The sequence below is a fragment of the Gavia stellata genome, chromosome 11 (genome assembly GCF_030936135.1).
Source record: "Gavia stellata isolate bGavSte3 chromosome 11, bGavSte3.hap2, whole genome shotgun sequence".
Lineage (NCBI taxonomy): Eukaryota > Metazoa > Chordata > Aves > Gaviiformes > Gaviidae > Gavia > Gavia stellata.
This window is the reverse complement of record NC_082604.1, coordinates 3,227,694-3,336,072: the sequence shown is the minus strand read 5'-3', so window position 1 is coordinate 3,336,072 and position 108,379 is coordinate 3,227,694. Positions and strand designations below refer to the sequence as shown.

The following is a 108,379-nucleotide window of genomic DNA, read 5'->3' as shown; positions in this document are numbered from 1 at the left end:
CTGCTCCAACTACCGTGCTGGTATCTGTAACAGGCTGCCACCTGCCTATCAAACACCGCAGGCCAAGTTGCACGTTGTACCAGGGCCAGCTTCACAGCACACTTGTGTGCCTGTCCTGTACTGCTCCCCTCTACACCCACTGGCACTGCCCCAAAGCCCCAGAGGCACGGGAGGGCCTTCCAGAGGGATGATCAGAGGTATGAGGTGTGCCCCAGCTGCAGCAGTGAGTCAGGGTGCCAGGGGATAAAGGGTGTAAACAGAACCGTTTTTAAACCCCCAGGTGCTTACACCATCAGGCATAAACCTAGGTATTAAGACTCCACACCCTCCAGCCACTGACTCTCAGGCTTCACTATCAGGTGTGCTAAATGCTCTGCTGAATCAGAGCCACAGTTAAAAAAGTACTATTGGCTCCCCAATAGTCCTTCATCTTACAGGACTTAATGGGCTTTGTTCAGACAGGAACACCCATGCTTCTACGCCTCCAAAAAGTCTAATCATCCACGGACTCCCTGAGAGTGCCTTCTGTCTAACATATCCAGAGTAAGAAGTCTGCTGCTTTTCCTTTTCTGAGCCTCCATCAACTACAAACAAGCCTTCTGGCATTTCCTGAAATAAAAGTTAGATTATATTCAGAGAAAGTAGAGGTCTTCAGGACAGCAGATTTGATGAAGAATTAACATTGCTTCTGAAAAGGCATAGGACCTTCTTTCTCAGAGCTCCTTCCTCCCTCTGTGTCATACAAGAGACTGGTCTTCTTTTCACCAAAGAATAGTCTGGGTTTATACCTACTTTGGGAAATAATTACACCTTGATTAAGTTATTCGTTACTTAGAGAAATAATGTATTAGACTCACTGTCTCCTTCTCCTATATGACCCCAAGGGTAATTTCCTCCCCATACATGTACCCCTTCCACTGGGACTAAGCCAGTTTCTCCAATCCTTTAAGCCACCTTCAAACTACAAAGCTTTTTGTGTCTGTAAGATTATTCCACAAGGAGTTCTTCAATGAAGAGTTCTCCCAGATTCCCAACCTAAACTGACTCTTTTTTAGTTCAACTTTGTATTTCCAGCTATGCCCAATAACGTTCTTCCCACCACCTCCACTTCATACATCCCCAATAATTTTAGGTGCTTATGCCCTAAACTGTGCTCAGCCGTGTTACAAACACAAATTTAGTATAAGGCAGGCCCTCCAGCCATGTTTGCTGCAGTCTCTAATCTCTTTCCACTTTGTCTCTATTTCTCTATCACACCCAGGAATCTACATAATCCAGACACAAACTTTTCAAGGCTAACACAAGATTGCTACCTCCTACCTCTGTTGTCGGCACCTTTTACTGCTGTGTCAGGGAAGGAAGAATCAGTATCAAAAGCCTGATATCCTCTCTTCAACCAGATTAACTAATGTCTTCTCAGTGATTATTTACTACTTGCCTTATTATCACTGTCTGCAAAATCATGCTAAGGTTATTCAAAGTGCTGGAGTACTTGACTCCAGTTATGAAAGACAAAAAAAAGAAAATTGTATAGGCAGCACAAATGCGTATAGATGCAGAACAGAAACTATTTTTCTCATTTCTTCACTGGCTTGACCAAGGCAGCACACGCTCAGCTTGCAGCTTTATCTTACAGTGATCCATCAAACATGATCCAGCACGTAAACCTAGTCAAGACAAAACCTAGGAGAAGAATATTCCTGTTATCAGATGTGGGAACCTGGTCTCAAGCTTAGCTTGAACAGGCTTTTGTTGCGACTTTTGGTTGGTGACTAAAACCTACTATTTACGAGTAGCAACAATGGAAGGACTGAATACGTTAAGATACATTCATACTTCATTCTTTTCAGCCTGCCATTTCATGCCAGTTGTGACTCTAGAACAGCCCCCAGTGCTGTAGAAAGATTTGTAATTAGACTACTGCCACGAAACCAACTCCAGCCTCGAAGATACAGGATTGGCTTCATAATATAAACGATGAATGAATAGGGTTTCTTGTGTGATTGCAGAATAATGCTTTATGTCTTTCCTATCTGCAAGATGACATGAATCACTTTCCAAAGGAAAAAATTATTGCAGATACTAATGATATAAAAGGTTATTCTATAAGACACACAAGAAATCCTATTCATGCAAAGATTATGCTGGAATTAAATAACTGAACAATGACAATCTGTTAGGATGGGGACTTTCAGCCAGCGCTTAACTTACTTGCAAACTGACGTCTAGAAAGCTATGGGACAGGCCTCTACTGCCTCTGAAAGTCTCAAAGTAGGCAAAAATCTTCTTGAACTCCTACCTCCAGCACTAGCAGCAACATTATTAGTGATCAGAAGTTAGAAACCACCATAACATGCAGTATGGAGTAAACTAGCCCTTTCTGCACCAGCACACAGCACGGGTGTCACGATGCAACTGTGCTCGTTTCTAGTGGAAGAGGCGGTAGAAGCAGCTCTCCAGTTTGGTATTCTTACAAAAGACAGAACTACAATTTTGCCATTTGGACCGTCACCAACATAGTTTCAGAAGTATCATCCTAGCTATGTAATCACGTCAGGTCCTACCCTCTTAGAGGAGCTTGCGGTGCCAAAAAGCAGCATAACATGCATCCTCTTATTTAGAAATGCTTGATTTTTCTTTACAGTTTACTGAGCAAAGCAGATTTGGGAGCAAACTATATTGATTATAGAAAACAAAAGCAGGCAAATAACAAAGCAATGTTTTCTTGCAAAGCACAACTTTCAGCCAATCTTTGGTAGTTTGTCAAATAAGAGGGGAAAAAAAGAGTATTAATCTTCTAGTCATAAATTATTTAATTTTAAAACCCACTACAGAATGGTACTGGACCCTGAGATGTACCATTACTTTTCTTACTACCTGGCTCAAGTCAGAACATGGTAAACTTCAAGAGTCAAAGGCACACTACAAATGCACACTCTGGGGATGGAGATCAGAACAGATGAGGGGATTCACTCAGTTAAGAGAGCGGTTTGCAGCTCATAAAGGAGCTGACACCGAGCCACACTCCACGAAATCCAAAGGGTCTCTGATCACACAGCCAAGTGGTCACTGCTCCGATGGCCCAGTCAACCATTGCCAGAATTGACAGGATTCACATGACCACTAGTAATGTTATACACCGTTCTATACAGTCTACACGGTCACTGAAAAAATCTAGTATTAAAAACATCATCAGATGCTCCATCTATGATAGAATCACATCAGCAGCAGCGCTAAGAAATTTTTGTAACAAATCCATAGCTGAATTCAGCAGAACTGTTACAAAGAGACATTTACATAAATTACTTTGAACCCCATCACAAAAGAACTGATTTACAATTGGCTATCACTTGCACAATTTACCTTCCAAAATCACTTGAACAGGACACTTTAGTGAGTGACTTTTCCTTCTATACTGAGGAAGTTCAGATGAAAAAATCTAACCATTTGAGTTGCTCCTTTGTCCTGTATTTCTTATGTATTTACAGCTTATAACATTTTGATGTCCTTAACGGTAGCGTGTATAGTTAATCCAAAAGGACTTTTTTGTACATAGGACTTAAATGGGAACTGCAGCTGTGATAACTTTTCAATCCTCATGACCAGTGGGAATTTGACACACAGGCATGCATTTCAGCTACAGTAAAAGAAACCATTTACAATTGCACCTGGGAAGTTTTAGGATTAGAGGTGCTTATACCGCTTACACTGGCAAGGCATCCTGAGTTTAGTTTTAAGAGGCTTTAGCACCAAGCTACTTCATGCTTTAGAGGCTGCAACAGACCGTGATGGCTACAAATCCTGACTTCCCTCATAACCCAGGTCAGAGGATCCGACCAAGTCAAACTGAGAACTCCTATTTAAACCAGAGTACATTTCTTCAAATGCTCAAGCACGTCAGTATTTAATTACATGCACTAGAGTAAAGGTGTCATTATTTCTAATTTGAGTATATTCAACATCAGGCTCCAGCAAACAGGTATCAGGCTTTCTTAAGCTAACTTAAAAAAAAAAAGCTGTCAGGGAGATACATTTCCTCGCCTACAAGTACTGACACACTACAATCAAACCACCTCTTAGCCTTTTCCAGGACTGCCAGAGAGAGTCTGGAAGAGAGATGTCTTCAAAGTCATTGCTATAGTCCTTTTACGAATTCTGTCTGTAATTTCTTCGTGTTCTTACAGAAACATAAAAGAAAGGTGGGATTCATCTAATTTAAGCTAGCTACCTAGAAATGAAGTGTTAGATACTCTCTGCAGGCAATGCAGAGAGGCAGGCACCTCAGAGAAAATCACCCCACTGAGCTTAAAAAACAGTCTAATTTTGAGATTACAAGTTACAATAGATGAATCCCATCCTTCAGGATTAAACAAGAACACAGGAACAACTGTATCTGTCTCCAACAGCGGCTATATGCCAATGCTCAAGGAATAGTACTAGAAAAAGATATACAGTATCTCCTAGGAGTACTCTCCTGGCCTCCAACTATTTTCAGCTCATGAGAATTGTGAAGCTGGATGTGGTTTCTGTAACCTTCAAAGGATTTCCCTCCCGGGTGCTTGGGCATCCCCCAGATTCCACATAAACTTTTTGCATCCAGAGCATCTTTTGACGAGACATTCCACCACCTACCACCCCTTTCAGTTCTTTCACTCACCAGCTTCAGTATGTCAAGATCTTGTACTGAAGCAGAGCACAAACGCTAGTCCTGTATGTACATGGTCCACAGCATTCCTGAGCTTACAGAATCATGTGTCACCCCTCTGCCTTCTCTTTTCCAGGATTATTAGTCCTCGCTTACTCAGTTGTTCTTGTTTAGAAGCCAGTTTGCACCTTTGAACATTTCCAGTGCCCCTCATAAGCTTTTCTGGTTCAACTACACACTTTAAGCTGCAGGAACCCAAACTGTGCACAATACCTAGATCAGATGAGAACCACATACAGAAATGAATTTTTGAACTGCCTTTCAAAAAACTACTATTATCCCCATATAGTACTTTCCCCTTCCAAGCCTCGCTATTTTCACATAATACATTCTCAAGTGTCTGCTCTCATAATCACCTGGGTTAATTCACACCTTCTGTCCCTCCTGCTACCTATCTTTCAAGAGGAAACAATGATACTATTGTCCTTTGCAAAACATGTGGGAACCTACTGATAGAACACTCTACACAGGATAACGGTATTCACTCTTAGAGACCAACATTTTCATACAGTCTCAGAAGAAAGGAGATGGGCAACAAGAATGATCCAAAGGTCTTGAACAGCTTGTCTGTCAGGAATGGCTGTGCAGGACCAGGCATTTCAGACTGGAAAAGACATGACTTTGGAAGAATATGATAATCTTCTACAAAATCATGAATGGCATGGAAAGGGTAGATAGGGTCTGACTGCTCACATTCTCCTTCAACACAAGAACCAGGTGCAATCAAGCAATGCTACAGGAAGCAGGTTAAAACAAGCACACATGAGCAAACCCGTGAAACTTCCCATCAAAGGATGCCGTGGACGCAGAAAGGCTCTGGGGAATCAAGGGGTCATGTTTTAATACTTCCCTGTCAACTTCTGCTTGGGCACCACTTGGTACCCTTTCATTCTTGCCATGTTCAGGTGACAAAATAAACTGGGAACAATTGCTTCATATTCCCATGGTTGCAGATTGCTATCATAACCCCTCCTCTTATCCATCCTACTTCCAATTGCGCATTTTCCAGGCTAAGGCTCAGTTTATTTGGTTACTCTTTTTACAAAAGCTGCTTCAATCATGCTCTTCTGTGTTTTTCCCTAATCTTTGGAGAGGGGAGAACATCTGCCCCTAACTTTCAGGGGGGTATGTTATTCATTACACAAACATTACAGATTTACAGTACCACTTGCCTACAACCAAGTAGTGTGAGAACCTTCTGCAACTCCAGTCACCTTTTGTTCCTGCTACCCTAGTTTTGTCATTCTCAGCCTATACTGTCACTTCATTACTCAGCCTCTCTTCCAGATCATTTATAACTATGTTGACCAACACAAGCCTGAACACAGATCCCCCTGGGATTCCACTAGTGATTACTCTTCACTAGAAAAACTGACAGCTCTTCCTACACTTTAACCAGGTATTACTTACTGAAAAAGCTACAATCCTACTCCAAGGCAGTTCATTTCCTTTAAGAAACATTAATAAAGAACTTTGTTAAACTCCCTCCGAAAATCCAGAAACAGCAGAATACTCGCTCATTTGTCCCTTGTGCCTTCTTGTCGAATAGCTTCAGACCGTCTAACTTCACCAGCTGAAGCTGGACTTCAGCATTCTTGCAGCGAACCATGAAGGTCACTGCAATAGGAGCACTTATCAAGGCAGGCTTCCAAGTAGACATGACCTTGAGAATCACCGTCCGTGACACGATGATAAATACTGCTTTGCAGTCAGTATGGATTTGGAGAAGTAAATTTTTACATTAGGAAAGCTGTTTCAGTAAACTTACCCTAAAAAAATAAAAAATCCCCCAACACTAACTTAAATACAATCTCTCCACATTTATAGCAACAACATAAAGCAAACCCAACACTCAAAGATTTAGGCTGGTATCAATAACAATAGTCTACACTGCTTTTCAAAAATAAACCTGGCACTAGACCCTAAACTATTGTTCTAAAATACTGACTTGCAGTTAGTGAATGCAGCATTATTCAGTGTAATTCTTCAGGTTAAGTCACAGTGTTATTTAATATTCTAGCGCTGCTATGCCCTTCACAAGCATCAGTATACAAGGGCTTTGAACCCAAGTATACCAGAAACTCTGTTGTGGAGAACCAATGTATGGGCCTTGCAAAGCTTGTCATTATGGGTATCAGCTGGGGAGGAGGATAGTTAAAAATATCAAGATAGATTTCACCCCTTTCAGCTCTTCTAAAATACCTTTCTTCAGCCTTCCCTTTGCACAGAGACTTGGAACTAAAACTGACCAGACAGGAATTTGTGTCCCATGAGACTGGTTTCCAGTTATACAGATGAGACAGCAAGAGAGTAAAAACTCACACAGTTTTTCCACAAAACAATCTGTTAAGTATAAATAATTTGCCAACTAATTATTGTTCCAGCCCCATGTCTGTATAGAACTATAATTTAACCTTAGCTCATGTAGCAGGCCCCCAACACATTAACATAGATCTTGAAGCTTAGCAAGACATGAGTTAAAAAAAATAATACTAAGAATAAGCCTAACTGAGCTTTGTCATGCTAACAGAAAATAAGGTCACCAACCAGAAAACACTGGAGGTGAACAAGATTCAAAAGCACATAACTAACAAGGCTCAGGGCAGAGGTTAGAAAAAGCTTGATTAAATAATGTGTCTCTTGGCCATTTATAACTTTATATGGAAAAAGATTATTTCATATTAGCCACATACATTTATTTTCCCTGGAATAGGTTAACTTAGTATTAACAGTATCCACTTGTTTTACACAAGTGATTTTATTATAGTGTTAAGATAACAAAGGAAGAGTTGTGTTCAAGATTGCATTCCCTCAGCCATTAACCTTTGTTGATACTGAGGTTACAATTTACAGGTTCCCTGAAACCATCTTGGAAACTTACTTCAAGTTAGGTTAAATTTCTCCTGTAGCAGACCAGCTAGCTGTCTGCTGCTACTGAACTGCGGGGTAAAATACATTTATAATTTAATAACAGAATGAAAAATGTTTCTTTTCATTCATTACCCATCTATTCAGAGCTCATACATTTCTCATTGCTGTCCTATCTGACTTCACGTATTATCTGTATCATCGCACTACTCTTTATTCATTTATTTCCTCATGCAGTCAAGATTCTTGGTAAAGATCTCTTGGCCTAAGGTGACAGTCCATTTTGCCAGGGTAATCTCAGTTCCCAGCCCATACCTGGCCCCAGCTGGAGTACTATAGCTCTTCCATAGGTCAGCAATGAGAACAGTGAAATGCCAGGCTGGGGAGAAATGCTCCAATTCCGTGCTACATGCCCATCCTCTCCTCTGAGGCATAATCACGGGAGTAAAAAGCAAGCAGTCATTTCCACCAGTCATACCTTCCGCAAGCCCATTCCTGCCAGCCTCCATCTCACACTCTGAAGAAGAGCAGCTGTTGAAACGTAACAGATTATGCCAAAAGGTGCAGCATGTCCTAGCATTCAAGAAGTTTGGCACCGCTACAGCCTTTACCGCTTATGACTCTGATAAGCCACACCAGAGGCACAGATCAGCGTGATCAGAGCAACGCGTACTTTAAGGGAGGATAACTTTTCTATCCCCTTTCCTCCACCAAGGAAAATTAAGGGTGTTTTAGCCTGACATGTCAGTAAGACAGAGGAAGTAATTTCCCCTGTATCTTTACTAACCCAGGGAGCTTTACAAAACAAAACTAAGTTCCATTAATTTCTTTCTTTTTCCCTGAGTATTTAAACTGAAGCAGATTAAAAAGACAAGTGATACACACAAGAAACAGAAAACCAGATAAATGTAAAGATCCCCTATTCAAATTTGGGTGAACAGCAGTGTTCACATTCATGAATCTGAATATTCATTAAAATTAACAGACATTTTTAACAAGCTTGCTTGTTACATGTGTGACTTCAGGTATTGCTTACTGCATCCTATTCATACACTATTCTGCAATCAGAATTAATTTCTCCATCAGTATAGTATTTACATGCTACTTAAACATTAACTTATTTTCCAGTATTATCCTCATCTTACCCTGCAAGAATTGTGGCAGAGAGAATACATCAGGTTTTGGTGCTCGAGGCCTGACTTTCCAAAGTATGCGACATTATAGAGTATTTCATATGGTCAAAGCACAGCACCTGCTCAGTTGCACCCACCCTTACAGTTGCACATCAGAAATTCTGCAAATCAGATCCAGAGACAAAAGCAACAGAAGAGATGCAACAGTGAGGTCTGGTGGATGAAGCTTGTCCCATAACACACATGAAACCAGTTCTTTAAGACAACACTTAACTACCTTAATTATGAATGAGAAAATTCCCTTCCTCCCACAGTTCTACTTTGCTCTCCAGTTTTTGCCAGAATTGGAGCACAAGATCCAAGCTCTAATTTAGCCTTCAGCGAAGTTCAGTTCTGTATAACAGGAGAAAACCTAGTCTTATGGGAGAAGAACAGCATACAAACATTTAAGTAAAAGCAGTATTGGAAAACATTTATACAAAGGAAGCGAAGCAAGACTGCACAGCAACCTCTGTACTGGACCAAGATATACAAAGTTCAGAGTTGAAACAGAGTTACTGTTTAAAGCCATGTTTTCTGTGTAATTCCAAGGGGGACATGTGTCCGCAGGAAGGACAGAGAAGGGTCCTTCCCCCCAAAAAAGGGAAAACACTGTGCAGCATCATATCTATACCTCTAGGGCTACCGGCAGTGAATGTTAGACCACAGGACTCCACTACAGAGATTTCCGAACTGCCTGAGCCACAATATTCATCACCTGCTCCACAGGCTGCAGCTGAAGGAGGTGAAATAGAAGCTTTACTAGTGAATCTCTGCAGTATTTGGCAGTCATACATCAGTCAACTTCAACTTGAGGCACCTTGCCCATAGCTACCTTAGGACAAGAGGAAATGGCCACAAGTTACACCAGGGGAGGTTCAGATTGGATATTAGGAAAAACCTCTTCACTGAAAGGGTTGTCAGACATTGGAACAGGCTGCCCAGGGAGGTGGTGGAGTCACCATCCCTGGAGGTATTTAAAAGACGTGTGGACGAGGGGCTTAGGGACATGGTTTAGTGGTGGACTTGGCAGTGTTAGGTTAACGGTTGGACTCAATGATCTTAAAGGTCTTTTCCAACCTAAACGATTCTATGATACCTTTAACACTGCACCTCTGTGCAAATTATGAGTACAAAATAATATGAGGCATGACAGTGGTTGCAAAGGTCTAGGTAGTGGAAACTGGTTATGTGCCATCAGGGAACTTCAACTTTTATTTTATATGAAGTCAAATGTAAATCAGTCTCATCTGATACACAACATTACCATTTACAGATACATAAATACTGAAAAAAACCCAAACTGCTGTCTCTTGCTTCAACTTCTCTGAATCCAGCTGACTTTAAATACAGAATTTTAAAAAACTGAGAGAAGTCTAACTACTGACAATCTCCTCAAAGTTCTCATGAAAATAATTTCCCCCTACATAACCTCTGAGAGCAGACCTGCCAAGCTCGAGGGATTCACAAGAAATAATCAAGAGAAGAGGCGGCTATTTTAAGTAAATGCCTGGAAAATTTATTTCCTGAAGCAGGCATCAGATCATGTGAGGTAAAGCCATGAGACCACCACCAAGAAAAAAACGTACCCAGCCCTTCAGGCAGCACTTCAACAGCAAACAGCTTGGGGACTACCTGCCTCTTCTCTCGAGTTCCTCCCTTCGCACTGCTAGCCTGCCTTTACAGGAAAGATGGGGACACAGAACAGCATGTCTTCCAGGGCTTCCTTCTTTAGCGTGAAGAACAGAGGTAATAAAATTAGTCCTGGGCTTAAAAATATTTACATTACTTGACACCAGCACAGTGTGATGACCTTCAGAGAGAATTACTCCAGTAGGAACACATCCTTCAGTAAATCATTCCAATAGTTATTCAAGCTCAATTTTACAAGTTTATGCCCAACTTAATCTTGTATTTGTCTACCTGCGAACCAAGGAGTCTTGTAGCCAAAGGTGTTCCCTTTCTCCATCATAAAGAAATACTTCAGAAAAAAATAAAAACCCTACTTTCATGACAATATATTAACAACTGCACTGAAGAAGAGCAAAGGTCCAGCTACCCAGGGGGGTCCTGGGGCAAGTGTTCACCAAAAAAAGGACAGCCTAAGTAGAGGTGATCCTTCACCGGTGTTAACCTCCCGCTTTACAACTACTAACAGCTTCGGGCCATCCTGAACTGGAAACTACACCCAGACCACCGTGCCTAGAAGCCGTTATGCCTCTCGGCACTTTGTCAAAACTCTCTCGAGACAATTCACAGTCTCGGCCTGCACAACACCAGCGGTGGTTTTCACAACTTAAACGCGAGCGATGCGAGAGGTATTTCCTCCTTCGCCGCCCTGTGCGTTCCCTGGTAACTCCATTCAGTCCCTGCTCCCCACAACGGCGGCTCAGCCCGCCTGCCCCCGCCGCTCCCCGCCAGCCCCCGTCCCGGGACGGCGGCCCCCAGCCCCGCCGCCGCACACCGCCCCCGCCGAGCCGGGCCGCTCGGCCGGCAGCTCCCTCCCAGCCCCTGTCAGCGCCGGCACCGCGACCCCCGAGGCACGCCGCGCCGGCGGCGGGACGGTTCACCGCCGACAGACAACGCACCGGCAGCCCCCCGCCCGGGGCCCGCCCGGCACCTGCCCCCGCCGCCGGGCCCTGAGGGGAGCAACCGCTGCCCCCGGCCGGGCAGAGCCGGCGGCCGCTCGGCCCCTCCGCCCGCCCCGGGCCCGCCCCTGCCGCAGGCCCCGCGGGCGCTGCCGCGGCGCCCCCCGCCTGACGGCGCCCCGCCGCGCCGCACCTACCCGCCGGGGCAGCGCCCCGTCCCATGCCGGCGCCGCTGCTCCCGCCGCCGGGCGCGCTCTGCCGCCCGCCCCGGCCGGCCCCTTCCGTGAGGCGAGGGGCCCCGCCTCGGAGGCGAGGCGAGGCGAGGCGAGGCGCGGCGGGCGGCCCCGGGCGCGCAGGTCGAGGCCGGGCTGTGAGGGGGCGGCGGCGGAATGGCGCTGCCCGCGCTGAGGCGGGGGAGCAGCAGGAGGAGGAGGAGGAGGCGGCGGCGGCGGGGGGGGGCGGGAAAACACCCCCCCCCCCGCGCGCGCGCCCGCCGCCCGCTCGTGCCCGAGGCGCGCGCGCCCCCGGGGGGGGCTGCCCCCGCCCACCGCCCGCGCGTGCACGCGCCGCGCCCCTCCCTCTCCTCACAGCCGCGGCGCTCGGCCCCGCCCGCCGGGTCCCGCCGTGAGGCGGCCGCGGGCCCCTCGCCTCAGCGCCGCGTCCCTCGCGTCCCTCACCGCCGGCCGCCCCGGCGGTTCAGCAGGACACAGCGTCCCGGGCGGTGGTTTTTGTTTTCCCTCAGCCACTCCAGAAATCCGGCAAGGCGGTTGCTTCATCTCTTGGCTTCGGAGGGTTTTCAGCCCTCTGGCTGGAGGCCATTAGTAGGGCCCTCCAGCAAAACAGCGCGATGGGCGCCTCCGAGAGAAGGTAAAAACGAAGAGGGAAAAGAGCCAAAGTGCAACTGGAAGGGGGGGGGGGAGCCGCGCCTCAGTGGCGAGGCCCGGAGCGGGCCTTGCCATGGCGGTGTGTTTTCCTGCAATTATCAGACAGGATACTGGGGGAGGAAGTGCCCAAAGACACCAAAACATTGTTGCAGGTAAGTCTTGTGGTATTTAGGCCAGCCTCAGGGGGTCTTTTTCTAAGGTGGTTGCACACGTGCACACCAACCTGCTACCCCATCCTCCCTCACAGCTTACAGGGACATCTCAAAATCTCAGCTGGAACACATCAGGTTTGGCTCTTGCACCTCCATTTTATCTCCCTCTCCTTCACAAACACATACGCTGCCTCCCACCACTTCTTCCTTGTACCTCTCTTCTCAGGCACACTGTCCCTCCCCAAGTGTCAGCTACAAATGCCTCCCTTTTGCTGTTCCTCTTCATTTTAGTATCTTCTAAATGTGCTAGAAACCGTTTAGTATCTTCTAAAAGCGCTAGAAAGCACTTGACAGGAAAGTCTCCCTCTAATCAGTTCTCAGAAATGAGGGAAGCAACCCTGTCATCTGCAGCCCCTTCAGATGCCTTTTGTTCTTCCTCATTTCTACGGAGAGGAAAACTGAACTACTTCCATGGCTCTAAATTCCCATAGTTAGCTCAGGAAAAAAAAAAACCAACCACATTACTGGTCAGTGCAGGGGGGCAACAGCCAAAGAGGCAAATACCTCCCACCCAAACAATCCACTGATGGGAGCCTGTTTTGTGGGTCTCCCCCTTCTTGGCCTCACCGTTCCTTGGCCTGCCATGCAGACAGGCTGGATATTCGGTCGCTTCAGAGAGGTGCGGGTCCTCTGCCGTAGGGCTGGACATCCAGACACGAGACATGCACGAGCACGTCGGGGCAAGGGACTGTGACTGCAAAGCCCAACCCATAGCTGAACATGCGTTGGTCATGTGGTGGAGGAGAGCTGCACTTCAGTCACATGTTTTTTTAAACAGTCTTGAAGGATTGAACAAAATTACGGTAACATAGTTAAGCATTAACTTGCTACTACTTACCCTGAAAATAGTAGCATGGCTGCCTCCCTTTGTGCTCTGACTGCTGTGGAAAGTTCAGAGCTGTTTTGCTCAGTGAACAGCCAGAGTTAAATTAGGGATGTTGAGATGCATCATGAATAGTGTACAAATACTAAAATGCTACAACATAAAAAAGCCTTATAGATTTTACTGTGCACCAGTTCACTTGGGTAACTGGCACATGGAGCATGAGAAATGATCCCAAGTTAACAAACCCAGGAATTACAGTTACCGTATCAGCTTACCCTTGACTGACTGGGGATGAATTTGGGCAGGCAGGAGACGCATCTGCCGGCAGTCTAAGGATGCATCTGCCGGCAGTCTTGGGAAGCCCCCAAGATGGCGTATCTTGGGTAAGGCGGTCTCTTCCAGAGTCTCATGGACCTTTTCCGTCTTTCACCTGCTTCATTTCAGGAAGTCAGACATGGCAAATGTGCGGGGCTGCTGTTCTTCCCGAGAGAAGCTGGAAAGCCTTCCAGGGCGATGCGTTGGAGTGACCCCCGAGTTCTCACACTACGCCCCGGTAAGTCTCAGCAAAGTTAGCGAAGAGCTAAGCGCGCCTCGGAACACTTTTGTACGCACTTTTACTCTGAAGACTTGTAGGGTTTGAAAGCCAGAGGAACTTTCCCCTTCGCTTCAGCTGGGCTTGGATGAGAGCCCCAAAGAACACACACAGTAACCCAACATTGTGAAATTATGAAATGTATTGGAGAACACTCATATTTTCTTAGTATGAAAAGAGAGGCCATTGTGTAATCGTTGCTACTGTAGGGGAACAGGAATGTCTGCTTGATTCCATGATTACAGGGTAAGCAGTAGCAAGTTAATGCTTAACTATGTTATTGTAATTTTGTTCAATCTCTCAAGACTGTTAAAGAAAAAAAACCCAAGCAGTGGAAAAAGTCTGGAGCGGTTTTGTTACGTGACACACAAATACCACCCTATGATCCAAGTCACTGCCCTTCAAAAGGAGGAAATTGGCGCTCTCCAAAAGAGGGAACCCGACAGCCTGTAAGAAAAGGGAGAGACGCCCCATTTCTCACCCTGCTTTGTACCCCCATCGCCCTGGTAAAGCCACTGATGGTTCCTGTCCTTGTGTGTTAGGAAGTTACAAGAAGCCAGCGCTTGACTATGCTAAAAATACGCTTGCCTGACGCTGGACTGGCAGGATAAAAAGCACTGCAGGGACGGTGTGTCCTTTGCAAACCCAAACCGGTCTTTTATTGGCACAAATGTCAGGCCAAAGCATGCACGGCAACTGCTCACTCTGCTCTGCCGCCGCTTTGCTTGTGGTCTTCGTGCCACGCGCCGAGAAACAAGCAAAGCTTTTGCGGCTTCCCTGCCAGGCTGGCAGAAGAGGTGCGGGCTGCACCCCACCGGCTCTGGCTGCGGGGAGAAGCGCCTGCTGGCTTCGCAGGGGAGGGGGGAGCTGAGCAGCCCCTCTTACCCTCTGCAGGGCCTCCTGCCCCGCTGCAAAAGGCATGGCAAGTGTCTACCCCTCCGCTCTGTGTGTGAGACGGGCCTTTTTGAGTTATTACGCTCCGTCGTGCTAATTGCCGTGACAGTTTTCCTCCCCGTCGCGCAGGTCCCACCTGCCTGTGGCGGGACTCATCCCCGCGGGGGTCGGGGAGAGAGACGGGGAGCGCGGCAGCACCCCCCGCGCCAATCTGACAGCAGCGGATCTTGGAGCGGCCTCGGCTGGCCCGGGCACGCGTGGCCGTGGCCGCGCCGGTGCGTGAGGCGCGCCCCGGGTCGCTGTCCGCCGGCGAGACGGGCTGGGCCGTAGCGCCCTCCCGGGGGCGGCGGCTGCCCGCCCGCCAGGCCCCAGCCGGGCTCCGCCAGCGCGCAGGCGCCGCGGGGGCGGGCGGTGACGCGGAAGGCGCGCGCGGCGCCTGCGCGGTGGAGGAGCGGCGGCGATGAAGGTGGCGGTGGCGGGGTGCTGCCATGGCGCCCTGGATAAGATGTACGAGACGCTGGAGCTGCTGCAGCGGCGGCACAACGTGTGGCCCGATCTGCTGCTCTGCTGCGGTGACTTCCAGGCCGTGCGCAACGAGGCGGACCTGCGCTGCATGGCCGTGCCCGCCAAGTACCGCCACATGCAGACCTTCTACCGGTGAGCGCCCCCCGGCCCGGCCTGGCCTTGTCCCACCTGGCCCCGGCCCGGCCCGCTGCGCTACAACAGCTGTCGCGTCTCCGCAGGTACTACTCCGGCGAGAAGAAGGCCCCGGTTCTCACGGTGTTCATCGGCGGGAACCACGAGGCGTCCAACCACTTGCAGGAGCTGCCCTACGGCGGGTGGGTGGCGCCCAACATCTACTACCTCGGTAGGGTCCCCCGCCGGCTCCCCTCCAGCCCCTTGCCCTGCCCCGGCCCCGCCGTGACGAGCCGCGCTCCCGTCTCCCCTAGGTTACGCGGGCGTGGTGCGGTTCCGTGGCGTGAGGATCGGCGGCATCTCGGGCATCTTCAAGTCTCACGACTACCGGAAAGGTATGGCGGGACAGAGCGGGCCTGGCTGGGTGAGCAGCAGGGAGGGGAGCACTGGACCCGAGCTGTCGCGGGAGGGTCTGGCTGTTCCTCCTCTTTGCTGAACCAGCTCTTATGCTGGAAACCTCTCTTGGCTCAACGTGTGGATTTTTCTGGAGGTGGTAGATGAGTCGGTAGCTGCCTGGCGACCACAGCAGGAAGCAGTGCACCTTTTGAATGTTGTTGTTGGACCAGTCTTGTGTTTAGTTTTCCTTGTGTGAAGCAGTCGATTTATAAGTGTAATATTGTACAAACGTGCTGTCCTGAGCTGAGGCTTAGTGTCAGTACCTCTTGAGATTGGTTCCTCCTGGTTATATGTACATGTATTCAAGTTCTTCCTTGGAAGGGTCTCCATCGGTGGACAGAAATCTTGTCACAGATGATACCTGGTGTCAGCAAATAGAAGATAGTTTAGTCTTTCTGATCTCCTCAACACATGAAATAGCAGTCTCTTGCTTGCAATTACTGTACAGTAGTATTATTTTTAGTAATACACTGCTTCAGAGAAGCTTTGCAGATGGCTTTCAAGCTGCAAAGTACTGAACTAGTTTTCTAGAACACCTGATTCTGTCTAATACCTATAATACTGATTAAATTTGTTGTTATCAAGCATACAGTTTGTATGCCTGAATATTGCATGTGGGAGATGAGACTTTTTTTGATAGTAATGCTAACTACTAAAAAGTAATTTTTATGTTCATTCTCAAGAGTATGTAGGAGCTCTACTAGGCGTTCAGGTTTCTTGTCCCAAGGCAAAGTTGGAGACTGCATCCCTTTTGACAGGGTACATGTTTGCACTTCCAGAGTCTGTGGTGCCTGTGGGCGGTTACAGGCATGTTTAAGTTGCTGCTGAATCTGTTAAGCTGTAGTTTCGTGGCTGGTGGCAGCACTCCTGAAGAAACAAAAAAAATCACATCCTCAGTGGCCTGAGTCTGGAGTCGGATCTCATGCACTGCTTTGTGATCTTTTAGTTTATACCTCTGTCTGAGTTGTTACGTCCTAACATGTTCTGATCACTGGCTGCTCATAGAGGCTTGCTCTGTGCTCTCACTGTGTCGATGCCCAACCTTTGCTTGTTCCCGTTGTTCGCGTCTATCTTATGTACTTTGGCTGTGCCACATGTTCGCATGTGTAGCCATGATATTAGTAGATACATATGTTTCATGGCTGTGCAGCAAACATCTCTCTATATATGTGATTGCACGTGGCTGTGCAGCGTAACTGTGGAGGTAAGGGGTGTGGGGAAGTAATGAGGGGTGTTATCTCACCAGAGAGGTACCAAACCTCATTCAGAAATTAAGCACATAAAACAAAAGTTACTTGTTTCAGACGGGTCCTGGGTTTTAAGTATTGGAGTCAAACTCCTGGTTTTTGTTTCCACAACGGGATTACTGTGTTTTCTATATTTACAAAAAAAAGACACAGAATGGAAAAGATGCTCATTTTTACAACATATTTGCCTCACACATAAAAAGTTAGCAGCCTGTTGGTATGAGCCTCGTGTAAAGGAAATAGAGTACCTCCTTTGATTATTGGCAGCCTTGTATTTGGAGTTGCTCTAGGTGTCTATATGACCCCAAGAAGCTAGCTTGCAAACAGTGTTAGGAGGGAACTATTGATTCAGCCAACTACTCTTCCCCCCCCCCCCCCCCCCCCCCCAATGTTTCAGGCCACTTTGAGTGTCCACCATACAACCAGCAGACAATTAGAAGCGCTTACCATGTGAGGAATATCGAAGTCTTCAAACTCAAGCAGGTTAGTGAAAATTGTATTTTTTTAAACAGTAGTAAATAGCTTTCATTAATTTAAAGTTGTTAAAGCTACTCGGAACAAGTATGCTATTGGATGGCAAATCTTACCAACAACTCCCAGCTAATCTGGACAGGCCATTTTATGCTGGGTGTTATTCCAGTGTTGTTTCTGCTGAATATCGCCTCCAACGCTTTGCGTAGCAGTGCTAATTTGATCAGAATCAGGCACAGGCAGGAGTGGTTTTTTGTTGTTATTGCTGTTGGTTTTTTTTTTAATTGGATAAAATTCACAGAATGGGAGGTACTCTAACTATACACCTCTGTTCCAGCTTTAGGTTAGCTTTAGGAAGATGGATGCTACCTTGTCTAACATATAGGCTGGTTGGTACCAAGTTAACTAATCAAAATTGAACCAGCTGGATAAGCTGATCCTGAATTTCTGTGGCTGAAGTATTTTTGACTCCAGGGCAAGAAATTCAAAGGACAGATTAGCTTTTTTTTGAGCTATTGCCTACTCCCTGCTTTGTCACAAGGGCTGCTCCCTTTGGCTGAGGTCGTGGTGTGAATGCATGTATTTATAAGCATCTTGTGAATTATTATTGGGGTTGCAGTTGCACACTTAAGTGTTCAGTAGATGCAGTGATGCTGAACGTAGGACAAAGGTTTGCTGTCGTGGTAAAGAGTTGATGCATTTCACTGTGAATTTCTTATTAGCTGGACTCGGCTTTCATCTACAAGTGTGTTCTGATACAGCTGATGGAAATAGGTTGAATATTGAACCAAGATGTACTTAAGACATTGATTAGACTTCTGTGGGGTGCTTCCTTTGAGGAGGAATATCGTGCTTAGCCATTATCCCTTGTAAACAAAGCTTTTAAAAATTTCATGAGGAAGAAGATGCCTTTGATTGTGGGTAGAGAACTTGCTCTATAGCTGTAATTTTTAAGAGTCTTCTGAGTGCTTGACACTTACTGTGATGATATGATCCCTTTTATAAGGCAGTGTATAGAAAACATAGCTGACTGTCCCAAGAAAGTGTAGTACAAACCGTGGAAACTAGAGTTCCTTGACAACTTCAAAGGCCACCTGAAAGATGGGGCTCAGTTGTACGCTTACTTGCTTTGAAAGTGAGGCTATTGGTCACAGCTAGCTCTGTATTGATCTGAGGTAGAACGTGTTGCACGTGTTCCATCTTGTGCTATGTAATTTCAAAACTTCTTTATCATATGTATTTTATTTACACCCCATGCATTTTGGCTTGACAGTTAAAGCGTCCAATTGATATATTTATGTCACATGACTGGCCAAGGAGCATATATCACTATGGAAACAAGAAACAGCTTCTTAAAATGAAATCCTTCTTCCGTCAAGAAGTGGAGAGCAACACATTAGGAAGCCCTGCTGCTTCAGAGCTTCTGCAGCATCTGAAACCCACCTACTGGTTCTCAGCACATCTTCATGTTAAATTTGCAGCTTTCATGCAACACCAGGTAAAGGGGAAAAAAAATTCAAGAATATACGTGTCCCAAGCACACTTTAGAATTCCAATGCAGGTAATCACGTCCAGAAAAGCAACTTAATGTTTTTGCTCAGTTATTAAAACTCAGCTTAAGCCACAAAACATTAAGTGCTGTTAAGACGACTAGCTTATATAAGTTAGAGATTTTACAAATCAGTGGTGTAACTACCTAATCGTTTTCAGGGACAGCATGAAATAGCTAACATCACTGCACTTGAAACGTCTTAATTTAAGTTTATAGGAAAGCACTCTCTTTCCCACTTTATTGGGAAGGAGACAACTTCAAAATAAGGCGACAGAGAAGCGACAGGAAAGAAGATAGTGGTTAACTGGGGATGGGAGGATGCCTGTAGCAAGGCTTGGTAGATGAAGTTGTCTGGTGGCCTGGGCAAAGCCAAAAACCAGCCCCTGTAGGTTGAAACTTCTCTTGGTTTGAGTTATTCCTGAAAGTGGTGTGACGTACTATTCCTATTTACAAGTTATTTAGCTGTAAAAATGTAACTCTAGACCTTCTAGGACTCAAGAAGTCTGTTTCCAATTATGTTAAAGTTTTTCTTTTTGCCGCAAGGCTGGGTGTGCTCAGCTGCCTTGGTTATGGATGAAATGTGGCTTTTGCTTTATCTTGCTGTCATCTGCATCCAGCTTCTGTTAGACTTCCAGTGAAGTCTGTCTTCCTCTTTGTCCCTCCATCCCTTTCTTATAATCCCACGCTGATTTTCTATTTCAGAAAGTCTTTTTCTGTATAAATTATACCTTTAAATCTAACTTGTTTAGAATGGTCAAATTTCATAGAAGTGCTAATGACTGTCTTAACACCATTTGTTTCCTAGACAAACTCCAAAGAAGAGCTGCCAAAAGCAACAAAGTTTCTGGCTCTGGATAAATGCCTGCCGCACAGAGACTTTCTGCAGGTGATGACCACGTGCAGTGGGTTTTCACTTTTTCACTTGTCTGGACTGCTGAGTGCTCTGCTTAGATATAAGCTGAAGAATAGTTCCGATAAATGGAGGAATTGGAAAGAAACTAGGAATGGTGCACGTGTGGAATAGTCTTTGTATAATATTGTCTTGAAATAAGCAGAGCTTGTGTCCTGTCATGCAGGTGCGGTGTTTGCTCAATCCTACCATTTCCTTCCACCTTGGCGTATCTTGGCTAGGAAGGGCAGTGGCCAAGTAGGAGGTCTGGGTTGTGGGAATTTTCAACCTGAGTGCCAAACTGATTTGCCAAGAGCAAAACAATGTTCCTGTTGGTGGCCTGTGCATGCTGCCTGGGGTGCCATCTCAAATGGATGAATCTAAAATCCTTTGCTACGAGAGGGAGCTGCTGACAGCATGTTCTTCAAATGCGGTCAAGTGCTTTAGTAGTCTTACTTTAAAGTAACCTTTATTTGTCAGCTTAAAGGGAAGATGGTTCATTATCTGTCCTTTGGATGTGTGGTGGGATCCATTTGCCCTAGTAGCTACCTTTTGAAGATGGGAGAGAGTATGAGGCTGGACTTCTGCAAAGGTACACTGGGGTGCTAGTCCAGACTTAAAATCCTGTAGCAAAACTGATCTGGAGTAGTACTACCTCCAGCAGTGTGGTGATCCACCTGTGTGTAGCTCTGGTTTAAAGTGATCCTTTTTTTTTTTTTCTCTTTCCCTTCCTAAAACTACCTTAAAAGGTTGAATTACTTTATGGATTATTTAAAATCAGAGCCTGACTAGGTCAGTTTGGCTAAACCAAATGGTTTGATTCAGGTTAATGTCACTGAAGACAAAGTGGTTTGGATTTCAATTCGTCAGCTGTTGAAAGTTTAAAAACATTTCACGGTAGTGTTGTTGCTGTGCTAAGAATGCTTGTTTATACAGCAGAATAACTGTTGCTACCAATTCTTGAGGTATTTCCGCTTAGAAGGCAGCATGAACTTAAGAGTAGGCAAATTCTGGTTTCTAAGTTGTATAACTGTCCAAAGCTGGCAGTAGGGAGGACGGTGTTCTGCTTCTTAATTGCTGTAAGCTAAAATACAGAAATGCCTTTTACCTTTGTCGATTGCCCTTTCTTACTCCCTTATTGCTATAAATTTTTATGTAGGGCTAACTTGAGAGGACTTGTTTGAGACCGCTAGCTCAGTGTACTTGAAAGTTAATTAAAACTCTGTACCATGCAAGTAACACTTTAGACTTTTAATCAGTTTCTGGTGTGAAGAGAAATAACTCACCTTATCTGTTTTCTGTTTGGTTTTTTTTTTTTTTTTTTAAACAGATAATAGACATAGAGCATGATCCTAGTGCAGGTGACTCACTGGAGTATGATGCTGAGTGGATTGCAGTCCTCAAGGCCACCAACAGTCTCGTTAATGTGACTCAGAGCTCATGGAATATGCCTGAAAAGAATGGCCTCCATGCAAAGTAAGTTGTGTGCAAAGTAGAGAGGAAAGTGTGATTTTGCTGGACTGGAAGTAAACTTATCTTAAGAGTTGTGTTTCTCTGTTCTGCAGCCTATAACGCCTGTAGTTCTTCCTAAATGCCTTGGAAAACCCAAGGGGATGGTGACAAGAGCTGTACTCTAGAGCATACAACTTCTTTCCTGCTCTACACAGGCAGTTAGTTTTGTTTTGCTAACTTAAGTACCACCATTTGAGGGGCAAAAAATACCTGGTGGCTGATCATCTTGCCAGTTATGCTGTGAGACTGAAAGTCAGGCTGGATTATGGGGGTGGGCGCGTGAACGCTTATCGGGTGGCTTGTCACAATACACAGATCCGTGGTGGGGAGAGGGGAATCTCAGTATTGACCAAAGGCAATATACTTGCCTGAAAAATCATTTGAGGAATTAGGTGTTGCTGTAAGATGAATTTATTATCCATCTTTAAAAGTTTCTCTTTGCAGCGGGAACAGGAAATACCTTTTGACTAGCTGCACTTAACTTTATACGCTTATTTAGGTGGGATTACAGTGCGACAGAAGAAGCCATCAAAGAGGTGTTAGAAGAGCTGAATCATAACCTTAAAATTCCTTGTAACTTCACATTGACGGCTGCTTGTTATGATCCCAGCAAGCCCCAAAAACACATGGAACCAGTTCATATCATCAATCCACAGACCACTGAGTTTTGTGCCCAGTTTGGCCTCACTGACATCAATGACAGGATCCAGCAAGCTAAAGAAGAGGGCGCAGTACGAGGCGATTATGAGGAGGAGGAGGAGGAAGAGGAGATGGACAGTACTGGGTCAGCAGAGGAACCCAGTGAATATAATACAGATAATTCTGGACTTTCATCCATTAACCCAGATGAAATAATGCTGGATGAAGAAGGTGGCGATGAAGACTTGAGTACATGTTCTGTAGACCCTTCCCCTGATCATCCTCCTGACTTTTCTGCAAGTTTTTCTGACATCCGGATCATGCCAGATTCCATGGCGGTATCATCTGATGATACTATGGATTCCACTAACGAGGAACTGGAGAAATCTGGTGTGAGTAAGCAGGTGGAAGAGAAGAGCTTAAATGAGAGACCATTAAAGCGCATTGGTGGTAATGAAAATGGAAACAGTGGCATTAAAAAAATTAAGAGAAGGAATCAAGCTATCTATGCTGCAGAGGATGAAGATAAAACAGAATAATACTTCATATAATGTATAAATAAGTTCTCTCCGCACCTTTTTATGGGAAGGTGGTGAGAACTGTGGTGGACTACTCGTGCTTTTAATGTTACTTGATCTTACTCATGTTACTTTCTTAAGCTGAAGAGGCTGTATGTACCTCTCGCAGGGAAGAAGATTTATCCAGATTAAACATGTAAGTCAGAAGTAGGCATTTCCAACAAAGTACTTCGTCAAAGGATTTAAAGCTCATGTATAATCAGTTGCTTTTGCTTCAGTTCTTGGTTATTAGAGTATACTACGTATCTTCAGCTGTACTGCTAAACAAGATTCACCGTGCTTGTTTAACAAGGAAAGAACTCTTAAACTATAACTCAAGTTAAGGTGAGAGGATGTCTGACTTACAAGACTGAATGATTTGATTTTATTGCTTTTGTCTTGTTTTATACTGAACTTTTAATACAAAGTAGCATATGCAATAACTCTGTGAAATAAATTTGAAAATAGAATTCTCATGATAACAAAACAGCAATAGAAGAGTGAAGATTTTTGTTTCTGGCGATATTCATGTCATAGAAAAACTTTGTGTTCATAAACAAAACAATGTGTATTGTCCAGTATTGGCTTTTAATTACCATTTTGATGGGGAACCAAGTCTCTTCATTTGAATCATGACAGTTTTATGGGGACCGTGGGAGAGTGCATCTCTGTTTTTTAAAAACTCACTTGCGGGCTGTTTCTTAAAACTTGAGAACCATGTCTTAAAACTAAAATGCAAGTAGTTAGGATGAACAGCTTCTTAAATGTGGACACCATCACTATCTCAATGCTTACTAATTAAGACTGTGTTGTATTTTCATATAAGGTGGTTGATGTGATGTTTATCAGTTGCTTGAGACAGTAATGCCTGCCATTATCATTAGCCTAAGTTTTCACCTGTCACTTCTTTTCAGTAGTGTGTTACTAGCCAGATTCCTGCAACTGAATTTGGAATCTTCCAAAGTACCATCATAAACTTCAGCTGAGGGAGAACAGCAGCTGCCAGAATATAGATCCTCTTGGAAGTTTTCTTTTTACTGTTCTAGTTTGCCCTGAATTATTAGCAAACAAATTGCACTCCTTTGACCTAAAAGGCTGCGTGAGGATCACAAAGCTTCCTGAAGTCATGAAAATGACAATGTTTTCAAGAACTATAGCATATGGCTTTAGACTCATTAGTCTTACAGTCAAGTTCTGCTGGTGGTCTGTGGTGAGCTTTCGGAGTCCAGATGGAGCAGGACTTCCTCGTGACTGTGCTGCCCTTGAGAGCAGAGGTAGCTCCTGTGTGGTTTTGCTCCTTTAAGGCACAGGCACTGTGAAGAAGAAAGCATCCTGACAGGAAGAGGGAACTGCACAGGGAGCTGTGAGTGAAATGGATTGGTGAGTGTGAGTTATGTAGCAGGGAAACACTCTAAGGTCAGGACTTCCGTCTTTAAAATCGCTTCCACATTCTGGGATTCTTGGTTCCTCTCCTGTCAGCAGTTCACTGTGAAAACTAAATGCGTGTAAGTATTCAAGAGCTAAAAAATGGCAAAACTAGTGCTCTCCACAGTTCTGATTAACGGCTTTACGCTGGTGGGTTGATGCCATTAACATCCTGGGTTTTTTTTCCAGAGGACTCTGTCTTGTTTACTACATTATTAGTTGCGCCTTCTTAATACTGCTCCTGTATCTCTCTATGCCTGCTCACCTGTCAGAACACCCACCAAACAGAACTGTGGTATGATGTGATGAAAAAGTGGAAGTCTTTGGTGTAACTCTCAGGTTATCTAAAGTAGCTGTGAACTATCAGTGAGATTACTGAAGATAGTTCAGTATCGTTAAGGGTCCTGGGTTTGCAATGCTAAAATCTTAAGCATGCCTCATGATCTGAAGACTATAATGGAAATAAAGTATTTTAAGTATAAATCGTGTTATGAACTTGAAAAGTCTCCCAAGAAATCTGAGCATGGTATTCAGCTGTCGAATTCTACATGAACTGGAGTGGAAGATGTATGTTACATGTAATAGACTTTTTAGACTGACTTCATATGTTTTTTAAAGCAAATTGTTCTGTCCTGTGTTGTCCTCTGTCCTCCCCTTCCTGCTAAATGTGTTTTGGCTTTCTAGAAAACAGGAGACTTTGACAAGATAAAATACTGATTTTTTTGAATCTTTAAAATTTTTTTTTTAATTAAGTGTTTCAGCATCCATTGAACAGAGTGCAGCTGGTAGATATACTTAACAAATTTTTTTTGAGTACAAACCATGTTTGATCTATATAGTTACTGTGCCCTTTCTTGTAGTTGTTCGCACCCTCTTAGCAGTTTGAAGTGTCCAGCTCTACTGTGCTCTCGTCCATTATGGATTTTACCTGTCAGCAAGACCCTCTGTTGCATGTAGAATTCGGCTGAAGCTCTGAACTTGAAGCTTCCACAGTGAAGAAGGCCAAATACTCCAAAAAGTATGTAAAACGCTAGGGGAAGCTGACAAAGTTTAATCGCTTTCCAAGACCCAGTCTTCAGTCCCCTTTTAAAAGGAAGCTTTAAAGTCTTTCTGAAAACTTTTGACTTTCTAAATTTTGGTGAGAAACATCTGGAAAATGTTTCTCTGTCAGACCGTTGTACAAGTTATAATCACAGATTTTTCAGTATATGCAACTTGCACTTAATTGAAAAATGTTTTTGCTGTTACCGATAAAGTTCTTAAGAAAAGTGTTAACCTCTTTCATTCCAGGTCAGCACATGGGTATTTTGTTCAAAGCATGTTATTAATCTCCTCGGAGAAAAACAAACTAAGAAAAGGGGTATAGCTTTTTTTTTTCCATGAGAAGTGGAGTATTTTTAATAACATTAAAGCTATTAAAGTCAACTTGTGGCAGCATCCCAAAGTATGTTTATTGTGCTCCTGTTATCCTCTGCAATCTCTGACAGATGGCGAACCTGCATTTACCTCAGTAGTGGAAGTTGACCTTGTGAATCCTGACATGTGTTCTTACTATCCTCCCCCTGCACTTGATTCTGTCTTCAGGAGCAACGAGTTCATAGAATTAGTATCCCTATGCCTCGACATGTGAAATAGCAGGGGGGGCTAATACTAAAATATCAGATCTTACAGAAGTCTATAGCAAAACTGAGTGAAGTCCTGGGTTTTTGGGGGTGTTTTCTGCAAAAACCCAATCCAAACAAATTCATGAAAGCAACAAAAAGAACCCAAACCATCCATTTTAGGTACAGCAAGGCCGAGGATGGGAAGTGGGGGGCCGTGCCTGTGTCCCCGATGAAGATTGCGCCTGAGTTGATGGTTCTCAACGACTCTCCAGCTCTCCATATACCCGGTGGGAATGAATCGCCAACCCCCGCCCCACTCACACCGTCCTCACTGTGTTCCAGTTGCTCCACGCACACCGGGGCAAGGCCCAGCATAAGGATGTGTCAGAAGGATCCGTAAAACTCTATGACTTCCACCAGTGCAGCCAGCATAGAAGGTAGCGAAGCTAAACCTGGTTGCTGGGAATAAAGTAAGGTCAGGCTGTTGTGGGGCTGTGGAACGGGGCCGAGAGGAACAGCAGTGTGAGGGTGCCGTGTGAGAAGCCTGTGGTCAGGCCAGGCCCCCCCCGCCTCAGTGCCGGGGCTTCACCCAGACGAAGTCAGGAGGGCGGGGGGGTTCACCCCGCAGCGGGGCTGAGAGAACGGAGCTGCGAGAGCTGTGGCACGTAACCAGGGCTGAGCCCGTCCCCTGAGCTGCCTGCGCCTCCGCAGACGGCTTCACCCGTCCCGAGGCCCGCGGGCACGGCGGAGGCAGCGCTTCCCGCCGCAAAGGGGAGCGCTCGGGACGGGCTCGGGCTCGCGCCCGCCGGCGGCCGCGCCCTGCCCCGCGCGTGCGCGCAGCGCCCGCCTGGCTGACGGCCGCCGCCGGTCCGGGTGGGCGGTGGCGAGAGGCGCATGCGCGCGGCGATCGAGGGCGGGAGGCGGGGCCACCCCGTTGATCGCCGCGGCGGGGCGGGAGGGGCGCATGCGCCTGGGCGGCGGGCTGGCGGAAGGTAGCGGGGTTTCGGCGTCGGCCGATTCGCTGGGCGCGAGGCCGCGGCGCCCCGCCCCGCCGCCTTCCCCCCCCCCCCCGCCCGGCGGCGCTGCGCTCCGCCATGAGGCCGTGCCCGCCGGCGGCGGCAGCGGCGCGCGCGCGAGCGTGAGGGCGCCGCCGCCGGAGCTGCTGGTGCTGCTGCGTCCGCCAAGATGGCGTGCGTGCTGGAGGCGCCGCTCCGCATGAGCGTCCTCTCGGTGAGTGCCGCGGCCCCTGCGCCGCCGCCCGTTAGCGCGGCCGCCGGGGGGGGCGCCCGCCTGCCGCTGGGCTCGGCCTGACCTTGGCCTTCGCGGGGGCCGGGCCGCGGGGTGCGCGGGGCCCCCGGCACCTGCCGGGCCCCTTTGTGTGGTGGCGGGGGGCCCGGCGGGCCGGCCCCGGGGGCGGGAGGGGGCCCGGCGGGCCGTGGTGGGCCGCAGGGCTGACACGGGCGTCGGTGGGGCGCCCGTTCCCTCGTGCCTGCCCCTGTCGCAACAACTTCTTCCCAGAGGGGGGTTTCTCTTCGCAGCGGCATCCCCCCCTTTCCCGAGGAGCCTGTTCCCATTCTTGTGAAAGGTGCTGCCTCGTCGGAAAGTATTTTTACCCGTTGGCACGACTTACGCTCCTCAGCTGCCCTCCTGTAAACGTTTTTGGTCCCTGCGAAACTCCTGCTCGGCGAAAGGAGGGTTGGCTGGCGCTGGTCTGAGCTGCGATCACCACGCTGCTGCAGGGCAGAGGAGGGTCTCTCAGCAGCCTGCCAAGCGTGCCCCCTCCCTTCGCCTGCAACTGGGTCTTGTTTTGGTGGCCAAGGGCTGATCTTTCTCGTAGTGGCTCTTCGGCATCTCACGACACGGCCTCCTTGGCTTTTGCTGCAGGGAGGAGGCCGATGTGTTGCATCTGTGGGCAGGGCGCTGGTGTTGCGGAAAGGGGTCTGACAACTGCCACTAGTTTCCTTTCCTTGGGGAAAGCTGAGAGTAAGTAGAACAGTTGGTGCTGGTTGCCCAGTCCTGCCGCTTGTCAGAGTATGCCATGCAAAAGGTATAGCGTGGATGCTGCTTAAAAGGGCTGAAGTTTTGGGCTTTTTACCCTCTTTTTTTTTTTTCCCCTTAGAATTTCTTACTAGGTAAGAGAACCGTGAAACTGATGATGTTGATAAATTGTTTATTTTTAGGGACTACCTGAAAAACTTGTTTGCCTGGATATGAATGCCCTTCTTCTACGTATTGCGAACCTAGTAGTTGATAGGGTGAAAGCCAAGATATTTTAGAAACAGAAAGCAGTGGTATCGCTGAAGTCCAGAAAACTTTTGCATATAAATACCTAGATCAGGTGGATGAAAGCCTATTGCTGTTCTCAAAAATACTGTCTTCCGTTACATGGTGGAAGTTTATCTATAGAATTTATTTAGCGTAATTTAATAGTATTCCTGGAGACAAAGGAGTCTTGCTGCCTCTAGATGATTCTTCTTCTCTCAGAGTTATGCGAGACTACAGGCAAGAAGCTGCTGGCGCTTCTGACATCTGGGTGGGGAAGTGGGAGCAGATTCAGCCCAAGAGTAGATACTTGCAAAAGCAAGGAAGAGTTTTCAGTTCCCTTATAGCTTCTTTCAAGGAAAACTCATAAGGAAAAAATGGGAAAAGCCTAAGAAAAAGTTGAGCTGGCAAAAAGAAAAAAAAAAAGTGAGATAATGGAAACGCACCCTGGCGCGTGTTCGTGAGAACCTGGAGGGAAAATTCCCTTCCCTTTTCCCACCCTTGTTTTTTGGAACGCGTGCTATCTCCAGCTTTGGATCTTCTCAAAGGGAATAACAAATCATTGATGCATAAATGTTTCGCTTGCAAGCATGGTCCTGTTGCTGAGGAGAGAGTTCACTTCGTCTTATAAAGTAGCTATAGAAATGTTATGGAGAATATTGTGCTGCTGTCTCTATTGAAGTTGTGTGGGATGGTATATAGAAGGACAGTCTCTGAAATGTGTAGATATGGTATGATAAAGTAAGTTACAGAAAAATGTCTTGGTATGAGCTTCCTTATTTTCGAGAGCTGGTTTGTGGGTATGCTTCTTGAGCAACATTAACTGCTCTTATAAACTTTTTCTTTCAGGAATTTGTGGGTTTTTTTATATAGTAATTAAGCATAATAAAATTGGAATTTAAGACTGTGCTGATAATTGAAGTAGACCCCTTTTGCGTGCCCAGTTCATGAACAGCACTCTGTTAACTTGCTTTGACTCGTAACACGTTGTTATCTCCATTAAGTACATCATCTTTAAATCACACTTGAACACAGGGTTAGTTCTTGGTGTGGATGTTGCCCAGCAGTAACATCTGCACATATAAATACGATTCTGTGGTTTTGCTGCTATCTTGCCTGATGGGTTTTGTAGACTTGCTGCTGCATTAGCCATTCCTGTTTGTCTGCCATTATATGAATTATTACAAACTGTTACAATTCTTTTTTTATTTTTTCTCCGCAGGAGGTAACGGCTAGTAGCCGCCACTATGTTGATAGATTATTTGACCTCGATCCTCAGAAAGTCCTGCAAGGTGTCATGTAAGTCATCTGAAACACGCTTGGGCTCTTGGTTGTGCATAGGCTAGGTTTACTTTAATTCCACTAGAGTTGTATGTCAAGGGCAAGAAGCTCTTCCTATCTTTTTTTGAGAAATCTTGTTAGAAAATTTTAGTGCAGACGTGATAGTATTGTTTCTGCTCCTCTTCCAGGTCTGTTGAGACTCTTTCCTCCTATTCCACTGCCACGTCAGTGTACCTGCCTCTAACTTTTTCCCCTGCTGCCATGCCTGAGTGTTGTCTCTTTTTTTAATGCATGGCTTCTGTCTCACCGATGGGAACTGTGAGCTGAAAGAATTTCTGTGCTTCCATAGAAATTAATTTGGATGCAAATTATATTTTAGTACTTCTGTTGCATGCCAGTGATAAGGGGTAATGACTGAAAGAGTGACTAGAAGACTTGCCCTGCTGAATAGGTAGTAAAACTGGTGCAAAGATCTGGTTGTTTTCTTACTGTCCTTGGGCCATAAACTTTCCCTTATAACCACACAGCAACGTGGCAAACAAGTCCTTGCCCAGGACTGACTTTTGGTGGTGAAACCAGGCCTTTTCAGGCTTACCAGTGACTTGCTGGCTGTGGCTATCTAGCAAAACACCAGAGGACATTGAAGGACCAACTGGATCAAAAAGCCAAGAATGTTGGTTGTGTTGCTTAGGACAGTCTGAGGTGTTTTCCAGTAGCAGATGGAAAAAAATTATTCCAGAAGGTGTCCCAGGGGCAACATATCAGAATTAGTGTCCCTTTGAGAGGCATGAAAAACAAAGCATACATAAAACTGTCCTGGAAACTTTTATTGGTGGAAATATCCCCTCACCTGTATAAAAACTTCTGGTACACCACCGTAACTATGTACAGGTTCTTAACTCTTCCCCGTAGGAGAGTCTGGTTTTGCTTCCACTCCTCATAAGGGCTTAGTCCACTGCTCATAAGGGCTGGTGTGGTGGTCCCAGGAGTCAAGGATGTGTCTCATCCGATGTCCAAGCGGGTTGACTGAGCCCCTCTTTTCTCCTTGGCAGATGCTCTGAGCCCTGGGTGGCGTTCCTTCCCTGCTCTCCTTTCTTTTCAAAGGACTGGAACCCACAACCCTTGGTAATCTCTTCCCTATCTTTTGAGGTGTTATTAATATCTTGGAATGTAACTGATTTCCCAGAAACAAAAGTTTTAGGCAGTATCTTTGTCTTGGCTAACATCTGAAATTCTTCATCTTGTCTGTGGCTGTCAGCGGATTCTATGCTGAGATGCTGTTCTTGCATTTAAAGACAAGAAAATACCAATTTGTTTCACAATAGCTTTCAAAGGGCAGATTTGGATGGTAAACCGTATTTGTGATGCTCTGGTTAAAATCCTAATTCCGAGAGTATATCTTTCCTGACATTGTGCAAATCCTGTGTGGTAGATTTGTTATTTTCCGAATATCGGTGGATGGGTGTGAAACAGTTCAATTTAGAAAAGTGTACATATAAAAATAGAATTTAGAATAGTGTATGTATAAAAAAATGTCTGTCAGCCCAAGTTTCTTTTTGGGCAGAAAAATACTGCTTTGCCCTTCTTCCTTTGACTTCAGGGTATCTGAAGAGTTATTGCAGTTGGAATGAACTGATATTTGGGGGGGAGTAGAAGAGGATTAAAGTTCTACCAGAAGTGTCTGTCAGAAGCTTTACCAGATACTCTGCATTCTTTGCTGAAAATCTTTGGTTCCTAAGATGTGCTGGTTTTCTTCCTGCATCCTGGCTGAAAATACTGATGACCTAGATTTTTATTTTGATTGATGGAACTGTATGAATATCAAGGTTCAGAAAATAGGCTGTCTTAAGAGGCTTTGTTTCTGCAGATTGTCTTCAGTTACAATAGTCCCGTTCTTCATATGCTATTAAAGACGCTTGGATTAATAACTTGGGTTTGGGGCTTTTTTTAATTGCATCCTTGTAATTTTAATGAAAACCAACTTCTGAATGAGGTTTGATAAAGGTAAAATATAGCTAAATGCTTCTTGAACTTGAAAATCATGCCAATCCAGTTGTCATCTTGTAACTTGAGAAAGCTTTTAATTACATATTCTGAAAGGATTTAAATGATCAAATCTCTTCTTTTCCTTTCTTTCCCATGAATTGTCACAGAGGTTCAGAATCTTCTTTTGTCCAGACAGTGAAGTCTTACCTGGCTAGGAGCTTTTTCCTTTTCTTCCTCATGGGAACAGTGAGAAACAATTTCCCTTTTGTCTGGTACTGCCCTATGTGGTTCTATTGATGTTATTTCAGAATGTTGAGTTTCCTGCAGAACTTTTGTGCACGTCATTTCTGTCATGTTCATCTGGGTATTGATAGGAGGTAGGAAGGGGAGAAATGTGTGTACCTGCCAGTAAACCATGAATTTCAGTTCAGGACTTGCAACATTGAGATTCTTACAAGAATGACTACTGCCTTTTACCGCACCTGATAGCGAACTGTTTAAAGTGTGCAAGGCCCACATCTTCATACCTACATCTGTATGGCAGTGCATCTATTTACCTTTCTATTTACTGTCTCTATAAATGAGTAAGCTTAATAGAGCAGTTTCCTTCCGTAAACATAAACTCTACGGTGTGGCCATGCTTATGCTTGAGAGGTCTTACAGGTTTGCATTGTGTCTAGGTGCTCTTCAAAACCTTTCATCTTCTACATCCTGTTCTACAGTTCAAATTTTCTCAAATACGCTTTGACTGCATTTTGCAAGGTCAGCATTAATGTCAGGTATGCAGCTATCGAATACATTTGGTGTTGACAGTGCATAGACTGCCTCAAACAGATACTGTAGGGGATTAAATACTGTGTTCTCTCAGAAGTTCTCATAAACGTTTTCCCGTTATTGGCAGAGGAGCGGAACATAGATAGTGCTGTAAATTTCTGCATTGCTATAAGAGCTTCATTTGTCCCAAGATGGTTGCTGCAACATCATCCTGTGCTTAGCAGTGTGGCAGTATTTTTTTTTTTTTTAAAACAATTCTGGGTGGTGATCCTTAGGCTATCATTTGAATTTCACCCGCTCTTAAGCTGAGGACCACATTGTTCAGATGCAAGACTGAAACCTATTTTTATCCTCTAATTTATTTGCTGGTCAGGGGCTTCTTTGAGAGACGTTTTGTTGCGCTTACATTTAGTTTCATGTCTTCAGAGAGGCAATCTATCATTTTATGGAGAGCTATGTAATTCCATCTCAAGAGCTGGTTTTGAAAGGAGCATTCTTTCTGACAAATCTGGCTTACTCAAGGTCCCAACTGTTTCTCATCAGGCTGTTCCTCGGCAGTCAGAGGGTGTCATCTTTTAAGGCTTGTAAATAATCATCTTTGTGGTGCATTGAGAATTCCTATGCTACTGCTGTTTCTGTCCTTTATGGATGTGCTTAGCCAGCCAGCTGGAGTTACTAGACAAGCACTTTCCAAACTTGTGTGAGCATTTTATTTCTCAGGAAAATGAAAGAAACACCTTATAGAAATGGCACTGAAGAACCAATTTCAAAGTGTACATCTACAGTATCTTCCTTTTTCCAAGGAAGCCTGTCAAGTGAAAATGCTGGTACAGATCTATGCAGTATATTTAATTTGAGTTATATATGCTTTCTACACAGTATGATTTTTGAGAGTTTGAGAATTGATGCTGTTGGTAAGGCAAGTAGAATAGTTGGTATACAGCTAAGAACTTGCAGACCACTTTGAATCTGACAGTTACGTTTTTAGGGTCCCTGCAGACTTAGACTGACAGTGCTGCAGTGGTTCGTAGTTATGCTCAGTGTTTTGAAGACTCTGAAACTGAGTTTTAGTACAATTTTTAGTACAGCCAAGATGTAATTTGGCTTACCTTTCTGGTAGGTTCTTGGATGCAAAGTTAGGTATCTGTTAAAAGCTCCTCTAAGGGGCAGTGGACTTGGTTCTTGCATTTGACTGAAGGTGGTTTGTACTGCTTGCTGGTTTCTGCCTTCTTCAAACAGAAGATACCAGAAGGTAGTCATAAACCAGAAAAAAAAAAAGCAAACCTTATATGTTAAGTAGTAACAGTGCTTTCATGGAACCTGTCTTGTATCTCTTTTGTGGTTGGTTGCTTTGAAATTATTTGGGAACACCTCAAATAGTGTGTAGTTGGTTTTTTTTTTTACATCCAACTTTTTTCATTTGTGTATTCTTGGATTTGAAAAAAATGTTCCAGGCATGTGCTTAGATGACTGTATAATAGTGTCTTGTATTTCTCAGCTATGGCAATTGGAATGAGAGCATCAGTGCAGTGTTCCACACATGCCTGCAGGGAAAGCTGTGTGAAATATAAGAGGCAGCTTCATGGAGTGGGAAGAGAAGAAATTCCCATCTCAGTTCTAATGGAGCAACAGGTACCCCCTTCAGACGGTTATGAAGAGGCTACTTTTGTCTCTTGTTCTTCATGTCCTGTTAAACAAATCTTCTTTAAGACTAAATAATGAACAGCACTTGTTTTCACATTGTGCATCCCAAACATATGCAGTCACATTTTAAGTCTCTCAGTGGGCACTTATGAACCTGAATTTTCTGCAGGAGCCATGTTTTGTTCTTTGCATATTCCCTTGCTTCAGTTTTCATCAGAATGGCCCTGTGGAAACAGAGCAGTCCTTAGAGGGTTGTTCTTGTTATACTTTGCCTCTGTACATTTTCGATCGATTCTGTTATCTCCTAGGTAGTACTCTGTAGTAAATGCATATTCTTTCAGATGCAGTAGGGAACTTTGAGGTCTAATTGGCTAAGAACAAGTGATGGAATTTTTTTAAGCATTGTTTTTGTGCAATGTCATTCATTTGTTGAGGGAAGAGGCTCCTGAGTCTCTTTGCTGATACTTTGTGAACTGCAGGATGGGCTCTTTGTGGTTTGGAAATGGAAAGCTTGTTCTTTAGGCTGCAGAATCTGACAGAAATTTGAGCAGGTTTAGGTGACGCGGAGAGGGTGCTGGGAGCACTACTCCCTTTGTTGATGCCTCTCTTTCAAGAGGTAAGCTGAGGAATCTAATAGCTAGGCAAGCTTTTCGGAGTGGTAGAAAACGAAATTGAAAGGCCCCAAACATAATTTGAGAAGTAAGTAGTGCGCTGTGAAGAGTGGTTTTCAATATAATAGGTTTTGTAGGGTCAGATGGAAGAATAGTGTAGATACAGAGGGAAGAGAGGAAGATGCAGAAGGAATAAAGTGTGTTTCCTGTCATAGAATAAGACAGTCTCTTGCTTTTGTGCTTTCTTTATAGTGCAGCAAAAGGTACAAATGCCTAATACTATTTTTGACAAGTACATTGATGTATTGTAACTGCTGGTCTAACATTTAGAGGTGGGCTAAACTTAGGGAATTGGGTATAGCTATCCCATTTGGCTAGCAGTCTTCAGCCTGATAGGGTTGTTTAATATTTCAAGCTTTGCAGTTGCTACTCTGAGCCCGTGAGAGAGGATTGATGATTAATGAATCTGTTTCAGTGCTGCCTTTCAGAAGGGCATGAAGCCACTTTTCTCCAAAATCCCTCTCTTGATGCCAACCTCAGAATAGCGATACTGTTGCTGTGATGATTTCAGGATGTAAGTATGATGAGAGAGGAGAAACAACTTCCATCAGACTAGCTGATGTAGATGGAGAAATCAAGTGAGTATTGGTCACAAAAGTCGTGAGATCTGAGTTAGAAGTGGCAGACTTCAAGCTGAGCACAGTTGAATACTCTGAGGTCATTCAGAGTTTAACTTAACTTTATTAATCTGTTAGACAAATGCAGAGGAGAGGTGGTTGCCTGTAAGGGAGGGCAAAATGTAGCAGGCAGCTGAGGAAGAAACAGTCGTTACACCCTTTGGGGGTGTGTGTGTGTGTGTGGGGTGTTATTAAGACAGAACTAGAGGTTGTGCCTGAGGGATGCGTATGACAAAATCGGCAATGCTACCGAGTTTGTGATTCTTGATATTTGGAGTTTGATTTTTTTTTTGGTTCTAAGCTGCCAGTTCAAATTGATCAGGATCAGCATTAAAAAAATTGAATTTACTTGCTTTCCAAAACAAGCTCATTTTCAGTTTGCAATATGGAGCTATGTCTTCTAGGCTAGCTCCCTGTAAAGGGTTGACATTTCTAGTAGGATTCAAAGGACAAAACTCTGTTTACAATTATTTGTCTACCAGATGATTAAAATTATTTCAGTATGCATGCTGTATTGCTGGTGCTGAACTGGTAATTTAAATGTGATGAGATTTTTTTATTTTTATTTTTTCTTTGGGAATTGTAAAGTAGCAGGAAGGCTAGCTGGTAAATTACTTGCTAAAACATGCTTCAAACATGCATTGCCTGAAATGTCCAGTAACTCTCCCATATGGAGAATGAGAGAGAGTTTATTTGGATATAGACAAATTATGGTGTTTCTGTCCTAGTGAGCACTTAGTAACACCCATTTGAAAAAGGAAATTTAGGCGTGACTAAAGCATATGGAGGCCAGTACATCATCTTAGCTGATAGCTATTTGAAGCTATCAGAGACTATACTTTCATGTTGGAAAGACTTCAGATTATTATCATCTAATGGGGAGTAGCTACGTCAAATTAAGAGGTTTTGGTGATCCTTCAGTGATTGCTGGCCTAAGCTGAAGTGGACAGAGTGTCACACAATATTACAAGCTCACATCTGGGAACAGCTAAGCAGGTGCTGGAAGGCCATTTTGAGGTATTTTCCTGTACTGAATGAAACGTAAGAGTTCTCTGTGCAAATGACTTGTGGTGGACAACATTCCTTCGATAATGAGTGGTGGGCTTACAATGAGAGAGTGGACAAGAATAACTACAAATCAAGAGACAGTGAATGAAAAATAGTGCTAGAAAAATGTAGTGTTACAGGATGCATCTTTGCCTAATGAAATTATTTAATTTTTGCCTCAACTGTGGGATATACTGTGAAACGCTGAAGGCACTACTTCATCCTGGGAGGGGAAATACCCTTGAGGGGGAGACAGAGACGTTAAAAAAAAAAAAAAGAAAGTAGTAGCGCAGTTACTTGTATTTGATGGTTTGGGTCATTCATCTGAAGCAACAGTGGTGAGGGCTGTTCTTTTCATGCAGTTTGGCTGTTTTGGGATAGCTCTGAAAAAAGTATTTTGCTGATCTGGCATCACAGAGCAGGAGAGCTCTCAGTTTCTGAGAGTTCTGCTGTTCTGCTGCTGTTTTCCCCACATCTCTCTTGGTTAGTTCTTTGCTGTTACACCCAGTTTATTTAAATAGCAGAGATTGATGCTGAAATTGAAATGCTGATAATACAGAGCCCTAGCTATGATTTGTGTGGGTTTGGTTTTTTTAGTTTAAAATGTTTACATAATAAAAGCTAGCTAAACTCCCATCCTCCACTGACTTAAAGCACTTTAAATTTGAGCTACCTCATTCTTAAGGTTGAGTTGCCAATTTTTCTATTGATTAGTGATCTCATGCAACTTGTAGCATAATTTCCAGACTCAGTGCAAAGGATGAGGCAATAAAACATGCTTGAGAGAGAGGTGGGAAAAGCAGCATCCCCTGTTTTGTCAGTCACCCTGGAGATGTGAAAGGAACCTGAGTTGAAACTGCAGCCGAAGATATGGAGAGCTTAAGTTGTTAAGCGTGATATAGAAGGCTAGCATGTGAATTGACTGACATAAGCTCTTGTATGGAAGTAGAGATTTGATATGAGGTCTGTCACACACACAGGTAGCAAGATAAGTGCTGGAAACTGGGATAGATTCAGGGTAGGAATAAGGTGTAAATATTTCTAACTACAGGTATGGATCATTGAAACAACTTACCTTTCTGTTTGGTAGACTTTCCTTGGCAAGAAAACTTATGACAAGGTAAGTTGCCCCTCCAAAGAGGATACTTCAGATAGGAGTTCAAGCGGTTTCTGTGGCATTGTGATATGGAGAAGTTGGATTAAACGATTGCTTTTAGCATTATGTATGTTAAATTCTACTGTTCTGCATTGCTGTAATTATAGCCATGTGCTATTTTTCTACAGCACTTTGATTTTATGCAGTGTCTGAGAGTACAGAATTAAGATTGGGAGCAACCATGGATTTAGGGTTTCCATGTTTAAATGTTGAGTTTGTTTGGTTTGCACTGTATGTTAATTGTGTAACAGTTTCTAAGTGTTAAAACTCAAAGAAGTTGAGTAACAGTGTCTCTATGTGCTACTTTGTCCTTTCCTGCAAAGTCATCTTTTTTCTTTGCATCAACTGGTATTTTTTGAATGGGATTAGAAGTCTTGAAACTGTTCTTCCCAACCTGATGATTAACCTTAAAAATAAGCTGATTTATGATTTCTGTGGTTTGCTTGAGTTGGCAGGAGTTTTTAACATTTTATTCACTCGATTGGACTAGTGATCATGTTAGTACAAACATGCTCCCTGCTGAAGGGGTAGAAAACAACTCACTTGTTGGGTAATTAACAGATATTCAAGCTGTAGTAGTGTCCATCTTGGAAATTAATTCTGTCAAAATAACGATGGACATATTTTAACATGCAAAATTTGTCATTAATTCCCGTTGTTGATTGTTTTGCATCTGTCCATAAAAATGGGAGAGTGGGAGGAAGGAAGAGGAGGCAAAAGCCGTGGAGAGCGTAACTGTCAAAACTTTAGCTCCAGTTAGCTTCTGACTCGAGTCCAATCAGTCCAGGTACCATTTGCTTATGTGATACTGAAACGTAGAAACTCTCCTGAAGTTGGAGCAGACAGTTTTCAGAATGATGCTTTGCATCATTCTATTGTTCGTAATTTTGATCAGCCTCTGGTAGATAATTCTTCTGGTCTGACAGTGCATTGTTTTGGCTGCTTCCTCTGTGTGCGTAATTGTCTTGGAATCCCTTGTAACTATCTCATACTAAAAGTGAAAGCATTGGCTTGAAGCGTCTAGGGCTACTTTTCCTTCTGTGATTGTTCGTCTCATGTTTGATATCCTTCTCTGTCTAGGAACCTCTTAAATATGGCTGCCTACTCTATTTTCAAAAGACATAAGATGAGAAAATATCATGCAAGCTGTTTATTTCCTCCTCTACTGTGTAGTTCCTATTGCTGCCCTCCTCAAGCACTCTAGCTTGTTTCAAGATCTTTCATGTTGCTTTGCTAGAAGGTGACATAGGAAAGCTCCAGGGCTTCCTATCAGGGTTTTAAAATTTCTTATGTTTGTGCTTGAGTTACTGTGTTTAAAAAAGTAGGTAAAACCAAATTTTCACTGAGGAGTCCATGTATCCACGTTGCTTTCTCATGATCTCTTTTGCAGAAGAGGTGCAGGTATCAGGGCTTGCTAGGAATGCTTCAGAGGTCTGTTCTTTCTCTGCTGGGAAGTTAGCTCACACCAGTTTAGAGAACTGCACACTAACTACTGGACACTGGTGGTTTTGTGGGAGGAGTCCCAAACTTAGAGTCAACTTCATGAAGATGTTGAACTTCAATAATTTCTGCTTAGGACAAAGTTCAGCACCTTAAGTTGCTTCTACAATAATAATTTACATTGACAGACTAGAATGCTAATTTTCTCAGGACTTAGCCATTTCATAATACTAATTTTTATTGGCTAGGAATCATTAAAACTTAAAGGCCACATTTTACTTGCAAATTGTTAAATTTAATATTGCTTCTTGCTTATCTGAAGTGGGCTGTATCTGGTGCCTTTAAACAATTGCACATTAAGCATCAGAATAAAAACATACTAACTTCATACACAATTGGCAGATTAGTTCTTTCCATTTTGATGGAAATTAGATTTTTTTGTGAGTTTAATGTACTCCTGAAATATTTTATTTTAAACACTCATACTGTGCTAATATGCTTATGAAACAGGGTTTCACAGGGTTGAACTGATGAAACTGTATTCTTATTTTTTTAAGAAGCAATAAGAGATGGAAAAAGGTGGTTTAGCACTTCAGGAAGCAGTATTTCCTAGCGCTTAGCTAGGATCTCTTTGCCATATTTTATTGTTGGCAGCCTATTTTATCCTGCTTGAAAGTTTTTTACATAAATTACTTTATTGCATTATAGTAAATGTAGGCATAAATATCAGCTATCAGGTTTTAAATCTATGCACTCAAATTATTGTACTTCAGGTAATTTTGTTAAATGACTTTGAATTTAGTTTGACTCTAAACTGTAAGATTTAATCCGTAAGGTATTTAAAAAAAAAAAAAAAACCAAAACCCCAAAACTCAACCAACCTCAAATGCATCTTAAGACCTCTGTCATACGAAAGCTTCATGGTTTGTCTTTTGGCTCTGTAGAAAGCTACCTTTATGAGGCTGAGAAGCTAAGTAGTGCTGGAATGTACTAGGTACATGCGCAAGATGTGCATTTTTCTTCTGAAGCCGCTCATGCTGTGCCGTGCCTGGCAGGAGGGTTGAAGACCTACCTGAGAGCTTGGAGCTGATTATTGGAAAGGCTGTGTATCTCCCTCCTCTGGATCATGGTCTTCTCACAGATTAGGCCTAGAAGCACCATAGACTAGTTGTTCTTTTGAAGTTCTCATCTCTTTGTAATGGTGTTTTTGCTGCTGTTTCCTTCTTCCTCATTTCAAGGACTCGTTTTCACAGTAGGAAATGGGAGCAGCGTGCATGACATTCGGAACTAAAGGGGGTATCCAGTTTTGGACTACAAATTTCTGAGGTTTCTTTGTTACCTCTTGTACAAGACAGTGATCTTTACTGCTTTTTCCCCTTGGATGAATCTCATGTTGTCTTGGATCTGAAATCAGTTGAACTCAAACTTGTTGGAGATGATGTTTTCAAATAAGGGGGTTGTCCTCAGTTTTTCCAAGGTTCACGATTCACCAAGGACCTGATAGACTAGGACAGCACATGGTACTTCTTTCCTTCTTAAGGAGATTAGCTTCCTGATCAGGAAATCTCTGTAAAATGTAATGTGGAATCACATAATTACTTTTCATAGTAAACAAAAAAAAGTCTACTATTTTTCAGCATTGGATTATGGCATTTTATGGATATTCTTGGTTTTCATACCCACCTGTTTCCTGTGTATTGAATAGGTTCATTTCTGTAAGTGGCAAATTTGAAGAGATAAGCGTGGCATGGAACTTGGGAGTGGCAACGCATAATGCACACAAACATGGTGATCTTTGCTGAGTCCTATATCTGACAGTTTTTGGTCACCTTACCAATTTCAAGGTGTTTTACTTGCTTGCAAGTTGAAGTGGTCGAATGCATATGTGTTGGATTTGTCAGAAATCTCAAGCTGGTGATATCTCTTGTCTATCTGCCATGACCTTTCTGAAGAACTTTATGAACTAGGATGGAGAAACTCATCTGAATCGTTTACAGATCAGGACTGTGACCTCACTAAACCTCTCAGTTTCAGTGTTATGGAACTTGGCCATGTTCTTGCCACTTCTGAAAGGGTCTCTAAATCAAATTCTAACAGGCAGTACTTATTACATGTTAAATGGTTATAAGGTTAGCAAGCCATTCCCTTGTGGAGTTGGTGCAGTAGTCACAAAAGTTTGTTGTTGTTGGGTTTTTTTGGTTTTGTGTGTTGTTTTTTTTAAACACAAATTAATGTGTAAAATCACCGGAGCAGAGCATTAAAATGTCACCAAAATCTGTTTGTTAGTTCTTCAGAGTGCTTGGCAAGTGCCTTCTCTTTAGCTTCTCAAGATGCCTTTGCAGATACGTGATGAGATGCAGCCTTTCTGATGACTTTGAGAGCTGGTGCTTAAGTGTAAGAGGGAGAGGTAGCCTTTTTGGAAGTCCGAGAGTGGCCTGAGCACTTTAGTGCCTGAACCTAGCACAGCTGTTGGTACAGCTTCCATGCCTTTCAGACATCTGATCATTGCTTCTGCCACGGTTTTGGACTGACTCTTGTATTTTGAAAACCTTTAAAAATGACCAGGATACTTTCATATCAAGTGTTCAGCATAGAAACCACTGAAGTACTGTTCCTGAGTTTAGTGAAATCTTCAAGTCCATTCCTTAAATTTTCTTGGGCTTCCAGCTTAGCCTGTCTTCTGATCTTGCTCTTTCTCCTCTACCTCCTGTCTCGTGGTGTAAAGTTACCAAACTTAGGGGAGATGTAACAGAAAGGTCCAACATTTTCTGCTGCTACTCAGCTCTGTAAAACTCTGTGCTGGGTAGGCAGATTCCTGTTAAGTAATGGCTCACTTGACAAGTCAAGTGGTTTCCTGACTCTGCCTGTGTTAAGAGATACACAGAACTGCAGTTCAGCTGCTTTTAATGCTGCTCCCTTGCCAGAGCTCCAAGATCACTAGCCAAACGTGAGAAGTTAGCCTCCATTTCCTTAAAATTCCTAGACCGCTCTTCTGTGGCCAGGTAACCGTATGCAACGGGAGAGTGAGTCACATGGAGGAATACTTCAGGAAGAATGGGCAATTACCTTTTACTAATTGAGGTTTATAAAGGTGCTGTTCAAGCCAGTCCAGATGTTGCCTGCCTTGGCTAAGAAGTTTTTTATGACTGCAGTGAAGTGAGTCTAACACTTGGGACAACTGTTTATGGCAGTGAAATTTGCATGTTCAATGGGTACATAAGGACTGTGTAGTGTTCATGCAGGCCAGGGTGGATCTTAAGGAACAGGGCTACTCTAAATCTCTTAAAGTTTGCAGATAGCAGGTGAAAGAGTGATATAGTGGCAAGAAAATATGCTAACTTAAAGCAACCGCTAAAGCTCCCAAATTATTTGAATGAGTTACGGGCATAGTTAGCCAGTGATTAATTTATCAATTTTGCAACTACTAACACTATAATCAATCTAGTTTTGGTTTTTGTTGATAAAGAATTATCTGAATTTGGACTTTTTGTTCCCTGCTCTTACAAAGGTCCTCACAACTAGAAAGATTCCTAGAAACGTCTCATCTTGATTTTTCTGAAACTGGTCATAAGTTGCTAGCTTTCTTTCAGATTCTCTGGGTGTTCATTTATGTTCAATATGTTCATATGAAGGAAAAAAAAATCTTAAAAAGGTGGTGATGGTTTTTAGGATACACTAGCAATTTTCTGAACAACAAGGTTGCAAACCACAGCTGTTCATAGGACTTCTTGGTGTCTGCAACCAGTGTCCTCTTTCCAAAATGCCTCCCTTGTTCCTTTACCATAGTATGAATGCCTTTAATGTATTTAACCTTGCAGTAACTCTCAGACAGGAAAATGCTTTTGTTTCCACTGTATTCCTGGGATTTTGACATACAGATGTCTAGGTGTCCTGCTGAATTTCACAAAAGGAAGCCTGTGGTGAAGAGGGAAGTGAAAGCCTGGTCTCTGGAGACTGGTGATAGTTCCTCGTTCCTTTTATTATTTTTTTCTCCCCAGCTTGTCTTTTCCTGCACCCAGTAGAATATTCAGTTAATACTTTAAATTACCAACACTTGATTTCCCAACCAATAGTGTTTTTTTCTTTTTGGAGTCTAGTGAATATATGGGCACAAAGAACCACTACATCTAGTTTATCTCAATAACGAGACTTCATCATGTCTGGTGTGCATGTGAGATAGTTTGGGTTTTTGCATACTTGCATAAGCTGGGACGTAATGGAGTCCCAGAGCTCTGGGGTATTTATCTGTGGGCTGTGGAAACTGTGCCCTGAAGCATTACTCAGTCCTGTAGGTAGAGCATGGACATGTGGAAGACTACTTGATAAGCCTTCATGGAAATAGTAAATTCTATAGATTAAGCCCTCAGTACCTCAGCATAATTTACCAGGGTTTGTTTTTCTTTCTGGATTTACAGAGATATGAAAAATGCTGTAATTGGAAACAACAAACAAAAAGCCAACTTGATTGTTTTGGGAGCAGTTCCAAGGTATGTCCTTTGCTACTCTCCTTTTCACTGATTCACAACAGGTCTGGAATAATGATCCTTGGATCACAGGCACTTTTTTGTTTTACCTTTGATTGTAGTTGACTGCATACTTTCTTTAATGTAACTGAGAGAGACTTGAAATATCTGTTAAACTCATGTATTACAGAACAGGCTGTTGAGTAATGCTTTTAATTTAGAATTTCATAGAATTCTCTAAAGTAGTCTTGGTGATTTCTATTAAACTTTATTAGCTCGGGAATGAAATCTGATTTCTGACATTGATGATATTAATGATGGATGAAAGTGGTTGTATCTTAATCCTGTTCTTCAGCCAATTGCCTGGTGAGTTCACAAGTGAAAATGTGTAAAGTTATGTTAAAAATATAATTTAAAAATATTTTAAAAACATCTGAGGTAATTTGCTTGTCTTTTCCACCTGCTTCAGAGGATTAAAAACCATTGATCATACTTTATTGCTGAATTACTGCTTCAGCTGATGTTAACTTTTTCTGGATCCTGATTCCACTAGTATAAATTTAACAGGTAACTCTAGCTACTGGATTGCTCACTACAGCTTTCATTTCACCCCTCTTCTCCTCCAGCTTTTTCAGCCACAATTTGCAGCAATGGAGAAGGAAAACACTGCATTACTTGTGCTAGCAGTATGAGGCCCAGCTATGATCCTTTTGCTTAAATGGCAACTAGGTCCCAAACAGTCCTGCTTGAGAAAGCTGCTTCTGGCTTGTCAAAAAAAAACGTTTTATTTGCAGGGAATATCTTCTCATTTACAGACTGAGTTTGTGTCAAGGCTAGTCCTTTAAATTGTCTAGGGATTAGCTGAGGGGAAAACCCCTCTACGAAACCTGCTGAATTATCTTCCGTTTTGACCAAATATAAACAGGTGAAGAGAAGACTTCACATTGGACGAGAAGATTGAAGTGTATGTTTGTTGAAGATTATGCAAAGTTTAAGGAATTTTTTTCAGCAACAGGCCCTAAGGGATTCTTGCGACTACTGTTGATTCTTGTGGTTCCCATTTTAAATGTGACAGAAGATCTCCAACTTCCAAATCTAGAATCTGCCTGTTCTTAAATTTTGTAGGACTTCATGTTTCTTCAGTTATCCTGCTTTCTGCTGTTACTTGTTCTGTGCCCAGTAATGAAAATCCAGAAGTTTGTTTTTTTCTGTTGTTAATGCCTTCGGGCTGTCCAAGTAAATTATACGGTTAACCTATAACTGCAAATAAATGACTGGATTTGGAAAATCTTAAAAGGTAAACTATCACGCTTGTCCTCACTTCAGTACAAGTTATCCTCAAAAGACAGGAAATGTAATGTCAAGGCTTTTCAGACTAGAGGTATAGATGAAGGTACATTGGCTGGGTTATTGTGAGAAAAGATGATTTTCACTGGCTGAAGCTTAAGGGGCATCATCTACCCCCAAGTGCCTTTCTGAAGCCTTTAGAATTTTCTCAAGGTGTTGCAGACAGACTTAAATAGTTTATAGATACTTTGGATTAGAGAACTCCTGTTGTTCTCTGTAACAAGGTGGTGGGAATTCAGTGGGTTTTTTGGCATGCCTTCTAATTCATGAAATGGCCGCTGAAGCCGTTAGAGTACAGGAACCTTTGGAATTCCAATCTGCAAAGTCAAACCTTTCCCTCAGTAAGAGTAGGAGTAAGCGAGCTAGCGTTCTTTGTTTAAGTCTCCTCTGCAAAGTTAACAAGGAGAACAGTTTTCACAGAGTTAGACTGCAGTCTCCCGAGGGAAGCTGATTCTTCTCTGTAATGGCGTGGGGATTGTTAGGATTCTGCTGCTGCTGCTTTGTCCTGTGATTCAACTTCTTGTTTACTCATTTCTTGCTTCTCTCTTCTTCCCCAAGTATTTTTCCCCAAGCTTTCAGAAGAGACCCTTTAGACCCAAAGAATCCCTTCAGATTTCTGTCACTTAGTGGAAAAGAAAACAGTATGTTCAAATAGTAGAATAGACTCATGAGGTTTGGAAACAAGTCTGGGAAGTATCTTTTGTTTGAAATTGGGCCAAGTACTACCGGTAGGTATGAAGTATCCCTATTATTTCAAACTACTAGACTGCTGCTTGGTTGGAAAGGAAGATCTCCATACAGGAGGAAAATGCTGGGGAAGAATGGCAGAATCACTGTGATTTCTAGGCCAGTGGCCTCCTGAGTCCATGAGCTGACTGCTTAGTGGTGTCATCTTTGGAAAGGGAGATATATCTATACCTTAAATGAAATTTTTTTTGTCCCTTTGAAGTTCAGTCTGACCTATGGTCAATTCTTGAATGCTTGTTCTAAAGAGGGTGCTAAGAAAAACAAAGTTTATTGAAGAAAGCTTGCAGAATTGCCATGTCTGGACTTAAATAAGAAGTGTTAAGACCTGTACGGATGTGTAAACAAACATAGTCCTAGATGTTAAGAATATAAATGTAGCCAGCCTGTATGTGGATTATTTTCTTAAGAAACGATTTTCTATCTCTCTTACTCTCTACAGAATGAGAGTTATTCCTTTACATTCTCATGAAATGCTGGTCTCAGGAACCTCTGTCAGGACTGCAGAAATTTTGCTTTTTGAAACTGTTACTTTTTAGTAGCAGTCCCAGAAAATAATATTTCTAAAGTTCAGGGGGATAAAAGGTATTTTAATGCCATAATACCAAGTTCTTTCAGTGGCAGGCTAGCTTAAAACAAAAAGTCAGCCTTACCTAGAAATGGTTTGCTACTTGTACTGTCCTTCAATTTTCTAGGTTTTTTTTCCTTCTACCCCACATAAGTGCTCGCAGAGAATGAGGAAGTCCATACTAATTACTGGTGTGCTCCTTCACTTGGCAGTTTTATAAGAACAAATACTGCAGCTCTTGTGCCTATCAACATATCAGACACCTCTTCAGAGTCCCAGTTCCGTATTTAAAGCTTTTCATCAGTTGCTTTTACCTCCTAAATCTCAGGAGAATGATTGAGTCCACAGTTGAAATGTAAATTATTCTTCTCTAAGTCATCTTGATAGGGCTTCCGACTTAACGAAACAATGTCCATTTACTAGCAGTTAGTCTGTAGTGCTGCTGGCTCCCAATCCTCTGAGTTGTAATCGAAGCTCCTTTCTGGTGGAGTTTATAATAGAGGCTAGAAAAACGCTTGTTTACTGTGGAGTCCAGGCTGACAATCATACTGTCATCGTATTCATTGCCACTTAATAACACCTAAGGCGTAGGGGAACTAAAGATTCCCTTAAGCGGTGACCAGGACCACCCAGATATCTTGCCTTTCTTTGACGTAACTTCAGAAGCTAAGTAGCCTTTCCTTCCCTGCCCTGTGGTGCCTTGAGGCCTCCTGTATACACTTTCCCACAAACTGTGCATCAGCTACATTTTAAGGCATTTTAAGGTTAGGTTATGTTGTAGGCAAAAGTTATGGCTCTTAAGCTCTTTCTGAATTCTGCAGTAAACAGTCTAAAGCCTCTGGCTTACAGAGGTGGAATTGGAAAGGAAAAACATTAAACGAACACGTGAGTAAGTTCCTGATTAACTCTGTTTTGCAAGTCTGTGGACCACTTTCTAGTACCCTGAAAGGTACGGCATTCAGTAGTTTGTAAGCCAGTCGACAATTTGGCCTTTCAAGCCTGGGACATATTTCCTCTCTTCCTTCATCTGGTGGATGGCAGAGCGTAGAGAAGGCAGTGTTGAATTCCAGTCATGAGAGCATAGCTTTGTCTTCCTGTACATTGCGGTTACCTGTTAGAGCTCTGACCAGTGCTATTTTGTCAAAAATGTTAGCTGAATCAAGTTATTGCTTACCTAATCCTTACTGAGAGATTAATATTTAAAGTCTAATCCACTTCAGAACTAGTTTCTTATTAAAAGCTTCAGTTATTCCTTAGCTCCAAAATGAATACAGAGTTTTTTAAATCAAATCTTAAACCTAACCATCCAAGACCTTTAACAAAAACATTAAATCCTTCTTGTCACTTACCAAAAATGATTTTCTAACTTCCAGCTGATTGTTCTCCGGAGTCTTAAGGTGTACAGTCAGTTGTTTGGAGCTGTAATGTGGTAGTGTACTTTTTCCCAAAGCTAAAGGCCTATCTCTAGGTATGTGCACCTCAAAGAACTTTATATAGTTAATTTTCACCTTCCCCTAAGTCATTTATTAGGGATTCTGTTTCACTGTTGGGCTTTTTTATTTTTTTAAGTTCTTTGGAGCACATTTAAAATGACATGTAGAACAGCTGTTGAACTCTATCCATTCCATCATTTGAAATTTGAGTTCTGCGAAGCATGCTGTTAGGTTGTCTGTGGAAGAGAAAACTAGTAACAATTTGTTGGGGTTTTAACTTGTTTCTAGGGCTGTAAACACACCAACATGGACACCCATGAAATTTTATGTTTCAATTTATTGTTAAACATAACCAAATCCCTTCAGGCAGTGTTCTTTTAGAGTTTGCCAAAAATAAGACTGCTGCTTTGATAATTGTGTAACCTACTAAAGATGAGAAGATATCTCTCTTAACTGGGAGGTTCTGTTACATCCCAAAGTCTGTCAGCTAAGGGAAAGGATTTTATATAGGCTAGTGTCTACATTAAACACAAGAAAAGTATCCGTAAAGAAGATTTTGAGTGCAGTATTGGCTGCAAATACTGGAAAAAATAAAACTGTTGTACTGCTAAGTAAGTAGAGGAATTAACATATCTGTGATAGTATTTGAAACGTTTGAGTGTGTGTTCCCTTTGTTTCGAGATTAAAAAAGAAAACTTAGTCAGGATGGTTTTGCATAGCTCTCAATTATCCTGATCACTTCTTTGTTGAAATGCATGGTATTACAAATTTGTAGATGACCCATGATGTTGATACTTGATCCTGCGTGAGAACTTAGCAGAAGAGTACTCTGACATATTGAATACTTTCATACTGGGATGCTAACTATTGTGAGAGCAGTTGAAGGACTGCAGGGTGAAAAACCACCCTGTTGCTTTCAGCTTTTCTTGGAGTTACTCAGACAAATGTCAGATCATGTTCTTGGTTAAACAATTCATTTACTGTTTAAGTAGAAGATAAGCAACAAACTCCATATGTTTGGGTATTTAGGAATAAAGAGGCTTGTGCATATAGCAAGCAGGACTTCAGTTTAACACCAAGAAAGGATGTCTGTTAGTTTGTGTCCTGGAAAGCTTGGCCTCATGGCTGGAACATTGAGCAACCTGCTCTAGCTGATCCTGCTTTGAGCAGTGGGTTGGACTAGATGACCTCCAGAGATGCCTTCCAACATAGCATCTGTTCTGTGCTTCTGTAATCTGATTTAATGAAGAGCTGCCTTTATATGTCTAGTTTTCCCTTGGGGTTATCCTTGACTTGGGGCACACACTCTAGAAGTTCTTTTAGTTCATCTCTTTTATAATGCTACTCCTAAAGGACTGGCCATCCTTTAAGTGTAGGAATGGAAGTGTCTGCTTGACAGAACCATCTCCGGTACAGACAGAATGTATTAGCACTTGCCTGAGTACTCAGCTCTAAATCCATTGTTAGCTAGTATAAGGAAACGCTCCGTTATGATTGAGGGTATGGTTTCAATGAAAGTCTTAATTTCTTAATTTATAACTTTCATGCATAATTTCAGCGTATAAAGATGTATTTGTGCAAATATATGTTGTGCTTGGTGCCCGTGGTCATGCAAATCTCTTTAATGACTGGCTGGTTAGGATTAGACATAGCAGTATTGAACCCAGTGCTATCCCCAAATGGTTTTAGACAGAGGTTCTCTAAACTGCCTTTAGAGGTATGCACTGATCCAGGGACCTGCCACTGAATATTGGTAAAGAAGGAACAGCACAGTAATGGATTAGGAGTTAACTCGCATAGATCTGACATGACTTTTTCTTCTTTACAGCTGGGGCAGTAAAGCCATTGAACTATTTCAGAGACCAAACTTAGCCATCAGTTTTCACTATGGGCTAAGGCTGGGTTACTAGACAGGTGTGATTAGGTTTGACAATGATAGCAGATTAATTTTTTGAATGTTTTCTAGTTTCTAATCTTAAGGTAGCCACCAAAAAGAGTACTCTTGGTGGAAGAGTTCTAGTATTGTGAAGTGGAAAGGGGCAATGAATGGTCGAAACTGGTAATGAGAAATATTTAACCTCTGTGGGTTTTTCTTTTCCCTCTATTATCTGAGTGACTGATGGTAAATGAAGTCTGCTGTTGACTATTTTTGTATCTGATGGTTTATTTTCTCAGTTTCTTTGTTAAATAATGTAAAAAAAGGAAAAAATCCTTAATAGCTGGGGATTGATTTTTCTTGATAAAGGATGGACAATATTGCAGGGTTGCCAGTTCTGATGAATCATTCACACCCAGGATTCAATACAGTGATAAAAAATATGAAGAACTGCACCTTTGGGGGATTTCTAGATTCACCATACACGCTTTCCTATGAGGAAAAGGGAGCAGCCAGTTGCTTTCATGACATGGAAGAGGGAGAAGAAACCTCATCATGGAAGATCTACCCCTTTTATGGAAAGGAGACCACAAGTCCTTCCTGTCTAATTTGTCTATGCAACACCATTTTTAGCTTGTTACATCTTTTATAAAGCAGTTTTTGGCAAGATCGTGTCCAAAGCTAGAAAATACTAGGATCTACTCAAGTTCTGATCTCCAGTTTGCCTTCCAGTGTTGGTACCTGTTCAACTTGGTCTGTTTCAGTGGGAAACCATTTGGATACGCAGCACAAACATGAGATGGAGTTGGCTCTTTTGCAGGTGGGGGTTTATTTCTTAGAGAAGGGTTGCTGAATATGCAACATGCTACCACCTTGTTGTCCTGATGCTACCTTCCGTTTTAAACAGTCTGATGAGGCGATTGATGACTTAGGTTCAAATGGGCCTTCAAGCTTCACGCTTGTGTTTTGAGCTTTTTTCTTTATTTTTCCTTGGCGTCTTTCTTACCTGAAGTTAGTATTTCTGGAATAATCTTGTCCCTAATCCCTCAGTGCTCAGTAGCAACTCCTTTCTTGCCTTCCTTTGTCTGAAAACTTTCGTTGGTAGAAGTGCAGCTTCTGTGGCTCGCATCTCCTCTTTCTGTTGCCTTGGGATTAGGACTTTGTTACACTAATGAAAATGTCTTTGGTGGCTCTGACCCAGGCAGTGTATGTAAGGGTGCAGGTGAAAAGCCAAGTTGATTTAACAGGTCTCTTCTTCTGACAGAGGGTTATCTCACAGAACCACCCCTCTATGCTTCTGATATACCCTACTACCACTTCTTGTTCGTGTGACTGCACAGAAAACTGCTTCAGCTCAATAATCACAGAAAAACTAACTTTCACAAAAAAGCAACTATTGTTCTGTTGAGTTAAAAAAACGGACAGGTGAGCACAGACATAGGAGAGAGCAAGACTGCCCCATAGTAGTAGAGAAATGTGTGTACGTCTGCACCTTGCAGTGCTGAAAGGCTGCTGTTGGTGACGATGTGATGAATCTCCACCAGTGGAAGTATTGAAAAACAAGCAAGACAGTAACTTCAAATGATTTAATGATTGATGATCCCTGCCTTGGAGCAAGGTCAGTGACTAGAGGATCTGTCAAGATTCCTTACAGCTCTCGTTCTGTCATCCTCAGTTCCCACCTAATTGACCTGCTGACTGCAGAAGTTGTAAGGTGTTCAGATCGACTTGTGCTGCACGATGACGGCTGATGGTGTTAATAAGAAGTGCACTAGTTATCAATTATGCACATCTTTTGAAACATTCATGATCTCTGGCATGTTACCAGCCTTCTTTCAAGAACTCAGACAGTACATTTGGACGTAGTATTACTAGGGCTGTCATGCACGTTAATGAGGTGTTTTGTCCAAACTTCTTGGACATCCTTACGAGGGCAAGGCACGGTTGTTTCCTGATGCCTTGTTCTGTTCTTGGCTGCACTTCGCATTGGGATTTTCTGTGTCATGTGCTCCATCGAGTAAGGATCTGTGCCCAAACCTAGTGGTTTGTGCGCTTAGGTGAAGGAGCTTCGTCTGTGATGTTGGTATTTTTAAAGGCTTCCTTTGCTCTAGAGTGGTGAAAGAGGTGGAGAGCGGAGGCCCTGATAAGCCTGTGGTTGTCTTTGCTTTTTTCTTCAAGGCAAGTCAGGATTCGGGGCCTGTTTACAGAATTATACGTCTCTTTTTACGAGGAATAACTCGCACCATGAGGGTTATGTATAACTGAAACAAGGCATTCTTCTAACGCAGCTATGAAGTACATGTGCGTCAAGGCAAATATTTGCAGTCAGCAGAATTGTATTAAAGCTGGTTTTGTTTAAAAGCTGTGCAGCCCTCTATCTCTGAAGTGCCTTTTCTATTAGCAAAAAGGAAGTTGTTAATACAGGCTGTACTTCTAATGACACCTTTTAAATTGTGTATTTTTATTACAATTTTAAGTTTCAGGTTTAAAAACGTCATGTAAAAGGTAGCTTTATGATATCTCATGGTATTTGTTCCTAAGGAGCTGTAAGAGTCAAATCTGTAAAAAAAGTGTTCAAAAGTGTATTCTTGGCATCCTCTTTATGTGCAGATACTGAGTGTTTGGTGGTGATATCAAACGGAGTGGGAATATAGTGTAGCCATTTTGTATACAATGGAGAATTTCAAAACGCGGGTGAATGGGAAGTCAAAACATAGTTTTTGTTTTAAGGTTGCTTAGCATCCTCAGACAAAAACCTTTTCAAATCGGTTTGTCTAAATGAACAGTAGTTTTTCAGATGATGATCATAGGCTGTCTGATTCACTGATGTTTGAACACAGAAAAAATATTTCCACACAGGAATTTCTGGAAGACTTAAAATAAAGTTTGCGTGTTGGTGCTTTATGAAGGTAAATGGAATGAACAGTTCAACGATGAACTTATTCATAAGACATCAGTCTTGAGCAAAGTGGTAAGATGGTTGAAGCAAGACTGGATGAAGATGCTGCTTTATATAATGCCTGTTAACACATTCCTTGTAAAACAAAAAGCTTGTATCATCTCAAAAATAGTCTTAACTTTGATGAAGGCAACTGACCTAATCCTGCAACATATTTGAGCCTGTGTCACACTTAAACACAATACTAAACTGAATCAGTGTAATTCACTCTGTAAGTTAAAAAGCTTTGAGTGTTGTTAGTGTAAATTTACATCTGTCGGGCTTCAGGGGTTGTGTGTTGATCCCACATATTCTAGCATAATTGGCTGCAAAGAAAGGATATATTTATTTTTTGCTAAATGGCTTGTGGAGTGGTCTTAGGGGGGAAAAATGGAATAAATTTAGCTCAGACAGACTGCTAATGCACTTGGATGTGAGCTTTTTTACCTAGTAACAAAAAGGAGAGGCCATACTGTAGCAACTTGAATATCCTTCAAATTACGCTAAAAGTGCGTGCATGTGAACAACTTCGGAGAGCTGGTAGCACCTTGGGGTAAGAACTAGGAAGAGGGTTAGCAGAGTGTTATATGCTTAATGCAAGTATTCATGTTATAAAAAGGTGAATCAGACTGCACTGGCTCAATGTAGAGTAGCAAGAGTTATCTTCAAATGAAACTGATAACTAAAGAGAAAAGTGAAACTGATAACTAAAGAGAAAAGTGAGCAAAAACTTCATCGTAGTCCTTCTTTACTCTTACATGAAAAATGTTGTGGGTTTTTTTTTTTTTAATTTGGACCTCTTACAGCTCAGTAGGTACTATAATGCTCCAACACTGGGTTTAGTTAAGCGAACAAAAATCAGATTGGATGCAAGGTATGTGATGTTTATAGAACAAACCATAGAATATTAATGTAAGTGAAGATGTCTAAGCATTACAATAAATTACTAGAGCTGTAAGCTGAGACTCATTTTGTTCCTAAAGGGAAAGCTTTCTTTGCAGCTTACTTCCCTACTGCTTGCAGCACTATAATACTCTAGAAGTAGGAGGGTGTTTTTCTCTGTATTCCACATGTCAGTGGAGTGTTTGTGATACTGTCTGCTTTACAGACGTTTAGGTAGTCGGCGGGGTTTCAATAGTAATAGTTCAAAACTGAGTCCTACCATCACGTTTCTAGACTCGGCTTTTTAAAAAAACTAATAGGTACTATTGCTTCTGAAAATTTTCATAGAAAGCTAATTACCTTTGCTTAGTAGTTTTTTTAATTTGGTAGTAGAGTTAGCCCAGGCCCCTTGTTTCCAACTTTTGGAGATTTTGAATTAACTTGTCGCTTGCAGAAGTAAAACTATGACATAGCAGTTTGGGATACATTTCTTTGACTAATAGTCATAAAAATAATTCATATTTTTGAATCCTCGTGTGTACGAATCCGTAACTATTTAATTTGTCACTTCAGATATTTTACAGAAATTATTCTGTGTGCTTTTAGAATGATACTTAATTCTTGCTTTGGAAAATTCTGTGATTGCTTCCTGTTACGCTGTTTGAAAAGTAATGTTTAAAATGCATTAAAAGGAGCAGTTTTTTAAAAATTTGCATGTTGTCCTATCTTGTTTGATCTATTCTCATACTTTAAGTCAGTTCAGAGTTTGGGGTTGATGCTCACTGGGACTTCTTCCGTGTTCAGAGGTCAACCTCTACGCATGCATTAACTTTTTATTCAATATTCTGTAAGCCAACAGTAAATATTACACTTCAGTAGTACCTTCATCTGTATATTCATCGCGTATGTTTCCATGGTATAGTTTTCAGGCCTTCTTGCAATGGAATGGAAGACAAACATCTTCCAAGGTAGAATAAGAAATCATAATCATTCCAGCAAATAGTGCATTCATCTGTTTTGCAAGGGGACTAGTAATAAATATTCAGATAACAATGATTGAATTAAAGCTCTTATTTATTCATCTACTTTGATAAAAGGTATCTTAAGATTCATGGTACTATAGCTTGAACGGTTACCCTGAGCTCTTTTTTTCCACGTGCCTGCTTATTAGGCTTGAGGAGGGCTGAAAATGTTCTTTTACTAACAGCTGAGTTTCATCTCCTTCCCAGGTATTTTAAGAACTTCAGAGATTTTTGTGACAACTTGTAAGTGGGATGGAATGTCAAAGAGTAAATTTCTGTTATTTTTAGCTAACTGTGAGGTCTGTGTTCAGACCGGATTGATGAGGTCTAAATCGTGCAAGTCTGTCTTATAATGCACAACTCTGAGGCACCACACCATCTCAATAATCTTGAAAAGAAAGGAGAATCTGAACTGTTTCTCTTCCTTGCTAAGGCACTGTAGTTACCATTTGTTCAGCAGCTACTTTCCTTGAAAGCTTTCTGCTTTATCTAGAATATTGTGTGGTTTTCCTAGATTAATCCCTACCAGTTGTTCAAAATACATCATGCCTCCAGCTGACCTTATTTTTGGTTTCTAGGAATAGTTGTTCATGGAGTTCATTGAAGCATCTCCCTGGATGGATTTACTGTCTGAACTCATTTAGATAAGAGTGCCTGGATACCATTACTGACATCTGAGAAAGTGGCTTTAATCAGTTAATTGCTCGTAGAAGTGCAGGAACAAATGGAAGAAATTGTATTCTATGTAAACTTTAGAGGAAAATATCTTAGGAAAGCCTTTTAGAAGCTTGAAAAAGTCCAAATGTTGCATTTTAAACTACTTGGCATCAAACCTTGGATTAATGTTCATGAAGATGTTCCAAGATCTTCCCATTAGCTTTATTTCATTTCCTGTCTCATTGTAATGAGCTGTACTGCGGAATCACAGGCTGAAGAGTGAGTCACCTTTTTGCTGTTTTAGAATATCTGCTCTGTGTTTTTGGTTTCTCCTGCAGCTCTCAGGCTCTACAGAAGTGAGTTATGGTGGTTCTAGCAGAGCCTTGTTCCAGCATTTCTTCAGGTTTGGTAGAAGTCGAATGGCTGGCTGATAAGGGATCAGGCTGGAGATAAGGGATCCAGGTTAAGCAGGGACACAGTGTTCTTAAAAAAATGTGGACTGTGAACAAGTACCTTAGTACATTTTTTTTAATTTCCAAAATTCGAATTATGACCTTCACTTGTATCCCCTGCATGTACATGCCATTTTTCTACCTTTTTATTTTTTTAATATTAATACATGGGAGGAATGTATTACAAACATCTTTGCTGAATTTGTCTGTGCTAGACCCTGGAAACAACAAAACAGTCCAGGATGTACGTTAGCGTGCTATCCCTGTGTTTCTAATGACAATAGAAGGATGTGGTCTTAGTCCTTAGTGTTTAACAGTAGTTTATTAATGCACAATTTCAACTTTGTCAGTTGTATGGGTTCTCCTCACTTGAAACTTTTCGTAATTTTATAGTTTGTCATTTAACTACTTAATTTTGAATGTTACTTGGTGTCAGTTCTCTCTCTTAAAGAAAGAAACAGAAAATGTTATAATATGGATGTCTAGCTCTGTGGAAAACCTAATCTGAAACAAAAGCGTTTTTTAAAGATCTAGAAAAGGATATTATTAATATTTCAAAAACTTACTGTATGTGAAATCTGAACTTAAATTTTCATCTTCACTAATTATAAAGCTTAGTTAAGGATTTCTATTTTAAACACAGGCTATAGATTATAGTCAGCGTGTTTCATTTCTACTCTAACATTAACGTAGCTGTAACATCTGTTCCAAGTGCAGAGTGTTAATGGGAAAGAAAATAGCAATTATTTTCTCTGGAAGAGAGCAACCTTCTGAATTTAGAGTGCTTTTGGATTTTGTAAAAATCCCTTTTTAAAAAAAAAAAAAGTGTTTTAGGACATGACATTGAGGTGCTGGAGCGTGTCCAGAGAAGGGCGACGAAGCTGGTGAGGGGTCTGGAGCACAAGTCTGATGAGGAGCGGCTGAGGGAGCTGGGGTTGTTCAGTCTGGAGAAGAGGAGGCTGAGGGGAGACCTCATCGCTCTCTACAATGACCTGAAAGGGGGTTGCAGAGAGGTGGATGTTGGTCTCTTCTCCCAAGAAACAAGCGACAGGACAAGAGGAAATGGCTTCAAGTTGCACCAGGGGAGGTTCAGATTGGATATTAGGAAAAACCTCTTCACCGAAAGGGTTGTCAGACATTGGAACAGGCTGCCCAGGGAGGTGGTGGAGTCACCATCCCTGGAGGTTTTTAAAAGACGTGTGGATGAGGCACTTAGGGACATGGTTTAGTGGTGGACTCAGCAGGGTTAGGTTAACGGTTGGACTCAATGATCTTAAAGGTCTTTTCCAACCTAAATAATTCTATGATTCAATTCTATGATTGAACATTTCTGGAAACAAGGAACAGATTGTTTATTGAAGTCCTTAATAATCAGAGAAGGCTATTGGTGTTATCTGTAAGGGAAAGGTGCATCTCAGAGCGCTGGTTTTCACGACTTCATAGTGAAAATGGAAGGAAATACTCTTGCATTTCTAAATTGATGTCTAGGTTATTGAAAGCTATTTTAAAAAAAAGTGACACTGGCATTTTTTAATTAATAATTAGATTCATATTTACCAACACCTACATCAGAGGAGTCTCCTAGTATTCCCCAGACAACTCCATGCCTGAAAAGCTTGTTGAATGGTTTGCTAAGCTGGTTAGAAAATAATCAGTGGAAGGATTAGTTTAGTCTTGATTCTTGGGTTTGGTGTTTTTTCTTGGTTGGGGGGGAGGGGCTTGGGGATCTTAAATCATCTCATCTAAGAATAGGTATTTTTCTGTAACAGTACTCCTTCAGATAATTCTGAAATGAAGCTTAGCATATCTCCAAGTTAGTAGTGGTGAGTAATAGAGTGTAAGTGAGATGGCCAGTTGTCTTTGCCCCAGCACTCTGAAACATATTTCCCAGCTTAGTCCGTAAAAACTAGCCCGACCTAAAGCATGCTGCCAAAACACTTGTCTTGGGGTATGGTTGAGGATTTAGGGAAAATGGAGCCTTTTATTCCTACTTCTGAAGTTGTTTTATGTTGCTTGATGGTGTGTGTGTTCTGTACATGCTGAATTAAACTACGTGAGTCAGATCTATTTATGATGCAGCAACATAAAACTGCTTACTGCAGCGTAGGTACGGGTCAGCCTGGCAATGTCCTTAGTTATCATTACTGAAGGGTTCTTACACTTACACGTTTGAAGGAGCACACTGAGAAAGTGTAATGAAAACAGTAGGAATCAAGTGCCTTAAGTCTTACTAAAATTACTATATCATATACTGTATCATTTAAAATGTTTATTAAAAGTTACTTTTTACAATTTATTTATACCTGAAGCTAATAAATCGTTTTGGTAACAGGCTTAAAACTTTTTACTCCTTGTGCCGAGATGCAAGATTGTATGTATGTTACTGCTGATTTCTGTTCTTGTCTGGTCTGGGTGGTTGTCAGTATGTTTTCTAAATTGCCAACTCTTTTTAAAGTCAAATCTTTCAGCTTGCTTTTTAAATACCGGGGAGGGGTGGGTGGGGAGAGTTTAAATTTTGCTGTGAAATAAAGTGATACAGATTATAGAAGATATATAACTGTTCTAGCAGTGGAATTACAAATAGAACATGTTGAAAATTGTTCTGCAACGTTAGCTTACAAAATCTATGTGTCTAAGTTAGAAGGGTTGAGAAAAGTCAAGTCTTTGGTGTTAAAATAAAACAGCCATACAGGTTACTGCAATAAATAAATTCATCTTCTGATCTGCTCACGGTAATTCCTGACAAATTATTTTCTACAGGAGGGGATTTTTCTTGGCAATTAGTGAATGTCAGTCAGAGTTAGAATGGTAGATGAGATTGCACTTCCCATATAGCATCCGGAAAAAACTTAACATCTTTTCAAGGATGAAATTTAGCCAGGATCACTGAGTGCATTTGTACATGACCAAAGAGGCTTTTGCTTCCTGTCTATCCTTACCTGATCTAGAAGGCAGAGAACAAAACCAGCTGTCTATAAAGAAGTAATAGTAATGCAAGGTTATTCTGTCCCATTCAGATCGGAAGTGGAATGCTTTTTTTTCCTTTGTGATGATTTTGCATAACATTGACTATGTATTTTGCTGCTTTTGTAGTCTTTCAGAAACAGCACTAGTCCTTACCTTGAACATAGCGCAGCTGATACTTCAAAGAATACAGTACCAGAACGTGTAGCTTTAGAAACATGTAATTTAATTGCCTTAAGTATAATTTTTGTTCCTTTTCCAGAAGCTGATAATACAGGTATGGTTAATTTGAGTTTGCACAAATGATGTGTGAGAGACGCTTTTGTGGAACAACTGATAATCTGAGCCTTTTTTACATACCTTGCTCTGTCAATATTAAAGGGGCCTACAGTAAAATGAAGAACAAACAGCAGATCGGCTCCACAGAGCCATGTGTGCCTTCTGGGCCAAAGCGCCTCAGGACCGTTAGCTGGTTGCTGTAAGAAATGAGAAGAATTATACAAGTTAAAAGATAATATGTATGCAATACCAAATTGATGTAAACTAGTCAGGAATAGATTTATACAAGGATTTAGGAGAGGTTTCTAAACATCAGAAATAAACAGCCTTTCCAATAAAACACATAAGCGGGGACAAAGAACCTGGATGCTTTTGTTTGATAAGTTTGTGGAAGGAGTAGATTAAAAAAACCAGCACTGATTCTGGAAATCTATGCCATTCTGTATTTGTGCCAGCCTAATCCTTTGAATCCAAAGGAAGTTGAAAGGAGAAAAGGTATCTGTGCTTTTGGGGTTGCTTGCATCTCTCACGTTAAGTTTGTGCCACATTTCAACTGTTTTGTTTGTGTTCAGGAAGAAATTATATTTCATCTCCTTAGTACGTGTTCGTGTTTTGGAGCTTTTTTCCACCATGAGATTAGCTACTTCTCAAAAAGGGTACCCGTGTGCTGTGAGTGATTCCAGCATAGCTCCACTTTCTGGCTGCTGTCGAACCTGCGTTTAGAGCAAAGCAGATTCCTAGCAGATTCGCAATCAGAAAATTTTTCATCCAAATAAATTGTTAGGGAATACTGAGGGTGTTATTTTGCTGTTCTCCAAGAGCTTGGTAAATTGTCTGCTGCCTGGGATAGTCTGAATTTTTATGTAATGAATGTGCTGCTTATAGGTATTGAAGAGACCTTTGATCTCATAGCTTTCTTCCAGTGACATGCCGTAGTTACGTCTGTTGGCCTTTTACTTTAGGTTTCAAATGTAGGGGATTCTAGGAAGCAATTTCTTCAAAGCCTTATGTAAGTGGGAAGGGTTTGGAGTGTGTCACTGCCTGTCGTGGGGCTGCTTGCACTTCCCTTGGTGACCTTTTTCAGTCCCATGTACCTAAATTGCATTTAGCTGGTGTGTTTCCACTTATTTTTTCCCTTGCCTTTGATTTAGGAAGTCAGTTTTTGGGGCATTTTGTTCAGGGATCTGTTTACCTGAGTAAGTACTTCTGTCCCCTAGAGCAGTGGGGTAGATGCTGCCTTTTGGCTCCTTTTTGCTCCTAGAGAAGGCTTCAGTATATTGCCTGGCTTTAGGAGAGACCTTTTCAAATTAGACAGAGTAGCGTGTTACTAAATTGAGAATATTTCTATCTTAGCTCAGTGAATCCAGAAAAGTGATTGTGTATGTTGCATATACAGAGAGAATTGTATCTCAGTGTCCGAGTCATCTTACCTGTTACAGTTTTGCTCAGACTTGTATGTAATGTGGGAGCCCTTAGTTAAACCATTTTCATTTTAAGCTTATAAACCATGTGAATCCTAAAGTGATTATCTTCTGCGCTAATGCGAGGTGGGAATCTGGTTGCTGTCTGGGCTCTTTGTATGACTCAAGTTCAGACTGAAAGTGTTCAGTGACCTCTGCTGTGATTCAGGTGCTACTGATATAATCTAAAATATGTTCAAAGGGGCTTCTAGGTATCTTGATGCTGTATAAAGAATCCAGATTGATTGAGACCCAAGGTATGCATTGGTAAGATGTTTTAGGCTTGAAGTGATCCTGTTCAGCTACAAATCAGCTGCCTTCCTGCATATAAAACTTCTCTGGGCTTTCTTTACCTTCATATATGATCATTTCTCAGTGTTCAAAACTCAGATTATTCTCAGGCCCCATGCTTGTGCTTAGTGATGGAATTATTTTGCAACCGTGACCCAGAAGAAATCACTGCCAAAGATAACAACCATCATGATAGCTGTAATCATGTCCCTAGCTGTTAGGGGAGATCCATAAGGTTCCCTTTCCCATTGAGGTCAAACTGCAGACTCGTTTTCTTTAACTGAAATTTGGAGTCTTCCTGGTATCCTGAAAGACCTCATCCTGGATATCAGTGCTGTGACACTAAATTTTTAGAAAAATCAGTGTGATATCTTCTACTATAACAGCAAGTAAAACCTGTGTAGGAACACACAGTGTAAAAAAGTTCTTATGAATAAAGTGTTCATCTCAGTCTTTGGTTCAGTCTTCATCTTTCTATTAAGGACTTCATCTTCTTTACAGAGCAGGATTCAGATTTTTTTTTTTTACTAGACTTAAAAGTTCTCTTCCGTCTGAATTTTCCTCTAAAAATTATTCTGTTTTCAGGTTGCTGTATTTACTTCAGCAAGAAACCTCCAGCACAGAGCTGAGAACAGAATGTGCAGTGGTCCTCGGAAGCCTTGCAATGGGTACAGAGAATAATGTCAAATCCCTACTAGACTGCCATATTATCCCAGCCTTATTGCAAGGTACTTTTTTCCCTTAATGGATCTATGTTAGTAAATGTTCCTAAAGTACTCAAATAAGCAAAGATGATGAAACTGAATAGTAATTTTTGTCTATATTTATAGGATTACTGTCGCCAGATTTGAAGTTTATTGAAGCTTGCTTGCGATGTCTCCGTACTATTTTCATCAGTCCTGTAACTCCAGAGGATCTACTATACACAGTAAGTTGTAAGCAGATTATTATGTCCTTTTAAAACCTATAGAGCCGGTGGGAGCTAAAGGCCTTGTTGTTTGCAGTGGTAATGAGGACTTGTTTGACCAACAATGTTAGCGTTTCTCACCTACGTTTAAGACATCTGGCTCACCTAACATTTATAGCAATATTTGATGAGATGGTTGACAAGGTAGCACACTGATAAAGAATAAACCTAAAATTTTCAGGCTTGTGTGCAATCTTAAGCACTAAAAACTGTCTCTAGATGGTATTTACAGATACCGTTATCACAGCTATATTGGCAAAAGTTAGTTTCTGAAACTTAATATTTGATCCGACGCTGTCCTCCCACTCCAGGTGTGAGAGTGCTTGCTTAGTTTTTGCACTTCGTGTGGAAGAGATTCACCTCCAAAATTTCTCTGCTTTTAGTTAATATACATGTGACTTACATTTAACTGACAGGAGGATAGAAAATGTCCTCCAGCATTTCGATGATCTTGAGTTCAGCTTGGAGCATGTGAGCGATAAGGCTGTTGGTGCTGACCTTGTTAAGGTGACTGGGCAAAGCCATTGGTGTGGAGCCCTGTCCGAAGGTAGTGCTGTCTCTTAGCAGCTTAGACGTGAAAGGCCTTGCGCAAACTCAGTCACTATCTCTTACTAGGAAGGAGGGGAAAGAAGGGTTTGTACTCTTCCCTTCTCCTTTGTCCCAGTGTAAGGGATGAGGCAAGCCATGGCATGAAAACTGTACTGTACCAGCAATCTCTTTTTGCTAGGAAAAGGGTAGCACTGCACCAGTCTGCTGGCGGGAGGTCACCGAGCAGGTCCAACTTCTGAGGGTAAGCGGGAGCCCGCAGTGCTAACCACTCTGGTCCCACCGCTCAAAGGGATGACTGTCACTTGCTGAGGAAGACTTGACACTTAGAGTAGGGCACAGCTCGCCTCTGATTTCGTACTTTCTCTACAGTTTTGGAGTCTCCGTTATTACTAGAGACAATTTCTGTGTGTTAATAGTCCTCAGCAGATTTTCTTCACGATTTTTGTCTAGTTGTAATGCAGTGCTGTAATGATGTCTGTTTTGTTCTCTATTCCTTTTCTAATGATTTCCTGCATTTTCATTCCAGAAGTAGGTATGCAAACTTGTTGTTTTTGATGGACTCAATTTTACTGTACACCTATTCTGAATTTCATCTGCTAGTTAGTCCATCTCATGAAATCTTCCTGCAGCTCTTCACAGCTTACCCTTGTATTTAGTAAGTGTAGATAATCAGTCAGCTTTGTCCTCCACTGTTCACTTCCTTTTTTTCCAGTTGTTTTTTGATTACTCAGCAAGGAAACTCTCAATGCACATTGTATGTGTGACCACTGAAGGCACCTCTCCTGAGTGATCGAAGAGTTTCCTTTTTGTGTCTCTGTTCCTTCCTTTGGCTCCACTTCATGCTCCCGCATTCCCCCAAGTCAGCCTCTAAGAGTTCATAATTGCAGGGGCATCTGCTTCCTGCTCTCAGCATCCAAAGTCAGGGCTTAAGATGATCGTCTCCAATAACAATCCATACTTCCTCCTGTGGATCAGTGCTCAATAGAGACTATTAATTGCTCCCTGTTTGGAGGAGAGATTTGGTATCTTGAAGGGAGAGGAAGTGGAAGAGTATGTACAGAAATGTGAAAGAACCAGTGTTAGCATTTAAATTACCACTAACATTGTGGGAACAATATGCTTAAGATACTGTGTTTTCTGTTTCATCCTTTGCTTTCTCTGCTGCACAACAGTGACATCAGAACTCTGCTACCCCATTTCTTATTCAGGCAAATGTGATGTCCCTTAATTGACCATAGCTACAGGAAACTATCATCTGGTGAGGGTGTTCTTGTTCTTTAGTTTCAACTGTAATACCCATTTTCCAATCTCCCATTCCAGCTGGACACCTGAAAATTAAATATGTTATGACTGTGCTTAAGGTCCTGTTTCTGCAAATCAGCTTCCTTTTTTGGTTCTCTTGTGGGAATTCCCAAAGCCATGCTTTGAAAAGTAATGAATGCAGATCCTTTGAAAAGAAAAGATGTTTTTCCTATCTCTTGCAAGGTATAGCTACAATCCCCACTGCTTCAAGCTGTTTCACAGGGCAGCAGCTGAGAAGTTGTCTTTGCAATTAAAGAAGTCATTATGGGCCTAATCAACACTTTGGGGCAGACACTCTGCTTTTCCTGCATTGAGATAACAGGAAGAACTTAAAGTTCTTGTTTAGCCACCCTGCTTCTGATCGCAACAGCTCCAGGGAGACTGTCAATGGCTTTTCATTCTGGTCCAGCGGTTCTGGAGAAGACTTCTGAAAAGTTGATTCCTGAGTTGTATCTAAGATAGAAACGTTCCCAGAATTGCTTTGCAGTTTGACTGCATGGAGGATGTGGGGTCTCAAATCTTGGCCAGGACTATTTCCAAGACAAAATATTATGACTTAGTCAATGTCTCCAAGGATGTTACAGTCACTCTAGAGGTTTCAGAGGACGTCTCAGTTAAGATCCAGGATACACAAGTGCTTTAAAGAGAGCTGCTTAAAATATTTCTTTCTATTTGTAATAGGTTCGGGAGAGAATAAACATAAAATCTCATTTAGAAAAAACAAAACCAAGTCATCCACAGTAACCTGAATATTTCTCCCAGCAGAAATGCTAGGTGTCAGAAACTACATCTTTTCTCTTGAACCCTTCCTTATAGACAGGAGCTTGAAGGATAAACTACTGGCAGTTTTGAGCAATTATGTTCAGTTCCAAAGACGAAATAGTTCTTCAGAGGTGGAAACATGTGGGCTGTTTCCTGTAGGAACTTAGGACCTGTACTGAGAAAATGTGAAGACCCATCTATATGTGTGTTGAGCTGAATGAACATTGAGCTCTCAAAAAGGCCAGGCTTTTAGTGTCTGACTCTGAGATCTTACAGCAAGTTTGCTGCAGAACAGTAAGCTGTATCCGGACCTGCTGTGTCAGGTAAATGCATCTTGTGGAGAATTCCTTCACTGGAAGGGTGCAGGCTTTGGTACTGAGACTGATTTAGTGACAGTCCTGCAAATGGAAATGAGGAATGACATGGAGTCCCAGGGTGAGAGATCTGTTGAGATGCAGATATATGTGCAGACTTATTTTTTTAAAATTGTAAGATTATATTTAGAGGCGTTTTGTACATCTGAACTAGTCAGCTCAATGTAGCTAGGTGTGTTTTGGGTTGCTGAATAGATTCAAGCACTAAGTCAAATCCAGTTTCACTGATAGCCTGTTGCTTCAGCTCTTGCTGTTCTATTTAAAGCAAAAAGAATGGATTCGGTGGCAGAAAACCTTTCCAGCCCACAAAGGCATTCTGCATGTTTCCTTATAGATGTTCTCAGTTGCGATCCCATTTTCCTTCCTCAGTGGGACCCAGATACAATTTTACTGAGAAATTGCTAGCAGTGGCAACTGTGCTGGCCTTGAAGGAAGAGGCAGGTAGCAGGTACGTTCTCTGCTGTGAATGAGCCTGTCCTTACAGGAAGCTTGGAGAATGAAGGCACTGCAGCAGGACGAGTTTCTTCCTGCTATTGCGACAATGAGGAAGGAAGTTTCAGAAATCTCACTTTTTCCAGCTTATGTGAGCCAGTAATGTTAAGTGAAAGACATTCCTTGTTACTGTTCAGGTTTGAGATGGAAAACCTAGTGTCACCTGGTGATCGACCAGGCTTGATGAAGGGGAGGAGGAACACTTGAGAGGACAAGGCTAGCAGGACAGAGCAGGACATGTTACACTGATTAATAACCAGGTATTTAACGGGCAACGAAACCACACTGCAAAGCGTACACGTGTTCCACCGTGGCTCAGTGATACGCAGTTACTAAAGGAGGAATCTAGGTCACCTTCTAATGCCTTACTCCTTTCGTTCCTCCTAACGGTTTGTGATGGCTGAGCCCATGCAGCAAGGCTAAATGTTCTCTAATCTGAACCGTTTCCTAAAAATGAGAATTGCAAAATGATGAATTCTGGCTTAGAGAGCTTGAATTTAAGTTATTTGGATGAATAGAAGAATTTCAGTTCTCTGACTTGGAAAAAAAGACTAATAATCCTCTGTTACAAAGAAATGTTTTAAGAATATATCTTGCAAATTCTGTTTCAATGTTAAAAAGGAATATGAAGAAAGTAGGTATGTATTGGGATGCAAGCAGATAAATGCAAATCTGTTAATTCTCTTTTTCTGAATTCTGTTTGGATGGGGAGTAATTTTGTTACAATACATGTGATGTATAGATACTTCTCATAAGTTGCCTGGAACTAGTCTTTGTTAGCAGGCAACATTTTAATGGATCTGTGAATCTCATTATTTTGACAGCAAATTATGAATGTAGACGCAATGTCACTTGCTAGAGTTGCTGGAAAGATCCTTTGTTACTTGGATATTAATACGAAAAAAAGTGGAATTATGTAGCCTCATATTGACACATAATTACTATTCGCAATTAGTTGGAAGTCAGTAATGTCCACACATCTTTTTACTTTCTAGATTCTTTTCTGATAAACATACCAAAATTATTGTAGAAGTTGGATATATTTTAGCAGAATCAAGGGGCAAAATTAACATCATTTTCTCACAAGCATTAAGGAAGCAGTCTTGCAACTTCCCAAGAGTTTTTAACCTTTTCATGCCCACAAGATTTCTGATTTGATGGAAGAAAATGAGAAAGCGTATAAAAGGTATCCCCAAAGAATCGCTTCTCAAACTTATCCTTTTATAGTCCAGAATATCTAATAATACAGTTCTTTATGCATTGGTAGAATTTCAGGGAACCCTTACTCTGTTGATTGCAAGGATTCGTTAACCCTTATATCATGCGTACAACATCATCGCTGGGGTCACAGTGATGCCAGAAAGGCTCTGTCAGAATGTTTGGTATCGGAACAGCTCAGTCTCATAAATTCTAAATTAAAATGCTTTTCATCATCCAGTATGAACACCTTCCTATCCAGGAGTTTACCACTGGGCCATGATGCCACGCTGGTCAGTAAAATGTGATCTTATGCAAATCACTGTGTGCCATTCTATTCCCATTTCTATAACTCTATAGTAGAGCTTCCAAACAGTTAGAGGCTCAATTTCTGTCCACTTATATCTTTACCAAAACTCTCCAATCTATCAGACTGCAACCAAAAATACTCCTGTGATCAATTCTGTTGACGTTTTAGGTGAAACTGAACTATTGCATGGCGATGTCACTGGCTAGGATGTGAAGAAACAGTTTGTCAGTTCCTTCCCTGGTGTTAGATACAGGTAGAGAGATGTTATGCATTCATCTGTGTTGAATAAAAGAGTTTAACTGAGTAATTATTTTATTCAAAGATGAAAGCAATAAAATTTTATTCATAGTTTGGGAGAGAAAAGCAAGGATATGGGAAGGTATGTTCTAGTAGAATCTGTGAAAGATAGCATCGGAAATCTTCACTTCTCTAGCTTCAGGTTGATTTCCAGTGGCTCCTGATACAAAGCTCGCCTTCTTGCACTTTTTATAGATTTCAAGTGCTTTCTTAGTTAATGAAGAATAATCTAAATGTTATTCTTGGGGATTTTCACTGAAATCTGATTTTCATAAGCAATTCCACCGGCTCAAGTTTAAAAACAAAACAAGACGCAAAAACTTCCTACCAGCTTGAGGGAAGGAGGGAAAGTCCGATAACCTTTTATAGGGTCACTTCAGAGTTGGCAGCATTATTCAGTATCCAGATGTGCATTGGTCATGTGATAAAGGCGGTGAATCACGAGTGAGAGTTGTATTCACTGCCTGACAAAAAAATGCAGATCTGTGCCTGCCAATATCTCACTGTGGACAAGACAGCTGCACAGAGCAGTCTGTAAGAATTACCCGATTGATGCGAGGGTCAAATATGGTTGCAAGCTAGTCACATATGAACTAGCAAATAAATTAGTTGCTACTCTTCTGGCTTTCTTTTTCTCCCTAAGAACCTGAATGGTTACTGACATCTATAAATTCTTACCTAGAATTTCCTGGTTAGCTGAGAGAAAACCAAATTTAAGGTAAGGACAAGATACAGTTATAAAGCAATATATAATAGTGGGTGCTAATAAATTAGAACCCCACTTTTTGGGGGAAGAGACCAAAACAGGACAAATATGTTTTCTTCCCCCCACCCCCCCAATCTAGGTTTTCTGCTGGCTGATATCCCCAAAGTTTGCAATGTTCTGTGGTTTTCTAGATCGTAGAGACAGAAGAACGTATGTTACTAACATTAGGGAACACTGTGTCTACGCTTCTTTAATAGTGGCAGTTTGAATCCTTTTCAGCTCATGGGGATCTCCTCGGGCTAAGAATTACTGAGGTGGTGCAGATTTTTTTTTTACTCGGCTCACTCTGCATATATTTCTTTAGTTGTGAATTCTTGTACCTCTTATCTTTGGCGAAAGCAGTATCTCTATCGATTTAATTAGACTTTAACTTTTAGACCAACATTTACACCTTCTAGTCGCAATTTTTGAAATAAGTCAGATTACCTAGTCAGTGATTTCCCTGCAGGAGATTTCAGGTCTTGCATCTTTCATTTTAAAGTTGTGGGGTTTTTTTTAAGCTTATTCTTCTGAATCCTGAAGTACCTGTTTTCTCTTCCCCCTGCCCTCCTGACTTCTTGGCTGTTTTGTCTAAGGTGCACTTTATCACTGATAAGCCTCTTAGCATATATATGTTTTTGTATGTTGTGTTGAACACTAATATGGCTTAATATCTTCAGCTTCCTAAGATTTACAGAAAATGACAAGAATCTGTTTTAATGGGTCAAATGTGTTAAACCACAAAGGAATCCTGGGTATATTGTCAGTTTGTTTTGCTTTAACTCAAAGAAGGAGAGACTTAGAAGTTTCGGGGACCTGCTACGACTTTCTAAGATTGTAACATGTTTTTCTTGAGAACAAGGTTGGCCTTTTAGCTGCTTCTGTTTGGTTTCTCCTGGTAATTTGCTGCTCTGCTTGACATGTGCCCAAAACCCAATACTCGCTTAGTTTACACACCACTGCAGGCTTACCTCTGTCAGGGGGAATCAAGAGACACTTCATTATGGTTATGACCATTAGAGCTCTTACAACATACTTGTGGATTTAATGCCCACCGTTGCCCTGCAACCAAACCAGTTCCTTGCAGGCCTTTGGGTTCTGAAGTCGCAGAGAAGTTGATGTGTTTGTATATATGCCATGTGTAAAGGCAGAAAATCAGCTGGACCTACTGTGGACCAGACCCTAAGAATATTGCTTAGAATAGTTTGTCCCTTGCTTTTCCTATGCATATAAGTGTGCAATCAGCATGGATGTATGGCTGGTGTACCTGGAAGAACTCCAGTTTCAAGTAACATCCTCTCTATAGGATGCTGAAATGGCGAATGAGGCTGTTGCACATTGATCCTTTCCAGTTATTGAGAAACAAGCAGTAGAAACAGAAGATGGGTTTATTCTCAGTGTGTTTCTTGGCTCTCTTATGCTGTTGTTCTCTGTTGAGAACAAGAAGGCTGGATTGTTGGCAGCAAAGCTTTCTAAAATAAGTCTGCTAAAAAGAATTCAGGGTGGACTCTGTACATTGTTCAGTCTGGCACCTTGTTCCTCCCTGCTCTTTTCTACTCGGAGCTGAAATGAAGAGGTAAGTAAATCACACTTGTAGTAAGAAAATACTAAGACAACTCCTGGAGTTAATTGCTTTCAGTGACCATGTTTGCGGTCGGTATGGGTTTTTTCCCCGTTCTTTCATTGTTTTCTCACAAAGTAAAGATTCTGGAGACCAGTCCCAGAAGCTTTAGACCTAACTTGCATTGACCTTTTATTTTTTCCATGAGGATTTGGCTCAGAACTGTCACTTGTGCCTTGAAGTCTCTCCTGTACTACTTTAATGGTCTTGTCCTGTGTTCATACAAGTTTCAGTGGAAGGGAGAAGCCTGAATGCAGAATCAGGAGTACTCTTTTAAGTAAGAAACTGTGAAGAAACTATGCTGAAATACAGTGTTAATACTTTGTTCTTTTCTGACTTGTTTCCAGGATGCTACAGTTATCTCCCACCTCATGGCACTGCTCAGTAGGTCTCGATATACACAAGAATACATATGTCAGATCTTCTCACATTGCTGCAAAGTAAGAAAGAGAATACATGTTCTTTATGCAACTTTTTGTGTTTCTGGTGTATGAGAAGCTGTGTAAGATGATACTGCCTTTTGTGGCAGAAACATGAGGACAGTAATGACTGACCTGTTACTGCTCTGGATTTGCTGACAGATTTATTGGGGTTGATATATGTTTTTCTACAGTAAACCAAAATATGCAAATAAGCGCTTTTTTATAGGGTGTGTATCTATATTTATACCTTTAGCTACTAAATGAAGCCAACAGTCTAGGAGAATACCAATCCTCACTATTATCAGAATACATTTTGGAAGGCTTTTTTATTTTTTCCGCTGGAAGTCTCAAGACAATGTGAGCATCTCTCTGCAGAGGTCTTGCATCTGCTTTCAAGACAGCTGTTTTAAACCCAGAGAATATTTTCTAAGAGGTACTGGAGGTTGAGAGGAGGAAAAATGCTCTTCTCAGTTGAGCTCTAGCAGTTAACAGGTTTATCCAGATACATGTTCATTCCTGCTATATAATGCAATTCTCTTGATATAGGAAAGCTAATTTAAAAACAGTAGCAACTCCACCCCAAACACAGAGGTTTTTGTCTTTCCCTCCCTCTCTCTGCAAGTTTCCATGCACCACTGGTTTTTGTATTATTATTGTGGTTTTTTGGGTTTTTTTGTATAACCCATAGGTTATACAGTAACTGTATCAAAATAATTCAGTGTAGGAAACCAGATTTGCAGAGCAAGTTTCCCTTTTGGAACCAGTTTAAAACTAAAAGATCATAGATCGTATTTATCTCCCAGACTAACAAATGAAAAAGTTCCAAAATGTATGAATTTGTAAGTATTTGCCTCGAAAAATATCTTTCTAGCTTATCACTTACAATGAGTCTTCTGGAATTCTGAATTATTCCTTTGTTAAAAATGTATTTTTCTCTACCTTGGCTGTTATTTATGTACATTCATCCAATTTCATTTCTTCTGTTAAGTGAACCTGAGGGCTGAAAACTGTAGAGTTAGCGTGATATAAAAAGATAATTCAGCTGCTAGTATTTATAGAATTGTTTAAAGAAACCATTAAGACAAAATCCTACACTGGACTGTGAAAGTTCAGCTCTATAGCTAATATTGGAAAAAGAATGTGATATTTTAAGAAGAAAAATGCACCAGGGAGGCATCTTAAGCTTAAGTGGCCCTTGAAAGTCTTCTTAATAGGCTGAGTAGCTTGAACGGGTGAAAAATTGGGCCATGTTAGCTTACGAAAAAAATAACACCGGACTGATTAGAGAGTGGTATAGAAGTCGGTTTATACAATCCGGGGGTTAGCTCTGTAGCAATATAAACCCTGTTGGCTGTGTGAGAACTGCTGAGTAATGTCAGGTAATTAATCCAACTTGAAAACAGTTATTGTAATCTTTTTCTAAATGAGCTACTTCCTTGTAGCTCCATTAACTCCTGGTGGCTTACATATCAAATATATTGTTAACAAAGCAAATGCAGGGTCACTTAACAGGAGGAGCGTAAGGCAGGTCTTACGAACTCGCTATACTGTTTTGAATGCCTCCTCCACCCCCCAAATCTCTCTCAAACAAATTTTAGAGTGAATGTTTTGAAAAATCCAAGTTTTTGGAAAGAAAAAGTTGATTGCGTGAACAGATAAACGTGAATGCACGAGAAAAGGAGGGTGGTGGGTATGAGTATTAGGAAATAATTGCATTTACAGAATAAACGTTAGCTGCATAACAAAGAAAAATATTTGAGGTTGAGTGAACAGATCATCACAAATGTTAAATGGATCAAGAACTCATTTCTCTCTTGCCCAGGCAAATGCAGCTGTTCAGCAAAAATCTAAAATGCCCCCTTCTTTCTTTTTTGTTTAGTTCATGGGTTTCAGGTCTGATTATCAAGGTCAATTACTGTATTTTCAGACGTAACAAAATACATCTAGTACAGTGAAGCAGAATTTGCAGGGGATTTTTTGATTTATATGGATAAGCAAAGTACGTTCTTATAATTTAAAAAAAAAATTAAATAGTGAAAGTTTCAGTATTGACTACATTTTTAATGAAGACTCCATCTTCCCCCCAAGAGGCCATGAGTGATAGAACCTTTCTAATTTTTTCCTGAAGAAGTTACTATAAGCTGTCGTATTTAGGTAAGGCTTAGCCTATATTATAAAAGGCATTGATGCTTTTATTTCTCTTTTTCCTCATCTTAGTAGATGTATTCATTAAACTAATAGTGACATCATAGCGCCTACCCTCCTTGTTCCTGCATACTGTTCTCCGCTTAGATCTTGTGCATCCATTTTTTTTCTTCCTTGCCAGAGTCTTGTTTGATTGGGCTTCTCCGGTTTCTTTCTCGCCTGCTCAAATTTCCCTGGAAAAGCTCAGACTTGTTCCCTTGAGCTAGGAAATCCTTAATCCAGGTTCCTAGCATATTGCTGCTGTTTTCTGCTTTTACTGCTTACTTCTACTGCTTCTCACTGCATTTTTAGAGTTAATTTTAACTGATGGAAAACATTGACCCTGGAGAAGAGCCATCCTAAGTAAGGGAAGTGTTGATTTACAGGGGGAGCAGATGCCGTTCTTAACATAGGGAGCCAGGATTTTATCAACATGTAAGCAAATAAGTAAACTGAAATCAGGTTGATGTACATGGTATGCTAAAATGCAAGTCAAAATTTAGTTTTTAAGGTCCTCTCTATCTCAGTTGAGTTGGTTGCAGAGAAAGTGATGTGATGTAAGCTTTCCTATTTTAATGGTCAAATTGAAAAGATAAGCTGTGCATTTGGAAACACATGGTTGTATGAATAATTTGAGGAGATAGTTCTGGATCTTATATTTGAATGTGGTGACATCTCTGCATAAGTAATAATTTCACCACCAGCTGAAAATTAAAATCTTGTGTCTGGGAAAGGTCTGTAATCAAGGCAGCTTCCTCCCAAGCCCATTCTGAGAGTGTTTTCTTATGTGATCTTAGGCCTGGTGCTGGATCCCTGAACCAAGGTACATATGCATTTAGATACCTGCTTTTAAAATTTCATTATGGAATGAATTGTTACATTGTCCTATCCTGCTGCTTTCTGGAAAATTGACATTTTATGATGGAAAATCATGCAAAAAGTGTGATTTCTATTCCTGAAGTATTATGTCGTTCAATCATATTTGGAGAAAAAGATCACTCTTAAGAGGACTGGCTCCTGGAACTCTTATCGGTATACCCAAAGAGAAACAAAGCAGAAGGCCTTGCTATTGAATTAGTGCCTGAGCTGCTTGGAAATGATGCATTATATTCTCAAGTTTTCACACTTAGATTTGAAGCTGTCCCTATTTATGGGTTAGCGCTTAACCTGAGCGTGCATTAAACAAGCTGGATTGGTGTGTGCAAACACAATGTGTACAGATCAGACGTTTTCATGCGCATCTAGTTACGCAACTAAGAATACACCCAGGTGTCACCTCTGTACAGGCGTTTGTCCTGTTTGCACAGAATTTACCTCTGCATCTCATTGAAAAATGACTAATACTTGTGAATTACTAAAATTATCTAGGTCAATATGATTTCTTTTACTTTAATTTCATTCATTTTTTTTCACATATTTTAATATCTGTTCTTCAGCTTCAACACTGGCATAGCTGCGGCTTTAAATCATTGCCTCAGCCACTTCTGTGTGCCAATGTAAGTTGTTTTCTTACTTCAACCATGCTGTTTTAATTGCATTTTTTTGTAGAAAGTTCTTGGTGGCAGTAGCAGCTGAAGCATCTCTTAAAGCACCAGATATGTTACATCTAAAAATAATTTTATGCTTTTTTTCTTAGAGGTAAGGGATGGTCTAAAAATGTTCTTTTGAATATAAGAGGAATCTGATTTCAGCTGTATCTCAAATGTGAAAATAAAGCGTCACTCATGCATACTAGGGTGTATAGATGTGCCCACAAACTCAGCTGGGTTTGAACAAAAGATTAAGGAGTGAAGATACTCTCTTCATTTGCAGATTAGTCAAGAAAATGCATCGAGGTATGATTAATGCTGTGACATTCTAAAAGCTGAATTTAAATTGCACATAGCCCGTGCTTAATGCAAAAATGACTAGAGTCATGAATTGACTTCTAAGGAGATGTTTGTAAGTCACAGATCAGATTTCACAAGAGACCGTTGAGGGTTGCAGGCCCCATTGAGATTTCATGTTGTTTTTCCAACCTCATCGAGCCTTGTCATACTGCAGAAGTTCTGAGACCTTTCTACTGCAAAAATCAGTATTTGTGTTTAATTCCAAATGCTTTTTAAATCTTGGAAAAATATTGATGTATCAACCATCTCTGACTTAGATCTTGAAGTCAATAGATGGGTGATGGCTGACCAGATTTATGGCTAAATATGTTTGAAACTAAAATAATCCGTAGGAGGAAAATGTGAATCTGTTCCCAAAGCGCTGTCACATTCTGTCTGGAAACAGTTTCAGAATTAATTCCCGCTCTTCTGAAGTTAAAATTGTTGAAAATGCTTAGTATTACCGGTGAAGAAGACATTAGTAACTGAGGATCTTTTATATGATTTTTAGAGAAAATCAGGAGCTTTCGATTGTTTCCAATATGAAGAATAGAAACCTTAGTACTCTATGTTTCTTCATTTGTGAAAACTAATTTCATTGCCTATTGAAGAAAAGAGTGGAAATCATTACTGGAAAAGGACAAAAGCTATAACAATAAGAATTGGACTTCTTTATTTAAAAAAAAAAAAGTTGGTATGTCAGCTGATTACAAAGTAAATGTTAGTAAATCTACCTTAATATTTAACAATAAGTTGCAGATAGTAGAAACTGCTTACATGTTCTTTTAAAAAAATAAATTGTGTTTTGTGTTTTCCTTTGAAGGGTCCAGATCACCAGACAATCTTATTTAACCATGGAGCTGTTCAGAATATTGCACATCTGTTAGTCTCCACCTCCTACAAAGTAAGAGATGAAAATTATTCCGTGTTTTACGTATATTTATGAAAGGAATCCAAATGAAGATTATGAAAACTGTATCTATGCATGTGAACTGAAACTATATAAATGGGTATAATGTATATTTCTAGAATAACAGTTGTTTTTACTTGTCGTATGGATTTTTATCAAAACGAGACCTATTGTTTGCTCTGTAAAGTTAAAACACCATTAATTAAAACTGATCTGGCTGTCGTTGATCCAAAGGAGAACAGTCACTTGGCAACCCAATAAAAATGGTTTAATATGTTGAACAATAAAGGAGGAAAAGAAATTAAGCCAAAGAGAAGCAAATGTGAGCTGTCCTAAACAGAAGTCATACCTGTGAAAACATGGACATGGAATGTGTGGAGGCTACCAGCTACCTGTGTTTTGTGCTCACTGAATTTCCCTGAGTCTCAGCTCCATTCTCTGTTATGTTTTGGAAGTCCATCCTGGACTACCTGAAAGTACCACCTCTGGGGAAAAGCATCGTACTCTACCTGTAACTTGGTGGCAAGGAGTGTCAACTAGCTCTTTTCAGTCTAAGGCCAAAATTTCAAATCCTGAGCACAGCCTTAGGAGTCTGCTGTAGATTACTTAATGTAATGTTTGAGTGCATAAAATGCTTTCTGAGGCTCTTCTGTGTAGTTTGTTTTTTTGAGGGCTAACAGATGACTGCTGTGCAAATAATTTTGAAATCTGTCTGAAGCCAATCCTATGATCTCTAAGCAGTTGAACTTTCACGGACTTTCTTACGAAGATTTATTCCCCGTCCCCCCGCAAGTATGAATGTCATCATTCTGAAAATAAGAAACACTTCAAAGTATCCGGTTTTATCTTCAGTTATTTTTATTACAATATCTAATACATGCCGTTTTTATTTTATCAAAAGTAGGCTGTTTGCTGGTTGATTGAGACTGGATGAGAAAATTGTGCTTGTCTATTTTGATCTCCTGCTAATGCAGAACGTTCTTGATAAATTATCTTTGAGCAGGAAAACCAGTTTTTAAATGAGAATTTCAAGTGAAGGGCAATTTGGTGCTCTGTTTCAGGGGCTTGTTAATCTCATGTGGGGTGCTTTTTGTTTGGTTTGGGGTTTGGGGGTTGGTTTTTTTTTTTATAAAACTGGTAGGAAGTATGCAGTCTTCAATATTTTGTTTGTGAGATAGATAAACTTCTGTTTTCTGTACTAATTAGTTTTCACCATCATCAGGCAACATTTTGTTCTTTCTCCCATTAGCTGACCTTTTTCACTCTGTATCTTAAGGTCAATTTTCCAAGCTGTGTTTGGCTTGGAACCTTTTCTAATGGCTTTTGAACCTTCCCTAATTTTTTCAAAGAGCTGCTTTAAAATAAAGAAATCGGAGCAAAGTAAAGTTTTCAAGTTGCTTTTTCACCAACAAGATACATGTAGCGTTGCATTAAAAAAAAAAAACATATATATATACACGTAGTCCTACCTTAGTGGAGAGATGTATAAAATATTCTTTATTTTCTTTCTTTGCTGGTTTGGTCAGGCCCTTAAATTCCAGGTGTACATACTGAACTGCTTTTTATTGCTCTTCATACACTTTCCTGTGTTAATACTCCTGGGGTTAACAGCTTCATTGTAGTCTTAGCTGCTTTCTTAGTGTTCTCCAGTAATTAGACATTCTCAGAGTTCTAATGTAACTAATAGGTTCTTGTAGAATACAAGGCATCTCATTCTCATACTTCTCTATCCAGTTTCTTAACATTCAACCAAATTAGAACTTAACAGGAAAAGAGAGCATTTAAAAACTTTGCCTATTTTTCAATACTTGCAGTAAAGGCCAGCAAGGTATCTCAGATGATTTAGTCAATAGGACCACATCAATAAACAGCAGAAACCCTCAAAATGGGATTTCAGTCTCTATGAGAAGTGTTTGTCTAGGTCTGCCAAGAGAATTGCCCATTTTTTTTTTCAGTAAACTCTTTTCTTTTGTTTTTGGGATTGTCCCATAGCCAGCTGATTTCTACGAGTATCCCTCGCATGTGTAACATCATTATAAGTGTGCACCTTCACCCCTGGTGAGATGTCTAACACAAAGGGACTACAGCTTTTACAGTGGCATTACAGATAACGGTTTCAAGACCGTATTTTTCCAAGTGCTTGTGTTCCCTGTTTCTCATGTAACTACTGAACTAATTGCCCTTAAGTAGACATTACTAGCAAAAAATAGTCATAGTAGTAATTTTGATATCTTTAATAGAGCAATGTTATATAAAATCGTTAACTTCTAGCTAGACTTCAGTTGTTCTCATTAGAACCTTTACCTCCCTGCCCCAACTTCCTTCTGGTAAGCTCTTGAGCTATGGGTTTGACTTTTCAGTGCTTTTTCGATACACAGTCTCTGTTTCCTGCTGCTTTGAAGCATACCCTGTATTCATTAGATTGTCTGAAAAGTACACGGAAGTGTTGTCAAACAAGGCTTTTACTCTGAAGCCAGGTAGCCTACTGTCCATTCCTCCTGACTAAGACTTCACTGCTACTGATGAGAAGAGCTCCTACCAAGGCTGCGATTAGATATTTTAAAATTAATGCACGGAAGTGCGATTGTCTTTGCTGTTGTTGTCTACCCTTGGACTTCCATGTTTCTAAGACTTTTTGGCGAGGAGGGTGGGATGGGCCTAAACCTAACTTGCAGTTAAGAGCTTTCTGCAGCGACGAGATTCTTTAGGTCAAAATGTTGTTCCTTTTGCTTTGTTTTCACACTAAGAATGTGGTAACAGAAACACAGAAAGATATGGACACAGTTTAAATATGTGCAACTGTAGAAAGTGGAGTTGAAGACTAATATCTGAACTAAATTAGATTCTTCATCCCAGAAGATGATAATGGTTGGTCTTCCCTGTATAAAAAAAGGGGTTGTAAAGACTTCATAGTCTAGCATGACTAGGCAACCATGAAATCCTGTTCCATTAAACCAAGACATGGTTTTGGATGGGAGGAGGAAGATCCAGCATGAAGAAATTTGTGAATCCGTTTTGTACAGGTGATACCTGAGGCTGTGTAATGGCAATAAAACTTATGGTATATATTTGTTTTAAGATTAGTTTAGAATCACTTCAACAGAATGGTTCTCTTCAGACATTTTGTTAAACTCACCTTTAAAGGCTTCTGAAGTATAAATCTCAACATGTGTTTCTGATTCTTTTATGTACTTGTGAGTCCTGGAAAGAAACAGTACTATTGTTATGATATTCCATTATTGTTGTTTGTACGTTTGTGAGGCATCACAAATAAGACCAGTATTTCTGACTGTCTGGTTCCCAAGTTTATCCTTGCTTGTCTTTTTCACAAATAGTTCATGACATACCCTATAGAAGGAGAATTCCAACAGGGAGAACACAGGAGTCAGGGTGTGAGTTAGATGTTTCCATCTGCCTTTTATTCATTGTCTACATTTTATTGATTATACAGAATTATTTTCTACAAGCCTATACAGCAGTATAGACCAATTTTGCTTTTAACTTAGTGTTTACATGTATTATGTTTTTACACAGGTTCGAATGCAAGCATTGAAATGCTTCTCAGTTCTAGCCTTTGAAAACCCACAGGTATCAATGACTCTTGTAAATGGTAAGTATAATGCTGCTGTTGCTTGTTTGACACTCATTGTATTGATTGGCTGAATTGGAATTATTTGGATTTCTCTTTCATTGCTTGCAGTGTCGGTTGATGGAGAATTGTTACCGCAAATTTTTGTGAAGATGTTACAAAGGGACAAGCCTATTGAAATGCAGCTCACATCAGCCAAATGGTAATTTTCATCAGGAATTAGAATGAAATGTTGCTGGGCAGCATTTTTGTCCGGAACGCGTATTCAGACATACGGATTTTCATAAGCTGAACTGCAGTTTTCACAAGTAGCTTGGATTTTATGCTAAGTTTTGCTTTGAATAGGCTATGGTCAATTGTATGTCCTTACAGAGTATAATACTGAAATACCATCATGTAGTATAAGTTAATGTCCTTGTTGCACCACTGTTCAGAGGACTTGCTCAGGCGACTGGGGCTGTGGTGTGTTGAGAACTATATGCACTAAGATGATGAGACAGCAGGGGTAGTCTCTCTTCCCAACTGTTTAATTAAAATAGATTATTCTTTAAGCTTCATGTGCTCATACAGCAGAATTAATGTTACTAATTAAATTTTCTCATTCAATCAAACTCCTAGTGTGGGCACATTTCTGTGTGTTCATACTCATAATGACTTTCTACCCTGTCACAAAATGTGACCAAGTTCTGTAACAGCAACACTGGGTTTATACTCACTTCATAAGCTGGGAATTGACTCCCTTCAAGACCCTTTTCCTTTTGTTGTGTTGGTAATAATGGAATAAATGACTTCGGGGGTTAAACAGATAAAATTACCCACCACTATAAACTACTAAAATCAAACATAACTCAGGAGTTTGGTCACTGGTGTATTGTTTGATTATTCTTTTAGATTTTGATGGCTTGGTTTTGACCTGAATCAGTGAGTTCTCTGAGTCAGTTCACCAAACAATTTCACTGACACTTGTCCCAGGGCAAGGTCTCGAGATTCTGGGTGAGGAAAAAGTGGGGTAGGTAGGATGGCCTCTTTTGTAATGTTGCCAGGTTATGATGATTTAACCCATTCATGAAAGCAGTTATAAAGAGGTGTTTGTGGGGGGGTTGTCTTAGGAAGGTAATCCCACTCCATGTGGGAGGTCTGTCTGGGGACCTCCCACGCTCCCTTCTAACCACAATTGGTGTATGCAGTCTGGTTTTACTGGTTTGTTAGGTACCTCTTAGTGGAGAAGGCAAATTAATTTAACTGCGTTGTAGCAGTCTCAGTTCTGATTGATTTATGTGTTGGGAATTCAGAGAATACATAGAGAATTAAGTATTAGAAATTATTTTTTTTTTACTGATCTCAAGATATAAGGCAGTTGATAAGTCATGAAGGCAGGCTGGAGTTAAAAGAATTGTTCTGGCTCTGGACTGTCTCCTTGCTCTGAGACGAAAGCTCCCAGGTCTGTTGGTGTTCTTTACTGATCTGCTTCACATTGGAAGGGTAGACAATCCCATCTTTTGCTGTTGCTTTGCAGTACTTTGGCTCAACTGGACCTTTGGAAGCATGGAAGAAAATGATGCGGTGAAAAGCAAAAAAGAAAATTGCAGGAAAATAGAAGACAAACCAGTATCTTGAGTTTCAGACTGGGTTTCTAGTTAGTCCGTGGGCTATCATCCTTCTTAGTAGGGCACTCAAGGCCTCAGTTTCACGACAGTCCTGGGGGCTCACAAAGACCTCCTGGCTTTTTTTCTACAAGTCCATTCCCTACTTGATTCCCATCAAGTCAGACTCTTTCTCCTTTCTTTTTTTCTAATGAGAGTAGTAGGTGAATTTGTCACAGGTCCTCTTTCTTTTGACTTCTAAATTAGACTTCACTCCTGCCTCGCCAGCTTTGGTCAATTAATCTGGAGTTCCTCTCTGATTTACTAGTAGAGTCCTTGGAATGCGGATGTAGAAGAGGGCTTTTATGCATTTGTGAAGCCTTTTGTTAAACTTCTGTTTGAATCCAGATGGGCATATGGGGCTATCATAAGAAGTTTCCTTTGTTTTCTCAACAATTGAAGTAGAGCTGGAAGACCCAAGTTAATACCTCTTGATGGAAATGGAGTAAGGATCCTTCACTCGAGCAGCAGTGTTGGCACAGAGGGAAGAGCAGTAAGCCTCTTGGGAGAGTGATTTGCAGCTACAAGTGGAGCAGTAACCTTTTCTACTAAAATTACCGGAATTGCTTCCAGCTAAGCCAAGCCTATTTTACCTGAAGTAAAAATACTTTAACTTATTTGATGTTTGAAATAGAGCTACTTTGTCTGCCAAATAGGGGTTAGCTGGACTAAATGGCAACTGCAAGATGGGTGCTTTCCTCCTGATTGCTCAGGTGTGAAAATGATCCCTGCTGTCAGCCGCAGGGCTTGGGCAGTAGAAGTTTTTATAAAATGATCTCTATGCTAAGAGTCAAGTCTTATCTTTTAACTTCTGAGAAATAATATACAAAAAGACTTCTGATTGTGGGATTTTAGTTATGTCTGTCATTGGTAGGTGTTTGGAGCAGGATCAGTGATGTTACCTTCTGAGAGGTGGAAGAACTCTCTTTAGGCACTTGGAAAGAGCTCAGGAATGCAGTGAAACATGATGTGGTTACAGTATGTTAGCATATTACTTCTCCTTAGCTGAGCAATTATAATTCAGCCTACGTACACTTTTAGCCTGCCCAACTGAGAGTTGAAACAGGTTAGTTTTAAGTCTTAGTTCAATAGCTAAAACAAAAGGTACTTGACTGTTCCTGCACTGAATGCAGAGCAGTTATCCTCCAGCTTCATTCTGCTTCCATGTAGCAAAACAGGTAAAAAGTATAAAGCACATAATGTAAACCACTTCTATTGGTGGGTGAACTACTTTGCATTTCTGGTAGCTTGGAGCACATGTAAAGGTAGATTAACAAAGCAACTTATGCATTTGTCTGATGTTGTGTGTCAGCATTGTAGTTCGAGACCTTGGAGTTGTCATAGCCACTGTCTTAAGTTGTTGTCTAATAAAGAACAAATGCTGGTTTGGTTCAGTGTCAGAGACTTAATTGGGCAAGGATGTGCTTACTCCAGCAGAGTGTTAAGACATGCCTGTGGGCAAGCATCACAACGATACCGCATCTCCCAGGCTGATGCAAAGCTTGAACGGTTTCTGACTGAGCTGTCAGGCTACCAACCCTATATCGATTCTCTCCTGATTGTTTTAAGTGCTTGCTCATGCTCTTTGCAGCGAAGGACAGGTCTGTGTCTATTGCTCCTTTTAATGGAAGCTGTTCATTTTGGGGTTGGTGAAAGAGGTTTGTGGATCAATCAAGTTTGATAGTCAGACCTTTTTTGACCAATGTGTGGTGTATATATTGATCGGTGCTCTAGCAAGATGTCCTGTACTAGAAATCTGCTTAAAAGTGTGTCTGTAGTAGTTTCTTCGTGTGCCCAAGTCTAGTAAGCACAAATGTATTGAGATCAATGGTAGAGCAAAGGGGAGTGCATTTAATTAGTACAGTTGGTGTTCTGCAACATCTTACTTCAGTGCATAAAAAAACCAATGATAGGTGAATGTATGTTTTATTATGTTGTTACAGCCTTACTTCCATGTGCAGAGCTGGAGCAATACGGACAGATGATTCTTGCATCGTTCTTAAGGTGAGCTGGTTAAACAGTTTTCTGTTTAAAATGTTTTTCTCACATAGGGCTATCCTGTTTTTATTTGTCTCGTATAAGTAGCAGCACAGAAACCATTATACTGAAAATTTCAAAGCGCTAAGTTCTCCTGGGTTTTTTAAATTTAAAAAATTAGTTCCCTAATTTCCCTTTCTGTCTTTAAGCATTTATAGTGCCATAGCTATTTTAAGAAGTTTTAAATAAAGAATCCTACTAAAAGGTCAATATCCAGGAATAAATATCCCAGAGTTTGACACATATCCATTTGAGGTTCGTAATCATTTCAGTAACCATTTGTAAGTAACACGGAAACAACATTACTGCCTTGGTCTCTGTATATGAACAAGGCTCTGGTTTATCTTTCAAATAGCTTCTTTCACAAGACTATAGTCAGAATACTTGCACAATCTATACATGGAGTCTGTCATGAGCAAATGATTTCTCAGGTTTCACAATGTTTTTGTAGACTTGTCTGCTTCATTCTTCAGCTAGGGAAATTTGTTATTAAAAAAAAAAAACCTGTCCTGCTGAAATATTGTACTGTATGGGACTTTGTAAGGAAATTCAGTAAAGGAAACTTTATTAAATACCATAGGAATGTAATCTCTTTCTTAATAGTCATACTTCTATGGCTACTCAAAAGAAAAAAAAAGAAAAAGCTGTTGATGAGCAAGCATATCAGCCAGATATCAGATAATACTAACACTGCTTGTTTCTCCATGGGATATTGAAGTATTACTGTAATACCGCAATAAGAAAACATGTTTGTTTTCTTTCATAATTACTGTAGCAGCCTGGTAGACTCCAAAGCTTTTACTGTGCTATTAGCATCCTTCATTCCAGAGAATAATATGTAGTTCAGCCTTAAGGAAATGCAGTTTAAATGCCTGAAAAAATATTTTTTTGCCCATGTGTGTCCTTGTACTGAGATTGAGAAGACAACATGTGTCCTTGGAATGAGTCTATCAAGTGAAGGGTCTAATCAGCAAAGCAGTCATTGTCAGGATTTGGTGGTGTGTGATCTGAGACCCAGTAACTTTTTATGGGAGTTCTTTGTCTTTGGCCATGAAGGCCTCTCCGTGGTGTTCAGATCCTCTCGTGAACAGACAGCTAAGAAGTGTGCGTGTGACCATAGCGTGTGCTGAAAGTTCCTGGCACTGCAGGTAGCTCTGTGTACTGCTTAAAGCAACACATACTTCTCACCACCAAAGGCTACTGATTAGTTATCTTCTCACTGTGGTCTTTTGCAAATCCCTGATGGCTCCTGCAAGCTTACATATTAAACTGAAGAACTGTCACCAGAGTGTCAAGAACTGCCCCAAAGTCCTGCTTTTTGGTAATGCTGGGGAAAGGGTGGGTTGTATGTAAGATACTGCAATAAGAAAGCATACTCATTCCTTTCAATGTCCACGGCAGTAGTGTCTTGCATATCTACAGCTTTTGTTAGTGGGGTTTTGGTGTCCGTCATCCCAGGTAATGACAGATGAAAAAAAATCCATATATTGGCTGAGACAAAGGCCCATCCCTCTTGTCTTCTTACACAAGAAAGTCCAAAATGCAATTCATTGCAGTGTTGCTGGTGTTGATAGTGGCATCTGTTCTGCACAGGCATCTGGTCTTACAGCAAGTAAGGAAGCCAAGCTGCATCGCTCTCCCTCATTCTCCTCCTTAGCTTCTTCCAAACTGACACTCCAATTCCCTGATCTCTCTTCTTTCTGCTTACAACACCTGCAGACTGAGGGCTACAATTCCATGCTCCCAACCTATCTCACTCCTGCAAACCTCATTCTTCTTTTGAAAATTTCTTCCCTTCAGAAATCCCCCACTGTCTGCTTAACCCCGGGCTATGTCCTGGTCAGGACGTGCGGGTTCCAGAACTGTTTGGCTCTGGGGAGAAGAAATGGGGGACTACTGCTGTAGGTAAAGGCAGGTTATTGCTGATAGCTGACTGCTAACTCCGTGGCGCTACACGTGCTCAGCCCCGTGGGCCACATGGATAACTGCAGTCCTTTCAAACCATTGTGAACTGATTTACTTACCAGCCTACAGCAATAGGAGCACTTTCTTTCTCATGGGAGCCGCTTCTGCGCAAATAACTGTTTTAAACTTTGGACTAAAATTTGTTGTAATAATTGAGAGTAGACAGAAGACTGAAGACAGAAGGAAAGGGGCAGAACCTTGCCCTCTTATTCAAACAACTCATGTAACAACTGCTTTTCTTCTGGGGTCACTCCAGGAGCTCATAGTTTTAAGATAACACAGTCTCAGTCTGTGGTAAATCCAGTCACAAATTGTTTGATCTCGGAAGTAAAACAAAGCAATGCCCTCTTTAGTTTTCAGAAATTATTGAAGAGAAATTTGACCCTTTGCTATCAAACTTCTTGCAGTTGGAGGACAGTCAGGGATGTGTGTTTCCAAAATGATTTTGATGTATTTTCATTGCTCAGTTTGAGTGGTGGGTTGGCCTGTAACACATGAAAAAATAAAATCAGTTGGGGTGGGGAGACAGCAGAGGAGGCTGATGAATAATGGATTTGCTTGGAAGGGAAATTACTTCTCTGGAATCCTAATAACGAAAGTGACCATTTGTCCTGATAACCCTGACGCATCCCAGCGCTACCATGCGAATTAAGTATTTCCGTCCATTCTTTACCACATCTTTACCGTCCATTTTCAGACCTTTATCTGCTGGCTAGAAAAGGTCAGGTGTGCTTTGTGGCTCTTCATCTTACACCTCTGATACAGTTCCCTGCTCCTCTGTGTTAATTATGTACTACTGACCCATAGGTCTAATGGAAGAGTTAAAATGTGTCCTTCAGGATTCTTGATTTGGATTAATTTTAAACAGATGGAATTGCTAAAAGTTGAAAGGTATGAGATTTGTGTTTCTTGGGTGCTTGCAGCCAGTGACTTAATATCTAGCCCTTGAATTCCAAGAAATAGCTCATTTCAGGCCATTTGACCTTGGAAAGAATTGGGAAGTACAGTATCTTCGTGGTTTAGGCGTGGAATTCCACTTCTGTTCTTTCTTAGTCAACCTGAGTGTCATTTTTTGACAGCTGATGTTCAGCTTTTATGACTTTATTTATGTCAGTCTCGGTTTTTAATATACCTTATGCCAGCTTAGTAATTGAAACTGGTGGCATTTAATCATTATGGTGGAGTTCTGAATTCTACAGATTAAAAAGTGTCATAACAATTAAATGCCTGAAGGCTTTGAAGCAAACTTTGAACAAACTTGCAGAAGTCCTAGAAATCTCACTTTTGGAATGAGATGATTTCTGAGGGCTGCTTAAGTTTACCAACCCTCAGCAGCTGTTTTTAGTATTTAAAATAGAGAAGGTATGACAAAAGTGTTGCCATACAACTGTAACCGAGGTGGGGGGATATGAATGGACCTGGATTCCAAGTGGACTTCATTTCTGATTGACCAAATATGCCACTTAGGAGTAGTCCTCCCTTCTCTACTACTCCTAGCAGCCAGCATGGGTCAAGGAGCCCCGAGATTATTTTTGACTGCATTGTCCTTAGTCAATCCTAGATTGCGAAAGGGCAGGAGGGGTCAAGTACTTCTTGAGGGCAGCTTGGGTACTTTTGGTTCTTGTGTGTAGTAAGAATAAACCTGTGCAAATACAAACTTTTGAGGGGATTTTTTTTTTTAGCTTTTGCAAAACTTTGACCATGGTTACTTCTAAACATTGGATTCACGCAGACTAATTTTGACTGCATGAGAATTGGTTGAAAGTAGCCTACTGTATACTTAGTAATGACTACACACAGAGAAATTGGTTTTGGTTTTAAAACCACTAAAATTTTTGTCTAAAGGTACTGATCATTGTTGAGAATTGCTCTAGGATAGCCGTTTGATTTTTTTGGTTTTTTTTGGTGAGCTTCTTTATGAACAGAGCTGCACTAAATAATGGTGGTTTAATTTATTTTTTTAACTTTTCAGACTCTGCCATGTTTGGTTCGAATGTGTAGTAAGGAAAGACTGCTGGAGGAGCGAGTAGAAGGAGCAGAAACACTGGCCTATTTGATTGAAACAGATGTGGAGCTCCAGAGAATTGCCAGCATTACCGACCACCTCATTGTCATGCTTGCCGACTACTTCAAGTATCCCAGCTCAGTGAGTGCAATCACTGATATCAAGAGGGTACGTTTCCTTACCCGGTTCTGAAGCATAAAAGAATGTGCAAAAGCAATAATAAATGGGCTCAGGATATTTTTTTTTTTAATTCTATTCAAACCTTATGTCTGAGTTCCTCAACAGAAAGGTGACCAGAGGTCCAGTAGGACTTGGGGACTATATGCATCAGGAATCAAGTCTTTGCTTGCTCACTGCTTTTTCTGGAGCCTCTATTCAAATTAAAATTGTCGTGTATATCTGGATTCCCCATTCTGTAAGGAGGATGCTGCTATTCTTTTATGTCAAAAACAGAGAGATGGGCTATGGGCTGTGGGCTTCACTGTACAAGTTTCATGACCTTTTTTCAGAGATAGCAATGAAGTACCAGATGGAGACATGTGATGTTTCTCCTGTGCAGACTTTAAAAGGCTTACCTTCAGGAACCAGTACATTTCAGCTTTGTAATAGATAATAGTCCATGTGATGAGAGATCAGCTTCAATTCTTGGGTCAGATTTGTGAAAAGTGTTAAGTTCAGGGATGATTCTGTTCTGTTAAAGCAGAAAAACATGTGGATGTCATGTAGCATTTCATGAGTTACCTGCACTTGCAAGAGGTTGGATGAATAGAGACCAAATTACCTTGAAGACTTAGTTTCACAGGTGTTGTACTAGGAGTTCTCATCCGTGAACTTTATTTTAACAGGTTTGCATACACTTTCCAAAGGTCTAGTGGATCAATCAACCTCAGAAGCAAAATTGGTATTACATTCCGCATAGGGAAATATCCATTGCCTAGTCCCTTCTCCTCTTACTGAGACTGATTTTTAGAAAGTACCCAAAAAAAATGGATTACAGAGCCTTGGTTTTTCTCTGAAACTAGCCCAAGAAGTAGACTCACTTCTCAGACTTTTATAGAATGGGATTGATTCTGCATATAGAGCTGCCTTGAATTCTATGTAAAATTGCAAATTAAGTATAAACAAAAATAGTTGCAGTATAAAATTAAATAAGCAGAAGGAATTTTAGCAGCTGAGTGGGGAGTAATGGACGTTGGCTGTAGCATCAAAAATATGATTAGGTTCCAAACGTGAGCGGGGCAGTTACAAATATTATGACATTGCTTTGAGTGTTCAGAAAGTCTGTAAAAAATAGTCAGCTGGGAAGCCAGGGCGCACGCTTTTTAAAAAATGCTTTGAGTTACACCCTGTAAGGTAAAAACCACATGACTGAGGACTCTGCCAAACGGATTACTTGTCTCGTTTAAATATTTTTAACAATGATATAATACATTCTACTCTAATATAGCTGCACCAGAGAGAATTTCTCATGCAGCTTAATTTTTGACAGTTCTTTTATTTTGGCGCTTTGCAGCTTAATACTACCATTTTTCTGGCATTTTGTGTAGACTTTAAATATTGCATTGTTTTGTGGAACCCTGTGGTACAGAGTTTTGAGGGCAGTCAGAATCGTGGAATTACTTTCATTGGAAGGAACGTGAGGAGGTCTGAGTCTTAATTTTCTGTTCAAAGCAGTGTCAATGCTAAGCCTAGATGACGTTGCTCAAGGCTTTGTCCAGTTGGCTCATGAAAACTGCTAAGAATAGAGATGAAACAACATCTCTGAGCAATCTGGTCCAAAGTTTGACTGTTCTAATGCTGAATTTTTCTTTCCTGTATCCAGAAAGAACCTCTCCTGTTTCAGTTTGACTATTGTCTCTCCTTCTCTTGCTCTGCATCTCCATAAAGAGTCTGGCTCCATATTCTTTGTAATCTCCTTGTAGGTATTTTAGGTCTCCGCTCAGCCTTCTCTTCTCCTGGCTGAACAAGCCAGGGTACACCCCACCTGCTCCTCCAGGTCTGCTCTCCTGAGGTCAAGGCTCTGTACTCCGCTCCGTGCCTTTCTCAGGAACTTGAACACCACTATTTTATGATCCCTATAGCTAGTGCTCCCATTAATTATCATACGCCCAAGCAGTTTTTCCTGATCGTGAGCGGCGTATGTAGCAGTGCATCACCCTAATTCACCCCTCCGGCGCCTGTGTTAAAAAGTTACCTTCCAGAAACCTCCTAGACAGCTTGCACCCTGCTGTGTTGCCTTTACAGCAGAAATCAGGAGTTAACATCCACCTTAAGATGGTCCTGTGATTTAGAGACCGGCTTTGATTCCTGCTTTTGCTTCAGTTCTCTTGATAAAACTTCCCTTGATTCTCTTCCAATTTTTTTTGACTTCTCATGGCTTGTTCCTGTAAGCTTCTGTTGGGTAAATAAGAATAGTTTTTGCCTGAATACGGTCTGGATAGAGTCGTAACTTTATAGAAGTGTTTTGGCCTCAAAGTGCTTAAGTTGACTTATCTGTAACTCAGCAGATAAATTAACCATATTCTTAACTTCAATTATTGTATTCAGTTGGCAGACGAGGATGTCAGCTAATGAAACAGCAGTTCTGGCTGCCCTTGGCATGGTAGACAAAACCTCAGTAGATAAGCACTGGTTTACAACAAATAAGAAGATAACACCTGTAATTTTTTAGTGTCTAAATTTGATATCTGTGCTTTATTTAAATAGCTTGACCATGATTTGAAGCATGCCCATGAACTGCGCCAGGCTGCTTTCAAGCTCTATGCTTCCCTGGGAGCGAACGATGAAGATATCCGAAAAAAGGTGAGCCTGTGCAAAATGATAGCAATCAGGCAAAGACATAGCTGGAAGTTGAGCTGAAGGGCAGTGCAAGAATTTCTACTCTTCCATCCCTTTTTCTCACTGTGGTATAAGTAAGTTGAAACAAGAAGGCTCTCTTTCTATTACGTTAATATAAATTTTTACATTGTGCTTTTTTGCATGGGTTTTGAACAAAAATTAATGTCTTGCCATAACAAAATATAAGAGTAAAGTTTATTTATCTAAGCATCTTCACAGTGATGAACTAGATTCTCCCAATAAGTTGTCTTTCAACATGTTGTGGTCCTTGCTACTCATAAGCTGTGCAGGGATATTGTTGTGGCCTATGAGTAATTTCTGAAACCTATATTCTGAGGGACAGAATATACCTCTTGTCATGTATCATATTATAAAACAAACACTTTTTCAAAAATAAACCCTAGAAAGTCTAATGGTATTGGGAGACAAAGTCAAAATTTGTTCCGTGATTCTGAAGTGACCAAGGGGACTTGTGCTGTTTTAATGAAGCAGTTGGTGTGAAGGAGAACAAACTCTACTTGGACATCACAGGAAAGGGATTGAGTGGTTGGAGCACTTGTATAGTTAAAAAATTGTGTGGAAAGTGAAGGGAAATTAAATGATGAAAAATGAAAAGCAGCATTTTTTTTAAATTAAGCATGGAGTTGTTATGTCAAACCAAAATGGCAGGTACAGGAGGCAGGAGAATTTTCAGAGTATATTTGCTGGTTAAAGGGGAAAAACAGAAGGAAGGAAGACATGGACAGGAAGGAGGCAGGAGAATTTTCAGAGTATATTTGCTGGTTAAAGGGGAAAAACAGAAGGAAGGAAGACATGGACAGGAAGGAGGCAGGAAAACACAGCATTAAAAAGATAACTAGCAGGAAGATTTATCAGTGGGGAACCATTCAGGATCTCCAGAATTCAAACCCATAAATTTCTCTTCTGTTTTGGGATGAACTTCTTTAGTTAATAGTAAGGATCCTCCTTTTACATATCAAAGCATGATTTTTAATAAGCAATGGGTGTGTATATGACAAAGTTGATTTATTATGCAGAAGCCATCTTTCATCTTGGTATTAACTCCCTTTTATTCTAGTCTTAAGTGCTTGTGCTGGCTATGTCTAAATATGGCAGATGAACTACTATGTATTTTTTTTCCAGATAGCTCCACAGCATGTCTCTAATCTGCAGTTTGTATATATTTTGTGCACTCACACGTGCTCTCTTTTGTTTTAATATGACATTAAGGGTAATTCATATATATATAAAACTCTCTTGTTCCTTGACGGTTAATAAAATCATTTTGAAAGCAGTAGCGGAGCATAGAATGTAGATTTATTTTTTTTCTAAATTGTATGGAGATACACACTACTTTCCACTTAATTTGGGAAGAGAATGTGGCTTGCTGTTTTTAGCTACGGTTTTTATATGCAATATTTAAAATGTTGCAGACAAAATACCAACAACCCATAAATGCTCATATTTTTATTCATATAATATTAATTTCTTCTTGCTCCAGATCATTGAGACTGAAAATATGATGGACCGTATTGTTAATGGCTTGTCTGAATCTAGTATCAAGGTGCGATTAGCTGCAGTCAGGTAGGAGGCTTTTCTGATTCATACAGATACTTTTGTCAAAGTCTGCTGCACTTGTTAGAATTTCTGCTAATTTTTCAAAAGCGCATCTGAAGTACTTCCTACTGTTGGAAAATTTATGGGGGGGGAGGGCAGGGAGTCATCCTGGACTAGTGCAATATTTTCTTTTTGCTATTTACAGTCTACTACTTGCCAAATTCTAAGCTGAATCTTTGTGTAGAAGCAATGTGTACATTATAGTAGTGTACATGTGAGTGTGTGCGTTTCACAATGAAGGTTTCTTTTCTGTTATAGATGTTTGCACAGTTTGTCCCGTTCTGTACAGCAGCTCAGGACAAGTTTTCAGGATCATGCTGTATGGAAACCTTTAATGAAGGTAAGTAAAGAAAACTCAAGTTTCAACTACTGAAGTGTTCTCCTCCATTAAAGGAGGATATGGTGTCTGTTCAATTTGCATGCCTTTCTGTAGAATCATAATAGAAATTACCTACAAATCAAAATTCCATGACCTTCTCCTAAGAGAGTCTTAAACAAAAGCCAAGCAGCAGCAAAGAGGACTGTGGTCCATGCTTGATTTTTGGTTGACTTTTCCTACAAGACAATTTAGATCTGCTTTTTCTCCTGTAATTCTCTACCTTCTAGATATCATTGCAAATTCTAAAACTGAAGCCACAGAGCTCAGCAAGACCTTTAAAAAGACGCATTTTAATATAATGCAATTATCCACAAGATTAAATGGGATCAAAGTGTGTAAGGTATATACTACCGCTCATCCTGTAATTGTCCTGTGACAATCTCTCATCCTGTGATTGTCATTAAGTGCAGATAAATAAATTGGTTTCTCAGTTTCAACATCTTTTAGATGTTGAAAATGGGGAACAGACAAAGTGTGCTAGCAAGAAGCCTGAAAGCTTAGCCAGCATAGACATCCCTGAGAATCACCAAGAGAATCACCTCAAGTGAACCTGACTCTCTATTCAGAAGTAAAATAGCCAGACCGGAGAAAGTGTTGTTGGCAAAAATGAACTGATGAGCCTGATAACGGGGCAGTTATGTGAGCTGACTGTCCAAAGCTTCACTCAAGAGCCTGGAAGGAAGTAAAGGATCAGGAGATCCTTCAGTTATTTCTAGTGATCCAGATATTTCAATACAAGAAAGCTGCCTGTTGGGCATACTACTCAGTGACATTTTATTCAGGCCTGACTTCCTCTGTTCTGCTTATGTTCTAATTCTCACAAGTTACGGACTCACAAAAACTTGACTCATAGTTATCCTACACTCTGACCATCTTGAGGGCTGCAGGCCAAGAAACTTTCTCAGCCTTTTATGTTACTTGCAGGAATTAGAGGCCCTAAAGTACGGGCCTACTTTTTTCTACAGTTTCACGATAGAAACAATGGAGAAATTGGTTTCTGACAATATACACAATACACTTATTACAAGTTAAGCATTCATCCTTGAATTGGGTACGTGAGTTGTGATACTAATCCATGGGTGTCTAATTCATTAGTCTTATTGGGAGGTCAAGGGAGATTTGATCATGCAAGTTTTTGCTATCGCTACAGCATAATGATCCCATGACTCAGGACTCAAGATTATCACCTGAAGGGGCTTGGAGGGAATGGTTTGAATATTCTAAGAGTTTGTGAAAGGCCGAACGTGAAAACAGCAAACCTTTCTAAATGTAAAACACAAAAACGACAGGATTGCTTGAAGAAGCACAACTAGCATAAAAGGAGAGCCATGTGAAAATAACCTAAATGTAGATGTCAGACTTCTGTGTGAATGCAGCTGCTGGCAGCTGTTCAGTTTGATGTGAATTAAATAAGCTGAAGTCAGAAACATGCATGTTCATTCCAAAACATCGAGAATTATTCTTAATAGAAAAATAAAAGTAATACTAAATAAAGATAAATTATTTTTTCAGTTTAGATTAGTGACAACTACGGAAGTCCTTTCTCTCTTCCCTAGCATGTATAGTTGTATAAGCCATGGAAGAATAATGTCTAAAACTATAGGACTTGCATATATGTGCTTCAGTGCAAGCTGCTGTAAATGCAGTAATTGTTAATGTTTGCAGTTTGCTCACTGTTCTGAAACAAAAGGTGGTACAGGACAACCCTTCTATTCCCCCTTTCTTTGCTGGAGGAGCAGTTGTATTCTCCGTGCCTATTTCCTCACTGAGTTTTCTCAGAATATGCGAGGGAGAGGCTCTGTTTAAGAATGGTATGTACCGGTCCCGCTGGAGATCCAGGCACAGATGAGAGAGAGTGTATAACTTGTTCCAGGCTACTTGCTTTTCTGAAAGGATGGTTGTGAGGAAATTTGCTGTGTTCTGCATGAGGTACAGAAGTGCTGAGGAGGCTCCTCCTGGAGCTTCCTCTGCTTTTCTGTAAACCATGACACAGAATTGCATTGCTCTCTGGGAGAATGGCTGCGGAGCTAAATTACAGCTGCCTGCACACGTACGCTTTGCAGAGCGGCGATCTGTTCCCACTGATTTCTTTTGAATTGGACCTGAAAGCTCTCAAATCTGGCTTCTGTGAAATAACTTTGCGTTGCTCCAGCTTGTCATGTAATGTGTATCATCACATTGAGTTGAACGAGCACTCTCTGGATCTGCACTGCTAGCATCAAAGCATCTCCTAAAGTATGGAATATCAAAGTGCAGCATAATTACAGGTTTTCCATTTCAAAATGATCCTCTCCTTACCCTACTAGTTAACGGAGATTCCTCGCTCTCCCCTTTGTGACTGCAGGTTTTACAGAATGCTCCAAATGAAATTCTCGTAGTAGCATCTTCCACGCTATGCAATCTTCTTCTGGAATTCTCTCCGAGCAAGGAGGTTAGTATTTATCCAGATACAAGAAGAGGTAACAGACAAAAGTTACATTATACAGTGGTTCAATAAGCTTACAGGTATCTTAACTGGTAGCCACTGCTTGTGAAGCGTTATAGAGCTGTAACATTAGGCAGACTGATAGCTTGTGAATAAAAAAAAAATCATCTGTTTACAGTGCTGTGACAGTTAAATGTGGTTGAACAGTTAAATGTAGTCTCTAAAAAAAGAAGTAGACACAAAATTTTGGAGTTTTTTACTTGTAAAACACTATTATCTAAAAAATTCATAAGCAAGAAGAAAACAACCTGATAATTGGCAATATGATCCATTGTCTTAGAGAATTACTGCTGTAATCTTGAAAATGCTGGCATAGCTGAGTCGTGTGGTTTTTATTGTTCTTGACTGAACAATACAGGGTATCTGTCCTTGAGTTCTGCACTGTCTGTATTTCATACAGATCATACATACATATCAATACTTCATAGCACTGGAACAATTCCCCAAGTCTTAAATATTTCTTAACTACAGAAAACATTTGCAAGATTGTGGTATGTGTGGGCTCCTATGGGGCACTTTGGATTACCTTGGTTTGATCAATTGATCTTGGTGGTTTTAGTCATGACTGCGAGACAGAAAATTAACTGAAATAATGCCAAGCACAGTTCACTGTCCTGTGGGCTTTCTTGTTCATACTGCAGGTCACAGTCAGTGTGGATTGAAACACTGAATTTTCTGTCGGGTCACATGGTTGATGTTAAAAGCATCATTGCCAAAAGAAAATACTGCTTATGCAAAATGAAGGAATATTTAGAAATGTTAGATTTGAAAGCATCTGTAAGCCATCTGATCTTTATTTGATGTATCATCTTTTTTTTTTTCCTACATAGTATTTTGAAAATTCTATGTAAACTACCAGTCACTTAAGTAAATAAACAAAGCTGAAGTGGATCTGTATTTTACCCTGTAAAAGAGCTAAGCCAAACCCAATTTTGGAACATCTCCTGGCTGCTGTGGCTGTGGAGAGGTCCCCAGGAGCCAGCCAGCTACTGGGCCCGGGGAGAAGTCACTGGCAGCTTATTGCAGTGCAGAAGCACCTGGGACCAGGTGAAATTCGGCACAAACTGCTGCTGCCGGGTTCTGTTGCGGTCTTGCTGCTATTCAGTGAGACGAACGCATTCCTACAAAGTGCAGACTTTTCCACACATTCCTGTTTTCTGATTAATTCAGCTCTTAAGTGGGTTAAAAACCACACCACTTCCCAAAAACTCAGATACATTCAATTATTCACTGCTTTTGAAGCAGTAACTTCAGGAAGAAAGGAATACCTTATGAACTAGAGCAGCAGAAGTCATTCATTGGATGAATCCTTTCCGCACACGAGCTCTTCAGGTCTTAGATAAAACTGGTAACCTTCAAATTTGGTTCAGGTTGAAAGCAGTTGTTCAAAATTTAACTGTCATTACATTAGTTTGAAAGAAAAGGTGCCTGTATTGATATTTACCTTGTCATTTAAAGATGTGATATTACAAAATTATGCATTTCAATCTGATCGTCAAGAACAGTCTTTATTGTGCTAAAGTTTTTCTGTAGGATTTTAGTTTGGTCTGATTACTAAACATGAAGATTAAATGTCAAGAAAGATATCAAATACCTTTCATTCTCCATAACCTCTTTTAAACAGTCACGTATATCCCACTCAATACCCAAAAAAATGTGATTGCTCAAGGAAGACAGTGTTTATGGAGAGCAGTCCCAAGCTGAAAGTTGTTGGGGAAAACATTTGCTTGTGTGTGTGGCAGATGTGTGTATAGTATCACAGCAGTATGTGTGTGTATACATATATATACACACACATGTACGTCTGTGTGTATACATGTGTACACATACACGGACACACATGAGAATAAAGCTGTCTTGACCTGAGTTTTTTCATAAAAACCTATCTTTTAATTCTCATTAATGGAGGGTATGGCTTGGCCAGTTTATGTGAGTGGACTGGACATCTTGTAAACTCAAGATACAAGCAAGACTTTTTTGTATTATATTTACGTTTGTATATATGTCTAATTAGTCTAAGTAGTGTTTTAAAGATTTTTTTTATTTTTTCCCCTGTTCATTTTAGCCTATTTTAGAATCAGGAGCCATAGAACTTCTATGTAGCTTAACACAGAGTGAAAATCTTGCCTTGCGAGTGAACGGCATTTGGGCTTTAATGGTAAGTAGAACACACTGAGGAAACACCACTTGTGATTTTGCTTCTTAAAAAGTTTGTGGATGTAACTTAAAGAACTTGTCAGTTGTAACTAAAAATAGCATAGCTGAAATCTGACTTGTCTTTCCACCCAACTACAGAAGGAAAACACTATCAGCCTGGAACACTTCATCAATTAGTTCATAAAATAAAACTCTTCTATTCTGATACCAGTTTGGTTGCCAAGATAATTCAGGGAAACAGTTAAGTAGTGTCAGTAGCATGCCGGGGAAAAGAAAAGCAGATAATAAGCAGGTAATAACCAGGTCAGCTGTAAGACTGTGGAAATTTAATTCACTGTGTAGCAGTTCTTCATAAATTGTAATCTTTGCAAGATGAATTTTAGCAAGGATATATGCTTGCAAGTAATAGTCTACTAAAAGAGTAAAAGCCCCAGTTTAAGGTAAAAAAATCAAGCAAAAAATTTCTGTCTCTTTCAGAATATGGCATTTCAAGCGGAACAGAAGATCAAATCAGATATCTTACGAGGTCTAAGTACAGAGCAGTTATTCCAGTTGCTTTCTGATTCCGATGTAAATGTTCTGATGAAAACTTTGGGACTGCTCAGGAATCTTCTATCTACTCGCCCAGTAAGTAGAGCTGCAAACAGATCTTCTGAAAGCTGATCAAACATGCAGACAATACAAATTAATTCTTAATCTTTTTTGTAAGGCAAGTTATTTTTCTGTTTAAGATTAATGTTCAATACGTTGCTAAAACTGAGGCTTTTGCATTTATCCAAATATCTGTAACCAAATGTACAAATCAGCGTAACAAAACATTTGAAAGAATTCTCTACATCCACTGAAACTTTGTAATTATTATCAAATACAGAGCTAGACAGTTTCGTGTAATGTTCAATTCCATTGCGTTTAGCTTTCAGCAAAATTATTTTCCTAACAGTCTTTCTGTGAAACTTGTCCAGAACAACAATAAGAGGGTTTCACTGTTGAGTCAATGTGTGGAGAGGCACGTATCTTATGGATACCTGTGTTTCTTCTTTCGTGACACCTGAAATATTTCTGTTCTTATCCAACTATATAGATAGTACTGGCTTTTTGAATTTGACTGTGGGACTGTGCACTTACAAAATGCATACGTTCATTTTACACACTGAAATAAAATGGTTTGAAAATGTAAGCCCATGAATTGTTTTTGACAGGGAGAAAGAGATATTGGTGGAGGAAAAGAAAGGGGTAATCCCCTGTGAAGAACAGAGGGAAAACATGCAGCAAACATTTGGCAAGCCAACATTTTTGTGGGGGAAAAAAACCACGAAGCCTCTACTGTGCATTTATCACGTATTGTGTTTCTACCATAAAAAGGTCACTGCAAAAAATCTTCTGATATTTGTACTCGTTGAGTCTCAATAAGCTTCATAGAAAATTAGCTCTGTCTTAATGTGAAAAGATATTTAATAACCAGTCATTCATTAAATTCACCCTGAGCTCTGACGGTAGAGTCTCATTATCACTTAAGGTGTTCTTCATCTGAAACTACGTCCCAACTTCACCTACTTTCTGTAGTATGTTTTAGAGTCAGAACCAACCATTCTCATTCTCTACCCAAAACTCACTCCAGAATAACTCATCCAGCAGCTTTCGAATGAAGTCTCGTTATTAGCAGTTTTAAGGAGTCCTGCAAGAATCCCTAACTTAAAAAATTGTAGTGGGCCATGTGCTGGTAATCTCTGGTGCCTGTTTGCTGTCACTTGAGTTTTGGTGTCAGTTAATCCAGTAGATCTAGTTTCATCTTTTCTGTTGCTCCTAATGATCAATTTTATTCTAGTATAGGTGTTTATAGTCTGTGATCAAATGACCTTTTGCCTGTAAGTCTCTTAACTTGAGACAGTTTTCCTAGATGATGAGTAACGTATATGGCTTATTTCTCTGAACCCTCTGAGACTTTTGAAATGCGGATATGGGACCTGGTCACAGTGTCCCAGTAACAGTAGCAAATACCAGATAAGAAACCTCACTTTTCTTACCCCTCTCTGATATCCCCCTGTTATCAGATGAGAAGTGGTTCTTCCTAACTGCAGCAACCTAGAGCTTGGGTCCAGCAGGATTCAGTCCTCAGACTGGCCTCCATGCAACTGGGAAACCAGTGTCTTTTCCACAGGTTACAGTGAAATCAAAACCAAGGCCCATATCATGCTCTCTCAAACAAGACCAGGCTTCAAATGAAGAGGAATATTATGAAGTGTTTCTGCTGTGATAAGTTCTTGGGTTTGGGAGACCTCGCTAGGAGCTAGGGTCTTTGTGCGATGTTGATACTCCTTACTTAGAGTAATTCAAGTAGGAATGCCCCTTCTTTGTCTGGAAAGTTACGCTGATTGTGTTTCATCATTGCTTTGGCAGCACATAGACCACATAATGAGCACTCATGGGAAGCAAATCATGCAAGCAGTGACCCTCATTCTGGAAGGGGAGCACAATATAGAAGTCAAAGAGCAGGTACCCTTCTTTGTTGTCTTGGCAGAATAAAATTTAAGAAACAGCTAAGAGTGCTTACTGTTCTCAACATGTCGTCTTTGTTTGGGATTATGATGTGCTGTGAATATTTTACTGAGATCTGTCAGATTAATAACTTTAGGACCTCCAAGAATGCATTTCTTTCTAATGGATTATTACAAACGTGTTTGAATTTAATTCAGAATTTTTTTTTAAATGTAGGTTTGGTAAAGAGGAGAGCACTGTATGTGAGAGCAGAAGAATTAAATCTAAGGCAACTGCAATGGCAGAAAGGGGACAGTAGGAACAAGGGAAGAGAAAGAAGCCGGTATTTCACACTGGGGAGAGCATCACGGTTATTTGCTCCTATAGCAGCCATCGGAGCAGTCAGTAATGAAGAATACACTCATCGCCTGCCTTGCTGGCAGTAGTACGTGTTCTGCTGGGACATGTGGCAACTCAGCTGTTCTTGGGTGCCTGCAGGAGCCAGCAGCGATTAGAGGAGGAGAGGCACTAGCAGGGAAAAGAGCAGGCTGGTGTAGCCCAGGAAAAAGTGGGGAGGGACATGCCCTGACAAATTAAAACTTAAGCGATATGCAAGAGGAAAGGGAGAAGGAAAGAGGAGATGGCCAGTAGGGAAAAGCATCCCTGGCTTGGTGGCAGCATAAGGGGGAGGATAAATGGGCAGAATTTGGCTGATGAACTCTTGTGACAGACAAGACAGTCAAGTGGAGAACCATTTCTTCCTCATAACAGGGCATGAGGTGATGAAGAATGGGGGCAGCGAGAAGCTGTGGGAGATGCCAGAGGATTGTTTTGGCTTAGGATGGATATTGGTAGCAAAAAGCATGGCAAATAAGTGTAAAAATACAGCTAAATCCAGAGTGGTCTAAACCTTTGCTCAGTGAACAATGGGCTGAAGGCAAACAGGACTTTTATGGCTATTTAAGTGCAAAATTCACAGAAAACCCCCAAACAAACCCAAAAGACTCTTAATAGAGAGCAAGTTTAGTGATCTCATGGTTCTGAAACAGCTGAGGATTAACCAGTTGTGTCTTTCTAAATAGTTCTTCCTGAAAAAGCTCTAGTGACAGGAATGGCCTTCATTGCAATTAAAGGTTATTTACCTTGCCAAGCCTCTCAGAATGATTTTGGAGGAGAATCGGTGTACCTGAGAAGTGCTCTTGGAAAGGGCTAGTGGACCAGGGTTGAATATAGCCTTTAGGGTTTGGGGCCTTTATACGTAGAGCACTTCTTTGTCCCTGTGATGTGATCAGCAGCTTGTTTTTATTTCAGAATTAAGTCATACATCCAGTACTGCCTATCTGCACGCAAGGGCCCGTACTTCTAGCAGGACAGTGCTTATCTCTGTCACTGACTGGCTCATCAGTGTGTAATTAGCAGCTTGGAATTAATAAATCCCTGCAACTGCTGACAGGAATGCCGTGCAGCTTAGACACAGGCATCCCACAAGTGCTGATCATTCTCCGGTGTCCTCCTGTAGTCATCCCTGCGTGTTCAGAAGAGATGATTAAGTTCTTCCACAGCTCCTTGGGAAAGGATTTGTAGAGCATCTCCTGTTGCCTCCTGAGGACCGGGAAAGCTGCCTCTGCCAGTCTTAAATGCCATGGGCATGTGATGCCAACATGGGCCTAGTTGCTTCAAGGTTATTTTGTAGGATGGCTTCTCTAATTTGCAGGAAATAACCAGATGCGTTAGTAGTTTGAATTATCTCTGCAGGTAGGATGTGTGATTAGACCTGTTGAAAAAAAAAAAATTACTACTCTGTTAGATGAGCAGATAGACCTCTGTCTTTCCTTTTCCTGGTCTGCAGAACTAGATGGATATGGGTTTTTTCCCTAGCCACTGATAAAGAATAGACTGCTTTATTTTCCAATCTATTTAATCTTTTCTATATGCTGCATATTTCCATGAGAGACTTAAAATTTTACTCATTGAAATTAATTAATGAATATTGCTTTTTACTTTAAAAAAAGCAATGACTGGGTTTTTTGCCAGGGCTGTTCAGCCACAGCTGTTGACTCTTGGGCATTGGCCCCAGATGTAAGCAAGCTGGAAACTCCAGATTAAAGATATTAAAACTAATTAAAGAAATTGTTTGTCACAAGTTCAAAGCTGTCAGGGAAACAGTATAAATCATGGGATGTGATCTATGGCCAAATAACTTAGCAGTTTTTCTCTCTTTCAGACGTTATGTATACTTGCCAATATAGCAGATGGAACGACAGCAAAAGAACTGATTATGACCAATGATGACATCCTGCAGAAAATCAAATACTACATGGTATGGGGAATATCTCTTAAAGGTCTTATGTTGGTCTTTTGTAGGAATGAAAAGAGGGTACTTCAGCATTTTGTCTTGTAAATTATTCAGTATTATGCGCTTAACTTTCATCTACCCAGTTATGTTTAAGAAATCATGTAGTGCAGTTCTGTATGGTGGAGGTCTATTGAGGATCTGATTAAAAGGCAAATCCAGTTGTTATTTCCCATCAGAATGTTACGGTGAATTAAGCAATGCCTGTAACAAATCTACATTGAAAACATTTCATGATCTTGGAAAAGGCCTATCTTGTAGACCTCAGTAAATATTTGGAAGGGATTGAATGCTACTCAAGTGCCTTATGTTATGGCACTATTTTTGAGAGAAGTTGTAGATAAGAATTAGTCCCAACTTTGCTGCTTCATTTATTACAGGATAAATGCCAAAATGTAAGTCTGAGAGTTGCTGAATTTCTCCTTCTAAACTTGAGTACTATTTTTCTATATTTAGAGTCATTCAAATGCTAAACTTCAGCTTGCTGCCATGTTCTGTATATCTAATCTCATATGGAATGAAGAAGAAGGTAAGAAAGTCTCATTACTAATGCATATAAAGTTACTATCCTGATCAAAATGCTGCTGTTGCATAGTAATCAATATTTGCAGCGCACAGCACAGTGGGGATCCAAAGCATAAAGGGAGACGACATTGTAGGTATAACACAGAATGGACATTGAGGATGGTGCAGAGAGCTGTTCTGGGGTGGGAAGGGGAGACACAAGAAGAGAGCATCAGTAAATAGGAGTTGATGAGTCACACAGTGGGAGGTTTCCACCTGTAGCATTTCTGTAAAATCTGAAAACAATTGGAGTGAAAGAGAATCCTAGTAAGAGAGCTTCCAAGTCTTAAGAAGGTTGCGGGAACTCATTGTTGGAGGGAACAGGTTCACTGGAGAGCATAAATGGATTAGAAAGGGCATTTGTTGCAACGAAATTTTCCCCAACATGGATGGCTTGAATGGGTTGGGTGGTGAGACTCTGAAACCAGTCAAAGGACTTGTGGGTGGAACTGGAAGGAATGGGGAAGGCATTCGGTAAGAAGAGTCATGGCCTGGAACAATGGAAGGTAACCAGAAGGGAGCTGAAGGATGCTGCTGCGCAGAAAAATATGTGTGTTTGTGTTGAGGGGTGGAGAGGGCAGATGAAGGCAACAGTGTGGAGCTGGAAGAAATGGCAAGGGAAGGAGTGGTGGGAGGTGGTGTACTTTGAGGAGTGGTGGGGCTGGGAGGAGGACTTCCTTGGATGGATGATTTACAGACCCTCAAGTTGACCATGCTGCTCTTCAGCAAAGAAATCACTGTCTCTACTTGGTTTTGTTTTTTTTTTTCCCTACTGTGTACCTTATTCCACATCTCTCATATCACAGAACTTCCTTCAGTGTGTGACACTTGGCTATGCTCCTGGTGGCTTTCTGCTCATTACACTGGCATTGTACAGTGCTACAAGTCAGACTCAGAAACACACCTCCGGTTAAATGTTCTCTGCATCCAAATCAGAGAGATGAGAATAAGCCAACTGAAGTAAAGCCTCTTACTTTAGGATAAAATGTGTTCAGATTTTTTGCCTTCAAAGTTTTCTTTTCTTTAAATATACACACACATAGTCCAAAAAAAGAAACTAGAGCTCCCTTGAGAAGTAGCCACACCAAAGGGATTTTTTCCATTGCGGTGTTCTAACTGAACTGTTCCATACCCCTCCTTTAAGCTGGTTTCTGCTACCACTCCTTTCTTCCGTTCTGCAGACGTTTATTTTTGGTGGTATTCCCAACAATGTAATTTATTGTTGTAGGTTCACAAGAACGCCAAGATAAACTACGAGACATGGGAATAGTAGATATTCTACATAAATTGAGTCAGTCATCGGATCCAAATCTGTGTGACAAGTGAGTATAAAGAAAAATCCAAAAAGAAGATTAGAGGGAAATCTTTGCTTTTTGTTAAAAAAGTATCTTTTTTGAAATCTTTTGATTATTGAAAAATCCCCCAGAAAAACTGTCTGTCATTGCACTGAGTTTTACAGTGTATGAAGAAATTGTGATGAACACTTATTTAAAGAGCAGGTTTTGTATTGCTCAGGAGTAACAAATTTTACTGAAGTTCTCAGCAATATAAAATAACTACATTTAAGATCTTCTAAACCAGTGGAGGGGCCTCTCTGAAATCTCACTGATAACACAAATATTTGTCTAAACCTTGGACTACTAACAAAGTTCCAGAGGATTGGAACAATGGTAAACCATCACGTAACACTATGAATTAAAAAGATAATAGGGGATCACCACTGTTGTTACTCAATTAAATTATTTTAAACTAATTAAGCTTAACAGTAACTTTTCACATACCTAGTCTGTTACTCATATTATAGTATCTACAGAGATCATCTAGGTTCTTCACAAACACATATAACCAAAATAGCTAATGACAGTTTCTGTTTTTTTATGTTAACTTTTTGCAATTATCCCACCTACAGTTAGCAACAACCCATATTTCTTTCATGAACTAAAGGAGATGATCTGATTTTTAGAAGAGGTCAGACAACACAACTCTAAAAAAACGTGTGCACTGTTTTAAAATGCATTAAATTTGGGTTTCTTGTTTTTATGAAAGATATTTCAGTGTCCTTAGACATCTTTGTAGTAAAGTTAGGACTTCTCCGTTTAAAATCTATGCCAAAGTATCAGTATTGAAGGTGAGAATCAGGAACATACAGATATCAATAAGCAGGTTCACAGAAAATTATGGAAAAGCTAAATAGGGTTTTCAAACAAACAGTGAGAAATAGGAATAAAACTTAGACCAGTAAAAATACTTTCTGGTAAATGGGCCTTGCTTCTCAACACTTAAGCCTTGGTTGTAAGAGACGGGGAGCTGATTGCATAGCACCTTTGCGAGTTACTGTCCCTCCTGTTTCTTCTGGCCACCTGCTCCCACTGTTTAACCCTATCCCACCTCTGCCTCATCAACCCCCTCGATGAGCCAATAAGACTTGTGAATGTAGCAGGAAACTTGGAAGAAAAATAATCTTCCTCTGGGTTGCTGAGTTGTACTGGATCTTGGAAAAGTCTGTCAAGGTCATGGTAGCATGGTTGGGAGGTGTGGGGGACAAAGGAATAGCAAAGCTTCTCGCTTCAGGTGGTAGGAAACACTGAATTAGCTGAAGTGATGACGAAACTGTAACCCTAGACTTTTGGGAGGTGTTTTTTTCTTAGCAAAAACGTTGCACAATGTTAGATTACATAAATTCCTGTATTACGCTGGCTGTTGCTTCTTTTCCTCCCTCTCACCTCATTGTACGTTTTTGGTAGGGCCGGTATTCCTGACAGGACTAACGTGCTTCTAGTATGTTCTGAGTTATGACACCTCTTTCATTTCTCAGCTCAAAGACGTGCTTTTCATGGTACATCTGTATTACAGAGAAGTAATTGCTCTTCACAGTTATTGCTCTTAAGGGTTTTTTTTATAAAGTGTGTTTATAATGAAGTGCAATACGCATCTTAAGCCCCACCATACTTGAAAGTTGCTCAGTTTATGCTGAGTATTTAATATACTTGGTTAGATCATCTTATTCATAGATGCAAGGTGGATTCTGAAATTGTTAGAGCCCACGCAGAGCGCTTCTGCACCATGGGCTAGATTCTTCCAAACTGAAGGAGCCAGCCACTTGGCTTCCTTTTACCTCTCTTGTTCATTCTCCCTCTCTTGCTCATCCTCCCTCTCTTGCTGGCACAATGCATCGTCTTGTACATAAAGCTGTTGGTGATAAAGCCAAACCCCAACGATTAACAGATTGTTCCTTTATTGCAGGGCGAAGACAGCACTCCAGCAGTATCTTGCATGATCAAAGACTGATTGAATCTATGGACACCCCTCATGTCTACTTAAGGAAGAGCAGGAGATATTCCTGACTCCTTATATTTGCACAAGTCACCTTGGGCTGCATTTTTCTCAGGTGCAGGGAGCTGCTTTGCAGAAACAGTTTAAATGATCAGGTCTCCAGTGCACTTGAGAATTTTCTTGAGGTAGTTTCTTTACTCAGAGGACTCTTGGGGGGTTGTTTTGGTTTTTTGGTTTTTTTTTTCCTGAGCTACCTGGACTTTTCGATAGAACAATCAGTCATCATTTTTCTTTTGGGCCTACGATTTTCTGCTTTTGCTGCAGCCTGCGTGTGTGGATGCGTGCGGGTGTGCTCGAGTGTGTGCGTGGGAGAATGTGTGTGGGTGTGATACCTCAATTTTGTTTTTCTTTTTTTTTGTGTGAAAATCTTTTTCTACAGGTTTTCAAGGGTTAACCATTGTTTGCTGTACGAATACTTCAATGAATTATATACAGTTTGAATGAAATGTTATTTAAAGAAAACCAAACTGTTGTATCCCATAAAGTTTATTTTGAATTTTGAACAGATGAATGTTTTTAAGTAAAATATATGCATTTCTGAACTTCAGCTTAACTTACATTATACTTCCTTTTTAAAGAGGAAAAATAGAGGGAGACTGTAGACCCCAAATTATAAGCAGCACGTTCTGTACTGACAAAGTCCAAGAGTTTTTTTACTGCCATACAAGGTCACCTGGTACTGATGACATGCTCAAATCCATGGAATGGGTCAACTGAATTGTTTTGGGTTTCTTTACATTTTTAGAAGAAAAGCTCATACTTCAGAGTTAGCATGACTGTTGACTTTTCTAGAAAGGAACAGGTGGCTGCAATATCAGCAGGCATAAGCTATTGCTTTAGTAGCCAAGAACTTGCTCAGCTAATTGCTGAAGGATTAGCTTATTCACTGGTGATAAGTATTTGCTGATCACTAATATCAATAGAGCAAACAGCACGTTGCAGAAGTTAGACTTTCAAGAGACCAGAAGGAGCTGGCAAGCAGTGATTAAGGGGTTGCTTTTGTTTTGCATCCTTTGCTTCCGGATGTAGTTAAGCGACTTATAAATTATTTCCATGAAAGATCAGCTGGGTGCATTAAGTTGGGGAAAGGATGGAAAATTTGGGGTTTTGGGTTTTTTTTTTTTAGCTCAGTAATGTTGCTACAGATTTTGTGTATATATGCAGATATACACACTTGCATGGATTTGGATACCTGGATAATAAGCAATGGGATTTTACTGCATTCAGAAGCCTAGATTGTCCATAAGTTCCTGAAATTGTGCCTGAAATTCCTGTTCCTGAAATTGTGTGAAGTACGGAGGAAAAAAACACAAGTACAAATGAAGACGACTGTGTAAGGTTAGGCTGAAATGTGAGACCCCAGCAGCTTCACAGTCAAATAGCATAGTAACAAATGAGGGCAGCAAGGAGCTCTCCTTCATGCATTTCAGGGTTCTTGCTTTCTTCCCGTGTCTACTTTCCGATTTCAGTTTAGACCATAGTTTTAATAGTCAGAATCTCCAAACACTATATTTACATAGCACTAACAGGCACACTAAAGATTGCAGCCGATGTCTTAAACCAAATCTTTCTTCTGTTACATTGAACTTCAGGAAGGCTGCAGCGAGAAGAGAGGTCTGTAACTTTGCTAACCAATTTTGATAAGTATCTTAATCTTTTATTTCTAATCAGAAGATCAAATGGTGATAGCCTTACTTTTTTCCGAGGTAACTACTTGTGTCAGAAAATGTGACCACAGTTTGGCCTGGAATTTGAATGTGCTATGTATCGGATAACTGTTATCACTTGGTTGCAAAGGAGAATATATACATTTCCTGTAACTTCTTCCACTCTTGAAAGACAAATAAAAATGAGCACCTGACACTTTTTCCCCAGGCATTGCAGTAAGTGACTGGCAGTTTTTTAATGTCCTTCTGCAAATTTTTCATGATGGACTTTGGGGGCTGAACAAAAGGGAAAGTAATAATATGTGAGAACTTGATAAATACCAGTACCTCAGAAGTGAAGTCTTATTTATAAAATTCAATCAAATATATTTTTGTTTGAAGTGAGAAAAAGTTCTGAGGCAGGTATTGTAAATGCAAAACTGTACAGCGTGCATCTGACTTCTAAATTTGCACTCCGGCTACGTATGTTTAGGAGCTCAAGTTCTTGCATATCTCTTCTCGTCCTCCCCCAGTTCACATTTCTAAAAGCAAATCTGAGTTTGATTCTATAAAACTTAAGAAGGTGCCTAAAGGTGTTCGGAAAAAAGGTGAGTAAGTACCTGTGTACGTGTTTTGAGGTGGTTTCCTAAAATTCTACCAGTAAAACTAAAAACCAATGCTCAGACAATCTCGTTGCTGCATGAGAACAGTTGACATTTTCCACAGATATTGATAGGACAAACTGTTGGATGAGAACATTTTTACATTCAGTTAAGCTTTGTGAATAATTTTTGATGTTGCTATAGGTATGTACAAAAAGAAGAATACTGTAAATAAAAAGAACTTTACCAGAACATCTAGATTCTTCTCAGCTTCATGGAGAAATCTCGACTTTCTGTCCCAGCTTCCCTACAGACTGACAGTTGCTAGCCTGAGATTCACAGAGGGAGCAAACTTGTTTGCTGGTCAGCCAGATCTTTCCCAACTTTATTTAGGTAGCAGTGTCTTGTGAGTTACAGGGTTGCTTGCAGAACCAAAGCAAATACAGAGTTTGTCTGGACATAATAACAAATCACCAGGATTTCTGTTATTCTTGTGACATTCCTCTTCTGAAAACCAGTCCTGATGAATTTTGATAAGTATGTCCACTCTTTATATCTGGGTCCAGTGATGGTAATCCTTCTCTCAAAGGTTACGTGTGTCAAAAAGTTAATAGTTCTGCATGGAGTTTGGTGTGCTACTTGTCAGAAAAGTGGTACACTTGGTTGCTCTCCACCACCTCCAGTCCACTTTTGGAGTAGTCTCTCCCACAGAGTCAAATGAGACTTCTAATTTGGCCGTTGTTCCAATCACAGATTTGCATTGTAATAGTGAAAGAAGCTAAGTGACCTACTCAAAAGCATCTTGTGCCTGTATATTCTTAAGGCAAACATCTAATTTTTTTTTAGAAAATTTATTTTTACAGACTTTAGCCATTGCAGTAGATGCTGCACCTCCTGAAACTGCTGAAGCAGGCGGAAGAATAATTGAGGTGCATGAGATTAGATTCTTGAAGACTAGAAAATGGGTTTAACCGGACTGTCTTTGGTCATCCTAAAACGTAAGCGCGTGATAGGTGTAAACGTGCAATATTTCAGTGGTGGTTAAAATCATCAGGACATTGCTGGAGGCTTATTTCTACAAAAAAGAGACAGTTGCTGGGGGCATCCAGGGGTGCAGTTTGCTCTTCTGAGCTGATGCTGGAGGCAGGGTCACCCCTGCTAAGGCTCAGCCCCACCATGTCCCCTGGAGGCACTGGACAGTGTCCCCTCAGGCTGCCAGGGGCACTAGGGGATTTGACATGCCAAAAGCCGAATCCTCAACCACGAGGAACCTTGACCTGAAGGACCAGGCCACCAGACATCGTGTGCTGCGTGACAAGAAGCAGCACCACCAAGGTCTGCACCTGGAGCCCAGTGACCCCAGGCCTGGGAATGAACGGGGTGAGCAGCAGCCCTGCCCAAATGGGCATCACCCTGGGGGGGTGCTGGGCACAGGCGCTGGGTGCTCACTGCAAATAAGAAAAAAAAAAACCAACCAACCTTCAAAAACTGAGCTGCGTTTGGAGTGCGGCCAGCAGCTTAGCCCCTCTGCTCGGTGCTGGGGAGGTCACGTCTGCATCCCGTGCCTTGTTTTGGGCACCTAGGTTGGGAGGGACGGGGGGAAAACTGGAGCCAGGCAGCACGCAGTGGGCTGGGGGCCCGGGGCCTGCGGGGGGGGTTTGGCAGGCAAAAGGGGGCAGAGGGGCTCCAGCTGCTGCTGCTGCTTGAAGGGGAATAAGGGAGGAGATGGAGCTGAACTTCCTGGCTGCAGCGGACACTGAGAAGGGAGCGGGGCAGGCTGGGCTGCCGCTCCACCCCGCCGTTACCAGGGCTGCCGTAGCAGCGTTGGGGTGCTGCCAGCCACCGCACGGGTGCTGCCAGGCCCTGGTTCGCTTCTGCCACCCTCACGGGGCGAGGGGGCACAGGCTGCTGTGCCTCTAAAAGTGAGCAGCAATTCAGGCCCTGCAGCAGCACCTTGCCTGTCTGAAAAGGGTGCAAGCAGAGCCGTGTCCGTGCTTTGGGCACGGCTGAGCTAATCCCGCTCCCTCCAACAGGGCAGGGATGCTGCCGTAGGTGGTGTGTCCTGGCTGGAGGAGCAAAGACGGGTAAAAAGCTTTCTCTGTGGTGCAGGTTGGCCAGCAGCTGGATTCACATAACTAGAGGACGTCTGCAGTGCTTTGCGCTTGGGACTGCTGCCCAGAGGACCCTTGTTCCTGCAGAAGGATGGCTGCAAAGAAAAAGGAGGTAGTACTGCAGGTCAGTAGGAGCCAGACTTGTAAAATATCTTTTAAACTCATGGTAAGTGCAAAGGATGAAGTTCAGACTTGGGGTGTCTCAGATTCTGCTGGCAAAGCCCTACTGTGAAGTCCTTGTGGTGGAAAAGTGTTTCTGAAGGCAGGTGGGAAACATGGGAAAATTGGGCAAGTCAAATCTGATCCCAAAGTCAGTGCTATGGGGTGCAGAGGGAGCTGCAGGTTGCGTTTCAGAGCTGTTAGGAGCTGGCATGGGTGCTTTCATAGATCAAAATGCATCTGTGTTTCACGGGACAGTTCAGAGGACATTTAGAAGTAGGGAACTGGGCAAGGGAGCTTTTCTCCTGAGTGGCAAGTGTCACTGAATGTTTCTGACCAGCTAGTATATTTAGAAAGATTGCTGTAAAGGTGGGAAAGTTAGGAGGTACAAGAAAAAAATCAAAGGCTGAAAAGCCTATTTCACAGTGATGCGTAGAG

The 108,379-nt window shown here is 41.1% G+C and overlaps 2 protein-coding genes across 5 annotated transcripts; both read left to right on the top strand.

The window, feature by feature from the left end:
* Nucleotides 1–15,201: 15,201 nt before the first annotated feature.
* DBR1 (debranching RNA lariats 1) lies at nt 15,202–24,901 on the top strand. Its single transcript, XM_059822626.1, has 8 exons — nt 15,202–15,398; nt 15,485–15,609; nt 15,692–15,772; nt 17,478–17,563; nt 18,825–19,049; nt 19,909–19,989; nt 21,323–21,468; nt 22,004–24,901. Exons 1-8 carry the CDS (start codon nt 15,202–15,204, stop codon nt 22,680–22,682), a joined length of 1,620 nt encoding a protein of 539 aa, XP_059678609.1. The 3' UTR covers nt 22,683–24,901.
* A 1,988-nt stretch (nt 24,902–26,889) lies between these two features.
* On the top strand, nt 26,890–105,907 carry ARMC8 (armadillo repeat containing 8). 4 transcript variants are annotated; one of them, XM_059822972.1, is made up of 23 exons: nt 26,890–26,959; nt 29,214–29,290; nt 43,023–43,094; nt 60,569–60,711; nt 60,814–60,911; nt 68,947–69,039; nt 72,642–72,701; nt 73,897–73,977; nt 77,518–77,593; nt 77,684–77,774; nt 81,159–81,219; nt 85,190–85,390; nt 87,929–88,024; nt 89,562–89,644; nt 89,936–90,017; nt 92,401–92,487; nt 94,607–94,699; nt 95,176–95,325; nt 97,096–97,191; nt 99,398–99,493; nt 99,983–100,055; nt 101,319–101,412; nt 103,334–105,907. In XM_059822972.1, the coding sequence occupies exons 1-23, from the start codon at nt 26,915–26,917 to the stop codon at nt 103,365–103,367; spliced, it is 2,082 nt and encodes a 693-aa protein (XP_059678955.1). In that variant the 5' UTR covers nt 26,890–26,914; the 3' UTR covers nt 103,368–105,907. The 4 variants fall into 4 exon arrangements, with proteins under 4 accessions (XP_059678955.1, XP_059678956.1, XP_059678957.1 ...); XM_059822973.1 differs by lacking the exon at nt 72,642–72,701; XM_059822974.1 differs by lacking the exons at nt 68,947–69,039; nt 72,642–72,701.
* Nucleotides 105,908–108,379: the final 2,472 nt, after the last annotated feature.

What these genes read in the sequence shown, in the direction of transcription:
- DBR1 (XM_059822626.1), top strand. Translation starts at nt 15,202, where the DNA reads ATGAAGGTGGCGGTGGCGGGGTGCTGCCATGGCGCCCTGGATAAGATG. An exon ending in GTCTCACGACTACCGGAAAG is followed by an intron (nt 15,773 to 17,477) that starts GTATGGCGGGAC and finishes CCAATGTTTCAG; the next exon opens with GCCACTTTGAGTGTCCACCA. An exon ending in CAGCTTTCATGCAACACCAG is followed by an intron (nt 19,050 to 19,908) that starts GTAAAGGGGAAA and finishes TTTGTTTCCTAG; the next exon opens with ACAAACTCCAAAGAAGAGCT.
- ARMC8 (XM_059822972.1), top strand. Translation starts at nt 26,915, where the DNA reads ATGGCGTGCGTGCTGGAGGCGCCGCTCCGCATGAGCGTCCTCTCG. An exon ending in TCCGCATGAGCGTCCTCTCG is followed by an intron (nt 26,960 to 29,213) that starts GTGAGTGCCGCG and finishes TTTTCTCCGCAG; the next exon opens with GAGGTAACGGCTAGTAGCCG. An exon ending in ATATAGAAGTCAAAGAGCAG is followed by an intron (nt 97,192 to 99,397) that starts GTACCCTTCTTT and finishes TCTCTCTTTCAG; the next exon opens with ACGTTATGTATACTTGCCAA.